Source organism: Panthera onca, chromosome C1, assembly GCF_046562875.1.
Source record: "Panthera onca isolate mPanOnc1 chromosome C1, mPanOnc1 haplotype 2, whole genome shotgun sequence".
NCBI lineage: Eukaryota > Metazoa > Chordata > Mammalia > Carnivora > Felidae > Panthera > Panthera onca.
This window is the reverse complement of record NC_138346.1, coordinates 66,050,184-66,172,079: the sequence shown is the minus strand read 5'-3', so window position 1 is coordinate 66,172,079 and position 121,896 is coordinate 66,050,184. Positions and strand designations below refer to the sequence as shown.

Sequence of the window (121,896 nt, the reverse complement as noted above, 5' to 3'; positions counted from 1 at the left end):
TCCATGGGGTGAGATTACAGTCTCAGGCATATTACTGCTCACTTACCTCTATAAATGGCAATTGGTAGAGCTGAGTATTCATATGAGAAATCTTAGAATTATTGTATGTATTGAATTTTACAAATTTATCTGCAATCCACTTATTCTTCTTCTTATTGCTTCTTCCAGGAATCTTGATACTTGGAAAAATATGCCTTCGTTGATCAATATAGTCTTGAAAATAAAGAAAGCTGGGAGGAGACGTTAGCACTCAGGCCTGGTCCACATTTGTCACATTTTATATTATTTTGACATCCACTGGCTACCTTCTTGAAATGCTCCCAGTGCTGAATGAACTGTGATGCTTTTGGAAGATCTGCATTGTTTCAGGAGCAAGTGCTAAAGTCTCATCCCAGCTTTCTTTATTTTCAAGACTATATTGATCAACGAAGGCATATTTTTCCAAGTATTTTTAAATTGTTTATAGATTTTCTGACCAAAGGTATTCACTTTCACTTAGGTGAACTTTGTTTTTAATGTCTTCACCGCCCTTTACAAGACTCACACTGTCAAGTATCCCAGAGTGCACTGAGTAGGATCATTTTCTCACCTTTATCACAGACTTAACAATGAACATTTCTCCTTCCAGAACATACCCAGAGACAATGCTTAAATCCAAAGTCCTCCTTCAGTGCTCAGTCGATGGTGCATATGGCCATTATCATGAAGATCCGGGACTTAGAACGTATGTCTACAGAACCAGAACTTCTCGCATTTTCATAGCCTGTGATATCAACGTCAACTACAAATTCTCCTTCCTGAGCCTGGAAAACTCCCAGCTTCACTGTATTATGCCGATTGGGTCTGTGGGAATATGCCGTGCACTTGCTGCATCTCCTTTTCCAGATCACTTTGGCTGTTGAAGGGCTGGTAGCGAACGTAAATGTCATCTTTTAGTGTGAAAGAAAACTCACGGTGTGAAAGTAGTTTTTTATCACTTCGTTATAGCGGAGCCAGCGATAGTACTGGGCGGAGGGAAAGAGCCTCAGGTAACAAAGTTGAAGCAGCTGGGTCAGCTCAACACCAGTCAAACGTCTCCGTCTCCGCAAAGCGCGGAACTCTGTGCCTCAGGATTACCGCGAGAATTGGCGGGAACAGCACCGCCCAAGCCTGCGCCACACGTCCGACTGGCGCCCTCTGCAGGGGCCGCTGGAAATCGTAGTTCCCGCTTTGGGACTGGCCTCTGGACCGTAGTGCTCCCCTAGTCTCTGTACACCCTCGAGGAGGCCGCACCTATTCCAGAATAAAGGGGTTTGTGCGGAAAGGTGAGCTTTTGAGCAGACTGGGAATGAATAACCAGAGAAAGACACACAGAACACAAGGGATGAGAGAACCGGAGGGGAGCTTCCATGCTCTCTCCAGGCACACGGCTCTTCCCCAATCTCCTCTACACGTTTACCAACTTGGAAGCTCCCAGTGCGACTTTTTAACACACTGTAAGTTGCGTGCTGCGAAAACCTGTGTATGCCTGAAGAAGGGAAGGAGGTTGGAAGTATCAAGCTTTATTTGCCTTCCTGGCTTAGGTGTAATTGCTGCCCGGAGTCTGAGCTTCACAGAGTATGAGTAAACTTTAGATGGAGTTCAAAAAACTTGCTTATTAGTCTGCAGATCTTAAAGGCCAAATGGTCAGAAATTTGCCAAAGTAAGATGTAATTCCCCTGGAGTAGAATTTCACTTGATTCTTTCAGAAATAGTAATCTAAATTTCAAAATAATGGGAAAAATAAACCAGTAAATTCAATCGGTACTTGAACCTGTTCATTACCTATTTGGCACAATGCAAAAGTTAACATTACTCACATTTTTTTTTTTTTTTTTTTTTTTTGGCGAGGATCTCACTTAAGACTATTTTTCCTTATCCTAAGATCATAAATATGTTCTCCTATATTTTCTTTTAAAAAATTAAAGCTTTTCTTTATTAGACTGGCATTTGTTTTTTAATCTAGTGAAAAAAAGAACTTTCTGGGGGAGAAAGCCATGGAAGGTATTGGAGATTCCAGGGAGATAGAATATATTAAAATATCTATCATGTCTTTCAGGAAGATAGAGATAATTGCTGAATTAAGAAAAAGGAGGAGGGGCGCCTGGGTGGCTCAGTCGGTTAAGCCGCCGACTTCAGCTCAGGTCATGATCTCGTGGTCCGTGAGTTCGAGCCTCCCATCGGGCTCTGTGCTGACAGCTCAGAGCCTGGAGCCTGTTTCAGATTCTGTGTCTCCCTCTCTCTGACCCTCCCCCGTTCATGCTCTGTCTCTCTCTTTCTCAAAAATAAATAATCGTTAAAAAAAATTAAAAAAAAAAAAAGGAGGAGGAAGGAAGGAAGGAAGGAAAACAGTGAAGGGTAAGGTAATGACCAGACCCCCCCCCCAAAAAAAAAAAATTGAAGAATAAATGCATTTAAAACCATCAAAAGACATTGGATCTTTCAAGTACAGGGCAGGAAAAGAAAAATCAAAAACAAAAGTTATTAAAGAAATAGAAAGAAACTTGGGAAAAATATTTGTATTAATCAGCTCTGGCTCTCAAAACAAAATACTGTAGACTGGGTGCCTTAAACAACAGAGATTTATTTCTCATGTTTTTGGAGGTTGGTAAGTCCAAGATCAAGATTCAGTTTTCTGGGAAGGGTTCTCTTCCTGGCTTGCAGAGGCTTGTTTTCACTGTATTCTCACATGGTAGAGAGGAAACATGCCTTCTGGCACCTCTTCTTTTATAAGGGCAATAACCCCATCACGAGGGTCACACCTTCGTCTTCTCATTGAAATCTGTTTACCTCCCCAAGTCTGTCTCCAGTTGCCATCACATTGGGTCTTAGGGCTTCAACAAATGAATTCTGGAGGGACATAATACCCTTCCACTCCTGTGTATATAGCATTCATGTCGTTCTCATATACAAAATATAGGTATGCCATTGCAGCAGCTCCAAAAGTCTTAACTCTTTCCAGCATCAATTCTAAAGTCAAAGCTGAAAGTCTCATCTAAATATCAAAATCAGATATGAATGAGACTCAAGGTATGATTCATCTGTGGCAAAATGAATCACACCCCTTTCCAGCTGTGGGCTTGTATAAAGTTATATTTAAGGGCAAAGACTGAGCATATTAACTATGGGATGAGGGGAATAAGAATAGTGATCATGAAAGAAAGGCAAAAATATAAGAAGAGGACAGGTAGAGATACATGATGGCAATGTGTTTTTTAATTTAAAAGTATAATTGACCATTCTTTCAAACTGAGCTCCAGGAGAAAAACAAAACAATAAAAGGAGAAGAAAGGAAGGGGATAAAAACCCTTTAATATTTGATGTTTATTATTGGGAATTCTGAATGTTTTATTTAATACTTTATTTAAAAATGAACATTTTGAACATTTTAATTTATTGGTCCTCATAGGGAGAAGGGGAGTCTCTCTCCCATATATTTCTAAATGTGAAATTCTTTTTCATTACTTATTCATGCACTATTTATCATTAATATTATTTATTACTGTACTACTACCATTATATCACTGCGATGCATTGATATAGTGATTCTTGTTTATCCTGTTTGTCCTTCCACATGTTCTTTCTAACTAAAGATTCATGTCTTCCAATTGTACTAGAATGTTCTCAGCTTTACCGCTTTGGGTATTGTTTCTCCAATACTTCCTCAGTGTTTTTCTCATGCACTCCTATTAGAGATAAATTAGATCCTCTCACTAAATCTGTAATTTGACATCCATTTCTGAACTTCTTTTTTTTGTGTGTGTATTTTCACTCTTTATCTTACTTGCTTTTCTGTATTTGGTGTGCATTTTTTAAGACAAGAAAATACTCTAATCCTTTCATTCTATTCCTTTTCAACCTATAAAAATCTGTTAAATTTTTAATTTCAGTGATTATACTTTTAATACCTGATATTTGGGACTAATTGTTTTTCATATTGCCCTCCTATGTGTTTCATGGTTACCTTTCTTTCTATGCCTTTGAGAATCTGCAACACAAAGATTTTAAGGTCATCTTAGATATTTTGTACTGTGTCTGAAGTGACAATCTCTTAAATTTTGATTTTTTTAATGTATTGCTTTTATTATTCTTTTCCTCATTTGTTTTAGAATTTTGTTTTGCAGGCTGATCTGTGATTACATCTGTCTCCCCTTCATTCTCTCTCTGTGCTCATATTGTCTAGTTTTGGGTGTCTCAATTTGGTCTTTGTAATCCTGTGTATATAACCAGACCTTATATTGTCAGTTTAGCATTACATCTTCTGGGGATAGTGGGGAGAACTCAGATTGAATCACAGCCTAGGAAGTGACTTGGTACCTACCCTTAATGGGAAGATTTTTCTGTTTTTTCCTCCATATGCTTAGGTATGCCTCTTTATATAAGTCATTTCCTTGGAAAAGTTGTAGCTTTTTCACAGGCCCAGATCCAAACCGTAAGCCTGGATTCAGTGTGCACCTCAATGAGGCATTTTTAATCTCTGCTTCCCCTGTCTATTGTACCTACTGCTGGAGGCAAAGCCCAGTAGACCTGAAGTTTCAACCGTGCTTTCTGTTTTTCACATCTGATATTTCATTACTGGTTCCATAGATGTTTATCTTATTTTTAAGGATTCCTTTTCTTTAAAAAAATTTTCCTTTCTAGACTTTCTCTATAATTGATATTTGTTTAATGTACAGAGCTCTGTCAAAGAGTGAACTGATCTCTGTCTTCTTTTTCATTAAAAACAAAACAAAAAATAACTTAAAGCTAAAAATAAAACTTAAGAGATTCTTTTCAAATCATTTGAAAGAAATTATTTTCTCAGAGTCTTAAAATGTATAACTAGAGGTTAGTCTCCATTATAAAATCTTTCATGAGGGCAATGTTTCAAAAATTATCTTCCTGTATTTGTACAAATTATTTTTAATCTGCTAGTTGCTAGTCAAGATTTTTAAAGTTTAAAATGACATAATTGGGGGCTCCTGTGTGGCTCAGTCAGTTAAGCATCGGACTCTTGATCTCAGCTCAGGTCTTGATCTCAGGGTCATGAGTTCAAGCCCCATGTTGGGCTCGATGTTGGGCTGAGCATGAAGCTTACTTAACAAAAAAATAAAAATTAAAATAAAAAAATTAAAAGAAAATATTAAAAAATATTAAAGAAAAATTTAAATGACAATTATAACTTTTAGAGAGGTTACTTCTTTGTCTTTTGATCACATATCAGCAAAAGCATAATTGCAAATAACATTGCTTAATAGAGATACTTATTTTAATTATAGAGTCACACTTATTTCTATGGTTTTATTTTGTAAAAATAAAACTTGGAGATTGAATGTGCTTTATCTGAGTCATTAATTTGGGCAAATTTCTTCAGTAGAAAGTAGTGTCACACAAACCTTGTCAAAAGATAAAATTTTGAAAATGCATTAAAAATAATGGAGTAATAATTTTGCATGAATATTTGATCACAGAGATATAAATCTATTTTAAATTAATAACAAACATCTATTCAAATGTGTAGTATTACTTGTAGTGTGAGTTTTTACAATGCTGTAAAAATATTCACTTCTATGAATCATCTTTTTCAGATATTTGTCATAAAGGTATTTATTTATTCCTTTGTGTCTAACATGTTTAGAGAATACTAAGTACATACTTTTTCAGTAAAAAGTTGCTAACTTTATCTTTGTAAAAGGTAATAATGTTGGAATGAAAGATAGTGAAAAGGTATCATTTTACTCCCTAAAAGACACAGTCAAAATACATCCCTATATTAGATTAAGATGCATTTAAGTGATTTTCACTCTCTTTCAGTCTTTAGCAATTAGCTAGCTCTGATTTTCATGTCCTTTAATTTTCAAATTCATTCTCTTAATTAATTTAGCAAGTTTGTAATTAAAAATATTCTAAGCCATTTTTAGTAGTCTTTAGCTTAGTGTTTTAATCTACAATTTTACGTAAAGAAATCTCATCATAAACTGGATACACAGAATCAAAGCTGACCAACTTTACGTGAATTATATATAAAAAAAACACAGGCTCTGGAGTCATAGACCTGAATGTGTATTCTGGCTTTACCACTTAATGCCTCTGTGACCTTAATGCCACTTAAAGTGTCAGTTTTATCATCTGTGAAATGCTGGAAATAGCACATATCTGCTAGATTTGTTAGAGAATAAAATGAGGTAATATAAAATCATCAGCCCAATGTTTATCCCATTTCAGGGACTCTCAGTGGTGATTATATCAGAGTTCTAGACTATGTATTTGATTTCTTGGAACCAAAGTATCCAAACGGTCTTTAAAATATATGTATTTTAATCAATATCCCTTTTTTTAAATTTTATTTTATTATTATTATTTTGAGTACTTACTGTAAGGCCTGAGTCTGGGTTGGAAGTGCAAACATGAGCTTGAATTCTAAGCTGGTGAGGAAAAACATTGATAATTAGAAAATTTTCCTAATTTCCAGTAAAAAGGCAGATGAAATTTAGTCGGGAGTAAGAACCGAGAACTATAAAATAATTAGACTTTAAGAAAGCTATTATCTCTGTTTCTTTCTGTTACTCTCTGTCTCTCTTTCTGGCGTAAAATTTTCTCTCATCCCCATTTCTCCTTGTGGGTCAGCTTCTTTCATCTTTCTCCTCAGATTTCAAATTTCTTTGTTCAAGTTGCTTGTGGCAGCTTGGTGACTGCCATATTAGACTCTTTCAGTGCAGAGACTACTTCTAATCTCTCTAGGTAACAACTCTGCTTTCCTTGGAGACAGATTCCCATTGACCTGGTTTTGGTTGACTGTCCACCTACTTCAGTTGGTTGTGGCATGTGGCAGGGTCATGGAATCGGCCACTTACTTGGAAGAAACTGAGAACATCCAGGGGTCTAAAGATGTGGTCTGTATAGGCAGGAATAAGTTAGTTTCTATCTACTAATAAATATTCCAAAGAAGGGGAAATATATTATTCAGAGAAAAGGAACTAAAAAAACTGCTACAGCATAGGCTGATTGAAATAAGATCAACCAAGTTGTATATGACTTCATGTAAATTTTCCCACATTGAAATATCTTAATATAATGCAGTGATAAAAAGAGAAATATTTATGAATATTGAAGAAACTGTTACATGAATCTAAGAATTCTCTAGCAAAGACTTGTTGTCTTAATAAAATGTTATAATTGTTCAAAACCTTCTTTAGATACCTTTACAAATTATTGTTTTTTGTAAACTTATTTGCTTCAATCACCTTTCTCTTGTGAACAAAGACAAAACATTTGGCTTCACTCTACTCCAGTGGTACAGATTGTTCCTTGAACCACAGCCAAATAGAAACTATTGGTTTGAAAGATGGGCAGGTGAGACTCTGTGTGTATGTGTTTTTCAATATGTATATGTTTATACAACAGTATTTGAGGAAGGATTTATGGTAGCTCGTTCAATATTGCATCAGAAAATATTACTTTACTATAAAGTATTTCAAATAGCATGTCCTACTGATAATGGGAAAAGGACATCACTCTACATCACACACACAAAAATCAATAGCATTATCTGGAATTTAGATCTAGGAAAAAAGAAGTGACATCCAAGGACAAAGGATAAGTCACACAGAAGTAGAAACATAATTTGGATTCTTAACACCAACTAATTCTATAGTGAGGAGAGTGAAATTTAAAACATGGCACCCAACTTGGAGAGGATAACTTACCTAAATTGAAAGAAAAAGCATTTCTCAGACTGTGCCAATCAGGGAAGTTAATAATATACGATTTACATGATAAAAATTACTTGTTTTCTTGAACAAAATTACTTTTAGTATAGTTCAGATCAACTAATATTGAATGTCTACTGTGTATTAGATTCCATACTAAGTAAGTTTTGAGGAGAAAGAATTAATAAAAGTTACAGTGCCTTCTTCTAAGGATTTTAAATGAGGATATTAGATGAGGAAAACATGAATACACATAAGTATTAATTCACTGTTCCTTTCAGAATGATAGAAGCATGTATACAGTACCAAAAAAAATATGGAGGCGCCTGGGTAACTCAGTCAATTAAGTGTCTGACTCTTGGTTTTGGCTCAGGTCATGATCTTGAAGTTCGTATGATCAGACGCCCTATTGGGCTCTGAGCTGACAGTGCAGAGACTGCTTAGGATTCTCTCTCTCCCTGTCTCTCTCTGCCCCTCCCCTGCTTGTGCTCTTTCTCTCTCAAGATAAATAACTAAACATTTTTTAAAAATATGGAGAAAATTATGTTGAAACTACCAGTGTGTAACTACAGTGTGATTCACTAATCCTATAGATTCCAGGCTAATAAAAACTAGAGATTCGCCATGAATCCTAACAGTGCCTTGCGAAAAGAATTGACAACAGATTTCTTTTCTATGGGGGCTTAAAACTTTAGGCCAAATGCTTGAGGTGTTAAATATTAAATAAAAAATCAGCCAATGGGTAATGTAATTTTTTTTCCTTTTTATTATTTTTTTAAAAATTTTGTTTTAAATGTTCATTTATTTTTGAGAGAGCAAGAGAGAGAGCATGAGCGGGGGAGGGGCAGAGAGAGAGAGGGACACACAGAATCTGAAGCAAGTTCCAGGCTCTGAGCTGTCATCACAGAGCCTGACACGGGGCCCGAACTCACAGACCGCGAGATCATGACCTGAGCTGACGTCGGACGCTCAACCAACTGAGCCACTCAGGCGCCCCTCCTTTTTGTTTTATATAGTAGAGCCTTCCCATGCATCTGAAATCAAGTTTGATAGACAGTTACCTACTTCGTGCCTTGCATGCCTTGTTTAGGGAATTGGTTCCCCTTCAACATGACCCCACTTGGAACTCCTGTTTGTGTCAGATCTCAAACAATGTTCCTGGATTTCTTGTACCTGTTTTTCATTCTATAGACCCAGTTTATTTCTTGTCTATGACATTGTATGGTTTTCTTGTTATGACCTTATTATGCTCTAGCTATATTTGAAGGCTATCCCTCATTCACATGCTCAAATTTGGCATGATTGATATTGCCTGTATTTTGTCTTGATGACCTAAGCTCTGCCTAAATTATGTATCAGTTGTGACATATAATTTTTCATGCCTTGATTATCTGGCCCAGATTTTGTCCCTTTCCCCTTGCAGCTTGCTGTAAAAATTTTGGGATTATATTAAGGATATATAATAGTTTTCCTGTAATGCTCAAAATCTGATTTTTATTTGGTTATTATATCAAGGTTTTACAAATTTTAAGCAAAGGCTGTGTTTATTTTTATTCTCACTGTATCTGAAGATCCCATAAGACCCACTCCCTTCCTTCTCCCAGTGCCCGTGTGAAACATCTTGGGTAAGTCTGTGATTAGAAGCTTAACTTGAATATGCTCAGAAAACACTTCCAACAGTAGTGTGAGTGAATGGTTTGGTAGACTATGGAAGCCATAGGGTAGGTTCCTTAGCACTAGGCTCTCTGATTTCAGTGTTATTGTCTGTGCTTAGATATTTGATTTCAACAGATTTGACAACTTCAATTGTGATTACATACATTAATAATATTTTATTGATGTTTCCATTGAGGCAACATGTAGAACATGGGACAAAGATATGGATAGATGAGAGGCAGTGTTAGAGTGAAGTGAATGGAAGGATTCTAATGATACCATATATACTAATTACTGAGACTGGTAATTAGGATGTATCTGTTCTAATTTTAGATTTGCCTCTGACTATAATTGGTAAATCATTGAGCCCATGTTTTCAAGATTTTCTTTTGAAAATGAAAGAGATTAGGTTTGATACTTGAAAGTGACTTTGCTCACCCTGTGTAAATTTTGGCATGGGTGTTAGGGCTTCGCTCTTTGCTCTAGGTTATTTTTATTAAAAATAAAAATATTCTTTTTTTTTAACGTTTATTCATTTTTGAGAGGCAGAGACAGAGTGCAAGCGGGGGTGAGGCAGAGAGAGAGGGAGACACAGAATCTGAAAGAGGCTCCAGCTCTGAGCTGTCAGCACAGAGCCCAATGTGGGGCTCCCAACTCAAGAGGTGTGAGATCATGACCTGAGCTGAAGTTGGATGCTTAACCTACTGAGCCACCCAGGTGCCCTCAAAATAAAAATATTCTTATTGCTTTAAACATCACTGAAATTATAAAAATTTGTAAATTATAAAATGGAAAAAGTAAGATATAGACCATCAAAAAATATTGTAAAAACTTTTGAGGTATGGGGGTTACTTATATTTAAATATCCTTTTAATATGGGATATTAGTAAGAAACATAGAGTGCAAAAACACAGAACTGGCAATCGTATATGTTAGTGGCATTGAGCACCCTGAGTTCTTGTATTTCATATTCTTTCGTATTCTTTCCATATTCTTCTAATTTTTAGTTATTCAATTCTCTTAATTCTGAACTCCTTCCTTTATTCTAGTCAAAGATTTATAAACCATATATAATAAGGCATAAATATATGATAGAAGTTGAATTTTTCACTCCTCTCAAGAACACATGTGTTTAAGCAGGGTGAAAGCTTTAAGCCAAATAAATGGCATTACATGTGGAAATATAGGGATCAGCCCATGGTCAAAAAGTTTTCCTTTCTTTTTCTTTTAAACAGCAGAACCCCAGTGCACCTGAAATCAAGCATTGGCAATTAATTAACTGTTTTGTGCTAAGACAATGCTGTTCTTAAATTCATTATTTATTCTATTTCAGAAAAATTTATATGTGAATTATTCATAGCACAAAATCTGCTTAAATGTTGTATTTTCCATGTCATAGTTATGCAGACATTAAAAAAATAGGACAAAACACAAAATGCATAAAAATTGAAGTAAATTGAATTTGATTTTACCTATACTGTCTAAACCTAAGACAGTAGACAAATGACTTTTTTTCTTGGTACTTTTATGCAATTATATGCTGAAGGAGAGGAAGAAACATTACTTTAAACCTAGAGAATTTGAGTATTTTATACTATGGAGCTGAGAGTGTTGGACTGCTTTGAGAGCCAGGTCATATTTGCAATTTTCAAAGGTGGTATGGATATCTGGGTCTGCGGAAATAGTCTTGTTGAAATGGTATAAGTACAGTCCAGAGAGAAAGTGATGGAGAATAACACATCAATGGAGTCTGACCATTTTTAATCCCTTCATTGTAGATTTACTGGTCTTAGTTCCTGTGGCTTGGGAGACTTAATTTTATTGGTATTCCCTGTTTACATTTTCCTTTTTATTTCTAGAGTATTAGAAACACAACATCACACGATAACAGTTTGTAAATAGAGTGTTAAAAAGCATACAGAACTTAATTTGATTTGCCTTTGAGATTTATTACCTTGAAAAAAGAGGCATAGGAGAGAAAATCAAGAACTTCATTGTACAACAAATTGAATGAGACTGACAGCTGAGATGTTAGAATATAAACTAATTGCTTAATATGTAATCTGGTTATAAACAAACATTATGATGCTTGTCTATGTTCATCTCCATGAAGGGTAGATCGTTTCTGCTTGAGAGCTATGCCAATAAATTAAAAATACAGTATAAGCATTGTTCTGTCTTTTCACATGAATGCATATGAGTACATGTTGTTCCTGCTATTTAAAAAAAATGCTTCACTTAATAAGGGCTGAACTGAGGCTCTGATGGGCAGTCAAATTAAACTCACATTACAAGACAAAATGATCTTCCTATCCATTCATAACTGTAACACCCAGTATCATTACTCATTATATATAGTGTGGACTTCTAATTTAGCTTTCTAGAAGGCTGAATTTAATGGCATTTATGTTGGTGTGTGTGTGTGTGTGTGTGTGTGTATATATATATATATATATATATAGGTATATATATATATATATATATATATAGGTATATATATAGGTGTATATATATATATATAGGTGTATATATATATATATAGGTGTATATATATATATATAGGTATATATATAGGTGTATATATATATATAGGTGTATATATATATATAGGTGTATATATATATATAGGTGTATATATATATATAGGTATATATATATATAGGTATATATATATATAGGTATATATATTGGTATATATATATTGGTATACATATATGTGTGTATATATATATATATATATATATATATATATATATATATATATACATCCCATATTTATAGTGCACAATCACTTAAAAAGCATAAGAACTAACTATTGAATAATTTATATTTAACATCTCAGACTGGTGAGACTTTTTACAAAGGAAATCAGGCTTGATGTTTTATAAATGCAATAGTTTTCACACTGTGTTATAATCACTTCAAATTAATATATATAATATATATAATGTGTATATATATATATATATATATACACACACCCATATATATATATATATATATATATATATATATATATATATATAATGTTGCTTCATTTAAAAATGTGTAAACTTGCCATTATTCCATACTCAAAATCTTAGGCATAATTCACAAGAGTTAAAACTTAAAATAATGTGTGCAAAGAGCAATGCAAAGAAGTTTTAAGGTTTTTTGTTTTTCAGTTAAATTGAAGCTCAAGTTTTTTGACTACACTTTACCTGGTGCTGTATTGTTATTTTTAAAGCATCACTGGAATTTATTCCATTTGAAAATATGAAGACTTTCTGCTAGAATTTGAAACCATTGAAAGTAGCAAAGGCCATCCAGAAAAATTGTGTTTTTACTACTGGACTGCTACCTTACTTAGGGACTATTAATTTGAAGTGATTATAACACAGTGTGAAAACTATTGCATTTATAAAACATCAAGCCTGATTTCCTTTGTAAAAAGTCTCACCAGTCTGAGATGTTAAATATAAATTATTCAATAGTTAGTTCTTATGCTTTTTAAGTGATTGTGCACTATAAATATGGGATGGTTTCAAAATACAGAATTCGCAGGGGACTATAGCTTCCAGCTAAGATGGAGTGGAGTAACAGGATTTACACTTTTGCATGAAAACAAAACAACTCTCTCTATAAATATATTTCACTTATTGGAAACCAGATAACACAGGACCATGATCTCATCCTAATCTCTCCTGCCTCCCTCCATCTCTGGTTTTATCCTAAATTTTGAAGTGGAAAAACTAATTCCACAAGCGCCTACTTCATCTGCCAGTCTTCCATGGCTGACAGGGTTCACAAGAATATATAAAGAGTACAAGAGTAAGGAATTATGGAGAAAATACCATTAATTATTGAAATATTCTGCTCAGGCAATTAAGATGAAGGTGTCAGGTACAGGTTTGGATGCTAGTTGGGGCCTCTGAGCTTTGACCAGATCAAATGGTCAAATGGTTATTTGGTAGATTTTTCTGGTCTTTCTCTCATTTGATACCTGTTCTAAGTTATTCTTTGTTCTAAATCTATCATCTCTTGTTACTCTCCTTGAAAGTGTCAATAGAAAGCAAATTTACTTATGGTTTGGTAACGATATTTTATTTTGGTAACTGTGACTAGGATACCCAAGCAGCAAAAAAGTAGAGGTGAATGAAATATTTTTAGTTTAGTTGGCCCAAGTCTGAGTGAACTACTACAGTTGCCTAAGGGAAATTGTGCTTAATACAGAGCTGCTGCAAATTAGAGCTAATTACCATCATTTACATTTTCACAGATAATACTCAAGGACAAAAAGGATACAATTAATGATATTTTCATCTCTTTTATGGAAATGTGACTTCTGGAAGATTCAATAAATACATAAGTAGCCAAAGAACAAGATTTCATTTTCAGAAACTTGGCCTATGATTTCAGATTTATTTGATCCTAGAAATGACAAAGAATTGATAACTTGATAAAAAAAGCACTAAATTTAATGGGGGTAGATAAGATCATATGGTCATTTCCAAACGTTAATACTATTCAAATCAATAATACATTTTAAAAATAAAATTTTAAAAATTTTATTTAATTTATTTTAAAATATATTTAAAGATAAATTTATTTAACATTTATTTAAAATTACAATTTAGGTGTTTCAAATCTAAGATTTCTTTTTTTTTTTTTTAATATATGAAATTTATTGTCAAATTGGTTTCCATACAACACCCAGTGCTAATCCCAACAGGTGCCCTCCTCAATACCTATCACCCACCCTCCTCTCCCTCCCACCCCCCATCAGCCCTCAGCTTGTTCTCAGTTTTTAAGAGTCTCTTATGCTTTGGCTCTCTCCCACTCTAACCTCTTTTTTTTTTTTCCTTCCCCTCCCCCATGGGTTCCTGTTAAGTTTCTCAGGATCCACATAAGAGTGAAAACATATGGTATCTGTCTTTCTCTGTATGGCTTATTTCACTTAGCATCACACTCTCCAGTTCCATCCACGTTGCTACAAAGGACCATATTTCGTTCTTTCTCATTGCCATGTAGTACTCCATTGTGTATATAAACCACAATTTCTTTATCCATTCATCAGTTGATGGACATTTAGGCTCTTTCCATAATTTGGCTATTGTTGAGAGTGCTGCTATAAACATTGGGGTACAAGTGCCCCTATGCATCAGTACTCCTGTATCCCTTGGGTAAATTCCTAGCAGTGCTACTGCTGGGTCATAGGGTAGGTCTATTTTTAATTTTTTTGAGGAACCTCCACACTGTTTTCCAGAGCAGCTGCACCAGTTTGCATTCCCACCAACAGTGCAAGAGGGTTCCCGTTTCTCCACATCCTCTCCAGCATCTATAGTCTCCTGATTTGTTCATTTTGGCCACTCTGACTGTGAGGTGATATCTGAGTGTGATTTTGCAAATCTAAGAGATTTCAACTAAGAAAAGGAAAAGTATCTGTGGTTATAGGTAGGGCTTTTTGATGTGCTCAGGTTTTAAATATGAATTTATAAATTATGTAAGAAGTGTTACATAACCATAATAAAATAAAAATACCCCACAAAAATACAGTTGAAAGGTTGAAAGTTACAGACCTTAAAGAAGTTGTTAATGAATACTTAAGGCTATTTTCACAACAAGAACAGGAAAGAATTCCTATTTGGAATAAATGATACAAAATTAAGAAGGAGGGGAAGAGAGTGAGACCGAGAAAACACAAAATTACTACTTTTGCTTTTTGGGTTTTTTTTGGCGATTTGCTTCCTTAGTAGGAAATGTGTACAGATTTTAGAGTATTTACATTGGAGAACACCAAGAAATATTAGATATTGAAGATATGAATATAACATTGCTGTTGGTAATCTTTTAGATATAACAGACATTGTACAATATATTAGAAGATCGAATATTCACAAATGTTGATGTTGTTTAAAAAAAAAAGGAAAAAGTAAACTGAAGATCAAGAGTTCAGTCCTTGTCAGTACCTGTGAACAAGTTACTAAAACTAATTACTTTTAAATTATTTAAAAAAAATTAATCTCTGGCTTTATTTAGAACATTTCTCTGCAAGATGTTTTTCCTTTTTTAAAAATATTTTTTGACTTGGTTAATATCACTGCTATAGACCAATAACCTTACCTAAATAAGAGTGGTTAAGTACAAGTTTAATATGAGCCAAGATAGTATGACTTAAAAGTTACATGAAAAATTTCCAGCAGCTCGATTATAGCAGCAGCAAAGAATCAAATAGAAGAACAAAGATAACAAAAGAGAAACCTCATGGATTACAACTTCATTGGAGCCAGGCAACAGGGGATTTAACTTTTGCTTAGGACATTAAAAGATATGCAGACTTCACTCCTGGAGTAACACAAAGGGAAACCTAGATAAAATAGAAAATCATAGTTATGTATAGGACTACTGAAGAGCAGTGAAGAAAGTCTTGAAAGTCTTGATGAACCAATTCCCAGAAAGAGAAGCAATTCATATGTGAGTAGTAAAAGCCCCAGAGCAGTTCTGGGGCAACTGCTAGGTCTGGTGAGGCAGGCAATGAGAGGAAGTCTGGCAAAAATATAAGAATTGACTTACTGGGGTGAGGCCAAATGAGCTATTGGTTAAAATAGGGCAGGCAGGAATGATTATAGTCTTGAATATAGTCAAAATGAGAGAATAGTTGGCTTTGTTCAACAATTGTCTCTGCTCCCCAACACCATTACCAGTTTTGCTGGTACAGTGAAGGTAGGGCTGAAAAACAAGAGAACAAACCAAAGCACAACAAATCAATCAGTCTAATGCCAAGCACTTTAATGCTGAGGAGAGAAGCAACAAAACAGGAGAGGATAAGTTTAAAGAAATAATGGTTAGACAGTTTCCAAGTTTTATGAGAGACATTGAATTACAAATTTAAGATATTAAGCAAATTCCAAACAAGATAATCCAAGAAAATCACACATAGGCACATCATAGTAATACTACTGAAAATTTATGATAAATTCTAAAAGCATCCAGAGAAAACAGTCACATTGTGTACAGAGAAACAAAGTTAAATATGGTGCCCAACTTCTCATTATGAAAAAAGCATACCAGAAGGTATTGAATGATAGCTTTTAAAGTTGTTTAGAGTGGTGCCTGGGTGGCTCAGTTGGTTGAATGACTCTTGATAGCAGCTCGGGTTGTGATCTCACAGTTGTGAGATTGAGCCCTGTGTTGGAATCTGTGCTGAGTGTGGAACCTGGTTGGGATTCTCTCCTTTCTCTACCTTCCCCCACTCATGCACTCCCTCTCTCTGTCTCAAATAAATAAACATTTAAAAAATCATTTGAAAAAAACCCAACAAACAAAAAAACCCAACTATAAATACAGGTTTATATGTCCAACAAAAATAACCTTCTAAAGTAAAGGTGAAATAAAGACATTTTTCAGATTAAAAAAGGCATTGGAATTGCAGTGGCCAAAAGCTCTTCACCGTAAGAAATGCTAAAGGTAGTTTTCAGTCTAAAAATAAGTAATACATATTAGAAAGCTAAATCTACAGGAAGCTTTGAAGACCACTATAAATGGTAAGTATGTAAATATAAAAGACTTTTCATTTCCTAATTTCTTCAGAATACAAATTATGTCTGTAAAGCACAAACAGTAACATTTTGTAGTGGGGTTTATGTCACAAATAGTGATAAATTGCATCATAAAAATAGCATAAAGGATAGCAAGAGAGAAACATGGAACATTACTTTTGTAACCATCTTACATTACACTAAACTAGTATAATATTTTTATTTTAATTCCAGTATAGTTAACATACAGTGTTATATTAGTTTCAGGTATACATTATAGTGATTCAACAATTTTATACATTACTCAGTGCTCATCACAGTAAGTGCACTCTTAATTCCCTTCATCTGTTTCCCCATCCGTCTATTTACCTCCTCTAATAACCATCAATTTTCTGTCTATAGTTAAGGGTCTATTTTCTGGATTGTCTTTTTTTCCTTTATTCATTGTTTCTTAAATTCCACATATGAGTGAAATCATACAGCATATGACTTTCTCGACTGACTTATTTCACTTAGGATTATACTCTCTAGTTTCATCCATGTTGTTGCAAATGGCAAGATTTCATTGTTTTTTATGACTGAGTAATATTCCATTACATATATCACTTCTTCCCTAGCCATTCATCTACCAATGGACACTTCCATAATTTGGCTACTGTAAATAATGCTACAGGAGACCTAAGGGTGCTTATCTTTTCATATTAGTGTTTTTATATTCTTTGGGTAAATAACCAGTAGTGGAATTATTGGATCATATATAGTAATTCTATTTTTAATTTTTTGAGGAACCTCCATACTGTTTTCCACAGTGGCTGCACCCTCCAGCAGTTTGCCTTCCCCCCCAGCAGTGCACAAGGGTTCCTTTTTCTCCATATTCTTGTCAACACTTGTTTCTTGTGTTTTTGATTTTAGCTATTCTGACAGGTGTGGGGTGATATCTCATTGTGGTTTTGATTTGCATTTCCCTGATGATTAGGGTGTTGAGCATCGTTTGGAGAAATGTCTGTTCATGTCTGCTGCCCATTTTATAATTGGATTATTTGTTTTTTCATGTGTTGAGTTGTACAAGTTCTTTATATATTTTGGATACTAACGTTTTATAAGATGTGTCATTTGCAAATATCTTCTCCCATTGAGTAGGCTGTCTTTTAGTTTTGTTGATTGTTTCTTTTGTTATGCAGAAGGTTTTTATTTTGATGTAGTTCCAGTAGTTTATTTTTGCTTTTGTTTCCCTTGCTTCAGGAGACATATCTAGAAAAATGTTTCTATGGCCTATATCAGAGAAATTATTGCCTGTACTCTCTTTTATGGTTTTTATGGTTTCAGGTCTTCCATTTAGTTCTTTAATCCATTTTGCATTTATTTTTGTGTATAGCATAAAAAAGTGGTCCAGTTTCATTCTTCTGCATGTAGCTGTCCAGTTTTCCCGGTACCATTTGTTGAAGAGACTGTCTTTTTTCCATTACATATTCTTGCTTCTTTGTCGAAGATTAATTGATAATGTAATTGTGGGTTTATTTCTGGGCTCTTTATTCTGTTCCATTGATTTATGCATCCATTTTTGTGCCATTACCATACTGATTTGGTTACTACAGCTTTGTAGTATATCTTGAAATCTGGTATTGTGATACCTCCAGTTTTGTTCTTCATTTTCAAGATTGCTTTGGCTAATTGAGGTCTTTTGTGGCTCCATACAAATTTTGGGATTTTTGTTCTAGTTCTGTGAAAAATGTTACTGGTATTTGATAGGGTTGCATACAATATGTAGATTGCTTTGGGTAGCATATACATTTTAACAATATTTGTTCTTCCAATCCATGAACATAAAATATCTTTCCATTTGTTCTTTGTTGCCTTCAGTTTCTTTCACTAGTGTTTATAGTTTTTAGCATACAGGTCTTTCACCTCCTTGGTTAAGTTTATTTCTAGTTGTTTTATTATTTTTGGTTCAATTGTAAGTGGGTTTTTTCCCCCTTAATTTCTCTTTCGGCTGCTTCATTATTAGTGTGTAAAAATGCAACAGATTTCTGTATATTGATTTTGTATCCTGAGACCTTATGCAATTCATTTATCACTTCTAGCAGATTTTTGGTGGAGTCTTTAGCCTTTTTTATATATAACATCATGTCATCTGCAAATAGTGAATATTTTTCTTCTTCTTTACCAATTTGGATGCCTTTTATTTCTTTTTCACATCTGATTGCTGTTTCTAGGACATCTAGTACTGTGTTGAAAAAAAGTGGTAAGGATGGACATCCTTGTATTGTCCCTGATCTGAGGGGGAAAGATCTGTTTTCACCACTGTACATGATGTTAGCTATGGGTTTTTGACATATGGCTTTTATTATGTTGAGGTATGTTCCTTCCAAACCTACTTTGTTGAGGGTTTTTATCATGAATGGTTATACTTTGTCAAATGCTTTTACTGCATGTATTGAAATTGTCATATGGTTTTAATCCTTTCTCTTGCTGAGATGATGTATCACACTGATTGATTTGCAAATATTGAACCACCCTTGCAATCTAGGAATAAATCCCACTTGATTGTGGTGAGTGATTATTTATAATGTATTGTTGGATTCAAGTTGCTAATATTTTCTTGAAGATCTTTGCATCGATGTTCATCAGATATTGGCCTGTAGTTTTCATTTTTCGAAGTGTCTTTATCTGGTTTTGGTGTCGGTAATGCTGGCTTCATAGAATAAATTTGAAAGCTTTCCTTCTATTTTTTTGCAATAGTTTGAGAAAATAGGTATTAATTCCTCTTTAAATGTTTGGTAGAATTCACTTGTAAAGCTATCTGGTGTGGGTTCAGCTTTTGGCTTTGTCCTGCAAAGTTGATGTTGGCAGAAAGAATTATTCAAGACTCTATGCAAGTCAAGAGAGATGAGAGGGAGGCTAAGGGAAGTCTCCCCAAACTTCTCTCAAGCTCCTGTGTTTAATAAGCATACATTTAGGGAAACAGCATGCAATATGTCAGTGGGCTATGTGACAGTAGGAATGTATTGAAAAAAGCAGAAAAACAGATTAAGGCTTTCCCAAGACTTCAAAAAAAAAAAAAAAAAAACAGATGCAGAAAACAGGGTAGAAAACAGGATAAGATATTTGTGCAATAACCTGGTCTAAGGAATTTATGAGCACAGGCAGAATCTAACCCTTAGATATACATTAACTAGAGAAGTGAAGTGTGGCATGCTTTTTTCAGGAAGGCCAGAAAGCAGGGTTCTGCTTTGCAATGCATTCCCTATAATCTCCTAACCCAGGATATAGCTATTTCATTTCCCATAGTCTGGTCCTGGACTTTGCCTTTTTGGGAATTTTTTGTTCACTGATTGAATCTCATTGTTGGTAATTTGTCTGTTCAAATTTTCTATTTTTCCCTGACTCAGTTGTAGGAGGTTATATATTTCTAGGAAATTATCAGTTCCTTCTAGGTTGTCCAATTTGTCTTAATTGCATGAAATTTTTTCATAATATTTTCTTATAATCCTTTGTATTTCTGTGGTGTTGTTATTGCTCCTCTTTTCTGAGTTTATTTATTTGAGTCCTCTCTATCTCTCTAATGAATCAATTTTGTTGATCTTTTCAAAGAACCAGCTCAGCTCCTGCTTTCATCGATTTCTTCTATTGTTTTGTTTGGCGGTTCAGTTTCTATGTTGTTTATTTATGCTCTACTATTGATTATCTCCTTCCTTCTATTGGTTTTGGATTTTGTTTATTCTTCTTTTTCTGGCTCCTTTAGGTGTAAGGTTAAGTTGTTTATTTGACATTTTTCTTGCTTCTTGAGTTAGGTCTGTTTTGCTATAAACTTTCCTCTTAGAACAGTTTTTGCTGCCATCCCAAAGGTTTTGGACCATTGTGTTTTCATTTTCATTTATCTCCATGTACCTTTTTATTTTCTCTTGGATTTCTTGGTTGACCCATTCACTGTTTAGTAGCATGTTATTTAACTTTTCTGTATTTGTGTTTTTTCTGGATTTTTTTTTGTAATTTCCAGTTTCTTAGCATTGTGGTTGGAAAAGATGCATGGTATGACTTAAATCATTTGAATTTGTTGAGACTTCTTTTGTGGCCTAATATGTGATTTATTCTGGAGAATGTTTCATGTGCACTTGAAAAGAATGTGTATTCTACTGTTTTAGAATGGAATGTTTTGAATGTATCTGTTATATCCATTTGGTCTAATGTATCATTCAAAGCCACTGTCTCCTTGTTGATTTTCTAAACTGGTATAATATTAATTCAAGAAAGATTGTGATAAATTAAGAGTACTATTTTAGTATTTAGAGCAATCACTAAAACATTAAAACAGAGGTATACATAAAAATAACAGAGGGAGTAAAATGAAGTGTCAAAAGGATTATTTGGAAGTACTCAGTTAATCCAAACAGTCAGAAAAAGAGGATAAAAAGAACAAAGAACAGAGGAGAAAATAGAAAACATATAGTAATTCAGCTAACATAATTAATCATTAAATTATATTAAATTTAAATGGATTAAATACTCCAGTGAGCAGGTAGAGATTGACAGAATAGGCTGAAACAAAACAAAAACACAATTCAACTATCTGATGTTCACAGGAGCTGCATTTTAATTTTTATTATATTTGCTCTATATTTTTATTGTGAAGTTATTTTTAACATTAGAATATATGAGAATAGTATAGAGAATTCCCCAATTATCCTCTGTTCAGATTCACTTATTGCCCACACATCACTACACAACAACTATATGAAAAAATAAATCCTCTTGAGTCATCAGGGTTCAGAAAGGTTATATGACTTCCCTAAGGCTTCACAGCTAGTAAGCTTTTATTGGTGTTGCAGTACAAACTCAGGCAGCCCTAAGTCCAGAACATATGTTCTTAAATATTATGCCTTGTGTATAGTAATGTGTATAAAGGTAGTTGTGAACTGTCAGTGTCAATATTCAAATATAAGTTGAGCTGGCTTCATAATAACCATTTTGTATCTCAATATAAAATAATTAGTTATCCAAAAATAATTGGTTAAAAGTCCAATGTGAAGGTTTCTAGAGTAGAAACCTTATCACAGGGGTTGCTCAAGGTTACTGCTAAATGACGGTATTTCAGGGATAGTATATAGAGGGATCCTGCCTTGCATAGAAGATCAAATAAAATGGAAGAAAAAGGCCCCTTCAGATTCTAAGAATATATTATTTGATATTTTGTTGGAATACTTACAATTTCAGTTTCCTGATTTGCCCTTCTTCTCCAGTCCAAAAAATATATTGTATCCTTTAGAGGTCATCTTTATTTATCAGTAGATTTTCATTGTGTTCATAATTGCCTTAGGTATTAAGGTACTTTCCAGATATAAAGAAAAATTTTCATAGTGTTAAATAAAAGGGGGTTTTTATATCTTATTAAAACTTAAACTTCATTAAAATTTTCAGGCTCCATTAAACTTAGTTAAGCCTCATTAAATGAGGCTTAGTGTCTTTAGCCTTCTTAAACCAAGCTGGGAATAAAGAAACTTTTTGAAATCCTTATGATACTTTTAGGCTCAAAAGACTAGATAAGACTGGTTAAGCATCGAAAGCTAATTAACCTGGGATCATTTAACATCTTTTGTTCATGGTTGATAGAACACTTAAATTGTTAAATTGGTTTGAATTCCATTAAATAGTTTTAAATATTGTTAAAATTTGTTAAGCATCATTCATCCAGTTAATCATCATACAGACAGCAAACACTTAAACTTTTGTTCAGTTTTTAAGAAAAAATCTTGTTTAATTTGTATAAAATTCATTGTTTATGAGTAACTCACGTTAAGATTTTTGTCTTCCTTTAGAATTATTAGTTAAGCTACCCCTATTTAGAAATGAAGATACTGAATTAGTGGAATTATAAGCATTTCCTGGACCAACCTACACATCCAATACTTACTCATTTAAAATCTATTGCACTGTTTATGATTCAGACTTTGTCTATATCATTTCTATCTCTAGCTATCTATTTATCATCTAAATGAATAATGAACGAATGGGTAAATATTGCCGGATATGATAATTCCATATATGTAATTATTTGTCATTTAAGGGAAGTTAATGAATAGCAAAGCGTACTTGAAGGAACCCACAGTTATTTTTGGATAACCATTTGCTCTTTGGTGAGCTGTTAGACTGTTTCTTTGTTTCAGTACCATATGAATTAATATTTGAGAATATCTCTACGGTATTTAGAAAGTTAAATATTCTTAATAATTTCTTTTTACTTTATTTCCATTCTATTAAAGAACTGTACCAATCAGAATAAGGTAATGTAAAATGGTAATTAAACGTTTGAAAAACGGTAAAAAAAAAAAAAAAGTAACAATAGTTCATTCTTTTAACAAATATTTTCACTTAAGCATGGGATGCTTCTACTCATGTAGTACATTATCAGTGATTGGTTAATACCCAGGTCGTGAAGGACAGTTAGCTTGAATTAATCACTTAATGCCCAGGGGCAGACTCTACCAGGTTATGGTGGCAATGCCAGAGCTGTGTAGAAGAGGGCATGTCCTTAGTCCAAAACCCTACTCTGAGTCCCTTACAGCTTGCCAAGTGCTTTATGTAGCATCTTTTTTATTGACACTTCCAGTGCTATTGGACATGGCCAGTAATAAGGCCTAAAAAGTGGGGACAGCTTGTTTGGGTCTGCTATGGAGTCCTTTCTCCATTCAGACCCCATGCTAAACTGGCTGGTGAATGAGTTCGAAGAATAGACACCAATATGGTATGTGTTTCCTCTAGTTATCCTAAGAATCCAAACAAACAGTATACTTCTTTCCTCATAGGATATAGTATAGATTGTCTCACATTAAAAGGGATATTCCAGCATACTTCTTTTTTCTGGATAAGGAGATGTGTCAGACCCCTTAACTTTCGCAAGATTTGTCCCATATCCTCTTGCATGCTTGTGTCTTATTAAGGCATCTAAAGAGTTTGCCATATCCTATAGCCAGGTCCAGTTAGTATAATATCATATCCTCAATATAATGAACCAGCCTGATAGTTGAGGAATAATAGGACAGCCAAGGTCCCTCTGGACTATGTGATGACCAGAAGCAGAAGAATTGACATATCCTGTGATAAGACAGTAAAAGTGTTCTATTATTTCTGATCATGCTTATATCTGTTGATATAAGTCTAAAGAAAGCAACATAGGTGTGTCAGGATATATTGGTTTTATCCACTAAAACCTCTATTTTCCTACCACAGTTGTGATTGGTAAAATGATCTGATTAAATTAGCAGTATTATCTAATCATTCATTTTGTAAGGCCTGTCTGGCTTTTGTATCAGCCAAAAAGGTAAATTAATGGGGGAAGCAGTAGGAATCGTCACCACTCAGTTTTTCAGGTATTTGATAATAGCATTGATTTCTGCTCATCTCCTGGGATAGGATATTGCCTTTAATTTACTGTCTTGGTGCAGGTGTAACATAATGACTTTCACATGACACACTTACCATACTGACCTTCAATTCACAGGAATAAATTTAGAGATTCTTTCAGATACTAAGTATATATTCTAGGACCAAAGAAAGAACCACAGCATATGGCCATGACTCCAGTGGATGTCTTGGGAGATACCTCAGACCCATAACTTCATCTTTTAACTGACCTTCAATGCCATGAACCATAGCAGGGTTTTGGGTCTCTAAGAATTAGCTTCAGTTCAGGGCCAACATCTAATAATCCTGAAAGGTCTGGCTATTTCCCTTTCCTTAGGCATGCTCACCTTGCTAATATCTACATTAGCAAATTTCTGCAATTATTTTGGATGAAGTCTATCTTTTCTCAGAGTAGGTCTCTTCTCCTTTTGGGTTATGATAAGATAAAAATTCTCTTGTTTGGGGTTGGAGGCAATGAGAGGTGGTGAGGTTGGGTCTTTATACAAAACAGACATCCTTGGGGCAACTGCTTGAGGTGAAAGATTTTATGCACAATAAGGCTGGTTCTTTTAGATAAGGATTGTCTGCTTCTACAATTAAGGAAGACTTTGAATAATTTAGGGATTTAAATTTCCTGGTCTTACCTGTTTTTACCAAAATGGCCCACTACCTTAGGTTCCAACCTCTTGCACACCATGCCTTAATGTTAGTGAAGAGGTCTGGTAGAGTGCTACATTTAATTAACACTGCAACTCTGTAACCCTTACAGTCAAGCTCAATGTTATCTGTCATAGGACTGTGGAAGATAAGGAATCTTTTAAAGCTTTCATAGAGATTTTCTAATTCTTTTTTCTCCCCCCCCCCCCCATGTTCTGAGCTAAGCACTCAAGAACTTCCACTTCTCATTTTCTTTAGGTAACATCTAGTATTTTCAGAAGCAGCCATTCCCATGCCACAATCTTTGTAATCCCTACTGTGACATAACCACTAATGGAACAGCCACTTGATATTCAAATATCAATATAAACATACTAAATATATATAACATTTTCCTCAATTTATGTAATAGTTCAGTCAGCACTGTTTTTATAAATTTGAAGAATCATTAGGGGCTACAAAAATCTATGGTAAATCACTGTGGTCAAATAACGAAGATTACCTCTTCCTATGAGAGCTACCCCTAAGCCAAAACTCTCGTCACTAATTAAGCCTAAGTCTAAATGTGAACTTCACTCAGAAAGGGCTAAATCTAAAATACAGGTAATAGACTTTTAGTCAACTTCCTAATTTATAATCTGAGGAATTTGTGACATCATAGCCATATAGCCATATTAAAATGTATCTCATGTGATCATGTGAGGTGAGCATAAAATGACATGCGGATCCATGACGGATCTAGTATGGTGATGGCTGTTGGTATTTTCTCCAGTTTGTTTGAAGTCTTTTAAGCCCTGTGAAGATCTTGAGGCTGGAAGCTACTGAATGCATGGGTATGGAAATAAGCAAGGGTTGGGTGAAATAGTAACCATGTGTTCAGTGGAATTTGAGCCTCAGATCTCGGATTTGCTCTGGTTCTCTCTGAAACCTGAGCTACAAACTCTGTTTTACTTGCAGCATTTCAGGGCATGAATTCTCTCTGTTAATCTCAATAACCACCACTTCTTGTTTGACTCTTGGAGAACTCATTACAAAATTAAAATGTTTTAAGATTTCTCTTTTGTAAGTTTCTGTGACATATTCATCTAGACTCCTCATATCTCCCAAATCCTGTTGAGCAATGTTAGATAATATACATCTTCAGTACCCTACTTGTGCTAAAAGAATACAGTCTTGTACAGTTACCTGATTATTTTCATAACAAATGAAATTATATTTGGTTCCATAATGTATAAGAAAAATTCCTTGGTGTCCATCTTTCACTCATTTATAGAAACTATCGACCTTTCATATTAAGCCACTCAGATTTTGCTTTTTCAGAATGTGAACAAATCAGTAATAAGGAATAAAATCTAATAAGAAAAACATGTCCCACGTTATTTCATCTAAAAAAGGACAGGTCTATTTGAATAAGTAAAACTATGTATTAAAAAGCTTTTTCTTATATAGAAATGCCTTTTAATAACACCCTGTACTATGTTATATTCAGCTTTGAACTAGACAGTCTCCTATAGAGGTGGAACTTAAAAAACTTGATTTAACTAATGGCTAAGAATGATTTATAATTAATGTATCAATTATTCACATGTAAATGTTTCCAGGCTACAAGGAATACGTATACGATTAGTCGCATAAACAGGGCGATTTCTTCACAAGATAAATATGCTTAGCAAATTATTTTCTCATAAAGCAAAGGTGAAATTAAGCTGAACCCTTACTGAAACGTCAAAAATGTGAATTAGTTGGGTCCAAATTAGCTTTTCCTGTAGCCTTAAAAACAGTATCTAATAGCTTTACAATCATATGATATTTAATATCCATATATTTGCATATATTTTATTTTTCAAGATATCTTTAATATTTATATGGAAACACTGCTGAAAAATGCAGTGAATGTTAAAAGCAGCAATAAAATGCATCTATTGTTTGAAAAAGTGTCTCTCCCAAGACTAAATCAATGACTTCCATGTTAAATTTTCTTAGTTTATGCTTCTCAACAATATTTTCTCTAATGCTGTAATGTCACAAACATAGCAAGCTGACTACAAATCAAACCATGTTTATTCGGCTTCTAGTCACTAACACTAAAACAAAAATTTCAGAGTCAGGATTTACCTGACAAGTTTTCAGATGATGCATGAGGCAGATTAGCATACCTCCCTTAATTTTCCTTCACTATTATGGCTTTAATCTTGAGAGCAAAAGCCAAGTGTATCTGCAGTCAAACAAAAAGGATGTGAAAGAATAGTCACCTTACAGCATGAAAAGTGCAGTTGATGGACAATTTAAATTGTGTGTTTCCTGATGTCTTGGGCTAGAACACCTCCTACCATCTGGGACGAATTGGAATGTTGTGGCACAAAACTGGGATTGTGGGTTGAATTGTGTCCCCCGTAAGAAGATATGTCAAAATCCTAACCCCTGGTACCTGTGAATGTGATTTTATTTGGAAATGGGATGGTTGCAGATGCAATCAAGTTAAGATAACATAACACTAAATTAGGGTGGGCCCTAATCCTATATGACTAGTGTCCTTAGAAGAAATGACACAGAAGACACACAGGGAGAATGCCATGGGATGAGAGATACAGAGTTTAGAATGACACATCAATAAGCCAAAGAGCACCAGAAATTGTTGGTGACGCCAGAAGCTAAAGAAAGTCATGGAACATCTTCCTTAGAGCCTTCAGAGAGAGTATGGCTCTGCCAACACCACTGGCCTCCAGGACTATAAGAGAATAAATTTCTGTTGTTTTAAGCCACCCGATCAATGGCAATTTGTTAATAACAGCCCTGAAACTAATAAACCTGATTTTTTTTGTTTTTTAAAAATGAAAGAATTAAAAAATACATTGAAGTATAGTTGACATAAAATATTACGTTAGTTTCAGGTATACCACATAGTGATTTGATATTTATAAACATTATGAAGTGACCACCACATTACCATCCATTACCATACAAAGTTATTACAGTGTTATTGACTATATTCCCTAAGCTATACTTTACATCCATACACATGACTTATTTATTGTATAACTGGAAGTTTGTATCTCTTAATTCCCTTTACTTCTTTCACCCACAATTCCACCACCTTCTCTCTGATAAACACTCGTTTGTTCTCTGTATTTATGAGTCTGTTTTGTTGGCTTGTTTGTTTTTATTAGAACCCATATATAAGTAAAATCCTGTGGTATATGTCTTTATTTGTCTGGTTTATTCCATTTAGCATACTACCGTCTGGATCCATCCATGTTGTTGCAAATGGCAAGATTTTATCCTTTTTTATGGCTAATATTCCATTGTATGTATGTACCATGTCTTTATTCATCTATTGGTGGGCACTTAGGTTCCTCTTATATCTTGACTGTTGTAAATAATGATACAATAAACATAGAGTGCATATATCTTTTTGAGTTAATGTTTTTTTTTTCTTCAGATAAATTCCCAGAAGCGCAATTGCTGGATCCTATGGTATTTCTATTTTTAAGTTTTTGAGGAACATCTATACCGTTTTCCATAGTGACTGTAGCAGTTTACATTTATATCAACAGTGTATGAGGGTTTTCTCTTGTCTTTTGATACTAGCCATTCTGACAGGTATGAGGTGATATCTCGTAATTTTGATTTGCATTTCCCTGATGATTAGTTATGTTGAACATCTTTTCATATGTCTGTTGGCCATCTGTATGTCTTCTTTGCAAAATACTTGTCAGGTCCTCTACCCATTTTTTAATTAGATTGCTGTGATTTAGTGTTGAGTTGTATGAGTTCATTATTTTGGATATTAATCCCTTATTGGATATATCATTTGCAAATACGTCCTCTCATTCATTTTAATTTTGTTGATGCTTTTCTTTGCTACGCAAATCAATTTTAGTTTGATGCAGTCCCAGTAGTTTATTTTTGCTTTCATTGCCCTTGCTGAGAAGACAGGCCCCCAAAAATACTGCTAAAAGAGTTTACTATCTATGTTTTCTTCTAGGATTTTTGTGGTTTCAAGTGTTACATTTAGGTTTTTAATCCATTTTGCATTTATTTTTGTGTGTGGTGTAAGAAAGTGGTCCAGTTTCATTCTTTTGCATGTAGCTGTTGAGTTTTACCAGCACCATTTGTTGAAGAGACCGTCTTTTTCTCCTTGTGTATACTTGTCCCTTTGTCATGTGTTAATTGACTGTAAAAGTGTGGATTTGTCCCTTTGTCATATATTAATTGACTGTAAAAGTGTGGATTAATTGACCGTAAAAGCATTGATTTATATGTCTGTTTTTGTGCCAGTACCATACTGCTTTGATTAGTGTAGCTTTGTAGTATGCAGTTAACCTTGAACAACATGCATTTAAACTGTACACGTAAGGGGTGCCTGGGTGGCTCAGTTGATTGAGAGTCTGACTTCAGCTCACATCGTGATCTTGCAGTTTGTGGGTTTAAGCCCCACCTTGTGATCTGTGCTGACACCTCGGGGCCTGCTTTGGATTCTGTGTCTCCCTCTCTCTCTGCCCCTCTCTCACTCATGCTCTGTGTCTCTCTCTCTCTCAAGAATAAATAAACATTAAGAAAAATTTTTAAACTACACAGATCCATTTATGTGCAGAATTTTTTCCCAATGTAGTATAGTACTATATGTGTATTTTCTTTATGATTTTCTTTTTTTAAAAAGTTTTTTTAATGTTTTATTTATTTTTGAGACAGAGAGAGACAGAGCATGAGCAGGGGAGGGGCAGAGAGAGAGGGAGACACAGAATCCAAAGCAGGCTCCTGAGCTGTCAGCACAGAGCCTGATGCAGGGCTCAAACTCACAAACTGAGAGATCATGACCTGAGCCGAAGTTGGTCACCCAACCAACTGAGCCACCCAGGCGCCCTTTATGATTTTCTAAATATCATTTTCTTTTCTCTAGCTTACTTTATTTTAGGAATACAGTATATGATACATATAATATACAAAATATATGTTGTTTATGTTATCAGTAAGGTTTCTAGTCAACAGTTGACTATTAATAGTTATGTGTTTGGAGTTATGTGTATGGAGTTATACAAGGATTTTTTGACTACATCAGGAGGGTAGCACCCCTAACCCCCATGTTGTTCAAGGTGAACTGTAGAAAATTTAGGAGTGTTATACCTCCAGCTTTGTTCTTTTTTAAGATTACTTTGGCTGTTCAGGGTCTTTTGTGGTTTCATACAAAGTTTAGGATTATGTATTTTAGTTCTGTGAAAATGTCATTGGTACTTAGATAGGAATTGTATTGAATCTGTAGATTGCTTTGGGTGGTATGGACATTTTAACAATATTAATTCTTCTAATCTAATTCCATGAGCTTGGAATTTCTATTTGTTTGGGTCTTTACTTTCTTTCATTGATGTCTTATAGTTTCAGAATACAGGTCTTTTACATCTTGCTTACATTTATTCCTAGGCATTTAATTCTTTTTTATGGGTTTGTAAATGGAATTTTCTTAAGTTTTTTTCTGATAGTTCATTATTAGTGAAAACTGAATTTCCATGACAGATACTGCTTTCCATTGAGCCCAAAGGAGGTCTTTATTAAAATATGTGTTTTTTAAAAAAAACAATGAATTAATACATCAGCAACTGTTAACATATCTTCTGTAAAACAGATTCTCTAAAGAAATGAGACAAAACAAGATACATTGTTTGATGAGGATAAGGAAAGTTACAAAGTTTGGGAATCTATCTAAAAAGTGATATAGCTGGGGCTGATGGTGATTTGTACTCATTTGCCAGGTAGAGCAAGAGCCCATTAACTGGAAAGAGAAAAAAACAACAACATTGAGTGGCAAACATGGTGTTGGAAATACCTATACAATTTCATTCTGTATTGGAGACGAGGGCAGAAGACATCTAAACTTCCTATATGTTCATATTGAGACCAAGGGGGTAAGAGGGAGTTGGATAAAGAAATTCATTATGTGGAATAGAAAGAGAGGTTTTAAGGCATTATAATGTTCAATACATGATAGTGTTAGAAAACATGTTGACTTAATGAACATTAGTGGAAATAATTAGTGTCCAATAAATTGAATTAATTAGTTAACATGTAATATAGTGGTAATAGCAATTCAAATAATATGGTATTAAAGTATATTCATATGCTAAGAATGGAGCATTGAAAACTATAATCATCTGGAATAATTTCTTTTATCAAATCCTTGGAGAAAGATTCGTTGAGATCATATGGCAGCTATAGTCATTTAAGGAAAATTCGTGAAGTTAGGTTACTATAGGTAAAAGCTACTCTAGAAATGAAACTTTACAATTTTAATGTAACAGAACTGATAACTGTCATTTTAATCTGTCTAGTAAAGCAATTTTTAGGACATTTATTTATTTTGTTATTATCCAAATGAAAAAGACTGTGTAATCCATATAAACTATTAAGGCTTTCTAAATACAAGTTTATCTGGCTTTGGAATGGATTTTTTTTATGGTTTAACAAATTAACCATGTTATAAAAAATGTCAGTCTATTCCACTACCATAGTTTCAAATATGCCTTAACTCTCAGTGGGTTTATGTTTCTTCTATATAATGTCTTGGAATTCAATAAACAGGAGCTAAAGCTCACTGAAGACAAGAGAGCAGTACATACACAAATAGTTGAAGCCACTGAAAGTAAATTGAGTCTGATAAAACCTACAGATTTATTATATATAACAGCCAGAAAATTATTTTAAACTTGAAATAATCAAGAAAAATTATTGGTATTCTTTCATTGTAGTGCTGGCTTAACTATCTATATTGACTAGGCAGTTTTCAACTCTGAAAGGGGCAAAAGGTTAATTTGTGGATTTTTGTCTAGTAGAGAAGGAAATAATGTCTGTCCAGTAGAGCTGATAACACTGAAGATTATTATCTGTGGTCCTGTTAGCTATATGTAGTTTCATACCTAACATAAAAATCTTATCCTAACATTTCTTTGTTTTATTCTCGTATGTTTTATTCCTAAAGAATCTATGAGCAAGTCATAATGCTTACTAGTTTCCTTATTAATTAATTATTTAAGTAAAATCTTTGACATGCTCATTTATGTTGTATGAGAATTATGTTTTTCAACTAATGAAAATTGAACTTTGTTTTGGAGATCATCCACTGAGATGCCCAAGTGGGTTCATGATAGAGCCAAGTAAATGTATTAAAGGAGACATGCACCCCACGGCTATTTAAATTCAGTCATATATTTTTTTGGCTCAAGTGGAATCAATTTTAACTTTTCTGACTCTCTCTTTTCTTTCTTCCTGCTTGTTTTTGCTTCTGGTTCATGCATAGTTAAGAATTGATTCCCCATTGCTGGTAGCAATGGATAGAAACTTAGTTTTGTGGCCCATTTGGTGAGATCTCTGTTCTATGGATGATGAACTGTCTTCTGTTAGGTGACATCTCAGAAAGTTTGGTTTGTTAGTCTTTTTTGTTTGTTTCTTTGTGAGCTCAAAACAATTAAAATTTTGTGCTGATTGGGAAGGACAACAACTCCTTGATTTCTGAACTGATGGGTTTTGTAATTTTTACTTTTGATCTATGGTTGAAGTTGTAGAACTGAAGCAGTAAGTTCTCTTTATGTTTATGTTTGTGTGTCTGTAATTCAGAAAAGTACTTATATCTCTTTGACAAATGTGAAGTATTTTTCTATCTCTGGCAGACGTAAATAGGTTACATTATAATGTTTCTTAAATTAAAGGAGTTCTGTTTGTTTTTTCAAGAATAAATAAGTACTTAAATCGCATATTTTTTATTTTTTTTTTTTTATTTTTTTTTTTTTTTTAATTTTTTTTTTCAACGTTTTTTATTTATTTTTGGGACAGAGAGAGACAGAGCATGAACAGGGGAGGGGCAGAGAGAGAGGGAGACACAGAATCGGAAACAGGCTCCAGGCTCCGAGCCATCAGCCCAGAGCCCGACGCGGGGCTCGAACTCACAGACCGTGAGATCGTGACCTGGCTGAAGTCGGACGCTTAACCGACTGCGCCACCCAGGCGCCCCTGAAATCGCATATTTTTTAAATTCACAGAAAATAAACTTGTTTTTTTTGTTTGTTTTTTATTTTCTTTTAATGTTAATTTATTTTTGAGAAAGAGAAAGAGAGTGAGCTGGGGAGGGGCAGGGAGAGATGGAGACACAGAATCCGAAGCAGGCTCTAGCCTCTGAGCTGTCAGCACAGAGCTCGACACGGGTTTCAAACTCCCGAACTGCGAGATCATGACCTGAGCTGAAGTTGGACGCTTAACTGACTGAGCTACCCAGGCATCCCTAAACTTGTTTTATAATACTTTAAAAGTTTAAAAGTTCTAGCCTTCTCTCCCACAGAAAGAATAATCCTTTTACAGATAGTAAATTCAGAAACATTTACATAATCTAAGTCACAAAATCAACATGAATCTTTAGATCATACTGATCTATATATATTTATTTTTGGCAGGGACACCAAGACCCTTTCCAAAAAAAAAAAAATTGTTCAAATATAATTAGAAGTAATATTAGTTACAGGTGAACAATATGATGATTCAACAATTTTATACATTTGTCAGTGCTCATCACAATAAGTGCACTCTTTATCACCTTCACCTATTTTATCCATTCCTCATTCGCCTGTCCTCTGGCAATGACCAGTTTGTTCTCTGTATTTAGAATCTTTTTGTTTTGTTTGTCTCTTGTTGTTGTTGTTGAATTGTTTTGTTTGTTAATTTCCATACATGAGTGAATCATGTATGATTTTCACATATGAGTGAAAATCATATGGTATTTGTCTTTCTCTGACTTACTCATTTTACTTACTCATTTTACCCTCTAGATGCATATTGTTGCAAATAGTAAGATTTTGTTCTTTTCAAAGCCGAGTAATCCATTTGTGTATGTATGGATGTACACATATATATCAATATATCCTATCTTCTTTATCCATTCATCTATTGATGGACACTTAGGTAGCTTCCATATCTTGGCTATTGTAAATAATGTTGGAGTAAATATAGGGGTATGTATATTTTCTGAATTAGTGTTTTCATTTTCCTTGTGTAAATACCCAATAGTGAAATTATTGGATCATATGGTAATTCTGGTTTTAAATTTTTTGAGGAACATCCATACTGTTTTCCACAATGGCTGCAGCAGCTTGCATTTCTACCAACAGTGCATGAGGGTTCCTTTTTTGCTACATCCTTGCCAATACTTGTTTCTTGTGTTCTTTATTTTAGCCAGTCTGACAGGTATGAGGTGATATCTCATTGTGGTTTTGATATACATTTCCCTGATGATTTGTAATGTTGAACATCTTTTCATGTGTCTACTGGCAATTTGTATGTCTTCTTTGGAAAAATGTCCATTGAGGTCCTCTGCCCATTTTTTAATTGGATTATTTGGATTTTTGGTGTTGAGTTGCATTAAGTGTGTTTTGTTTTGTTTTGTTTTTTTTTTTTGATATGTTTAGGATATTAACCCCTGATTGGATTCATTATTTGCAAATATCCTCTCCCATTCAGAAGTTTATCTTTTTGTTTTGTTGATGGCTTCCTTTGCCATGCAAAACTTTTTATTTTGGTGTAGTCCCAGTAGTTTACCTTTGCTTTTGTTTCCTTTGCCTCAGGAGACATATGTAGAAAAGTGTTTTTATGGCTGATATCAAAAAGATTACTGCCTATGTTTTCTTCTAGGAATTTTATGGTTTCAGATTTCCCAATTAGGTCTTTAATCCATTTTGAGTTTATTTTGTGTGTAGTATAAAAAGTGGTCCAGGTTCATTATTTTGCATAAAGCTGTCCATTTTTCCCAGCATTCTTTGTTGAAGACACTGTCATTTTCCCGTTACATATTCTTGCCTCCTTTGTCATAGATTAATTGACCATAAATGTGTGGCTTTATATCTGGACTCTATTCTGTTCTATTGATCTGTGTGTCTGTTTTTGTGTCAGTACCGTAATGTTTTGATTTATAGCTTTGTAATATATCTTGAAATCTTACATGACACTTAAGCTGATGAAAGATGTAAATTTGTATTCATATAAACTAAATCATAATACTGACAGATGCTTTCATGTAACAGTGATTATGTTTTTGCATTTCTTAACTTGACCACAATATCTGAATTTTTTGGTAATTCATAATCTTTGTCTAATATTCAGAAGGGTTGATGGAAATCCTTACATATATTGATAATAATTACTTAACATTGAATCCTAAAACATGGACTGTTATTTTATTTTTTCAATATATGAAATTTACTGTCAAATTGGTTTCCATACAATACCCTGTGCTCATCCCAAAAGGTGCCCTCCTCAATACCCATCACCCACCCTCCCCTCCCTCCCACCCCCCATCAACCCTCAGTTTGTTCTCAGTTTTTAAGACTCTCTTTTGCTTTGGCTCTCTCTCCCACTCTAACCTCTTTTTTTTTTCTTTCCTTCCCCTCCCCCATGGGTTTCTGTTAAGTTTCTCAGGATCCACATAAGAGTGAAAACATATGGTATCTGTCTTTCTCTGTATGGCTTATTTCACTTAGCATCACACTCTCCAGTTCCATGCACGTTGCTACAAAGGGCCATATTTCATTCTTTCTCATTGCCATGTAGTACTCCATTGTGTATATAAACCACAATTTCTTTATCCATTCATCAGTTGATGGACATTTAGGCTCTTTCCATAATTTGGCTATTGTTGAGAGTGCTGCTATAAACATTGGGGTACAAGTGCCCCTATGCATCAGTACTCCTGTATCCCTTGGGTAAATTCCTAGCAGTGCTATTGCTGGGTCATAAGGTAGGTCTATTTTTAATTTTCTGAGGAACCTCCACACTGTTTTCCAGAGTGGCTGCACCAATTTGCATTCCCACCAACAGTGCAAGAGGGTTCCCGTTTCTCCACATCCTCTCCAGCATCTATGGTCTCCTGATTTCTTCATTTTGGCCACTCTGACTGGCGTGAGGTGATATCTGAGTGTGGTTTTGATTTGTATTTGCCTGATAAGGAGCGACGTTGAGCATCTTTTCATGTGCCTGTTGGCCATCTGGATGTCTTCTTTAGAGAAGTGTCTATTCATGTTTTCTGCCCATTTCTTCACTGGGTTATTTGTTTTTCGGGTGTGGAGTTTGGTGAGCTCTTTATAGATTTTGGATACTAGCCCTTTGTCCGATATGTCATTTGCAAATATCTTTTCCCATTCTGTTGGTTGCCTTTTAGTTTTGTTGGTTGTTTCCTTTGCTGAGCAGAAGCTTTTTATCTTCATAAGGTCCCAGTAATTCATTTTTGCTTTTAATTCCCTTGCCCTTGGGGGGGATGTGTCGAGTAAGAGATTGCTACGGCTGAGGTCAGAGAGGTCTTTTCCTGCTTTCTCCTCTAGGGTTTTGATGGTTTCCTGTCTCACATTCAGGTCCTTTATCCATTTTGACTTTATTTTTGTGAATGGTGTGAGAAAGTGGTCTAGTTTCAACCTTCTGCATGTTGCTGTCCAGTTCTCCCAGCACCATTTGTTAAAGAGACTGTCTTTTTTCCATTGGATGTTCTTTCCTGCTTTGTCAAAGATGAGTTGGCCATACGTTTGTGGGTCTAGTTCTGGGGTTTCTATTCTATTCCATTGGTCTATGTGTCTGTTTTTGTGCCAATACCATGCTGTCTTGATGATGACAGCTTTGTAGTAGAGGCTAAAGTCTGGGATTGTGATGCCTCCTGCTTTGGTCTTCTTCTTCAAAATTACTTTGGCTATTCGGGGCCTTTTGTGGTTCCATATGAATTTTAGGATTGCTTGTTCTAGTTTCGAGAAGAATGCTGGTGCAATTTTGATTGGGATTGCATTGAATGTGTAGATAGCTTTGGTAGTATTGACATTTTGACAATATTTATTCTTCCAATCCATGAGCAGGGAATGTCTTTCCATTTCTTTATGTCTTCTTCAATTTCCTTCATAAGCTTTCTATAGTTTTCAGCATACAGATCTTTTACATCTTTGGTTAGATTTATCCCTAGGTATGTTATGCTTCTTGGTGCAATTATGAATGGGATCAGTTTCTTTGTCTTTCTGTTGCTTCATTGTTAGTGTATAAGAATGCAACTGATTTCTGTACATTGATTTTGTATCCTGCAACTTTGCTGAATTCATGTATCAGTTCTAGCAGACTTTTGGTGGAGTCTATCAGATTTTCCATGTATAATATCATGTCATCTGCAAAAAGCGAAAGCTTGACTTCATCTTTGCCAGTTTTTATGTCTTGGATTTCCTTTTGTTGTCTGATTGCTGATGCTAGCACTTCCAACACTATGTTAAACAACAGCGGTGAGAGTGGGCATCCTATCGTGTTCCTGATCTCAGGGAAAAAGCTCTCAGTTTTTCCCCATTGAGGATGATATTAGCTGTGGGCTTTTCATAAATGGCTTTTATGATCTTTAAGTATGTTCCTTCTATCCCGACTTTCTCAAGGGTTTTTATTAAGAAAGGGTGCTGGATTTTGTCAAAGGCCTTTTCTGCATCGATTGACAGGATCATATGGTTCTTCTTTTTTTTTTTATTAATGTGATGTATCACGTTGATTCATTTGCGAATGTTGAACCAGCCCTGCATCCCAGGAATGAATCCCACTTGATCATGGTGAATAATTCTTTGTATATGCTGTTGAATTCGATTTGCTAGTATCTTATTGAGAATTTTTGCATTCATATTCATCAGGGATATTGGCCTGTAGTTCTCTTTTTTTAATGGGTCTCTGTCTGGTTTAGGAATCAAAGTAATACTGGCTTCATAGAATGAGTCTGGAAGTTTTCCTTCCCTTTCTATTTCTTGGAATAGCTTGAGAAGGATAGGTATTATCTCTACTTTAAACGTCTGGTAGAACTCCCCTGGGAAGCCATCTGGTCCTGGACTCTTATTTGTTGGGAGATTTTTGATAACCGATTCAATTTCTTCGCTGGTTATGGGTCTGTTCAAGCTTTCTATTTCCTCCTGATTGAGTTTTGGAAGAGTGTGGGTGTTTAGGAATTTGTCCATTTCTTCCAGGTTGTCCAATTTGTTGGCATATAATTTTTCATAGTATTCCCTGATAGTTGTTTTTATCTCTGAGGGATTGGTTGTAATAATCCCCTTTTCATTCATGATTTTATCTATTTGGGTCATCTGCCTTTTCTTTTTGAGAAGCCTGGCTACAGGTTTGTCAATTTTGTTTATTTTTTCAAAAAACCAACTCTTGGTTTCGTTGATCTGCTCTACAGTTTTTTTAGATTCTATATTGTTTATTTCTGCTCTGATCTTTATTATTTCTCTTCTTCTGCTGGGTTTAGACTGCCTTTGCTGTTCTGCTTCTATTTCCTTTAGATGTGCTGTTAGATTTTGTATTTGGGATTTTTCTTGTTTCTTGAGATAGGCCTGGATTGCAATGTATTTTCCTCTCAGGACTGCCTTCGCTGCATCCCAAAGCGTTTGGATTGTTGTATTTTCATTTTCGTTTGTTTCCATATATTTTTTAATTTCTTCTCTAATTGCCTGGTTGACCCACTCATTCGTTAGTAGGGTGTTCTTTAACCTCCATGCTTTTGGAGGTTTTCCAGACTTTTTCCTGTGGTTGATTTCAAGCTTCATAGCATTGTGGTCTGAAAGTATGCATGGTATGATTTCAATTCTTATATACTTATGAAGGGCTGTTTTGTGACCCAGTATATGATCTACCTTGGAGAATGTTCCATGTGCACTCGAGAAGAAAGTATATTCTGTTGCTTTGGGATGCAGAGTTCTGAATATATCTGTCAAGTCCATCCGATCCAATGTATCATTCAGGGCCCTTGTTTCTTTATTGACTGTGTGTCTAGATGATCTATCCATTTTTGTAAGTGGAGTGTTAAAGTCCCCTGCAATGACCACATTCTTATCAATAAGGTTGCTTATGTTTATCAGTAATTGTTTTATATATTTGTGGGCTCCTGTATTCGGCACATAGACATTTATAATTGTTAGCTCTTCCTGATGGATAGACCCTGTAATTATTATATAATGCCCTTCTTCATCTCTTGCTACAGCCTTTAATTTAAAGTCTAGTTTGTCTGATATAAGTATCGCTACTTCAGCTTTCTTTTGGCTTCCAGTAGCATGATAAATAGTTCTCCATCCCCTCATTCTCAATCTAAAGGTGTCCTCAGGTCTAAAATGAGTCTCTTGTAGACAGCAAATAGATGGGTCTTGTTTTTTCATCCATTCTGATACCCTGTGTCTTTTGGTTGGCGCATTTAATCCATTTACATTCAGTGTTATTATAGAAAGATATGGGTTTAGAGTCATTGTGATCTCTGTATGTTTTATGCTTGTAGCGATGTCTCTGGTACTTTGTCTCACAGGATCCCCCTTAGGATCTCTTGTAGGACTGGTTTAGTGGTGACGAATTCCTTCAGTTTTTGTTTGTTTGGGAAGACCTTTATCTCTCCTTCTATTCTAAATGACAGACTTGCTGGATAAAGGATTCTCGGCTGCATATTTTTTCTGTTTAGCACACTGTAGATATCGTGCCAAGCCTTTCTGGCCTGCCAAGTTTCAAAGGAGAGATCAGTCACGAGTCTTATAGGTCTCCCTTTATATGTTAGGGCACGTTTATCCCTTGCTGCTTTCAGAATTTTCTCTTTATCCTTGTATTTTGCCAGTTTCCCTATGATATGTTGTGCAGAAGATCGATTCAAGTTACGTCTGAAGGGAGTTCTCTGTGCCTCTTGGATTTCAATGCCTTTTTCCTTCCCCAGTTCAGGGAAGTTCTCAGCTATTATTTCTTCAAGTACCCCTTCAGCACCTTTCCCTCTCTCTTCCTCCTCTGGGATACCAATTATGCGTATATTATTTCTCTTTAGTGTATCACTTAGTTCTCTAATTTTCCGCTCATACTCCTGGATTTTTTTATCTCTCTTTTTCTCAGCTTCCTCTTTTTCCATAATTTTATCTTCTAGTTCACCTATTCTCTCCTCTGCCTCTTCAATCCGAGTCCTGGTCATTTCCATTTTATTTTGCATCTCGTTTAAAGCGTTTTTCAGCTCCTCCTGACTGTTCCTTAGTCCCTTGATCTCTGTGGCAAGAGATTCTCTGCTGTCCTCTATACTGTTTTCAAGCCCAGCAATTAATTTTATGACTATTACTCTAAATTCACTTTCTGTTATATTATTTAAATCCTTTTTGATCAGTTCATTAGCTGTTGTTATTTCCTGGAGATTCTTCTGAGGGGAATTCTTCCGTTTAGTCATTTTGGATAGTCCCTGGAGTGGTGGGGACCTGCAAGGCACTTCCCCTGTGCTGTGGTGTATAACTGGAGTTGGTGGGCGGGGCCACAGTCAGACTGGTGTGTGCCTTCTCTTCCCCTGTCCTAGGGGTGGGATTCACTGTGGGGTGGCGTGGCCCATCTGGGCTACTTGCACTCTGCCAGGCTTGTGGTGCTGGGGATCTGGCGTATTAGCTGGGGTGGGTAGGCAAGGTGCACAGGGGCAGGAGGGGCAGGCTTAGCTCGCTTCTCCTTAGGTGATCCACTTCAGGAGGGGCCCTGTGGCAGCGGGAGGGAGTCAGACCCGCTGCCTGAGGGATGGCTCCGCAGAAGCACAGCGTTGGGTGTTTGCGTGGAGCAAGCAAGTTCCCTGGCAGGAACCGGTTCCCTTTGGGATTTTGACTGGGGGATGGGCGAGGGAGATGGCGCTGGCGAGCGCCTTTGTTCCCTGCCAAACTGAGCTCTGTCGTCCTGGGGCTCAGCAACTCTCCCTCCCTTTGTCTTCCAGGCTTCCTGCTTTCCGAGCAGAGCTGTTAACTTATGACCTCCCAGATTCTAAGTCACGCTTGCTGTTGGAACACACTCTGTCTGGCCCCTCTGCTTTTGCAAGCCAGACTCGGGGGCTCTTCCCCTCCCCCCCGGCTCCCTCCTGCCAGTCCGTGCAGAGCACACCGCCTCTCCGGCCTTCCTAGCCTCTTCCGTGGGCCTCTCCTCTGCGCTTGGCTCCAGAGACTCCGTTCTGCTAGTCTTCTGGTGGTTTTCTGGGTTATGTAGGCAGGTGTAGGTGGAATCTAAGTGATCAGCAGGAGGCGCGGTGAGCCCAGTGTCCTCCTACGCTGCCATCTTCTGCTGTTCTAACATGGACTGTTAAAAGATAAGTTTAAAATTATATATTTTTGCTTCTTGGTCTTATATGCTAAGAGTGGCAGTACTGTTGAATAATTTTTTTGAATATGTTTATCATTTTTGCTGCTTTAAGATGAGTAAAAAGGCATAACTCTATTATAAAGTTGTGTTATGTGTACTTATAAGCTTTGCTAGTCAGCTAGCATACTTGTATATGACAGCTTTTACTTTATTGCCTCTGTTTTTTCTATGAATAGAAGTTATTACTTTGATGAAAAATCTCAGTTGATATGGAGGAGTAGAATTATACTAGGAACAATAATGACATAAATATAACTACTTTTTTTTAAAAAAGGTGTTTAAAATTTTTGCTATAAATTATTATATTAATCTAAGTATTTATATGAATGCTTTCAGTCTGTTAAAATGTTATTTTGTCTTAGGGTCTTAACAAAAGATATAAATGTCACTCTCTATCTTCTATATAGTGTGTCCATTATCAGATTTATATCTTTGTAGTATAATTGTTTTTTTTTATGTTGACTTTATTATATCCTGTTGTTAAACAAAAAACTTTACTAATAAATAAGTAAAAAAAAGAACAACTTTTTTCTTGCTTGTAAATGTGCTGTTTCCTTAAAATCCTGTTGTCCTTTGGATTTATCTTAAAATATTTTATTGTCCCTTTCGTTACATAGACACAGAATATTATTTTTCTGTCAACCATGATCAGTATTATCCAGTTACAAATCTTGTTTGAATACTCTTGATTTTTGACTTTTAAGTTTTAACCCTAAATTTAGAAAATATAAAATTAAAATTTCATAGTATTTTTCTTTTTGTTTCTTTTCTTTTCTTTTTTCCTTTCCTTTCCTTTTCATTTCTTTAACTTTAGAGAGAGAGAGAGAGTGCATGAGTATGGGAGAGGGGCAGGAGAGAGAGAGAGAGAGAGAGTGAGAGAGAATCCTATACAAGCTCCATGCTGAGTGTGGAGCCTGACACGGGGTCTGAGCCTGTGATCTAAGGATCATGACCTGGGCTGAAATCAAGAGTCAAACACTCAACTGACTAAGCCACCCAGGTGCCCCAAATTTCACAATGTTTTTCACAACTGAAATTGCCTTTGAAATTTTCCATAGAGCCCCTGGAAAATCATAAATTTGTGTTGTCGTATAAAAAGGGAGATGCTAGAAAAATTAGGTTTGATTGATATGCTTCTATTTCTAGTTAGCTTAAAATGATTATTGGAACCAATGAAATACACATTCTGTGTTTCATATGGGAGGAATGTCAAATTAGAATAACTGTTTAGCCTTCTCTAAGTTTGTATAGGTAAAATGCAGTTGACATAAATGTATGTATGTATATATTTAGATTTGCAGCTACTTTATTTATTTAGTTAGTTTTTATTTAAATTCCAGTTAGTTAACATGACATAAATGTTTTAGATAGTGTGAACTTCGTAGGAAAGATCCTGAGTTGTTTTCAATGCCCTTTTTCTCTAGACAATACTCATCTCTATAGGAGTGAAGGTTAACGTACAGATTTTCTTTTGTAAAGGTACAATAAATTCCAGATAATGGAACAGATAACCTAAAAGAATATGATTTTTGAATTCTGTTGGGTATTAAAAAATTTTGTATTCAATCCAGAAATCTTAGTCTAACATTTCTTTTATTGATCAGAGATGTATATATTTTTTCAAATGTTTTTGTTTGTTTGTTTTTTAAACATTTTTATTTTTGAGAGACAGAGAGAGACACAGTGTGCAAGCTGGGGAGGGGCAGAGAGAGAGGGAGACATAGAATCCAAAGCAGGCTCCAGGCTCTGAGCTGTCAGCACAGAGCCCAATGTGGGGCTCAAACCCACCTACTACGAGATCATGACCTGAGCTGAAGTCAGATGCTTAACTGACTGAGCCACCCAGGTGTCCCTCAAATGTTTTTTGAGCCAATCATAACTTTTTATAATATTTGACATATAGTTATTTTATATTTGTATAAGACTCATGGTTTTTTTTACATAACATTTTGCTTATTGTGGTAAAATACACATAACATTTACCATTTTAATCATTTTATCATCATATTTGTTTTATTTATTTTTATTTTTTTGGCGAGGCTTAATTATAGGTGCTTGGATATAGAAGTGAATAAAACAAACACACCCCTGCCAACTCTCATGTGGTTTACACTTTAACAGAGGAGAGGAAAATGCAACAAGAGAATTAAGTAAAATATGTAGTATTTTAGATAGTGATAAATATGAAAGAATAATAATACATGGAAAAAGGATAAGAAATGTCTGAGTGTGGGAAGTCACATTGAAAAAGCTTCACTGAGAAAGTGACCTTTCAAGAAATATCAAAAAACAAAGTAAGGGGATAAGCCATGTGAATATTGGAGGTGGAGGAAGTCCTCTACGCAAAGGGAAAATGAGGGGTAAAGACCTAGCATGTTTGAGGAACAGCAATATTTTGGTATAAGAGGAATTATTGAGGAGGAAAGTAGTAAGAGAAAATTATGGAATAGAAACGGGACATGATCATAAACAGAAATCAACAAAGTTGTTTGTTTTTTATTTGAATTAGATGGGAAGCCATTGGAGGGCTTTAAACTGACAAATGATATGATGTGACTTATGTTTTGAAATAATTGTCCTGGAAGCTATGTTGGGAACGGACCAAGTGAAACAAGGACAGAAATAGGAGGTCAATTAGAAGAATATTTCAGGATTTGGGTGAAAGATAATGGTGTCATAGATAGAGTGGCAGATAGAAGGTAGAAGATATTAGTTTCATCTGGATACAGTTTGAAGGTACGTTTACAGAGGGCTTGCTGGGAGATCACTGTATGTTTGTGTAAAAAATAAAGTACTTGGGGGTATCTCCATGTTATTTCATTTGAATAATTACAAAATGGAGCTGCTATACTGAAATGAAGAAGATTGTAAGAGGAGCAGGTTCGAGGGGGAAAAGTAGGAGCTCAGATTTGGAAATGTTAAGGTGAGATGTTTGTTAGACATCAACTTGAAGTTATTAAGTGGGAATATTAATGTATAAGTTGAGAGTTCAGGAAGCAATTGATGCTGCAGATAAGAATTTGGTAGCTAACAAAATGTAGACATTGTTTAATCTCATGAAATTTTATTGGGTCATAAGGCACAGAGTGTAAATAGAATAGAATTAAGAATTAAAGACAGAGCTCTAGGATGATTCAGCATTTAAGAGCCAGGGACATGAAGACGGACCCCAAAAGAAGCTTGAAAGACCAGAGAGGAAAGAGCAAAACTAGGCAAATGATGAAAGACTAGAACTCTATAAGATCAGAGGCTGCAACCAGACCAAGATGTGGAACCAAATTCTCCACCTATGCTCAGAGGGTGACATAGTTGTTGTTTGTTTGTGTATATATATATATATATATATATATATATATATATATACTTTAAGTTCAAGTTAGACTTTATCTGACATTCACTTGGTTAAGGCAGAGTATGTCCAGAACTGAGCCTTCACTGTACAGTGTATAGGTTCTGGGATATTCTGTGCAGCTCCTCACTAATAATGTAAGGGCTCATTTGTACACTCCATAGAGACTGTTCTAAATCCATCATGAGACCTTCTAAAAGGGAGAGACGAGTATGCTAGGAAACAATGCAAAATGAGCTATGAAACAAAAATAACAAAGCAAATGAAAAATCCATTGCCATGAAAAAGAGTTAGCATACCCATGAGTGGACAAGTCATACCTGAGAAAAAACATTCAGATCACTAAAGTACTTTGAAGGAGTTTTAAAACAAACTTACTCTTCAAAGGGTGTCTATGAAATTGGCAAGTGATTGTAAGAGAACAGATGAATGTGAAAAACACTAAAAATTATTTTTGGAAAGTAACCATTAATTTAAAAAATAAAAAAAAAGCCATTAACTTTTAACATTAATTACCCATTATTTTTACAAATCAGTACATTAATTCAGTAGTAAATTGGACATACTGAAGACTTTGATAATAAAATTATGTAGATTTCTACAATTCAACAAAAGATAGTGCCTGTGAAAGAGAAATTAAGGTATAGTAAGGAGCTATAACATGTATCTAAGAAACTTTAAAGAAGCAGATAATAGAATGACTTCATACCATTAAGAACAATGAAAAATATTAAAACATTTTCAAGTAAAATTAACAGATTTCCTCTACAGAAAAGACAATCATATTACAAGTAGGATTTACCTCAGCAATAATTATGTCAGAAGACAACGGAATATCTTCAAAGTACTGAGGAACAATATCTTTGAACCTGGACTTCTGTGTCCAAACTATTAAGTTATTACACACACACACACACACACACACACACACACACACACACACATACACACACACATATCAAAACAGCTTATTGCTATTAAGACAATAAAATAAGTCCTCTCAAAAGGGAAACAAAAGTGACAACAAAGATAGCATCTCTTATACACAGAATCACTTTAAATCAAAGGAAAACTATGATAGAAATCACTAGGATCTAAAGCATTTCTGTTTATCTGGGTACCGTGCTGTGAGTTATTTCTCTTCACTACTAAAAGAAGCTAGACATTCAGAATATTTACAACACAGTGTGTTAAGCGGAATCCTGTCTTCCCACTAATCAAGTTAAAATGAGTCTTAAGACAAAGACATTTTTCTGCATGATTGAAAGTAATAAATTTCCTGTGCTGTTTTCTTGCCATTTAATGTCCATGAAAAGTCCTCTCTGCATTTATAAATGTAAACTTTTATGTTTGTTAAAATTATGAAACATTTAGAAAAATATGAGAAGTCAGAATATGTGACTAGATTTTAAGATTACAATGGTTCATTCATTAGATTTATTGTAAATATTTCAGGTTTAACTGAATTTAAGTTAAAACCAAAATACTAAAGTTTAAAATATGTGTATTGAAATTATTCTTATCAGAACTATCCTTTTCGCCTCAATTATGAAGACTCCAGTATAATTTCTATTATTTAGAACAATAGCTTAGAAATTTTTATTCTTTTGCAAGAAGTTTAAAAACTAGCTTAAAAAATGAACATGTTTCTAAAGTGTTTGTTCTTCACTCACTCCACAGGCTGTCATCGATAACGTATTATACCAAGAAGAAAAATAACCCTAGGCAGCAGGAGTGGTATTCTAGAAAGAAAGGTGAGCAACATATCATAAAACACATTGAAAAAAATAAAGTATTCTAAAATAAGATAACAAATTCATTCATACTTCACATGGTTTGAGATAGGAAGTGGGAGTTCAAAGAAAGGTTAAAGCTTGTTAATATCCTTTTCTTCAGGGGACTGATATGCTGATTTACTGTAGAATGTTTTACTAAAATATGAATGTAAGTATGGTTATGAGTTGTTATTAGTAACCATTAAAAGAACAGAAAAAGGACGTCTAACTCCTTTACCTTTGTGTATTTTTGAAATGTCTTAATAAAAAATTTTTAAATTCTCACATGCGATAATTTATTATATTACTAATGTATATGTATATATATTATTCATGTATTATATGTATGGTAAAGTATAAAATATTATTAGGAAACATATACACCACACTCATGATAGTGGTTGTCTCTGATTCAGGGTACTATTAGAAGGAGGTGCGGATATGGCTTCAAGAGAATGCTTTGTGTTATGCAGCAGAGCCTTTAGGCAACGTGTCATTTCAGAATCTTGGGGTAAAGTGCAATGACATAACTCCTTTCACGTCTATGTGTGATTTGGGGAAAGGAAAGAAGAGAAAGTGAGGAGAGCAAGAAGTCATCAGACTTGTGTTTCTGGAATTTTCATGTCCAGGTTTCATTGTTTGTTAGGGGGAGCACCAAGGAAGATTAGATAAGTTGAGGGTAAAATATTCCACTATTCCAGATCTTTCAGCTCCTGAGTAGAGGTTTCTCTCAGAAGTTTCCTAGCATCAACCTGAAGCATGATTACGATAAAATGAACTGGGTAGAGGTGTATCTTCTCAGTTGGTCTGAAACTGACCTTGATATTTCTCTGAAGTGTCTCAGTTCCTATATGGTGTGAACTGTGTCATATGCAGTGGAGGTGCCATGACGGTTAAGCTAAGGTGACTCCAAAACCGAGGATTGGGCAGAGGATAAGGCTGCTGGTGGGGACATACAGTGAGGTAACCAATTTGAAAAACAGTTTGGCTATTTTTAGAAAACTTAAACACATACCTACTATACCACCCAGCCATTAGATACTTACTCGGCACAAATGAAAAATACAACCACAAAAATATTTTTACATTAATTTTCATAACGACTTCATTTGTAATAATGGCCAAAACTGGTAACAATCCAAATGTCCATTAATCAAAGAATGGATAAGCAAATTGTATTATATTCATATTTAACAACAACAAGAAACAAATTATTGGTACATTCAGCCACTTGAATAAATCCCAAAATAATTGTGAGGAATGAAAGAAAGTAGACCCAAAAAAGTGGATATTGTTATTCAATTTATATAAAATTCTAGAAATTGGAAACAAATCTAGAGCAACAGAAAGCAAACAGATGTTTTCCTGGGGAGTGGGTGAGGATGTATGATGAGATTTAGATCACGAAAGGGCCAAAAGAAACTTCGAGAATAATAAAAATGTTCATTATTTTGCTTGTGGTGAAAATTGCTTGGGTTGATACAAATGTCACAACTTATCAAATTGTACAGCTATATGTACACAGTTTGTTGTATACCAGTTATATCTCAATTAATCTGTAAAAAATATTTAAAATGTGCCAAACCCTCTGCCAAGAGCAACAGAGGTTTTTGTGCTCCACATGCACTGTTGATATATGGCAGCATACTACAGTGTAGCTTACTGTGAGAAAATATATACCCTCTGTCCTTTATAATAGTTCTTTTACTTGGAGGAACATAGATTCCATCACAAAATGAGTACTATCTATATTTTAAAGACATCATAGCATGATTATTCTGATGACAAAAACTAAAAATAGAGAAATCATTTATCATATATTTATGAATGACAATAACCAATATTAATTAATATTTCAAGATATGGTTATTCTTATCTAATGCCAGTGGTAATATCTTACTAGAAAAAATTATGACAGTGTAGATCACAGTACTAATTTTGCATTGTTATTGACTGACATTTGAAATTAGCCTCATGAAATAATTAGGGATGTTCTTTGTAATTGTAATACAGTATTAACAGAGGCTATCTATGCCTGGGTCATAAAGTAAAAGATATTTCAGTTTTTCCTTTTGTTCATCTTTGTTAAAATTTCTTGCCATCAGCATACATTAATCTTGGGATAAGTTAGTTTCCCTGAATAGCCCAATGAAAATAATAACTTTCCATGTACGTCTCACTCTCCATCTCCTTGACCTGCTTTGTTTCCATTCATAGTATTTATGCCATCTGACATCCTTTTTGGTTGTTTTGCTATTTGTTTATTCCGGTGTCTTTCCTGCTAGAAATTAAGCTGCACGAGTGTGAAGAATATTTTTTTGCTTTTTTTTATTTCTCTACTGAGAATAGTTCCTGGCATGTAACAGACATCCAATTAATATTTTTGAATAAAAGAAAAATGGCAAGAAGTGCAATTTAAAAAATGATATAATCAGTAGGAAGGCAAACTCTTTTGTATCTTGAATTGATTCAAGGCATGGAGTGGTTGTGAAATAAATAAGAGTATTTTTTCTCTTCTAATTTGCATTTTCAAAGTAGTAGTCCCTCTTTTCCACGGTTTTGCTTTCTGCAGTTTGAGTTACCAGTGGTCAGCCGAGGTCCTGAAGCAGATAGGTGACCTTCCTCCTGACATATTGTCTGAAGGTCAATAGCAGCCTAATGCTGCATCACAGTATTTGTATCATTCACCTCACATCATCTCATCATGTAGACATTTTATTCTCTGGCATCATCACAGGAAGAAGAAGGGTGAATAAATAAGATGTTTTGAGAGAAAGCACATTCACATAACTTGTATTACAGTATATTATAATTGTTTTATTTCATTATTAGTTATTATTGTTAATCTTACTGTACCTAGTTTATAAGTGAAGCTTTATCATAGGTATTTATGTAAAGGAAAAAGAGAGTATATATAGGTTCCAGTTTTATCCATGGTTTCAGGAATCCATGGGGGTCTTGGAATGTATCCCAGGTGCATAAGGGGGGGACTACTGTACAGAGCAGGCTTCCTCAATACAAATCCCTCCTTTCTCCCTCTGGTTTCTCAGGGGATTCCTCTTCTCTTATACTCAGTTGCTGGCTGACACTTCTCTGCAAGCTTTTCTCTCATCTCCCTCTCCTATTACTCCTCTTGCTTCACTTGTTTGCTTTGCGCTTATGTGAGTCAGAGAACCTCATCTAGTGTAGCAAGTCGTCCCCCAAAGGGAAGAGAGTCATAGGTACATCTGTTGCTCAGTCTCCTCATCCTCACCTCCTGGGAAGTCTAAACAATCCTGAAGAAGCCCTGGGGAGAAGTTTTGAGAAAAAGTTTATACAAAAATAATTATCACTCAAAATGAATTGAGCTTAAGTATATGTACGTTTTTGTTGATCTATGTGAAAAATAAGCCCAAAGTATAAACTTCCTGATTGAGAACACCCAGGACACCCATGGGTTCTGTACCAGAGCTATATCCTAATTGAGGGTAAATCATCCCAGGAAAGCCAGTGGTTCTGAGCTACCCTGCAAATAAGTGCTGAAGGAAAGCCCACAAGAGGACAGTGAAAGCTAAGAAATAATTCAACAGAACTTCAGGGTACAAGACCAACACACAGATACCAGTTGTGTTTCTATATACCAGAATTGGAACAATCTGAAAAGATTAATTAGGAAAGTAACTCCACTTATAAAACCATATAAATGAATAAAATACATAGGAATAAATAACCAAGGGAATCAAAGATTTATACAGTGAAAACTATAAAATATTGCTGAGTGAAATTAAAGATGACCTAAATAAATGTCTGTGATGGGGATGTGATCAGTGTACCGTCTTGAAATTAGGTACAAAGATTCCTTCCACTTTATTTTCCTTCTCAAAATTGTTTTTACCTCTTCCAGTGCTCATGTCTTACTACATATATTTTAGAATTAAATTCTATGTAATTTTTAGAACAGTCTTGTTCATATTTTCCAAACACCTTGCTAAGATTTTGATAGGCATGGCATCAAACCTGTACATGACTTTGAAGAGAATTTATATATTTATGATGTTGAATCTTTCAATTCATGAACTCAGTATGTGCTCCATTTATTTAGATTTTCTTTGATTTCTTTCATCAGTGGTTTATAGTTTTCGGCCTACAAGTTCTGTGATGTTTTGCTAGATTTACACCAAAGTGTTTTTGAGTAGATATAAAGAATATCGTATATTTAATTTTAGTATCTGAGTGTTATTGTTAGTATATGGAAATTTAATTATTTTTTTACATTTGTCTTGCATCATATAATATGCCTGAACTCACTTTTTTAGTTCTAGGATTGTGTGTGTGTGTGTGTGTGTGTGTGTGTGTGTGCGCGCACGCACGCGCACATCCCTTAGGATCTTCTGCATAGATAATCATAACATCTGCAAATAGGGATGCTTTTATTCATTTCTTATCTCTATCTCTGTCTTTCTCTCTTGCTAGCATTTCTTGCCTTATCGCACTGTGTAGAACTCTACCATATTGAATAAGAGTCTTAAGAACAGACATCCTTGCTCTGTTATTAATCTTAGAGGGAAAACATTCAATCTTTTACCATTAGGAATAATATTCTTTGTAGGCTTTTTGTAGATTTCTTTTATCAGTTAGGGGAAGATATCTTTTATTTCTAGTTTTCTGAAGGTGTTTTTTTTTATCATGGATTGATGTTGAATTTTATCAGTTTAAATTAAAATGGTGGATTACACTGAATGATTTTTGAATATTGAACTAGCCTTTCATCCCTAGACTAAACCCCATTTGGTCATGGTATATAATTCCTTTTCTATATGCTCAATTTCGTTTGCTAATATTCCATTAAGAATCTTGCATCTATTCATTGCAGATAATTGATTTATAGTTTTTTTTTTTTTGTACTATACTTGTCTGATTTTGGTATTAGGGTAATACCAGCATCATAAAATTGAAAGATGTTCTCTTCTCTTGTATATCTTGGAAGAACCTATGCAGAATTGAAGTTAATTCTTTTTAAAACATTTGGTAAAATTTTCTAGTAAATTTATCTGTTCCATTTTCAAGTTTACTATTTATTTCCTCTGTTCCCTCCCTTTTCCTGCTGAGCTCATCAGCTGAGCTTTTGTTTTGGTTATTGTATTTTTCAGTCTAAAATTTACCTTTGGTTCTTCTTTATATCTTTGATTTATTTCCTGAGACTCTCTACTTCTTTTCAGGTATTTCTTATTTTTTTTAATTTTTTCAAATGTATTTGTAATTACTCATTATGGCTATTTTATGATGGCTGTTTTAAAATCCTTGTCATTTATGTCTAACATTTCTGTAACCTCAATGTTGATGGCTGTTAGTTATCATTCTCCATTCAATTTGACATTTTCGTGCTTCTTGGTTTGACAGGTGATTTTTGATTGGAAATTAGACATTTTGGGTACCATGTTACAAGAAAGTGGGTCTTATTTAAACATTTTGTTTTTCCTTGTTTCTTCTGACACTGTTGCTGCAGGAGAATGAAGATATTGAGTAACTACTGCCAAGGGGGTAAAAGTCCAGCTTTCCCACTGGTGGGTACAAGAGGCTCCTCCTTATGGTTTTGTGGAGTGGAAATTTCAGCACCTCGCTGGGCCTCTCCTGATCCCACCCTGCCTAGGAAGGGCATATGTGCCCTCTTGCCATTCTACATCTGGCCTCCACCAATGTGGGGTTGGGGACAGGGGGCTGTATTAATGCTGGGTGGCAAAAGCTGTCTCCACTAGGCCCCCTTTTACACCTTGTCACAGGAAAAGGAAGGCAGCCTCTTTAATGCTGGATGGGGGTGGATGCTCAGGTTCTCTCCAAGGTCTTCACTGACATCACAGGAGTTTTGGGAGGCTCATTAGTGCTTATTGGGGAATCTAAGCCTCAACCTTCGTTGACATGACCGCTGTCATGGGGTTGGGTGTATTGCTAACAGTCTGGTGAGGGTGGAAGTTGAGCCTTGCTTGGCTTTTGTTGGCATGACTATAGCTGGATCCTTTTTTGTTGTTTTGGCTGGATTAGAGAGGTTATTATCTCAAATTTTTCTTCCTCTACTGCCCCTTTCCTGTTTGTTTGATTTTGTTTTGTTTTATTTTGGCTGTTCGCTTTTCATTTTCAAGTTTCTGGCTTTTCTAATGCCATGTATGGGGTATAAAATGCAAAAAGAAACCCAAGAATCTTAATATCATGTCATCACTTAGGTCCCAGGGTCCTTAACCAGTCTGCCTTATCCCAACCTTTCAGTGTCTTCCTATGTTTATTTTATAAATAGTTTCATCATTTTAGTTGTACACAGAAGGAACAGTAGGTAAAGTAGTTCTACTCTGTCTTCCTTGAAGCAGAGGTAAAAATAAAATTCTATTTTTATATAACTGTTCTGTACAATTTAATAATTCCCTGCCTTTTTCTATGCTATTTTCTCTGTTTGTAATATATACCCAGCCACACCTCTCTGGCAAAGTGGCAAACTTCTCATCATTCTTCATGACAGAGCTGAAGAATTTCTATTTTGTTAAATCTTCCCTAACCTCCATTTCTCTGACTGCAGTCACTTATGCTATTGCTGCACTATATATAGCACTACATGAGCACACTAACCCCAGTTTATTTTAACTCTTTGTTGAAACAGCTGTCTTTCTTATTGTCTTCCGTTACAGAAGGGATGGTGCCTTGTTCATATTGTATGCAAAAAAAGGTACAGTGTCTGACAACACTATAAAAAACCCTGAATGTCTTTTATCTATCTCTCTCTCTTTTTTTTTTTAGAGAAAGACAGAGCAAGTGTGTGTGAGAGAGAGTGGGGGAGGGGCAGAGGAAGAGGGAGAGAGAGAATCTCAAGTGGGCTCCACACTGAAATAGAGAGTCAGACACTTAACCAACTGAGCTATCCAAGCGCCCCATGCTGAATGTGTTTTAAATAAGTGAATGGATATAGGGAATACGGAATATCAGGTTTTAACTGGAAAGTAAGACTAGGTTTTTTTTAGGAATATAGATTGCAACAATGGAAACAACACTTTAATAAATATGAAGTGAAGAGATGTGAATGAGTAATAATTAAATTTCATTTTATTGCTAATAGGTAGCTTTCTGGAAGACACAAAGTGAGAGATATGGGGGGAAAGAGATATGAAGTAAATGTAATAATTCTGGTTTTCCCACCTCTGTATTAGTGTTACTACAAAATAATCCATTTACTCCATCCACTTGAAGATCTTATTATCTCAGTTAAACTGAAAATTTCAGTTGGAAATGTGAATAAGGAAAGTTGATATGAGCTAAAAGGACATTAACTGCCATGCATCTTAATGATGAGTTTTCATTTGTTTAATAAATTTAAATAATATATATGTACGTTAATCATATATTGCTCTCTTATGCATCTAGCAGGATATTGATAGCTGTAGTAAAATTTCAGACTACGATTAATTAAACTAGCTGTTGGTAAATGGTAAGTGACAATTTGTGCTGATTTTAGGGGAAATGAGGGTTTGTTAAATGATAGATTTCTTTCAGGTCAGCCTAAATATCATTAATGAAATTAAAAGCTCAGTGGTCTGTGTTTTTATGAATCTTCCAAGTGATGCATCCATGTTTACAGACCATTGAATTAGAACACACTGTTTATATTAATACATTAAGTAGGAAAACCCTGAAATCATTCCAATGAACATTTCCTTTAGTAAAGTCTTTTAAATTTTTTTTTAAACAGAAGCTTTGTTGAGATAAAAGTCACATACCATGCGTCACCGATTTAAAAGAATAAGTCAGTAGATTTTAGTATATTTATAGACTTGTACAACTATAATTAGAGTCTAAGTTTAAAACATTGTAATGCTGTCCCAAAGAAACCCCAGACCCATTGACTGTAATTCCCCATTCCATCTCCACTTAGCCCTAGGCAAATCCAAGTCTACTTTCTGTCTGTATATATTTGCTTATTTTGGACGTCATATACGTGGAATCATACAATGCGTAATATTTTGTGACTGGCTTCTTTTACATATCATGACGTTTTTAAGACTTAACCATGTTATAACATGCATCACTACTTTATTACTTGTATTGCTGAATAATATTCCATTGCATGGATATACCACATTTTGATTATCTTTTCATCAGTTGATGGACATTTGGGTTGTTTTACCTTTTGACTATTATGAATAATGCCGTTATCAACATTTATGTAAGATATTTTTATGAACATAGATTTTCATTTTTCTAAGGAATAAATTAAGGAGTGAAATGTTGGGTCAGTGGGAGCTTTATATGTAACCTTTTGAGGAACTGCCCGATCATAGTCTAAAGGCCTGCACCATTTTATATTCTCACCAACAGTGTATTAAGGTTCTAATTTCTTTTTTTTTAATTGTTTCTAATGTTTATTTTCTATTTATATTGAGAGAGAGAGAGACAGAGAGACAGAGTGTGATAAGGGGAGGGGCAGAGAGACAGAGACAGAATCTGAAGGAGGCTCCAGGCTCCAAGCTGTGACCTGTGAACTGTCAGCACAGAGCCTGAGTGGGGCTCAAACTCATGAGCAGTGAGATCATGACCTTAGCCAAAGTTGGATGCTTAACCGACTGAGCCACCCAGGTGCCCCTAAGGTTCTAACTTCATCACATCCTGTCAACATTGTTATTTGTCTTTTTGATTATAGGCATCCTAATGGGTATGAAGAGTTATCTCATTACAGTTATAATTTGCATTTTCTTGATGACAAATAGTGGTAGGATGAATGATGATGGTGGCCAAAAGAAAACTATGTCTGAATGCCTGGACCTTGTAGAGATGTTACTTTATATGGCAAAAGGGACTTTGTGGATATAAGTTAAGGATCTTGAGATGGGGAAATTATCCCAAGTTATCCGGGAAATACCAGTGTACTTATAAGGGCCTTCAAAGAGGGAACAAAAAGGTTAAAGTCAGAAAAAAGATGTGTCAACAAAAGTAGAAGTTGAACTGATGCAGTTGGAAGATGGAGGAAGGGGACGTGAGCCAAGAATGTACATGGGTTCTGGAAGCTGGAAAGGGAAAAAAAAAGTTTTTCTTTTATGAATCCTCCAGGAGAAATGCAGCCTGCTACCGCTTTGATATTAGAATTTTGACCTCTAGAATTATAAGAGATATTTGAGTGATACAGTCTTCTAGTTATGGAATAAATAATTCATGGGAATAAAAAGCAAAGTGTAAGGAATACAGTCAATGATGTTGTAATAAAAAGTAACGGGACAGATGGTAGCCACACTTGGGGTGAAAATAATATAATGTACAAACTTGTCAAATACACTAAGTTGTACACCTGAAACTAACGTAACATCGTGTGTCAACTATACTCCAAAAAAAAAAAAAAAAAAGAAAGGAGAGAGAGAGAGAGAGAGAGACATTCCAATTAATTGTAATGTATGGATCTTATTTTGATCTAGATTAAAACAAAATATAAAAATAAATGATAAATTGGAGGAGTCAGTTAAGCATCTGACTCTTGATTTCAGCTCACGTTACTGTGAGTTTGAGCTCTGCATTAGGCTCTGAGCTGACAATGTGGAGCCTGGTTGGGATTCTGTCTCTCCTTCTCTCTCTGCTCCTCCCCTGATTGTGCTCTCTCTCTTCTCTCTCCAAATAAATAAATAAACATAAAAAATAAATGAGAATAAATCAAAGAAAAAAACCAGTTCTCATTTTGTCTTGTTAAAGAAAGAGGTGAAGGAAAAAAAGAATGAAAAAGAAACTTACAAACTCCAAGATATTATACAAATGCTCATTAAAATAGTGAAATCTAAAACAAACAAACAAAAAACTCTAAAAAGCTTAATAAATATAAGTAGATAAATTGTATTATGGGTATACAAAAACAGCTGAGAAGCAGTATGGTATAATGAATTGTTAAAATGTTCAGGAATTTGAAAAAGAGTACCTGGCTTCAAATTCTACCCTTAGTTAATATCCACATGTGTTTCTAAGACTTTACCTTTTTATCTCTGAAATGGAGTTGAAATGTGTTTTAATGAGATTTATATGTGATAATGTATACAGTGTGCTTGTGATGGTCCCTGCCATACATTAATTGTTTAATAAATGTTATTTATCATCATCATTGTTATTTATATTGTCATTATTAGGTAATGCTAATGTAATGATAAAATAAATAAAACATATTACAATAAAATTGTATGATGACCCCCCAAAAAGAGAGAAATTAAAAAAAAATTAATGTTTATTTATTTTTGGGAGACAGAGAGACAGAGCATAAGTAGGGGAGGGGCAGAGAGAGATGGAGATACAGAATCCAGAGCAGGTTCCAGGCTCTGAGTTGTCAGCACAGAGCTCTACATGGGCCTCGAACTCATGGACCTTGAACTCATAGATCAGACTGGGAGATCATGACCTGAGCTGAAGTCAGATGCTGAACTGACTGGGCTACCCAGGCACCCCCCAGTTTTTTTTAATGTTATTATCTTTATATTTGAGAGAAAGAGACAGAGACAGAGACAGTGCACCAGCTAGGGAGGGGCAGAGAGAGTTGGAGACAGAATCTGAAGCAGACTCCAGGCTCTGAGCTATTGGCACAGAGCCCAATGCGGGGCTCAAATTCATGAGCCATGAGATTATGACCTGAGGCCAAAGTCAGATGGCTAACTGCCTGAGCCATCCAGGCGCCCCTGTATGCCTTGTGAATTTTTTTTTAACTAAATATTTAAATATTATAATGTAGCAACACCAGAAATCAGATTCTATACTTTCACTAGGGTTTGTGGCTTTTTTGAGAATTGAAAGCTGAGTAGTCCATTTGTTTAGTGACTTACTATTTTCACAGAGATTTTATTCCTTCTATTGTGGTCACTGAAGTCTGTTCTTAGCTTGTGTTGAGCTAGTGTTTTGACAGAGATTTTCTTGAACACCAACACCTAAAATAAATGTAGTCCCTCTCCCTCCTCCCCTAGTTTTTTGCGGACTGACTCTGTGCAAAGCCATGCTTCTCCTGAGCCTAGGTAAAAGCTTAGAGTTATCTCAGATATTTCTGAGCATGCATCTTGCCCTGGGCATATGGATGGCTTTCCGAATTCCCCCGTATGAGTGTGTGCTTTTGAATGCCCAATTTCCCAAAGAAACTCTTTCCTGTGCTTTTAGTCCCAGGCCTGAGGCAGTTTGGGAGGACTGTAATAATTTGCTGCAGACTGTATCCATTTTAGAGTGTTTTTTTGAGCAATTACCCACTTTCCAAGCTGGGTGTGTTTCTAGGTGAAACGGAGACAAGTGTCTTGTCAATTCTTCAGAGAGCCCTCTCACTAACCAGAGTCCTGGTCAGAACAGGTGTACACAAAAACTTATGAGTCAGGTCTGTTCACTTCCACCACAACCTGGGACTGGGGTCCCACACTTGACTACAAAACTTCTATCTTCCCGATTCTTGCTGAGCCAGGGACTGGTGGGGCAAGGGCAAGTTATTCCTCCATTTTAAAGTTGGTTTGTCTTGATTTAGCATTTCTTGGCTGCTGCAAAGCTTTGTTTTCCAGAGTTCTGACAAAGTTGGTCTTAATATATTCTGCTTTTTGATCTGTTGGGGGACAGAAGCTTGGAGCTTCCTATTCCACTGTTTTCCTAACATCATGCATCACATTTTAGTTGTGACCCTGATGATTAAAGGTGTTCTTCTAGAAGTTTCTTGTTTCTTGTTTTATGTATTATGTTTCTGTCTTATGATTCATTTGACTTAATTTTGGTATATGGTGCAAAGTATGTATCAACGTTTGATCTTTTGCATTTGGGTTGCATTCACCACTTGTTGAAAAAACTGTTTCCCTTACCCCTTTTTCAAAAATTAGGTGTTCATGTCTATTTACATGTCTCTTTGTTCTGTTTCGTTGACCCATCTGTCTTTTTTTATGGCAGTACCACATAGTCATAATTACTGTAGCTGTTATCATCACTATATTTAAATCAAGTAGTTTTAGTAATCAAAATTTCCTCTTTTTTTTTAGTAGAATTTATTTTTTAGAGCAGTTTTAGGTTCATAGCCAAGTTGAGTGGAAAGTATAGAGATGTTCCTTATGCCCCCTACCCCAATATATGAATAGCCTTCCCACATTATTAACATCCCCCACAAAAGTGATACATTTATTACAATATATGAACCAACATTGACACATCATTATGACCTAGAGTGCATAGTTTACATTAGGATTCACTCTTTGCACATTATATGGGTTTAGAAAAATTTATAATGACATTTATATACCATTACAGTGTCATTCCATTGCCCTAAAAATCCTCTTATTTTTCAAGGTTCTACTGTAGGTTATTTGCATTTCCATTTAATTTTAAAATTGGCTTTTTAAAATTTCTACAAAGTTATCTGCTGGGATTTTGGTTAGGATTCTATTTAATCTGTTGGTCAATTTGGGGGAAAATGATATCTTAATATTAAGTCTTTTTGCTTATAGAATTGGTGTATCTTCATTTACTTAGGCAGTCCTTAACTTCTTTCAGCAATGTTTGGTAGATATTAGTATATAGGTTTGTCAGATTGATTCTTGTGTTCCATAATTTTGATGCCATGGATTTTATAATTTCAATTTTCAGTTGTCAGTCTATTATATAGAAATACAAATAACTTTTCTGTATCAATCTTGTATCCTAAAATCTTGCTAAATTCACGTATTAATTCTAGTAAGTTTCTTATAGATTTCATATGATTTGTTACAAAAATGATGAGGTTATCTACAAATAAAGGCATTTTTACTTCTTCATTTCTAATCAATTTCTCTCTCTTTCTTTCTTTTATTTTTTGGTCTTATTGAGCTAACAGTATATTTTATTTTAACTGGATGGACAGATCTAACCATATTCATATGAGAATCAAACATGAATATGCATCTATATTGAGGTTCCAAAGGAAAAAAAATGGGTAATATTGCATATCTCCTAAAAATATCAAATTGGTAGGAAGAGGGATTTGAGTTTTCACTTTTTAAAGCATTTGTAAGTTGCATGTATAATCAAAATAGGAAAACCTTATTTTTCAATGTTAATCAGTCTTGGGAGCAAGGAATTCTTGTCCATACCTTCAGAACATTTCCAGAATCAGACTACTCTCCACTTTCCATCATTTCTAACAATCATCTCCTACTTGGACTATTTCATTGGTCTCCTAACTGGTCTCCTTGTCTCCATTCATTATTGTTTATAGCTTATTCTCCATGACAGCATCCAGAGAAATCCTTTCAGAATGTTATTGAGACCATGTTACTCTCATTAAAATACTTTAATAGCTGCCCTTTTTACTTACAGTAAAATCCAGTGGCCTTAGCGTGGTCATTAAAAGTACAAATATGATCTGGTTCCCAGTCATGTTTTTGACTATGTCGCCTACCACTTACCTCTGTTTCAGTTACAATAGCCTTATTTTTGTTTCTTGAATACAACACTAACATTTTCATTTCAGGGTCTGCGTTTGCTGTTCCTTCTTCCTGGAATGCTTTTAAGTCAGATATCTAAATGACTTGCTCTATCATTACATTTATGTTTGTTCAAATACCGCCTCACCTGAGAGGCCATATCGAAATACCCAGCATGAGACGTACAATTCTCTATGTTATTTAACCCTGTTTGCTTCTTTCTGTTTTCTCCTTTGTACCATTTACTTCCTGTCTTGGTTTATTTCAATTTATTTGTTTTATTATTTGTCTCCCACAACTAGATTGTAGGTTGTGTGATAATAGGGATGGTGTTTTGTTTACTGCTATATCCTAGTGCTTAGAATCATGCTGGCATAGAGAGGGTATTCAATGTATATTATTGAATGATGATTAGTTTTTAACAAATAAGTTAATGTTACCATCCATACTGGCCTACATATACTGAAGTGCTGGCAAGTGATAAGCTAGCCATTGTGATTTCCTAAGGAATGAGTAGCTCTTTTTGATACTATATTTATGAACTAGTCAACATAAGAATCCAAATCTACTGTAACATATCAGGTTTTCATGCTTCCACAAGTTACACTAAATTTAATGTTTGGTCTCAAATCATAAGACTACTTTAAGATCTATTCCTTGCCACAGTGAATTATTTAACTAACTTTTGTATGAGTTTCTTCCTTCATTTACCCTTACACTTTCAACCATAAACATGAATCACTGATTAAAATGAGGATCATGAAACTGGCGAATATACTCAAGATAATAAACAAAATTTAGAAGAACCACAAGCTGAGGGTGCCTGGGTGACTCAGTCGGTTAAGTGTCCAACTTCAGCTTGGGTCATGATCTCATGGTTTGTGGGTTCGAGCCCCACATCAGGCTCTGCGCTGACAGCTCAGAGCCTGGAGCCTGCTTTGGATTCTGTGTCTCCTCTCTCTGCCCCTCACCACCCTCACAAAAATAAATAAAACATTAAAAAATAAAAATAAAAAAGAAGAACCACAAGTCTTCCAGGTATATGAAAAGATTTGGCCTCATCTACGAGACTACTTTGACACAAAGAAGGCAGCATTTTTCTAACTATGAATAATAAATCAGTAAGAGTTGTCATGGAATCTTTTTAAAAAAATTTTAATGTCTATTTATTTTTGAGAGAGATCAAGAGTGAGTGGGGGAGGGGCAGAGAGAGAGAGAGAGAGAGAGAAAGATACAGAATCTGAAGCAGACTTCAGGCTCTGAGCTGTCAGCATAGAGCCTAACGCGGGGCTCGAACTCACAAACTGGGAGATCATGATCTGAGCCAAAGTCAGATGTTTAACCCACTGAACCACCCAGGCACCCGTATGGAATCTTAATATATCCACAGTTGCTGCCTCATATATGGATTTTATTCTTGTGAAATTACAAACAATTCTAAATATTTCAGCCTTTTCTTTGATAAAAACCAGAGCAACAGTTTTATGTAAATATTGCATTTGCAACGTGCATCATGTCTGGAAGAAAATCTCAAAAATTTCTTGCAAGTGGAAAGAGAAAATTCTTGGTGAGGAGCAATATAATTTAAAATAAAAACAAACAAATGAGGGGCACCTGGGTGGCTCAGTCAGTTAAGCCTCTGACTCTTGATTGGCTCAGGTCATGATCTCATGGTTCATGAGTTGGAGCCCTGCCTCAGGTTCTGTGCTGACAGCACAGAGCCTGCTTGGATTTCTCTTTCTCCTTCTTTCTCTGCCCCTTCCCCATTTGCATGTGTGCATGTGCTGTCTCTGTCTCTGTCTCTGTCTCTTTCTGTCAAAATAAAAAAAATAAACATTAAAAAAATAATAAACAGACAAAAATCTTGCTTGATGCTTCTTCCTTCAAAATAAGTTTCAAGAGTCACCTTCAATGGGGTGCCTGAGTGGTTCAGTCGGTTAAGCGGCCGACTTCAGCTCAGGTCATGATCTCAGGGTTGTGAGCTCGAGTCCCACGTCAGGCTCTGTGCTGACAGCCTGGAACCTGCTTTGGATTCTGTGTCCCCCCCCACCTCTCCTTGCCCCTCCCCCACTCATGCTCTGTCTCCCTTGTCTCTCAAAAGTAAATAAATGTTAAAAAAAATTTAAAAAAAGAATCACCTTCGAAGTTGAAGTTCTTGTAATAGAAAATTTATGAAGCCCTTTCCTGTCATTATAGTTAAACCTTTTTAAAGGCAAAAATGTTACACAGCTAAAAAAAGTTTCCCCTATTTTCTATGTTTTTTCACAGTTAATTCTGAAGCTTAGAAGTATTTATATATCAAAAGCAGGACACCCCACTGCTAAACATTATAATGATATTAATTAAAATAGACACAATATGTAACTATTTTTCTATTCAAAAAATTGAATCTAGCTGCTTCTATATTAAGCCATCAAAAAAAAACCACAAAATAAAATAAACATAAAAATAGAAAAAAGCAAACACAGTTTTGTCCCCTATTTCAAATTACTTCTGTCCACATTTCCTCTTTATCCTCATTAATCTATTATCTCTTTGGTTGGCAAGCAGTGTATCTTATTCTTACTTATGCATTCATGTCCCTATGTATCAACTTCCTTATTTCCCAGGACATAGAAGAGAATTTTACATTTTAATATTTGAATAGTTATATATTTTATTTTTAAACCCACATTCCACAAATAGATTTCTGTGGTTCGTGGATTTGATGTATGATGAAGCCAATAAAGGACTGTCTCAGAATGAACAATATATCAATGGCCTCATGACAGCTAGATAGATTAATTCAAATTAATACCAAAATAGACCATGATATATCAGTTTTCCAATAGTACTTTATCTTCTCACTTCTCACATAGTGGAAATAGGAATTCCCACTATGCAGTGTGGATAATATTTAGAAACCTTTGAGTTCTCAAGTTTGAGTGACTTGTATAAATAAAATCCGTGACAACACCTGTCAGAAAAAACAGAATCATATTACCTTTATTTTTGTGACAAAGGGACCTTTTTAGGAGACATCAGCATAAGTGGTAAAGAACTGTTAGACATTTTCTTAAGCTGAAGTGATAAAATTTCTACTTTGAAGTTTTCAGATATAGAAGTCCAAAGTTCAATTTTCAGGAGAAATTAATTTTTCACATTCTGGCATCAAGAGTACACAGTCTTGATGTCTATCTGTGATTAGATTAGAGGGAAAGCCACAAGACAAAGGCAAGCTCAGGAATAATTTAAAAGACCCAGTCTCTGATTTCCCAAATACTTGAGGGGGAAAAAAAATGGAGAGAAATTTCTACATGGAAAACCCTGTCATATTTAGAAAAACTACTTTCAGTCAATAATTTAGATGCCTTCAGGAAAAATTAATATAAAACTGTTTAAACAATAAACCTGATATTAATTGTTGGCTAAAATAAATAACAGTAAGTTCAATGTCTCTCGCTGTTTTTCCCAGTAACTCTTTTGGCTCTGCCTTTTCTATGTGTTGGTTGGTTTCATCAGTGAGGCTGTTATTAAGATCATGGAATCAGTCCCAGGCTTTGGATCAATTCATAACAATAAAAGAGAATGGACAAATAGTCATTTAAAGAATTAATTCTAGAAGATAAAAGAATAATTGTATCATAGTTTCCTGAAAACTTCTCACATCCCATTGATCCAAACTGGCTAACATGTCCATTCTTAAACCAATCACTGATGAGGAAGGAAGGATTACTACCTGTTCATTTGGGCCCAAGTTAGCTTTTGGAGGTGAGGGAGGCCTCTTCTGATGCACCGGGGATATATGAGGAAAGATAGCTATAACAAACAAAAAAGGAACCGTGCTCAAAATGAGATGAAAAGGAGGAATGAGTAAAATTTCTACACTCAAGTTTTGATATATAAAAGTCAAATACATGATAATGTACACTATAATCATGTATATATTATTAATGACTATATAAAAATACATTTTCATATTATTGATGCAAATAGATTAATTTTTTTTAGAACTGCATCTCACAGATAAAATTTCAGCTTGTGTATAATACTGGGTTGTTTTGGTCAATAATTTTGTTCCCATTACAGAATCAGATTGCTATAAAGATGACAAAATTTCCTGTTATTCCAAACCAAAAGAAAAGATGGCTAAAACATTTTTAAGCTAGCCAATAAAATAATTAATTGAAATCTTCCTTATTTTATATGTTCTTCATATATTATGAAATCCAACCCAACTCCCCAAAGATTAAATGTATATCCATTCGGGTCCATTAGTAACTCAGCTCCATTTAGCATTGAAGATTAGAGTCCTTCCACCTATAGATTTTGTTATTTTCAGTTCTAAATCCATTAATACATCAGAATCCCATTTCTTCTAGCAAGTAAGATTTAGAATATTAAATGAATGCTCCATGGAAAGTACATGTTGTGTTTGACTCACATGCTGTAGTAGTTGGAGACATATTTGGGCCCCTAAACTCCAACTTTCCCACTTCTTCAGCACACTGTACACTTTGCCATTTGTTAGAAGAGAACATAGGTCTTTTGGCCATGTGTTTCCAGTTAAGGATAAAAAAAAAAAATATAAAGGAATATGCCTTCTAGTACCTTCTTTGACAGTTGACTAATCCAAGTTCTGCTATAACAAAGAAAAAAAAGAAGGCATTGTAATTAGTGTTTTTTTTTTAAAACTCTTCTTTGATTAATAAAACAAGTTTCTCCAGTGCTAATTCTGCCAGAGTTTTGGAAGTCAGGTGATCTCAGACTCCCATCTCTCTTGCGGCACATTTGTTGCTAATTTCTTCCTAAACTTAATGTTGAGGGGCAGTAGTCATTTTTGAATGTTCAAACATTTGGCACCTATTTTGAGGGCTAAATCCACATTTCCATTTTTGCTATTCTAGTTGCAAGTAAGAAAAATTTAGACCTGTCAATGCCCACACAGCAATGGCAAAGAAGGAATGCTTATGGGGAGCAGGGAAGCTAAGAAGGAGTGCCATGCTTACAACTGGTATATTTTTATTTTTCAGTATCACATTATAAAATTTAATTGTGAATTTCCATTCTTATTTGAAGGACAAGTAAGTTGGGGCTGTTTCTCTTGTGCTGGAAGGAGAACGCCCTGCATGGCTCCACGCTGTTCCTGATTCTTACTGTTTTTCTGTAATCACCTGTGATTTCTCCTTTAAGTCCCACCATTTATTGCCATTTATTACAAGTTCACCAGTAGATTTTCAAGTAAAATAGAGGTCTTAGTAGTTATTCTAATATTGCCATTATTGCATTTATTGCCATTTATTCCAAGTTCACCTTTTATTGTTTAGGACTCCATCTGCCTCACCTTTGCTTGGTTATTTTTTACTGTGAGACTGTACCTTATTCTTGAGTCACAATGACTGTTGGCAAACTGGTCTTGCTTTATCCTGGGTAGATAATAGCATTTCAGTTTACAGAGAATCAAATCCTGTAATTCTGCTTCCCATACCCTAAAACCCTTTTTTGTTCCCCTACCAATTATAGGGAAATTTGGGGCTATGGACATCATAAAGCAGGGCAAAATTTTCTTTATACTCTTAGATTCTGGTAATTGTATATATCAAGTGATGCCAGATCTAAAGATAGAGTAATTCTTCTATTCTCAATTCTACCCCCACTCTGGTCCAAAGTTTAAGTCAACAGAATATCTTGTGGTTTAGGTTATAGTATTTAGAACAATCCCCTGTATTTGCAGGGCATTTAAATGTAGGTAGCAGGTCCAACCTGTCTCATTAAGAAACTGGATAAAGTCAAATTCAGCTCCAAAAGTTTCTACATTTTTTGTCCGAACACAAATACGATCTTACTGGTATCTTAACAACAAACGTGAGTTTCAGTATTACTTTCAATTTGATATATTGTTTAGGGTGTTGCCAGCTGCTAATCAATTAAACCCTAAAACTTAGTAGTTTATCACTCTAGAAGTCTTTTACTCATGTTATATCCAAAAACGTGTGTTTGGTGGCCAGGCTTGCATGAGGCAGTTCAAAGATTCAGGCTCCTTCTATGTTATGATACTGCCATCATGTATAGTTGTGGATACTTTTCCAGCTGGAGAACAAAAAAATTCATAACATCTACCTGTTTCATTCACATTTTAGACTAGATGTGACACAAGACACTTCTGCTTATATTCTTTGGGTCCCAAGAGAAATGGAGACTTGAAAATGTAGTCCTTGGTGGGGCAGCCCCTTTCCAGAAATCAGTCTTTTCTTTAAATTTTTTTTTTTTTTTAACGTTTATTTATTTTTGAGACAGAGAGAGACAGAGCATGAATGGGGGAGGGTCAGAGAGAGGGAGACACAGAATCTGAAACAGGCTCCGGGCTCTGAGCTGTCAGCACAGGGGCCCGATGCGGGGCTCGAACTCACGGACCGCGAGATCGTGACCTGAGCCGAAGTCGGCGCTCAACCGACTGAGCCACCCAGGCGCCCCAAAATCAGTCTTTTCTAATGAAAGGGGAACACAAATTGTTAGAGGACCAATAGCTGCTGGCCAAAAACAGTGATATTACTAATAAGAGAGGTCTTAGTAGTTATTCTAAGAAAGCACACTCATCTTGGAAAATATTTCATAACTCCAAAGAAGTAAGATTTATAGCTTTAAGCACTTGGATACTTTAGCTTCTATCACAAACCAAAGAACAAAAAAGATGCTGAGAAACTCTATTTTACTTGAAAATCTACTTTTTAATGAAAACCCAGACTTCTAGTCATTCTGGCAGTGTGAGTAGTCCAGTGAAACCCACAAATAATGATTATAAATATTTAAAAAAATTTAAACAATCTCAATTGTTTGAAATAGACATAAAACAAGCAGGAAGGGGGGTGCCTTTCAAAGAATGCTGTGATAAGAATTATACTCTTTATAAGTATACTTTAAGTATACTTTATAAGTAAGTATACCTTATAAGTAAGTATAAGTATACTTTATAAGTATACTCTTTATAAGTATGTGACTTTTCTCTTTTGTCTCAGAATACTATCTTGTCTTCTACCCCAGTGCTCAGCTCTAATAGTAGAAAAGCATAGGTTTACCCCCTCAAGGTTGGAGTGGACAAAATTGGAGGTTGATAGAATATCTGGAAGCCACAGAGCCACATAAGTAGTAACTTGTCAGATCTTGATATAATTTAAGCTATATATGCATAAGGAAGTGTGCCAATTATCCATTTATTGCTTCTCAGCTCCAAATTCATGTTTTATTGTCTGTTCTACAACAATGGACGCGGGCCCTATGAATAAATATTTTGTTTTCCATCTGAGAACAGCATTATTAGCAGAGGGCACTGGGCTGGCATTGAAGAAGGGAGGAGTTATACTTCCTGGTCCTGGTGTGCTCTCAGTCAGCCTCTTGCACAGCTTCCCAGGCTCACTCTATGTCCTGCAGCATGAATGGTACCTGTGGTGCTCCATTCCTGCAGTGGATGGCACTTGAAGCCAGCATTTACCTCAGCATCCCTCTCAGGCAGATAGATTGCAGTGAAACACCTACCCATGGGAAGCTTTAGGCATTCTAGAGGGTGGGTTTCTGGCAAGTTCTTCATATACAGTACCACAGTGACTTTCTCTATCATCCAGCGCACCACAGCCATGTGTCTCACAGCAAGATCTCCATCTCAGCCCTGGGACCTCTTCTTTGGACCTAAGATGTTAAGATATGATTTCTTGTCAAAGCTTGTCTTTTCCTGCACAAAACCCCTGTAACATTTTTACACATATCTGTAGGAAAACGAGACAGGGGCTGGAGAAAATTCATACAAGGCTGGTGTGGAGGAGTTTGTAAGTGTGTTCTAGGAATCTTTGAAAAGTCACACTGCTATGAGATTTTTGAAAAGAAGACATGTGGGTCAAACTGCAGACTTTCAGTTAAAATTGAAAAACTTTAGAACAAGCCATCTGAAAGGGGGTGAGGGTTAAGTTCATAATTTTCCTCTTTTTAAAATTATGTTTTGTAGAAAGTATCTAAAATGAAATTTTGGAATTTAACTCCTTGTGAAATGACTTGAAAGAAATGGTGTATTTTCTGTGTTTCAACTAATAAGGTTATGATGATGACTGATTAGTTCAATTTGATGAGATCAACTGTTTTTAGGAAAATCCGTTAAAAAGTGCTCACTTCATCTCAGATACAAGGAGGCAGTGTCACTTGAAGTTCAGCTAGTGTTGGGGATAGGGATGGAAGTAGGAGTAGGGTACAGCTGGGTATTCTCAAATCCAGTTATCCTTAATAGGTGAGATTCCTGTTCTGTAGCATTTGAGTCTGTAGAGACCCTTGCCTGTGCAACAGAGAAACACAGGGGGAAGAAACCTGATTATTCACATTTAGGATTGTTAGGTGTCTTAGAGTGTCTTCAGGAAGTGGAATAAAATCCATTATATCTGATTTTACTCAAATGTGCCTTTTTTTTCTTTTTCTTTTCCCTATAGCCAACTTGTGTAGAAAACCTTGGCATAGGAGGTTGGCCATTGTAAATGGAATTTGTCTTTTTTTCTTACAGCTATTAAAGTCACCTAATGAAAAACTGTATTTTTTTTTTTTAAATAATACTGTTTGAGGATATTTAGACAGTTTTAAGATTAAACTATATCTACAATTTTATTTTTATTTAACTTTAAAAGTTCTAATTCTTTAACTGACTTAGCAAATATCTTGTACTTTTCTAAAAAATAATGTCTTAGATTCTAAGATGTTTTGTAATAATAATAACAATAATAATTTCAGAAGGAAAAGAATTTGTATACTGGAGTTGAAGAAGTAAGTGAATGTAAAGTGGAAGGTGATGGCCAAGTTTCCCACTCTTGGAAAGGGAAAGCACAGGCTAGAATGAGCTGTGCAGAACTGGACTAGAGGTAGAGACATCAGTATGAACTTGTGATTAACCTAATACAGATGAATGGATACAGAAATAATTAGAGATACATGTGTATACATTTCCTAGGTCGGTCTGCTTAGAGGGCCAGGGAGCAGTGATAGCATATTAGTAGTAAGCATACCAAGTACCTAGATCATGGTTTCCTTTGATCAAAGACTCAGGGCTCCTTGGAGAAATGACTGATTATAGGGGTGAAGCAGGCAAAACATAAGATAAAGCTGGAACACTTTATAGTACCAGAAAATAAGGAAGTGCTCGAAAATGGGGGCATGTCAAAGGGACTCAGGAGCCAAACTGAAAGAGCTCCGAAGACTCAGTGTTGGAACTTGAGCAACAAAATAAAACTATAGTATCACATTATAATCCAACTTATAAAATAAGTATCCATGAATACAGAGTGATATAACTAAATGACTGAATAAATAAATAAATGGGGGAGAAGAGACAAACATCCCCTCTAGGACACAGAGCTTAATCACCTCCTCTCTGACCCTCCTTTGCACTTAGTTACTTTCTTCCAGAGACTAGAATATGAAAGGGGGGAAAGTAACTTTACTTTGGAGAAACATGACAAAGTCTACCTTGGCCGGGTGCAAGGTAAAGATCATTAGTGTAAGTCATGTTGATGTATCTTTCATATGATACGATGAGAGAAAAGTTCTAGTTTATAAAATTTATTGCATGGAGCCATGAGTTTAGGGTCTTTCAGATACCCCAATCAGCAGATGTGGAGGATACAAAAGATACAGTAATTCATTATAAAGTAATATTATAGAATGTCAAGGGCATATATACCCACAGGTGTGTGTGTATATATATATGTAATTTGATTTATCTAATACATTTAAATCAAACAGTGCTTTGAATACCTCAAGATAAGTTGCATTATTAAATCTGCTATTAGAGAGATTGGATTATTTCCCAATTCCTCAATATCTTCATTCATTGTGCTCTTTTTTATATCCTATGTAACTGTCATGATTTAGCTATGATATCTTCCTAGAAGAGCCCTTGAACAATTTTTGTGATGTGTTTTCTGGAAAAGAATTCTTAAAATAAGTTTAATAAGATTTATTATGTTTCTTCTGAAATTTCTGGATAAGAATATGTTACAGTAAAAAGAATTTAAAACAGAGCATTAAGCCTTTGGAAGGTGGCTGATCCAATTTAAGACCGATTAGACTCATATTTCAAAAAGACACAGGAAGAACTTTCTGAGGTCAAAGTCATGGGTAAGTTCTTTTGTAAAAGCCTCAATTTCTACCATTAGTAGGTTGGAAGGAAGCTTGTTTAGCCAACAGGTTTTCATGTCAGCTCTAGAATTGAATGCATCTTCTTCATGTACTGTCTATGTGATCTTTTGCCAAAGAAGCTTTTTTTTAATCTCTGATTTTTCATATAAAATGGGAAAATAATAGTAATTGCCATATCAGGCTAATGAATGAATCAAAGGAAATGATTAATGTGTCAGCACAGTGCTTAGCACATAAGAAACACTTCAAAATATAATGCCTATAATTACTAAATGTCCATGATTCTTTTTCCCAAAACTACAACACTTAGCCTCTTCTTAGCCTCTACAACACTTAGCCTCCATTGTTTTGCGTAAGTAAGTAAGTAAGTGGTGTTATATGCTGGGATCACACCATTCATTAACTAAGGGGAACTGATAAGGGACATAAACTCTCAGGAACTTCTCAGTGGCTGATGGCGAAGCTATGTCAGTACCATGAGGGTAGTCACTGAAAAGAGACTACAGGTACTGAGTCCCTGAACTGTTGTATTCAAAAGCATTTCATAGACTTTCTTTTTTTTTTTTTCCTCTTAAGTAAACTAGGAAGGCTAGAGGGATTAAAGTTGACCAATTTAATTACCTTCTCCCAGATCAGATAAGGCTCTGATAAAGTAGTTTCCCTTGAGGCAGGTCTCTTTGACCTTGAGCCTATTTCAAAATGGCTACTTTCCCATCTTCCTGTCTGAAGCACTGGTCAGGTTTCTCCAGTCCTCACCATAAGAACCTGGAGTTTCTTCAGGTTAAACCTGTGAAAATGTAGGGGCTCCCCTAGGAGTAGGCATTAAACCAGGAGGTTTTAATGCTCAAGCCATTCCACACTCAGCCTCCAGCAATTAGTCAATTACTACCTGAGTGTTCCTACAAGTTATGGCTCTAGCTAGTAAACTGACCTCAGCTGTTACTCTTTATATTTACTTGTCTCTCCAGTTTTTAAGGAAGCAGTTTGGCCGGTGGGAGCTCAGTTCCCGGATGGATCTAAGAAGAGGTGTTGGCTTTCAGGTCATGCAGTGGTGACTTTCAAGCTTTTTATGTCCCAGAACTAAAACTGTAAGTTCTGATATTTTTTATTATTTTGCTTTGCAGCTTTCTTGACAATGCTAATACTGTACATTCAAAACATAAATGTATACAAATTAAGCTTGTTCTTACAAATTAAGATTATTTTCTTTTGTTTTTTAAATGCTTATTTTCTTTTGGAGAGAGAAGGCAGGGGAGGAGCAGAGAGAGAGGGACAGAGGATCCGAAGTGGGATCCCCGCTAACACTAGTGAGCCTAATGTGGGCCTCAAACTCAAGAACAGTGAGATCCTGCCATGAGTCGAAGTTGGATGCTCAACTGACTGAGCCATCTGGAGATTGTTTTCTTATTCTGAGTTCAAGCTAAGATAAGTATTTTTTTAGTCTTTCTTGGCCTTAATGTATTTTCTAGTTCCTTTTGTTTTCCTGAGTGTGTTGTCTTGTACAATCATGGTTTTATTCAGAGTTCTCAATTCCAGTGGCTTGTGTTGTTTTAGTCCAAGACCTTATCTTTATCCTCTAAAGGTAACTGAGACAAGCAAAAACCCTTAGGCACAGATTTTTAACCATTCTAATTTCCTGACCCTACTTCATCTTTCCCCCTTACAATGTTGCAAGTTCAGATTTAAAAGTCATTCGTTATTTTTATTTTTTATTTATATATTTATTTAGAGAGAGAGGAGGGGCAGAAAGAGAGTGAGAGGAAGGGGCAGGACAGAGAGAATTCCCCGAACCCGGGGCTCAAACTCTGGAATCAAGAGATCATAACGTGATCTGAACTCAAGAGTCGGATGCTTAACCGACTAAGCCACGCAGGTGTCCCTCGCTTTGTTTTTAATCCAAAACATCCATGTATTTTTGTTTTTTGTTTTTTTTTTTTTTTTGCAGGCATGTTTTCAGTTTCTTCTTACTGACTTGTGAGGCAGTTTCAGACTAGATACCTGAAACAACTATATTGTGGAAAGTTCAAATCACAAAATAAGTGATTCTTGGATCACTGTGATGTTGTAGCAATTACTCATTAATAGGAGTTATTCACTCTACATGTGCCAGGCATGTAGAATGCAATGAGCAAGATATCATTAAGTTCTATTTCCCCTAAGGTGTATCTATTTAAAAAAAGTGTTGGGGAGAAAAAAAATTTCCCTTCAATTCTACATCCTTTGTCTTGTCTAGTAAAGTTGATGTAAGATTGACTAATAAGAGAAAAATATAAGACTCAAAAATGAGTCTGAAAGAAGTGACCAAAGCAGGAAACTTTTATACCTTTTGGATAAAGAAACAGTAAGTGTGAAGAAGTGACAAGGTAAAGAGGTTGGGGCTTGTAAATTAGAGAAGAAGTAACCAGGCTGTTTATAAAGTCTTCTTGGCCCTGAATTTCTTATTTCAGGTGATAAGGATACCTTCTGCCCTCCTGGTACAGGGAGGATACCTTTCATACGGAAGACTGATATTTCTTGCTTTCAGGGGGTCAATGGAGGGTCAGAGTGTCCTTGCACTGGCTGTTTCTCAAGTGACTTTAACCTAATATGCCAAAATGCCATATTTGGGGGTGGCAAAAGAAAAGTAACTCTCCTCTTTCAACAGAAAGAGACAAATTAATAAACATGAAAAGCAAAAAGCTAGAGGCACAAGTGTGGAGTGATAACACAGTGAAGGGAGAACACCTACATAGACCTCACTGGGTAAACATAGTTGGGGACAGCTTCAGGGAGAACCTGAAGAGTACCTAGAAATGTTCTGGATGAAAAATGGTATGTAGGGTTTTCCAGTAGTCAGAAACAATATAAGCATAGATAACAAGGGGAAGTAAATAAATTTCAGTGACTGGCCTGCTATGTTGGTGGAAGATGAGGGTATGGGAGAAAATGTATGAAATCAGACCACATGATGGCTTTTATGTCAAAATGAGTCTGGATTGTATTTTGAAGATGAATAGGAAATGTTGGAGTATCTTAAGCAGAAGAATAGGAGCACGGAGTGAATTGTACTTTAGAAAAACCACAATTGGGGCGCCTGGGTGGCGCAGTCGGTTAAGCCTCCGACTTCAGCCAGGTCACGATCTCGCGGTCCGTGAGTTCGAGCCCCGCGTCGGGCTCTGGGCTGATGGCTCAGAGCCTGGAGCCTGTTTCCGATTCTGTGTCTCCCTCTCTCTCTGCCCCTCCCCCTTTCATGCTCTGTCTCTCTCTGTCCCAAAAATAAATAAAAAACATTGAAAAAAAAAAAAAGAAAAAAAAAGAAAAACCACAATAGACATACAGAGCAGTGGTTCTCAAAACTCAGCATATGTCAGAATCTCCTGGAGAGTTTGTTGAAACCAGATCTCTGGGCACAAACTCCCTAGCGTTTCTGTTTCTAAATCCAGGTGAGGGGCACTGAGGATTTGCATTTTTAACAAGTTCCCAGGTGATGGTGATACTGCTGGTCTGATGATGCACTGAAAATCACTGTGGAGGCTGGGTAAAATGAATTGAAGGACAGGCATGATAACAAGGCCAGTTAGCTAATGTGAAAGCAATAAAATCAGCCAGGCACCAGCAAAATGAAACAAAACTGGCAGCACTAGGATTATTGACTTAATGTAGTTATATTTTAGTAAATAGGCAAATTTGAAATCTCCTAATTGATCACTGGGACTCGCTTCTCTCTTTCCTCTCCTTTCATGCATTCTCTTCCTCCTTCCCTAATGAGTCTATCATGCTGTGAAGTATCTTGATAGAGGTCCAGGAAGAAGTAAACATAAACAAAATAAATAGAAGAAACAAGATCAATAGGGTTACTAAATAATTCTCCAACTTTAATGATTTGGTATTTTATGGTACAATTTCTTACATTCTTATGAGCCATCATAATTTTAAGTTCTAAGTCTTTCTTACATCCTAATCTGGCTTAGAATAAATGATAGGAGAAAAGACCAACAAATCAAAGAAATTGGGAAGAAAGCAAGCATGCCAGGTCATGGTACATGAAAAAGGGGAAAAACAAAAACTGAAAGAGGAAAAATGAACCCCCCCCCCAAAAAAAAAAAACCCAAAATTTTTAGGTACAATAATTTATCGTTAGTTCAATAAGTATGAATGGGGATGAGGTTAAGGCATTTATGCTGTATATTCTCCTACCCCTAACCTTCCAGTGAGTGGGGGTAGCTTTGCTCTTATAGTTATGTTTTGCTTTGTATAATAGGGTTTTGAAGAGGCAAATGTACAAACTGAAAACTTCTCCCAGTATGTAAAACCACTTGTTTTACTAGTTATCAAGTGAAGATTGCACATGGTTTTATTTTAGGTTAAAGTGGAAGGTTAAACTAAAGGAGAAAAATAATCTGGTGTTACAACGTCTGACATTCAGGTCAACAGGGTAGAGATTTCTATAGTAGTATTTTTTGGGTTTTATTGCTCTGAAAAGGTGGTTTGGCCCTGTGTATTAGTGTATTTTTTGGATATAATATACCTACTATATTTGATTCCAGGGGCAGAAATACAAAGTATCCATTCTTTCTGGCTTTTAAATTGGTGGATGTGTTTCCTTGGCAACTATCATCCTGCACGGTAGTGGCAGGATGTTATGAAACACGGGGCCCAGTTGGATACACCAGTTGTTTGGGAATGTATGTTTGGTTTGCTGCACTTTATGGGATGAGGAAATAAGGTACTTTATCTCTGTGAAATTAACCTTTATAAAAATCTCGAGGCATAACTTTTCCTTGGTTACTCAGCCCTCTTTATTGAACTATCATTGTGATTGCTTTATAATTTTGAAAATCTTGTCACCCATCACAGGTGACCTATCTCCAACCTTAAACTGTCTGGGACATTCTTAACCTCCCCAACTTTCTGCAAAGATTCTTTCCTCAACTCTATATAAATTGCTTTATAGCCACTTCCCTCACAGTTCTATTTTGGTGCTTTTTCCTTCCTGTTCCCATAATACCTTATATATTTTATTGGTGAAAAGATTATAAATTCTCCAAAGGTTAAGAACTATTGTACACTTCGTTCTGTATCTCCATGAATCTGAATGCATTTATTAGATTATTCTAATCTCTTCTTCAGAAGCCCTTGTTTCTTCTTTACAATGTTTTTTAAAATTTTATTTATTTGAGAGAGATGCAGAGAAAGAATCCCAAGCAGGCCCCATGCGGTCAGCACAGAGCCCAGTGTGGGGCTCTATCCCACACCCTGGAGTCATGACCTGAGCCAAAAAATCAAGAGTGGAACACTTAACCGACTGAGCCACCCAGGTGCCCCCTTTATTCTCTTACTGCGAAATCTCCTTTTATCATCCTACCAAGAGATATGTTCTGCATAATCTTAAACTGTCTTGGGATTGTTTTATAGAACTCTTATCTGTAAATCATGTATCCAAAATAAAATGGCCACCACAGGAAGGTGATAGGTTTTGAGATAACAGGAGAAGTGCAGTAGGTGAGCTAGAAATCACAATTTCTTCTCGTTGATACTAAAAATACAGAACCTTTTCTTATAAAACAGTTCTATATCAAAATGAACAATAAAGGTTCGATGTCCTCGTGGTACTTGACTAAACACAAAATGTTTAGAGAGGTATTTCTTTAAAAGCACGTTTATATTAGGACCTGGAATACAAATGTATCTTTTTATCACTTGTATTTCCAGAAATTACCATTAAAATAACTTTTATCTTCTCCATATTCTAAATCACAGGAAACTATTAAAACTGTTCATAGTGCAACCTGCAGTGTCTTATTGACGCATACTGGCTTATTCTAATGTACTCGTTATTGGCCTGTTGGTTGAAATGTAAGGTTTCTTAAAGATCTTTGTGTCTGTATTGAGGGTCTTAGCCTTTGGACTGCACAGCTTGTCTTCTGGTTTTATAATGCAGCCTATTTCTAGGTCTTGAATAATGTAAAATGCAGACAAGTTACTTTAAAAAGAGTCTTGCCTTTTTGTAGCAGCTGCTGCTACTGCTGGCATCATTGTTATTCATGTACAAGGATGTAGCTGAAAAGACCAATTCATGATCAAGCCAAGAATAACTGAATCAAAAAGGTATTAGGGGGAAATTTAATCATAAAATGTAAAAATAATTCTTTGGGAAAGCAGTAAAATCTTTGAGTACTTATTCTAAAATGTAGATTACTGTATTAGCTGTTAAAATACTGATTTTCTTTTTACTTTGGCATTTTCTCTTTTCTTGGCTATTGTGATTTTGCTAAAGTTAACAATGAAAATCCTATAGCCAATGAGTTGAAAATTCTAAGACACTGAAACTACAACCATATTTTTTTTCTTGAAGCCAATAGCATAGCAGCAAGTTAACATTCCCCCATTAGCTAGATTCTGGATAATGGTACACTGTAGACCTGCTGTGAGGAACAGATGTTGGCAGATGTTTAACCTTTTGTGAAATGAAGCAGATTTTACAACTGTTATGCATCTGAATTAAAATTGTGGGGGTATTTGGCCCAGTTCCCAAAGTTTCTCAATGATTTTACTCAACAGACTAGTTTCAGTTACATTGGTTATAGAAGTGGCTAACATGAAGAGTGGTTGTCGAACATAAGATCATGTTTATGCAGAAGGTGAAATAAAAATAATTTTTTTGTAACATAAATTTAGGTGGGGTGCATCATTAATATATGGCATAGAATCTGTCTCATTTATCTTATAGAGTCACCAGATGGTTTGACTTGTGCCAGGTCATTCCCAGTAGCCTCCATTTACTATAAAGTGTTGCAAAGGAGAATTTTACTATTGATGCTGTCAATTGCATCCAATGAAACCAAATCATAAGAAAATTAAGATGTACCTGTAAAGAAATCATTTTCCTGTTTCAGAACAGAATGTTCATGGATTTGAGAAATAAGGGAAGAAATATATATGTGGCTATTGATAGTAATAAAGGAAAAGATTATAGCACTTCAGTAGGTAAAGTTGACACATTATATAATTTATATTCTAGTCCAGTCATCTGCAGGTGAGAAATAGCCAACACCTTGAATGACATTTTCTGCCCTTAGTTATATTCATGTGTTTCGAGGTGAGAAATGACATTTTAGATACCATTTCATAAAATTCTAAGTAGATATTAAGACCTTCAAGGGCATTTAATGAAATACTTTATTTCTTTGGAAACATGGAGGAATGGGGAAATTAATAAACCTAGTTTCTACTTAAGGTCAAAATTACTCACATTTTTTTTAAAGGAAAGGGACATGTTATTTATATATATTTATACATATTATATATTTAGTATACATAATTAGTATATATAGTATATATACTAATATGTATATATTAGTATTTATAATGTATATATATTTATATATATATATATAAATCCATTTATATCTACTTCTGAATATGTGGCCATTATTCACATCCATAACTACTGACAAAATAGAACTGTATATTATCTACCCTTTTATGCAATCTTGTAAGTGTGGCAAACAGAGTCCCACAGTTTGAGCACTGTATATGTTCTTCAAGACATGCTGTCATTCTCAATTTGTTTATGGGATGGCAGAGCTGTGTTAATCCTGAGTACACGCCTTGTCATTGACAATAACAATTCAGGTGCCTTTTATTGAACATGAATTCTATTTTGGTTGCTTTATATTCAGTTTTCTGATTTTGTTTTTCAGATGAAGAAACTAAAGAAATAAAGTTTAGTGACTTGTTGAAATTCACCTAGCCATTTAGTATCTGAGCTGTATATTTGAACCCAGGCCGATGACACTCAACTCAGCTCATTCTACCATACCACTCTAACTCTTCTCATGGTGCCTTTATAATGAAAGAAGAATGGTCATTTTTCCACTTAGATAGTAGTATATCTAAAGGAGAACTTGAGGGTAAGCAAAACTGGGAGGTAGGCAAACTTTTACTTCATATTTCCCATCTCTACCTTCTATGTAAATATCATGCCACTTTTTTGTCTCCAAACATCTTGGGCTTACGTGGAAACTCTGTGACCCAGGCTCCTTGACTTCAGGGTGCCATCATGGTGCCCTCTCTTGGCAATAACATTTAGTATTTGTCTGTTGTCTCTTCAGAAACTTTGTTCTCTTGATAAACTTTACCCCTTCCATGACAGGCAACTATGAGAATTGCACTCCAATTTCTAAGGTGACAGTTGACAAATTAATCCTCATATAAGGGCTAATAACTATTACAGCTTAAGGGCTATGTAAGCTTTCAACAGGCATATATGCATTGTAACAGCTATTTAAAAATGGTATAACCTTTTAATGATGGGATACGTGAGACTGTAGCAAGGATTTAAGGAGAAATTTGGGGGGAGAACACTTGTCAGACACCTCAAATAATGTATTTTCAAGGGAAACTAATTTTAGGGGTTTTTAAAATGTTTTTAAGAAAATTGGTGGCGGGGTGCCTGGGTGGTTCAGTTGATTAAGCATCTGACTTCAACTCAGGTCATGATCTTGTGGTTCCTGGGTTCAAGCCCTGCATCAGCCTCTGCATTGACAGTGCAGAGAATTCCTGCTCAGAGAATTCCTGCTTGGAATTCTCCCTCTCTCCCTCCCCCTCCCCCTCCCTCCCCCTCCCTCCCTCCCCCCCTCCCTCCCCCACTCCCTCCCCCTCCCTCCCCACTCATCTCTGACTTGTGCTTTCTCTCTTTCTCAAAATTAATAAAGAAACTTAAAGAATTGGTGGCAAATGCATCGTTACAGTATTGTATTTTAGAAGTATTAAAATCAGTGTCTTAAATTACAAACCTGAGGTTAAACTACCCATTTAAATATGTATTTAGAATAGCAGTATATTGAAAGATAAAATCAATGCAAACATTAACCTGTAGGTATACCTGACACATGAACCAAAAGTTGAACATTAAAAGAATATCATTTCCATTAGCAGTGGTGATGGAAGGTAAGAAGTGATTGGAAGGAAATGGAACAATAGTTTAAGGAAGTGACTTTATGGAATAGGGATGAAAATTCTTTTTAAATTAAAGGTCTTTAATTGCATAAAGTAGTTCTATTGCTTTGTTTAATAACCTATGGTTAATGTGTCACGTAATTAATAGATAAAAATACTGCCACTATAAACCAAGTGATTGGAATTGTGTTATAAACATTGCTTATATCCACTTAGATGAAAAAAATTAAGAGTATTTTTCCAAGTAAGTGATTTCAATCATAGGTCCTCTACAAAAAAAAAAAAAATAGGGGTGCCTGGGTGACTCAGTCAGTTGAGTGCCTGACTGTTGATTTAGGCTCAGGTCATGGTTCCGGGGCAGTGGGACTGAGCCCTTTGTTGGGCTCCATACTGAGAATGGAACTGGCTTAAGGTTTTCTCTCCCTCTGCCCCTCCCCTGTTGACGTGTTCATGCTGTCTCTGAAAAAGAAAAACTAAGCCCAAATCCCTAGGCATGGGCCCATACACTAATTTTTTTTGAGGTCTCCAAAATTGATTCTAATGTGATGTCAGAATTGACAAACTGTGGGCTGGGCTAGGTAGTGATAGGTTATGTAGAAAGACTTTTTAAAATTTTACTAACATTATAACAGTACTCTTCAAGTGCAGTCCATCAATTTTCATGATCTAAGTTATACAAGAAAAGGAGCTTTTCTTACTTGGCTTTTGGTTTTGTTTCACTCATGTATCCCAAGTACTGGGGCAGATTTATATCCCAGTAAATATTTTTTTGAATGAACGAATGCACTTTGTATCTCATTATCTTCATATTCTCAGAAATTTCTCTTGGCGTATGAAGTTGATGTCTTTGACCAAGCTGTTGTACCAACTCTTCCCTCTATTCATAGCCAGTTACTTATATTCTATACTTACTTTTCGCTGCCTTTAAAACTCACTCAAAGCCTACCCCTAGCATTCTATTAAACTTTTAGAAAGTACATCAATAACTTTCTTACCTCTCAATGTGGTGGACATTTTGTTCAGTTCTCCTCTTACTCGTTCTTGACCAGCAGCAATCAATAGTAATGATCACTGCCTTTTGAGACATTCTCTTCCTTTACTGCCAATGTACTATCCTAGTTATCTTCATCTTCTGCCCATTATCAAATGCTAGAATTCCTCAAGATACAGCCCTCTACTTTCTTCTTCTAAGGTTATCTTCTCTAGAGGCAATTTGCTTACAGATGAGTACTCCAAAAACAAAAACAAAAAAAAAAAACAAAAATACTTTTCTAGCCCATGTCTCTTTAAGGAGCTCAATATTTATTTCATTCATTCATAAGATGTTTATTGAACTTTGATTATGTGACAGACCCTATTACAAACACTAGGGGCACATGGTATTAGAAGACTGGCTACAACTTCTTGCTATTATGGTGCTTTGAGTATAAGAAAAGCTGAAGCTTATTTCATCTGTGAATATTACATTTTATGATGCAATTACTTGTGCTACAGCTTTCTCCTTCATTGGCGTATAGGTGCCTCAAAAGCAGAGAGCATATCTGATTGTGTTTCATTATATTTTCACTTCCTAACACAGTGCCTGGTGGAAACCGAATGACTATTTGTTGAATGAAGGCACAAAGAGTTGATATCCATATTTCATATAAGACACTAATTTTGCTTTGTTTACTTGTCTCTGAATAAATTTACTGAATAAATCTCTGAATAAATCTTTCATATTTGATATTCAAGTACACAGACACCTGAACTAAGAAGTGTAGTCTCCTATATTGTCTTAGTTTCAACTAGAGTAATATATGAAAATTATTAGCCAAATCATCTTCAGATGTAAAATAAGATATAAAGATCAGCATTCATATTTAAGGTGAAAATTGTGGAAGTCCCTTGATCCTTCTTTTGAGAATTCCAAAGGGCTTTATGAATATTTTTAGTTGTCCTTTGCTAAGTAAAAACTCAGATTTGAAAATGACTGCTAGCAGGCTGAAATTTATGTGCTTTAACCACAAAACAGCATTCCTTTGATGTATATGAGGTTATTTTCTAAGTGTTACTTCCACTTAGATACTAAAGGCCAGATTCTGAATGTAGAAGTATTATTTTTTGGTGAAGAGGTTTTTTTCAGATTAAAATGGTGTTGTCAGCCTTTCAAGGAGCTCTTGTCCTGTGTTCCATTTCTATGACCACAAAGCCAGTGTCACCGCATAAAAGTGTGTAGGTTGTGCACCAGCACCACACAGAGACATTTGATCGAGAGGACAAGTGTGGGTTGAAATTAGTTCATGGAATATGTGGGAAGGTGTCTAGTTTCTATAGATCACTAGATTTTAAGATCTATTCATCAAGGGTTTTTAGTCTCTGACTCTACAATTGACTTAAAAATCCCTGAAAGAAAGAAATATCCCTGCCTAACCCATTGTATATCTAGCATATTTAGAGCTTCCAGGGGTCAAGGAAAGCCAATAACCAGAGCTTCTGTATACCACAACACATCCATTCTAGCACACCCTGGTCTAATTCATATCCATGAGTGGATTTTAAGAGTTCAGGACACTCCTAAAGGTGAGCGAAGGCTCTCTGGTGCTTGAAAATGGGAAGTGACATTTTAGTCACTTGTCCATCTATCCTTGGCACACAACCTGGGAAGTTTTTATATTCCTTGTGGGTCCCATGCATAGATAATTAAAAGCAAAAATCATGGCTTTTAAAAAGTTTATTTAAGTTTCAGTTAACATACAATGTTAGTTTCTGAGGTACAGTAGTGATTCAACACTTCCGTACATCACAGGCACTCATCACAAGTGCTCACTAATATACATCACTTATTTAACCCATCACACACACCCCCACCTCCCTTCTGGTAACTATCAGTCCTCTATAGTTAAGAGTTTGTTTCCTGGTTTGCCTCTTTTTTTTTTTTTTTTTTTTTAACCCTTTGTTCACTTGTTTCTTAAATTCCACATATGAGTGAAATCGTATGGTTTGGCTTTCTCTGACTTATTTTACTTCGTATAATACCCTCTAGATCCATTCATGTCATTGAAAATGGTAAGATTTCATTGGTTTTTATGGCTGAGTAATATTTTAGAAGTGTGTGACCATACCTTCTTTAAGCATTCATCGGTTGGTGGACACTTGGGCTGTTTCCATAATTTGGTTATTGTAGATAATGCTGCCATAAACATCAGGGTCCATGTATCCCTTTGAATTAGTATTCGTGTATTCTTTGGGTAAATACCTAGTAGTGCAACTGCTGGATCATAGAGTAGTTCTATTTTTAACTTTTTGATGAACCTCCATACTGTTTTCAAGAGTGGCTGGGTCAGTTTGCATTCCAACCACCAATGTGAGAGGGTTCCCCTTTCTCCACATCCTCATCAACACCTGTTGTATTTTGTGTTTATTATAACCATTCTGACAGGTGTGAGGTGATAACTCATTGTAGTATTTTTGTAAGTATTTATTTTGAGAGAGAGCATGAGTGGGGGAGCGGCAGGGAGAGAAAGAACCCCAAGCAGGCTCAGCATAGGAGCTCAATGCAGGGCTTGATCCCACAACTGTGATATGACCTGAGCCAAAATCCAGAGTCAGATGCTTAACTGACCAAGCTCCCCAGCTACTCCCCATTATAGTTTAGATGTGCATTTCCCTGATGATGAGCGATATTAAGCACCTTTTCATGTGTCTGTTGGCCATGTGTCTGTTAGACTTCTTAGGAAAAATGTCTATTCATGCCCATTTTTAACTTGACTATTTGATTTTTGGGGTGTTTTATAAGCTCTTGAGATATTTTAGATACTAACCCTTTATCAGATATGTCATGGGAAAATTTCTTTTATTCCATAGGTTGCCTTTTAGTTTCATTGATTGTTTCATTCACTGTGCAGAAGCTTTTTGTTTCGTGGTAGTCCTAAGAGTCCATTTTTGCTTTTGTTTCCCTTGCCTCAGGAGCCATATCTAGAAAGAAGTTGCTACAGCCAATTTCAAAGAAGTTACTGTCTGTGTTCTCTTCTAGGATTTTGATGGTTTCAGGTCTCACATTTAGGTCTTTAATCCATTTTGAACTTAGGTTTGTGTGTGGTGTAAGGAAGCTGCCCAGTTTCATTCTTTTGCATGGAGCTGTCCAGTTTTCCCAATACCATTTGTTGAAGAGACTGTCTTTTTCCCATTATTCTTTCCTGCTTTGTTGAAGATTAATTGACCATATAGTTGTGGATTTATTCTGGGTTTTCTCTTCTGTTCCATTGATCTGTGTTGTCTATTTTTGTGCCAGTACTATACTATTTTAATGACTACAGCTTTGTGATATAACTTGAAGTCTGGAATTGTTGTGTCTTCAGCCTGGTTTTTCTTTTTCAGGGTTGCTTTGGCTACTCAAGGTCTTTTGTAGTTCTATACAAGTTTTAGGATTATTTATTCTAGCTCTGTAAAAAATGCTAGTGGTATTTTGATAGGGGTTGCATTAAATGTGTAGATTGCTTTGGATAGTATAGACATTTTGACAATATTCTTCCAATCCATGAGCATGGAATGTCTTTCCATTTCTTTGTCCTCTTCAGTTTCTTTCATCAGTGCTTTATAGTTTTCAGAGCACAGATCTTTCACCGCTTTGGTTAGGTTTATTCCTAGGCATCCTATGATTCTTGGTGCAATTGTAAATGGGATTCACTCCTTAATTTATCTTTCTGCTGCTTCATTATTGGTGTATAGAAATACAGCAGATTTCTGTGTAGTGATCTTGTATCCTGCAAATTTACTGAATTTGTGTATTAGTTCCAGCAGTTTTTGGTGGAGTCTTTCAGGTTTTCTATATATATAGTATCATGTCCTCTGCAAATAGTGGAAGTTTGACTTCTTACTTGCCAATTTGGATGGCTTTTATTTCTTTTTGTTCTCGGATTGTTGTGGTTAGGACTTCGGTAGTATGTTGAATAACAGTGATGCGTGTGGACATTCCTGTCTTGGGCCTGACTGTAGAGAAAAAGCTCTCCATTTTTCCCTATTTAGGGTGATATCAGCTGTGGGTTTTACATATATGACTTTTATTATGTTGAGGTATATTCCCTCTGAACCTACTTTGTTGTGGGGTTTTATCATGAAAGGATATTATACATTGTCAAATGCTTTTTCTACATCTATGAAAGGATCATACGGTTCTAATCCTTTCTTTTATTAATTTAGCATTTTGATTAATTTGTGGATATTGAACCACTCTTACAACCCAGGAATAAATACTACTTGATTGTGGTAAATGATTTTATAATAAAAATTATATTTAAAAAATGCATTGTCAGATTGCTAGTGTTTAATTGAGAATTTTTGCATCTATGCTCATCAGGGATGTTGGCCTATCATTCCCATTTTTAGTGGTGTTTTTGTCTGTTATGGTGTGAGGGTAATGCTGGCCTTATAGAATGGATTTGGAAGTTTTCCTATTCTAGTTTTTGGGGTAGCTTGAAAAGAATAGGTATTCTTTAAATGTTTAGTAAAGTTTGCCTGTGAAGCCATCTGATCCTGGACTTTTGTTGGTTGGGGTCTTTTTGATTACTGATTCAATTTCTTTGCTGGTTATTGGTCTGTTCAAGTTTTCTATTTCTTCCTGTTTTAATTTCTGGGAATTTATCCATTTCTTCTAGGTTGTCCAATTTGGTAGCATATAGTTTTTCATAATCTCTTAAAATTGTATTTCTGTGCTGTTATTTCTCTTCTGATTTGTGATTTTATTTATGTGGGTCCTTTCTCTTTTTGATAATTCTGGCTAGAGGATTATTAACTTTTTCAAAGAACCAGCTCCTGGTTTCTTTTTTATATCATTTATTTCTGTTTTAACTTTATTAATTTTTTATTAATAAATATTAATCTTTATTAATTTTTCCTTCTAGTTGTAGGCTTTATTTGGTTTTCTAGTTCCTTTAGGCATAAAGTTAGGTTGTTTTATTTGCATTTTCTCTTCTGGAGGTAGGCCTGTATTGCTATATACTTCCCTCTTAGGATAGCTTTTGCTGCATCCCAAAGATTTTGGACCATTGTTTTCATTTTAATTTGTTTCTATATATTGCTTTATTTCTTCTTTGATTTCCTGGTTGACTCCTTCACTGTTGAGTAGCGTGTTTAAAACCTTTCCAGGTTTTTTTTTTTTTTTTTCCTGGATGACTTCATTTTATAGCGTTGTGGTCAGAAAAGGTGCATGGTATGACTTCAGTCTTCTTAAATTTGCTGAGGTCTTCTTGGTGACCTAATATGTGATCTATTCTGGAGAATGTTGCATGTGCTTGAAAAGAATGTGTATTCTGTTTTATGATGGAATGTTCTGAATGTATCTGTTAAGACCATTTGGTCCAATGTATCATTCAAAGCCATTGTTTCTTTGATTTTCTGTTGAGATGATTTGTCCATTGATGTAAGTGGAGTGCTAAACTCCCCTACTATTACTGTGTTATTATCAATTCTTTATTATTCTGTATATTTGGATGCTCCCATGTCACGTAAATATTTACAATTGTTATGTCTTCTTATTGGATTGTCCCCTTTATTATATAGTACCCTTCTTTGTCTCTGGTTACAGTCTTTGTTTTGAAGTCTAGCTCCTCTGATAAAAGTATTGCCATTCTGGTTTCCTTTGATACCCATTTGTGTGATAAATGTTTCTTCACCCCCTCAAATTCAATCTTCAGGTGTGTTGAGGGCTAAAATGAGTCTCTTGTAGGCAACATGGAGATTTGTTTGTTTTTTATTCATTCTGACACCCTATGTCTTTTGATTAGAGTGTTTAGTCCATTTACATTCAAACTAATTGATACGCATTTAGTACCATTTTATTTTGTTGTTTCTGGAGATTGTCTCTCTTTTTATCATTCATGTTTTGCTGATTTTCTTTAGCGATATACAGTATTTGGATTTCTTTCTCTTTACTCTTTGCATGTTTATTAGTGGTCTTTGATATATGGTTACCATTTATATATAACCTCTTCTACAAATAGAAATCTATATTAAGTTGATGGTTGTTCAAATGTGAACCCATTATTTTCTTTTCTCCACCTCACATTTTTGCCATCTCACTGATGTCTTCTATTTTTCTCTCAAGCCTCAAGAATATCCTTATGATTGTTGCTTTAAAGATTACTTATATCTGTTTTGCTTAGATCTCTGGCTGTGTGGCCTTATCTTTTTCTTGGTTTGTCATAAATTCCTCCATCTCTTGCCTTTTTCTAAGTCTCTGTTAGACAAGCCAGTTATGTCTCCTGCTGCTGAAAATAATGGTCTTATGAAGAAGAGGTCATGTAGTTCCCAGGGCTTGACACTTTAGGGGGTGTCTCCAGTGTGTGCAGTGTGTGTTCTGCTGTTGTGTTGTGGCTGCTGTATCCTTCAGGCTAGTCATCCACAGGGGCTGTCCTCACTTGCTGTGGGCAGTGTTTGGTCCTTGGCCAGAATGTGGTGAGTTTTAGCTAGGTATGCTCTGATTTTGCTGGTAAAATGAGACCTGTCACAATCTCTATCAGAACCGAGGCTCTGAAAAACTCTCTGGTTGGGAAATGTGTTTTGGGCAGGGGTTTGTATTGGTCTTCTGGGAGAGGGGCCAGCTGTGCTAGGACTCAGGCAAGCTTGACTAAGAAGGGCAGTCCCACCAGAGTGCAAGGGGTAGGACTTATTGGAGGCAAGTTAGGCAGCCAGTGTTGCTACAGCACTGCTTTCCATAGGGGGCTCTGTGTTTATGCTGAGGGGCAGCAGAAGGAAATGGCACTGGCCATCTCCTTTGTTCCCAGAGAGGTGTCTCTGTAAATGCTGTCTATTGGAGGAGCTCTGAGCTACAAGAACAGTAAAAATTTCCCTATTGTATGCCCCAACTCTCTTCAGATTGCTGTTAACATTCTGTCTGCCTCCGGGTTTGCTGTATTTTCTCCAGGAGCGATGCACTGCCCTCTGAGATCTATCCAGCCAAGCCTGCTGATCTTTGAAACTGCAGGCTTTAAGCTCCACTGGTTTCAAGAACTGAAATTCAGCCTCTTTCATGTTCCAAGCTTTGGACAAACGTTCTCCTTGTGTGGTCCCCATGTGTGCCCCTCTTTTCCTTGCCCTTCTCCCTGACCATGGCTCCCTCCCCTCCATGGCACCCATAATCTGCTTCTTCCCCAAACCACATCTCTGCACTTCCTACCTTCTTTAATGTGGCCTCTTCTCTCCTTTTAGTTGTGGAGTCTGTTTAATCTTACGGACATTTCTGGGTTTTTTTAGGACTATTTGATAGTTGTCTGGTTGTGACCATAGGATGAGGTGCTCCTAGGGTCCTCCTACTCCATTGCCATCTTCTTCTCCTTCTCCCATGGCTTTTAATGGTAAGATGTACTCTGTTTTGTAGCTACCATTAAAAAAAAATGGTTTATATTTCAGATATAAGATTTAAATCTAGATTTACATATATACTATATTTTTCAATCTGGCTCATCTTGCCACTTATTGGTGATGGGCAGAGGTTTATGACCTCACTTGGGGAAAGTGAAAAACAGTAAAGGAATAATTTAAACAAAGCCAGTCTAGCATTGTTCTTAGAATCATTTAGTCCTATACCCAAACCAAGAGGTTATTCAGAAAATCATTATTTATTTTTTATGCACTGCCACTTATTTCTTGAAGTACAGAAAATCAACTCCTTTACATTAGGGGAAAACTACAGGGAAAACAAAGACTAATAAACTCAGGATGCTGATATTTGAAGAATCGAACAATTCAGCCTAATGAGTCTTAAAATGGTAACATTTGCCAATGGCAATTATAATTTTTCTTATTTGGAAAGTAATACTTTCTATAAAATTACATCTTATATAGTTGTAAAAACATAGGCTTATATTTAAATAGATTATATGATCTACTTTGTCCATAAACTTTCACCAAAATTTCTTTAGTTTTGTTTTGGTGTTTTGGTGTTTTGGTGTTTGAATATTCAGAGTCCTGAAGTGGTCACCATATAATTTGAGAACATTTTCATCACTCCAACCAAAAAAAAAAAAAAAATTCCACACCCATTAGCAGTCATTTCTTATTTCACCCCAAATCCTGCAGGCATCAGCAACTATTAATCTATTTTCTTTATCTGTAGTTGTTTTTTTTTTTTTTTTCTATAATGGAGATTTCATCTCAATAGAATCTGCAGTCTTATTTCACTTACCATAATGTTCTCAAGATTCCTCCATTGCAGCATGTGTCACTATTTCATTTTTGGTAACTACTAAATAATACTCCATGTATAGATACATTGTGTGCATTCATCACTTGATGGGCATTTGGGTTGTAATACTGCTATGGACATCAATATATAGGTTTTTACGTGTATGTTTTTATTTTCTTGGGTATATACCTATAGTTGAATACCTACAGAGTGGAATTGAAGGGTAATATGGTAACTCTGTTTAACATTTTAGGGAGTGCTAGACTGTTTTTCCAAGAAGCTGCACTATTGGTGTTTGAGGCTTCCAAATCTTCCATATCCTCACGAACACTTGTTATTAACTTTTTTATAATAACCATATGGGTATCTACCTGTGCAATGGTATCTAATAGTTGGGGTATACTTTCTCTGATGGCTGATGATGTTGAGCATCTTATCATGTATTTATTGGTCTTTCATGTCTCCTTATTTCTTGCAGTAATGGTTTATAGTTTTCAGAGCATAAGTTCTATAGTTCTTTTGTTAAATTCTTAATTATTTAATTTTTGATACTATGATAAATGTTAACTTTATTTTCAGATTGTTCACTAGTAATATACAGAAAGTTTATTTTTGCATATTGACCTTGTACATTCTTTTTGAACTCATTTATGAGTTCTGTTTTTCTTTAGTATATTTCTTAGGATTTTCTGAATGCAAGAAATCATCTGCAAATAGCTTTATTTCTTCCCAAAATGTACTCCTCTTACTTTCTTGCCTATTTGAACTGGCCAGCACCTCTAGCAGAATGTTGGGGGTGGGGGAAGTGGTAGAGTAGATGTGCTTTTTTTTTTTACCCCCTGATTTTTAGGAGGTCATCATTCAGTCTTTCACCGTTAAGTATGGTTTCATTTTTTTTTAATTTAGTCCATAAACAACCTATCAGGTTGAATAAGTTCTTTATTCCTAGTTGTGTGTTTTTGTCATGGAAGTACGTTGTTTTTTGTCAAATGTTGTTTTGGTGTATATTGAAATAATCATGTTTTTAAATGCTTTTATTCATAAGGTATATTATGTTAATTGATTTTTAGATATTACAACTTTACATTCCTGGGACAAATCACAGTTCTTAGTTCTTAGTAATGTGTAATTCTTTTGCTGTTGGGTTGTTGGTCGTGGAGGAGTCTGTGTCTTTATTAATAAAAAAAAAATATATTGATCGTAGTGTTTTCTTGTGATGGCTTTTGCTTTGGCTTTGGTATAAAGGTAATACCTCATGAATTAGTTAGGAGGCCTTCTTTCCTCTTGTGTTCTATGGAAGTCTTTGGGAAGAATGGATAATATTTCTTGAAATGTTGGGTAGAATTATATCACTGAAGTCATCTGGGCCTGTGCTTGTCTTTGTAGGGCTTTTAAATCTTTTAAATTACTAATTATATAAGCTCTAAATGGAGGCCCATTCAGATACTTTGCTTGTTTGTTTCAGTTTTAGAAGTTTGAGTTTTTCTGTCTAGGAATTTGTCCATCTCTTCTAGGATATATAATTTCTTTGCATAGAGTTGTGCTGTATCCCCTTTAAATCTTTTTTTTTTTTTTTTTTTTTTTTTTAAATCAGTAGAATGTATCTTCTTTCACTTGTGACCTGAGTATTTCTTCTTTTTTTGGTCAGTCGAGCTAAAGGTTTGTAATTAAGAACAAACAACAAAAAACAAAAACAAAAACGAAAAACCCTTTCAAAAACCAACTTTGTCTTGTCTTTGTTTTTCTAATCTCTATGATTTATACTCTAATTTTTTTTATTCTTCTGGCTTTGGGTTTAATTTACTTTTCTTTATCCAGTGTCCTAAGGTAGTAAAATTAGGTTATTGTTTTGAGATGTCTGTTTTTTTTAATGTTTGTATTTATAGCTAGAAATTTCCCATGAACACTTCCCCAGCTGCATTCTGATATACTGTATCTTCGTTTTAATTTAACTCAAATATTTACTAATTTCCCTTATTTTTATTTGATCCATTTGCTATATAGATATATTTTTAAATTTTCACTGATATGTCAGTATCCCCCCCCCCTTTTTTTTTTTTTCTAGTTTCACTGTTTTTGTTGGAGCACGCACTTTGTATAATCTCAGGCCTTCTAAATTCTTTGTTTTATGGCCTAACGTGATGGATTCTGGAGAATGTTCCATATGCACTTGAGAATATGCATCCCACTGTTGGCATATGAAGTGTTAATAGATACCCATTAGGTCTAATTGATACTGTTTATGTTTTTCATTTTTTTTATGGATCTTTGTGTAAACATTGAAGTAGACTCTTGAACTCTCATTACTGTTGGAATTATCTTACTTCTTCCTGTAATTCTGTCAGTTTTTGCTTCATGTATTTAGGGTTTGTTGTTAGGTTCATATATATTTATAATTGATAGATTTTCCTGATGGATTGGCCTGTTTTTTGCTTATAAAATGTTTATCTCCAGTAATTTTTTTTATTAAAATTCTATTTTCCTTGGTAAGAGTATAGCCACTTTCTTACAGTTGCTATTTATATGACTTAGCCCTTTCTATGTATTTGCTTTCAAATACATACATGTTTGTATCTTTGAATCTAAAGTGTGTCTCCTATAAACAGCAGTATTTGATTGATGCTTTGTTGATCTAGTCTTCAAATCTCTGCCTTTTGAATAGATTGTTTATTTCCTTACTACTCACCATTATTGATATAATTGGATTTAAATCTGTCTTTTACTGTTTAATATGTCTCATGTCATTTTCCTATTCCTCCTTTACTGCTTCTTTTTAAATGAATATTTTTTAGTTCACATTTTTTCTAATGTTTATTTTTGAGAGGAAGCACAAGAGCGGTAGGGGCAGAGAGAGAGAAGGAATGGCATGGAGGGAGACACAGAATCTGAAGCAGGGTCCAGCTCCAAGCTGTCAGCGCAGAGCCCAACATGGGGCTTGAACTCATGATCTGTGAGATCATGACCTGAACCACCCAGGCATCCCTAGTTAACATTGAAATCTCTTTAAAAATTAGTAAAAAAAAAAAAAAAAAAAAATCATTAAAAAATTATCTTCTTAGTAGTCAAGTGAGGGTTTATCATATATGTCTCATAAGAATCCCCTTCACCTTTATAATTACATAATTCTAGTGAGACATAGAAATGTTCCTCTGACATAGCTCTGTTCTCTCTAATGCTTGTTGCTGTTAGTTATACATACCACATCTCTATATGTTACATAAAAATACATTGTTTAGTTACTACTTTGCATAATGTCTATTTGTATAATGTTATTTCAAGTCTATTAAGAAAGCTGAGAAAAGGAAAAGTAAGTACATATTTATAGTTTGTTATATTAACCTTCTTATTTACCATTTTGAATTCTCTTCATTTGTTCCTGTAGATTCCCATTACCCGTCTGGTATCATTACTTCAATACAGCTTTCCTCTGCATCACTGCCCCCCACTCCCCCACCACCTCCTTGATGCTGCTATTGTAAAATTCATGACCTTTCCATTTGATGGAGTTCCAACAGTGCAATTACAAACATTTATTTTAAAAAGAAACAGCAGAAAGGAGAAGTTTTTGTTTATATTTTTCTTTTATTATATAATTTACAGGTGCTCTTTCCTTTTCACGTAGATTTGAATTACTGTTAGTATCACTTTTAGTCTTAAGATATTTTTTCAGTTTTTTTGTTTTATAAATGTTTTTATATTCTCTACACTTTTTAAAAATTTTATTTTTTTGTTTTTGAAGGAGACAGAACATGAGCGGGGGAGGAGCAGAGAGAGAGGGAGACACAGAATTCAAAGCAGGCTCCAGGCTCTAAGCTTTCAGCACAGAGCCCAATGCAGGGCTCAAACTCACGAATTGTGAGATCATGACCTGAGCCGAAGTCAGACGCTTAGCCGACTGAGCCACCCAAGCACCCTTCTCTTTATTTTCGAAGATTCTCTTCATTTAGTTAACTGTAAGACTCTTGGTTGACAGCTTTTCTTCTTTCAGTAGTTTGAATATGTGATCCCTGTGTCTTCTGACCTCCACTGGTTTGGATTATAAGGCAGTGATTAATCATACTTGGGTTTCTTTGAATGTGACCAGTGATTTTTCTCTTGTGCCATCAAAATTTTGTCTTTGGCCTTCAGCATATTTTCTATGGTGTGTCTAGTTTTTTTGTGTTTGTTACTGTAGTGTAGGTGCCTGACATTTAGCTTTTTCACTATAACATAAGTGCTTGACATGACGCTTTTGATCACTGAGATCCATTTCAAAGACCTACATCTCGAATGAACATATTGCTGGCTGTACAACTAGGTAAAGAGACTGGCTACCCTCACTAGTAAAGTTCTGCTTTTAGGAAGCCCTGGGTGACCTGGATAACTGACCACTTGGGATGACCCTGTGTTTCCCTGTCTGCACTTGAATTCCCATTCTTGTTTTAAATAGAAAGGTCCTATGAAAGCCTAGGCATTCCACTCATGACTCCATTAAAGGCAGAGCCCCAATTCCTTTCTCTTTCTGTGTGTCTGTCCTCTGTCTACCTCTCTACCCACCTCCTCACTGTGTGGCTGACCTGTATCCTCTAGGACTTGTGAATAATAAACCTTTTTTTTTTTCCTCAAAGTTTCCTGGTTTTTATTGCTAAGGTACATCTTGTAATTTTAATAAGAACTACAAGGCCTTTACAGCCCCAGCGTTGGCTCCAGCCAGGGAAATGTCTGTGGGGGCTTTACATAAGGAGTACAGGCTCGTTACAGTGGCCCCAAAAGTTCCCAGCTTCTACCATACTGTCAATAGGCTGGAACAAACACAAAACAGCTACTTGAAGTTCATTGAGCTTCTTGGAGGCTTAATGTTTTGTTTTATTTTATCAAATTAGAACATTTTCAGTTATTATTTATTTATTTATTTATTTTTTTCCCTTGCTCCTTTTTCTCTCTACTCTCCTTCTGGTCCTTCTGTTATGTAAATTTTGATACATTTAACGGTGTCCCACATTTCTCTGGGGCTCTGTCCTTTTATTTATTTATTTTTTTCCTCTCTGTTCTTCAGATTGTATAATCTCTATTGATCTATCTTCAAGTACCTTGATTCTTTCTTATGCCAGTTCAAATACACTATTGATCTCCTCTAGTGATTTTATTTTATTTTTCCTCTGGGCCACTGTACTTTTCAACTGCAGTGTTTCCATTTTGTTCTTTATTCTCTTTGTGACATTGTCTTCGCATCTTCTTTTCTTTCTTTCTCTCTAATTCTTATTCCTTTTAGTTGTTTACACATGTGTGTAGTGGCTTCTTTGAAGCCTGTGTCAATTAAATGTGACATCTAGGCCCTCTCACAGTTTCTGTTGCCTGCTGTTTTTTTCTGTGTATGGGTTATATTTCTGTTTCTTTACATGCATAATTTTCTGGAAAGTGGGCATTTTATTGTGATAGTTTGAAACCTGACTCCCTTCTTCCATCTTTGATATTATGTTGCTGTTTGTTTAGCGACTTGATGCAGTTATTTTCTGTTGCTCTATAATAATCACAAATTTGGATTAAATCAAAGCAAATTTATTATCCTACTGCTTGGAGGTCAGAAGTCCAGAATGATTTTCCATGGGTAAAAATCAGGGTGACAGCTTGTCTATTTTCCTTCTGGAGGTTCAAGAGGAGGTTCCATGCCTTTTTCCAGGTTCTAGGTTGAGATCAGGTTTTGACTTGTGGTCCCCTTCTGTTTTCAAAGCCAGAAATAGCTAGCTAGTCAGGATTCCTCATGCTGCATTCCTCTAACAGGGACTTGACTGCCTCCCTCTTCTGTACTATACAGATTTTTATTGTTACGTTGGGTCCGCCTCAGAAATCCAGGAGGTCTCCCCATCTCAAAGTCAACTGATCAGCCTTAATTCTAGCTACAAACTTAATGTCTTGTTACAATGTAACCTACCATTTGTAGTTTTTAGCAAGTAGGATATGCCCCACTTTGGGGAGCTATTATTCTGCCTACCACACTTGGGTAGAATATTTTTGTGAGTGCATTTCTCCAGTGTAAAGTCTCTGAAGCCATTCTCTATAGGAAGCAGCCTTGGGCATGTGCACAATCACTCTGGATGACTTTATTTTGCACACTGGAAAACAATGGTCCATAAATATCAAGAATCCTATTGAATGCAAGATAGCTCTCATCAGAGCTCAGACTAAAACTAGTTTAAGTACCAGTTTAGTGCACATTTTTCTTCATCAATCTACCTTCCAAACATTTCCAAGTGAGATTTGTAATGATGGTGGCTACATAGATCCATCTTCATGAAAGGAATGGTGTTATTAATATGACTACATATAGGTGAACATGTACACTTACTAGATAAGACTGTCACAATTAATTTAACTTTGTAAATGATAAAATATTTATTTTAAAGGAAAGTTTTCCACTGTGTTGGGTACTGTTGGTTGAGAAATGAATTGAGAAATGATTTACAAAGTACTAAACAGTTAAATTTATACTTGTTTGTCTTGATCAGTATATTCTGAATATATTCAAAGACTCATGATATTAGCTGGATTAACTTGTACTGAGTCAAAAAATGTAATTATTACAAGGGCTGTCAGAAAATGACTGTCACTTTGGAGAATTATGAGGAAAGAGATCAAATTGCAAGATCTAATTAGTTTGTAAGCACTGACTTGTGTCATGACCGCAAAGTCTAATAATAGTTATTGAATAGTTGTTTTTTGATAAATTAGATGTTATTGTCATCTTTAAAAATTTTCATACTGTCTTCTATTGTAATTCATCTATAAAATGTTATAACATTATGAAAATTAGAATTTTGTAATAATGCCAGGATATACTGTCCAGATCAGCATTAATAGCTATACATTCTTAACATTTGCCAATTTTACAAAAACTCTTGAATAGTTCTCAATACGAAAGGAAAGAGAACTTTTCTGCACCCCTATGGACCAGCCTCACAACAACTGAATGAGTACTTCAAAAAACAAAAACAAAAACAAAAACAAAAAACAAAACAAAACCCCCCAAAATGAACCATGTGTAGCAGCATATAAAGATAACCAACATACAGTGAATAAATCAGAATTATCAATAGCCATATCTGATATATGAAGTGAAAGCATGAAAATAGGAGGTAGTACCAAGGAGGATAAACCTAGAGACAGAATTGTAAATGAGATGGGGAGTCTAAAAGGAGAGGTGAAAGAGTTGGAGTCAGTTGTTCCAAATAAAAGATGCTACAAAGAGTAACAGCCCAACAGTCACATGAATTTATGAGCGAGCAGAGAAAAGGCCAGTGTTCTATAAGCTTTAGCTTAATTGGAAACTCTCTAATGTATTAGCTGTAAAAGTCATTCATTAGCAATGTGAGTGCCTAGTTCTTGAAGTGGATGTTTCATAACCAAAGAGTTACTGAAATAGGGAAGGCTCATCATTGTTTTGATTTTTAATTGAAGAGTCAAGACTTCAAGGGGAACTTGAAGGATATACTGAAATTCCAATGGTTTTGCCATATGTCTGAACTTACGTAAGATGTATAAATTTTTCTAAAGGTTTCCTGTCTCTCAAGTAGAAAATATCTGCCCATGAAAATACTGAATGGTTGCTGTAAAGGAAACAGAGAAAAGACAGTATGCTTAATCAATATAACTTCAAAGCTTGCTTTTTCTGGACGTGTTGAGCATAGGAAAATGAAGGATGTACAGTCAGTATATTTGGTTAGAAAGGAGTGTAGAAAAACGACATATCTCTTACCTTATGCATGATCTTACCATTCATACTGCAGACATAGTCGGGATAATGGGTAAGCATGGTTGTCTAGCATAAAGGCAAAGGTAGTAGAATACCTCCATGGTTCTACAAGGTGAACCTTGTACCTCAGTGGTTTTTCTTGCAGGAACTTAAAAGAGGTCACTTGATTTGTTTCTTTGAATTTGCACTGTGCTGCAGACTTCTTAAAGATGAACAGGGTTTTTTGTTTTGTTTTTGTTTTTTTGTATCAACTGAATGATCAACAAGAAATCTAGTATAATTTGTGCAGGGTCATATGTACAGGATCTGAGTAAATGAAGATCTTGATTAGGACAGCACCACTCACTTTTCATGGATTAATTAAATGAATTAGGGTAACTAGTTTAAAATTTTTTTTTCAATGTTTATTTTTTTGAGAGAGAGACAGAATGTGAGCAAGGACAGGGCAGAGAAAGAGAGGGAGACACAGAATCCAAAGCGGGCTGTCAGCATAAAGCCTGATGCAGGGCTCGAACCCACAAACTGTGTGATCTTAACCTGAGCTGAAGTCGAACACTTAACCAACTGAGCCACTCATGCACCCCAGGGTAACTGGTTTCAAGCTTAAGCCTAAGCAATATTCTGAGAACAGCTATTTCGTATCCTACCGTGGCTAAGGCTGATAGGTTTTATAGAAACTTTAGAGACTTTAGAGATCATCTAGACAAATTGGTATAAATTTGTAATATGTAATACTTTTAATGAATAATCAGGGTCCTGAATTTGCCAATAAATTAGTTTTATTATAGCTAATTTATTAAGCTAATTTATTATAGCTAATAAAATGCATTATTATACCTAATCTGGTGATAAGATTCTCACTGATTTGTGTATATTTGATATAGAAAAGGGTGAAGATTCTATAGTTAACAAGGAGTTGAATGAATATCATCCATAAGAAAGTAAATAATACCTGTTGTAGTGGGAAACTATTTGAGACATGCTGATTTAGAACATGTCCAGGGAAGTTCCTCAGTAAGAAAATAAATAACAGAATTTAAACTCTGGTTTTTCTGCCACATTAGTCTCCTCTGTGTCTTTGTATCTTTGGGATTCAGAAATGTTGGGAGGCAGGAAAATTTTAAGCTTCTTAAAAAAATAGCTTCTTTCAGTTGAACAGCCAAAGAATGCAATGGGAACAGCTAGGCTAAGATGTGGCAAAAACAGTGAGCTGATGTGAAGCCAAGAGAGTAGAAATAGCCTGTGACTTTTCCATAATTAATACTGAGGGAGTAAATAGTGATCTGTAGATTGAAGAGAAGGATCAAGGATGACTCCTGTGTTTTCAAGTTGAGTAATTGGGGGGATGTCATTATTCAGATAGGTGAGAGGAAAGGATGTAAAGAAATTGAGAATTCTGTGGAGCCATATCAAGGTTAATCTGTCTAGTAGATACCTAGGTGGAGATGCCAGTTGGAAGCTGGGTTTATAAATATGAAGTTTAGGGAAGTGGTCAGCACTGAAATGAACTGGGGTTCATAAAAGAATTAGGACATAGGGAGAAGATGCTTATCTGTAATCAATAAATGTTTGAATTTAATTATCCATTATATTTCCTTTCTAAAAGAAAGGTTAAAAAATACTGTATCTTGTTGGGAAGTCACAATTTGAAGAAAACTAACATTTTTAAGTGCTTACTATGTGTGAGGCACATTTTTCAGATGTGAGGATTATCATTTTAACAAATATAAAAGTGCTCCCATGAGTCAGTTAATGCCTATTATCAACAGAGAGCACAATATGGTCTAGGCAGATTCTACCTAATAGAGGCTAAGGAATTAGATGTTACTAGTAGCCTAAAAACAGACTAAATACATCTGCCAAACGCCACAGAAGTTCTCAGGCTCCATCTTAACAGTCGTGAGATCCTGAGGTTAGTGGCCCTTCTTATTTGTAGGTGGAGTCTAAAGGCATCTTTCCCAGTGTAAGATTCATCACCTTGCAAAAGCATCTGCAGGACCGGGTAATACATTCATCTGAACTGATGATGAGATTGCCTTGCTCTGGTTAGACCACTGTTACATCACAGTTTCCTATTTGATTCCCCTATGTGTCTGAGAAGGATCTTAAAAATAAAGTTAAAGGGGCGCCTGGGTGGCGCAGTCGGTTAAGCGTCCGACTTCAGCCAGGTCACGATCTCGCGGTCTGCGAGTTCGAGCCCCGCGTCAGGCTCTGGGCTGATGGCTCGGAGCCTGGAGCCTGTTTCCGATTCTGTGTCTCCCTCTCTCTCTGCCCCTCCCCCGTTCATGCTCTGTCTCTCTCTGTCCCAAAAATAAATAAAAAAATAAAATAAAAAAAAAAATAAAGTTAAAAATCGAAAGTTGTTGTACGTTCCTACTGAGTGGGTCTTGATCTTTTTATATTTGGGAAGACAACTCTTATGATGCTTTGGGTTGTCCTAATGATCAAAGGCTAAATCCTGGGCTGTGTAGATCACAGTTGAGACTCAGCTTGGCAATTTTTAGGAAACTGTGCTAATGTAGAGCAGATGAAACATGTTTGCCTCATGTCAAAATGACCTGCATGTAAATTAACCTAATAGGCATTGGCTAGATACCACCTCCATTACAAAATTTTTGCAGAAATGAAATTGACATATTAAAATGCATTCAATCTAATTTTATTGTGGAAAACATAAGCAAAAAATTGCCATCAGATAAATGCACACACACTAGCATTTGAGTTTGATACTCCACATATGCACAAAAATCTTGTGCAGAGTTCAGGTTGATATTCTTTGGTAGTACTGGCAATTTCCATGCATCAATAATGGATTTTGAGATTCATGAACTATAGTGACTGAAGTGAATAATGATTCTGTAAGGTTTATACCTGACTTTCTCTGAAAGCCGGACTTTATAAAATGAGGAATAAGTTTTAAAACTCTATGGGACATACCATATTAGAGATTATTATATTTGTAAAAAGAAAAAAACAATTTCACAGAATGAGAAAATGTGTTTTTGTTTCTACATGTAGATTTTTCTCCCAACTCCTAGCTGGTACCTAGGGAGTCCTGAGCTCTGCAATTTCACCTGTGGTCTGATGTGTGTGTGGAGTTGTTGATATTTCCTCATAACACTGTATGAAATGCAGAGTAAACAGTTTGTAAGAGATCTTCTTGAAAAGCTGTAAGGGATAAGGTTATTGCCATAGAGCTTGATTAATTAAAAATTGATTCTCTAATGAGGATATGATTACCAGCTTCAAGCTTTGATTCTTTGCTGGAAATACCACTGATTTTCTGAAAGCATTTTTTAAGGAGTGGATTTTGGAATGGAAGACCAAGCACTGGCCCAGAGGTCATGTATATATCTTCTACTCCTGACTTATTCTCTTATTTGTTAACTAGTATAATTTCTTCTTGCTTCAGTTTCCCTATATGTGAAATAGGGATATGGCAACTATCCTTTCTGATGCAGTATGCTTGTAGGGATCAAATGAGAAAATACATGGATAACATAGAAACATGCATATAGTATAGTTGTGCAAATTTTATAATTTATATTTAAGCACCTGGGTTCACACAATCCAAATGAAATATTTTTTTAAATCAAGTATAGTTGCATGCAATGTTATATTAATTTCAGGTGTGTAACAGTGGTTTGCAAACTCAACACATTACACTTCTTAGGGTGAGCATTGTATAGTTATATCTGTTACTGTAATATGTTATTATTGACTATATTCCCTATGCTGTACTTGTCACAAATGGCAAGATTTAATTCTTTTTTATGACTAATATTTCAGTGTGTGTGTGTATGCATGTGTGTATATATATGTATGTATATGCATATATATCTTTATATCTGTGTGTGTGTGTGTATATATATATATATATATATATATATATATATATATATATAAACAAATCTCATATGTTCTTTATCCATTCATCTATCAGTGAACACTTAGGTTTGTGTCTGTATCTTGCTATTGTAAATAACGTGCTAAACATAGGGGTGTATATATCTTTTCAAATTAATGTTATTTTCTTTGGGTAAGCACCCTGCAGTGGAAATATCAGATCATCGTATTTCTATTTTTAATTTTGTGAGAAATCTCCATACTGTTTTCCATAGTACTGCACCAAGTTACATCCCTACCAGCAGTGTATGAGGGTTCCTCTCACATTGTCACCAATGCTAATGGTGAGAATTAATTCTATCTTTTTGATGGCAGTTCTGACTGGTGTGAAGTAATACCTTATTGTGGTTTTGATTTGCATTTCCCTGATGATTAGTGATGTTGAGCATCTTTTCATATGTCTGTTGGCCCCAAATGAAATATTTTAATATTCACTTGGCTTTTTGTTAAATATCTTAAAAAGTGATAGATTTCCAAAATATAACTTTAAAACGTAATTCTAAAAAATTGGCCTATTTAAAAATACAGATGGTTGTTGACTTCTCTGTGAATTAACTTTACAAAGACTTGAAGTATCGAAAGTAATTCTCAGAGATTTTGCAAAACAAATTTCTCATAGGAGAAGAATATTTCTCAATGATTTATTTCAGCAGTTGGTGCACTTTTAAGGCCCCTTGATTATTCAAGTTTACTCCCATCTTCCCATCTATTCTGAAGCACCATTATTCAAGGTGGTATGGGCAGTATGGTTATCTTTAAGCAAAACTAAACAAGACAAAAACAAAACAAAACAAAAACCCAACAAAACAAAATCAAAACAAGAGCAAAAACCCTTAAAATCAAAAAGCAAACTTCTCATATTCTCTTCTTCTTGGGTCATGACTGTCCCTTAATAGGTCTACAAACAGACATGTCCTTTGTTCATTCACTTAACATCAGCTGTTTGTTGAGCATCTTCTATGTGCGAGGGCAGTGGGGATAGAGCAGTGATAAAAGCAGACAAAATCCTCGTCTTCATAGAGCATGCATTCTATGAGCCATACAGTCGGAGTGAAAAGAGCATTCTCAGCAGAGAGAACAGCCATTGTAAAGATCCTGAGACCAGCAAGGTTGGCATATTGGAAGATCAAAAAGGTGGTCAGGGTGGCTGGAGCAGAATGAGCAAGAGAAGAGTGATACAAATGAAGTTGTGAGAGTAGGCAGGGCCAGGTAACATATAGGTGTTGAGACCAAGGTAAGAACATTGAATTTTATAGACTCGGTGTCCATGAAAGTGTTGAATGAATGACTTTTTGCCATTCATTTACCATAATGATTTTTCCTCAAAATACTGTACCTAATGAATGTGACATGAAATGGGATATTATTATATTAGTTTTGGCAGATAACCTTATCACCTTGGCATATGGTTCTTATTCAGAGAATAATATATGGGACAAAATTGAATTATGTACCATGTTGGGATAAACCTACTATGTTTGGCTCTGTATAATTGCACAGAGCAAGAGGGGTGAAAGAGTAGAATCTTCTACCATCTAGTTGTTGAATGCAGATGCTCAGTGTTTCAAAGCACCGTCTCGTTGAGCCTTAATTTGGCCCGAATGTTTTTTCTATGCTATACCTTGATTCTTTTTTTGAGTTTATTTTTGAGAGAGGGCAAGCAGGGGAGGGGCAGAAAGAGAGGGAGACAGAGGATCTGAAGCAGGCTCTGCGTTGACAGTGCAGAGCCCTATGTGAGTCTCAAACTCACAAAGCATGAGATCATGACCTGAGCCAAAGTTGGATGCTTAACTGACTGAGCCACCCAGGCACCCCTGTGCTTACCTTAATTTTTAAGTGAAGTTTGAGTATAAAGTCATCATGAGCCCTAAGACCGTTAAAAATTTGTGAAGACTATGACAAAATAATTCATGTAGAAAAGAGGACTCACTTGCAAACTCCTCCCTCACCCGCGATTTGCTATCAAGACTTCTTCTTTTGGCAAGTACTTCTTTAAAAAAAAATTGTATCAAATTGTACATATTTACTTTCAGTTATTGCTTACATGAATGTTTCATTCAATTAATATATTTTTCTAAATGTGAAAACTGGGTATTTTGGACTGAGGTAGAGGTATCATAATAGCTTCCATTAAAGTTAATGGATTTTAAAAATTGAGTATTTTTCATTTAGGGTATAGTGTTGAGTAAATGAAGCTCATTAGGTAAGAGAGAGCTGTGTTTTGAAATGGGAGACCCATGCAGAACCTAGATATTTAAATAAAGGTTGTCGTTTGAAGTTGACTTTCTTCCTGAAACTTTATAGTGTCAAAACTTTATCATTCTTTGACTAATAATAACTAATGACAACTACAAAAATTAAAAAAAAAAAAAAAGTTTCTGCCTTTAAGACCATACCACTGTGCTCACTTAGCTAGACACAACTGCAAGAAAATGTTTATATTTATCACAGGTAAAGGTAGAATACAAACTGTTTAAGGGAGCCTGGGTGGCTCAGTCAGCTGAGCATCCAACTCTTGGTTTCCGCTCAGGTTACAATCTCACAGTTGGTGTGTTTGAGCCCTGTACTGCCAGCTTTGGAGCCTGCTTGGGATTCTGTATTTGTCTCTCTGTTCCTCCCCTCTCTCGCGCTCTCTCTCTCTCTCTCTCGCGCGCGCTCTCTCTCTCTCTCTCTCTCACTCAAACTTAAAAAGGGAATACCAACAGTTTAAGAATTTGTTTTTGATTTAAAGCTGAATTCTAAAAGGTTTTTTTTTTTAATCTTAGATTCTTCAAATTATTGCAATATAAAGGGAGCATTTGATATTTGTAGCTTATGTTTTCCACTTTGTTTTCTCCTCTTTGGATGGGGCGCAGATATACAGGATAGGTATTTCTTAATACTTAGGGTGTATGGAATGTTCTTGTTCTTTCACAGTTTTCTTTTCATATCTAAATTTGGAAAACTCCAATGTGGTTCCTAGCAGATACTTACCTAAAGCATATCTACTGGAGGGTTTTGTGTGGCTCTTACTGTTCTGTCAATGGAGGCCTGCAATTTTTCTTCAGAGAATGTAGCTCATACAGCTATATGCTCCTCGTGGAAGGTTAGAATGAGTTTGAAGGTACAAGCAACTCTAATGACCCAGTGGTCTTACTGATCTCTTAGCAGCAGAGAACTCTTTATCCCCCCTCTAGCACTCTACCAATAAAATGGTCCCTATCACTGATGTGCTTTTTGGTAGAGTCAGGAAACGCAATTTCTTTTTGTTTGTTTTTTTTCTACTACCCACCCCCCATCCCTTACTTCTATCTTTATTTCTGTATTTATGTCTCTTATCTCTACCATTATCTCTCGTACTTCAGATCCCTAGGAGATTATCTTTCTGAGTTAGGCATAGATGGAGCTTTTATACTGGAGTCACTGGTCATCCCTTGGATAACTGATTTAGTTGATGTAGCATGTCATGATGCTATTGGTTATGCCAAGGGAACAAGATAAAATGTTATGAAGCATTACAGCATAAGTTCATAAAATCACTTCCAGACTCTCGTTCAAAAGAAGGTTGTTTGGCATAGCAAGAACTTAAGTGTTTTATATCCAGAATAATATCCTCACCCCTCCCCCATTACCACCAGGATTCCACTGTGCATAGAAGACTTCTTGTTTGTGGTATTTCTCAATAACTAGATTTCTGTGGAAACCCTATAGCACTGTTCATCCTTATTTACTTCCTATTCTCTTCTGTACTGGAGGCACTGTCTAATTGGAGGTAGAAATTACTACACTATTAGGATTGGGCAAAATGAACTGGACTCTTTCTGACTCAGAGGATAATTCCCATGTAGTTGGGTTGTGGACACATGGTTTTAGATTTACATTACTTTTGAATACCCAAGTGTTAAGATAGTATGAGGATTCAAATATTTCTTCATTGAGGAAAAACAATGTTATTTTGGCTCCAGAGTAGATTATATATAATAATTAATCCATTCTCAATAATAATGAAGGTAAATTCGCCAAATATTATATGGAATTTCTTTATTATCTTATACTGCTATTGCCACATAATTGAATTTTGTCAATACTTACAGGTAGTATAGTCAACATGCTAGTCACTTTCCAAAAGTCCCTCTTATTATGCTATCAGAAATATTTGAAAGCATAGGTCCAAATTTACAAGGCCAAATGATCGAGATCAACCACACAGGTAACACAGATGAATGAAAAGACACAGTATAATATGATTGAGAGCTGGGGAGGGGTGGTGGGAACCATGGCCAAGTAGAAAATATACGCTATGTCTAAAATTGTCCAAAATAAGATTTACATGTCCCAAAACACTATTGTATCACATGAATACATTTTTGAGCCCCATTGGGGTTATGGACTGTCAGATTGTAGCATCTGCCTGTTTACTTATTTTTTTTCAAGTAACTCACCTGGTAAGAGAAGAAATAACTAGATGTAGTCCAGGTAAGCGGGTATTTCTTAATTTCACATATAGGAAAATCAGACCATGTTTATGAGGAGAAAATATAAACTACAGGGGAAAAGAAAAATGAATTGAACAGGTGCCAAACCTGTAAGAGACTTGTGCAGATGGTGAATATAACCTTACAGAAGATAAATTGTTTCTCTTCTTATGAGTCTGAAGCCTAAATCTGAGATTCATCGAAGTTCTCATCTCATAAGCCTTTGCTGAAGACTAATCTCAGTGAGGCCTCCTATGACCAGCCAATTTAATATTGCAAGCACCCTGGCACTCCTAATCCTTTTAACCTTGAACTGTTTTTGCTGTTACCCACAGCACTGACCTCTAAGACTGATGTTATATAACAATAAGCAATATGTATATATCATAGTAACATAATTACATGTTATATACCATGGTCATTGCTTACTGTTTTCCTTGTTAGGATGTAAATTAGATGAAGGCAGGTATCTTCACTTTTATCTTGTGATGTATGCCAAGGTCCTAGAATAAATCTTGAAACCTGGTAGGCTCTCAATAAATGTTGAGTGAATGAAAATGTGAATGTACACAGGTATAGATAATTGTAGGTAGTAAATAAATTTGCTGTTCAGTGTTTTAATATTCTTGGAAAACAAGAATGGCCATCTGTTTAGAGAGAAGGATTTAAAGGAGTAGCAGGGTGTTTGAGTAGAATGACTACCTTTAGAAGCTAAAGCCATGAACAGAAAAGCATCTGTCCTGCTCTACTGGAACCCTATTTAAGATGGACACTTTAATTTTGCAGTGGTGAGCTTGGTTCTGTGATTTTTTTTTTTTTTTTTTCCCCTCTAGCAGGACACTGAAGCCTGTGGCAAAGGAATCATGCACTTAAATTTAATTAAAGTAGTGGATTAGTGGATTGGAAGTGACCCAAGGACAGGGAACACTGATAAGATAACAAGAAAAAGATTAAAGCATTGATACAATAGAGTCTCAAGAAGAAGTAAAGCTATGGTGAGACATTAGCCTGGAAGAAAATTAAGGCTTTATTGAGAAATATCAGAGAAAACAGCAAACAAGTATTCTTAGAAAAGGGTGTTGTGAGTGGCACCTGGGTGGCTGGCTTAGTCGGTTAAGTGGCCAACTTCAGCTGAGGTCATGATCTCATGATACCTGAGTTTGAGCCCTGCATCAGCCTCTCTGTTGTCAGCACAGAGCCTACTTGGGATTCTGTCTCTCTGCCCTTCCTGCACTTGTGCTTTCTCTATCTCAAAATAAAATAAAATAAAATAAAATAAAACACAACACAACACAACTTTAAAAAGAGATATGAGAACATCGTGGTAAGAGTAGCCCTTTGTAAAAGCAGATTACACGCGAGCAGGGCTTGTTGTCAGTTTGGATCATGACTGTATACTCAGAAGTGCTTAGCACATAGTAGGTCCTTAATGTGTGCTTGTTGGATGAATGGTGAGGTCAGTGTGACTGTGAGAGTAGGTTCCTGTGGTACAGGATGAGAAAAGATTTTTGAGATAAAAGGAGAAGACTATCAGTGATCAAATGGCTGAATATTTACACCTGGCCTTGGATGCTTCTATGAAGACCTAAAAAGGCAATTGGAGACCTTGTGTTAAAGAACTTAAATTGTAGGCCCATAAGCTAATAGGTCTGCATAGAGCAGGTTGGATGGAGAGTAGATGTCATGATCTTGAAAAAAGAGGGGTTTTCTGTATCAGTAGAAGAATAATGGTTTTGAAGTCACAAAAGGCTAACTTGATTCATACTTGTTGCCTCCAATGCCTGAAATAGAGGAGAATGGCTGATAGAACAAATTCTCCAAAGCCCAGTTTTGTTTAAGGCAAACAGGTAGAAGTAGCATTCTGTGAACATTCGGAAATATAAGAGGGTTGATTTACAATGGAATAGTTCCTCCAAAGGGTGCGTGGGAAAGAGGAAGAATGCTGGGGAGGGGACAAGAGGGTAGTTATGGGGGAAGAAACTCTTCATATAATAAATTGTAAAGTAGAACCTACCAGTACCCCTGGAGAAGGATTGGTAAACATCCTCAAAAGGCAGTACCTATTGTTTTGAGAGAACCAAAGTCTATTTCAGTGATACTAGCATTTGTTATTTGTAACTAACCCGGGGCTGTTATTCTCTGAAAGTATCAGTATGATCTTATTTATTGAACATTATGGTAAGCACTACATTACACTATCTCATTTAATTCTGAGACCATTGCACATGTTTACTGTATGAAGTAACCACTATTCTTCTTTGTAAACCAGGGCTCAGGGAAGAAGCGAAGCTTACTCAAAGGTACAGACAATAAGTGGAAGAGTTGAGACTTAACCAAAGAAAGTTTTATTTTTAAACCCTTCATTCTTAACTACATCTGCCATACTTAAATCCCAGAGTTCTTCATGTCTTAATATAAAATAGGCTTTCCTTCTTGATTTCAAATTATTTCAGGTTTTCAGTGTTCCAGGTGCATCTGACGCTGCCAGCTTCACACAGACACCACTCTCAGTGACATAAACATGAAATTGTAAGATAACAATTCTGAGGATGTGTGTTGAGAGTACAAAATAGTGTTTTAAAGTAGAAAACTCTAAATCATTTGAAGTTCGGTACAAATCTATATGAAAAAATGTTCACCGTAAACAGTGAACAAATTCTGATTCACTGGCTTATATTGGAGATTGGGAAAGGGAGCGAAAATAAGGAGACTAGACCTTTATATGCCTATTGCATATTTTAGACATGTGATTTGTATGTTTAATCTAGTTAAATTCACCTAACAGTTGTGTGAGGTGTGTATATACATGAGGAAACTTTTTCAGAAAGGCTGAGGTCATACGGTGATCCAATGGTAGATCTGGGATTTTTGAAGTCAGGTACAAAATATTCTAAAATATTCCAAAAATTTATTTCAGTATCTATGCTTCCTGGTAGAAATATGATCCAATTAGTAGAATTTAGCTCTGTGCACTTATTTTATGGGAAAAATCTATGTAAATGAAAGGCCTCTGGTTAAATATTGGGGTGCCAGATTGATTCAGTGTACATAGCAGACCAAACTGACTAAAATTTGCCTGCCCACACACAGAAAAAATGATACTCTGTCGGGAAAATTTTGATAAAATTCATCATAATCCGTCTCACTTCATGGAGGTTTAATAATGTAAATTTTGATCTTAAGTGAATTAAACAGCAACAATAATCAACATTTATTGAACATTTACTTTTACCAGACACTATGCTAAGCATTTTACATATACATTAATCATTACAGGTCTACTGGGCCCTTCAAATTCTGGGTTCTAATGGTCTCTTCAGCCATGATCAGCATGTTTTATATCAGTGGCACTCCCAGTGCTGATCCACAGATTAGTGCTAGACTGGCTTCAGAGGATACATCCCAGATATAAGAAATGAAAATGCTAGGAGAAGGGCCTAAATATATTTATTTTAAACAAGATTCCTTAACAAATGAGAGATTTCCCTAATCTGACAAAATACATACCTTACTGATTTAATATTCAGTGTGTTGCATTAATGAGTCCATGGATTACTCATGGCTCTAACAATGAATTCCACACTGGTATTGAACACATGAGTTGTATGAGACCATTGCACATGTTTAATAAATCTGTAGATCATAATTTTGCAAAATAATGATCTAATCTCAGAAATGAAGGTTGTATCTAGAGCACCCAACTCTCCTAAAATGTAGAGCTCTCTTCCCCACCATAAGTGACAACCTGCAAATCTGACTTATTTTATCAAATGAAGAATTAGCATACTTAGTCAAATATAAAGCACTCCTATCAGGACACAATGAATTTGTAGAAGGATCCCACTTGTCCAATAGAAAGATTCCATTAGAACACTAGATTCCATTAGAACACTAGTATACACAGTAGGGCTAAGTAGTATATTTACTAAGTATAGAAACTGAAGTATTTGCTGAAATTCCTGGTGATGTTGATTGGACAATTAGGCTCATTCTTTTGTATCTTTAAAATAATTAGGATATTGTACCAAATTATAGGTCTATGAAGTGAGTATTATACTGAAATACAAAGTCCTATTTTAATTTTTTTCTATAAGAAATTAAAAAAATTTTAATGTTTGTTTTTGAGACAGAGAAGGGGCAGAGAGAGAGAGAGAGAAGAGAGACACAGGATTTGAAGCAGGCTCCAGGCTCTGAGCTGTCAGCCCAGAGCCCAATGCAGGGCTTAATCCCATGAGCTGTGAAATCATGACCTGAGCCAAAGTAGGTCACCAAATCGACTGAGCCACACTGGTGTGCCCAAGGCTGACATTTTTTTGATGTGCTTATTTGAGTATTTTTTAATATTTAATATTGGATTCTTGTTGAATTCAAGGTAAATAGCATGTGAACTTCAGTGACATTTGTGAACAGAGCTGACCTTGATTAGAGCAGAACTACAGAGTATAATTTGAAGGTTACATGGTGGTATGTTCTTTCTTCAAAAACTCTTCCCTGTTGGCCCTACCTTAAGGTATAAAATTAATTTATTCTTAAGACTTTGAAAGCTACTGCTAAAAGACAAATGTTACCTGTGAAAGATCAAGCACTGCTTTCACATAGGAATTTAATTGTTTTGTTAAGTTTTTAGTTACTATTATTTATCTTACTATCGACCCTATTTGATGTAATTACAGGTTTCAAAAAATTGCAATAAATGATATTTATAAATGAAGCAAAAGTCATAATCTCTCTGTTTAGGATACATTTATATATAATATTTTATATATATATATATATATATATATATATACACACACACATATATACTATGTTCTTTAGAAATCTGTTTTATTTTTATTTTTCCACATAATATCTTAAAATAATTCTTTCCATGTTATTTTGAATTCAATAGACTATGTTGAGTATATTAGTGAAGTGACTATTTAGACTAAATACATTGAAATGATTATTAGTTATCCTCAGAAAGGAATGGACAGCTTGTCTTCCATGGTAGGCAGAGCTACTGAAGAACCCTCACCTGGCAAAGATTCATAATGAATGCTTGATTTGAACACTTTAGGTTCATGTTACAGAATATTATGCCAGATTAAAGGAAGAATTGACTATAATCTTGTTTTCTGCATGGACTTTGCAAATGAGGCTTTACCTGCTTTGGTAATTATATATGTGCCACAGAAGGCTGTATTTAATTTTAATATGTTCAATTATATATTGGAATTGTTCAGAGGTGTTTTGTGTTCAGGGAGGTACCATTTTAGTTTAAAGTTTAAGTTTTAAAGTTTATTTTACTCTAGTTTTTAAAAAGTTTAGTTTAGAAAGTATTTTTTAGTTTAGAAAGTATTTTTTAGTTTAGAAAGTATTTTTTAGTTTAGAAAGTATTTTTTAGTTTAGAAAGTATTTTTTAGTTTAGAAAGTATTTTTTAGTTTAGAAAGTATTTTTTAGTTTAGAAAGTTTGAGAGTGTGTGTGCACAAGTGGGGAGCGGGCAGAGACAGAAGGTGGGGGAGGGAGAGAGAGAATCCCAATTGGGCTCTTCACGGTCAGTGCAGAACCCAAAGTGGAGCTCGAACACATGGAACTGTGAGATCATGACCTTAACTGAAATCGAGAGTCAGATGCTTAACCAAGTGAGCCACCCAGGAGCCCCTACTATTCTCAAGTAAATATTTTCTTCTTTTAAGATGTCCTTCCTAAAATTCCATCAACCAAATAAGTTTTGTTCTTAAGCTGAATAGGAAAATAAGGAAAATGCTTCATGCATTTATTCATTCTTTCATCCAGATGGTATTCATTGAATATCTGCCATATGCGAAATGCTGAGGACACTACAATTTACAAGGCATGTGTTTGCACTCAGGAGCTCTCAGTCTGGTTCAGAGACACAAGACAACGTGTGATAAGAACCATACTAAAGAAATGCACAGTCTTCGCTTTCCTAATTGCCTGCAGAGGTGGAATGGTGGGGTTGGGGTGGTGGTAGATCTATTTCTAGGAAGGTTTCCAAGAGGAACTGAAGCATGAGTAGTCTTGAAGAATAAAGTACAAGATGATCAGCAGGATAGAGGAAAGAAGTTCCAAATACAGGAGGGCTCAATAAATTTAAAAGATGGAACCATAAAAAAGCATAGTGTATTCATGGAATTAAAGTAGTTTAGGATGACTGAATATGAGGTGCTTTAGGGGAACATGGATAGATACATGATGAAAGTCATAGATCAGTCAATGAAGGGGCTTATAGATCACACCAAGGGCTTTAACTGTCACTTAAAAGGCAGTGAGTGGCCACTGAAAAATCTTGAGCAGAAAGGGTGGGAGTTGGATTTTAGAAAGCTTATTCTAGCATAAGAGTAGAGAATGGTGAAGAGGCCAGATTGGAGACAGAATTATCAATTCAAAAGACTTTTATGAGGGGTGAGATTCTATTCTATGGCAGTAGGAGTAGACATGGTGAAAGGAAACATGATAGCTGGGATGCTTAGACATTGAAATAAACAGCTTCTAATTAACTGACATGGAGGCAGGCAGAATGAGAAAATTTTCTAAGATATGGCCTTAATTTTAGTTAATAAACCTGGTAAGATGAAAATTATAACAGGAAAAATAGGTTTGTTGAAGACTGCAGAGAAGATAGAACTCAGCCACATCATACATATTGACTGTGAGCTATCCTCAAGACATTCTGACCAATGGCTATGACCATAAGGGGGAGAAAAACCTATGGGCTAACAGACTATGCAGCTGAATTTCCCCTGTGTGAATCCTAGATCTATTTACTAACTAGGGGATACTTGGAGAAATACTCAGCCTATTTAAGCCTCAATTTCCCATTATATAAACCATTTGTATAAACATTAAATGAAATATCTCATAGTAAATATATACCAGTTCTTGGCATATAATGTACTCAACAGATTTTGCTTCTGTTATTATCGCTATAAAAATAGGTAGTATTTATGAGTCTTATAGTGGACTAGGGAGATGGATTTAGAGGTGTGGATTTGAGGGTCATTAGCATGAGTTATTTCAGTTTTTCATCCAGTTATCTGCTGCTCCAGTCTTCTACTACAATCATTGCATAACAAACCCAAAATTATTGAGTCTTCAGGTCAGCTGTGCATCTCTTTTCATGTTAGCTGGGCTCTTTTATATTTCTGTGGTCAGCTGTGGCTTGCTGATTTGGTATGGTCTATCCCCTACGTTGGGAGGTTGGCCAGCTGTTTACTAATTTAGCATGGCTTCAGTTAATTCTCATATATGTCACAAATTCCCCAGCAGAATTTCAGTATATTCTCATGGAGAAGCAGATGTACAAGCATAGATAAGCCCCACAGTACATAAAAATATATACACATTCTTATCAAGCCTTTGTTTGCATGATGGTTAATAACATCCTTTGACTAGGCTACAGGAAGTCACAAGATTGATCTCAGTCACACTAGGAGAGGACTACAATGTTAGGGGCATAGGTAAGGAGTATGAGACACTAAGGCTATTAATCATTCTGTTTATTGACCTAGAGCCATAAGACCACAGTGACCATAAAGTAAAAGTAGATCTGTTCTTCCTGTCATAAATTGGACTCCTCCTATTGCATGATTTCTCCCCCTTCCCCCGACCTGATCTGTGTATGTTGTCGCCTTGTCATGTACTAGTATGGAAGGTTTCTAAATTAGATTTCTGAAGTGGAGCCACTTTAAGACTGCCTATGTTAAAGGCAATGCACAAAACAGTGTGTTGATAAAAATAATTACTAGCCTTGAGTCACTCATTCCATAAATATTTATTGAGCACTTTTCATACTTTAGATCATGTCTTAGGTGCCAAGAATAGTGGTAAACAGGTTAGACATGTTCCTTTTATGTTATGAACTTCTATCGTATTAGGAAAAACAGACAACCAACAAGTGACCAAAAGACATAAAAGATTTTTGAGTATGATATATCATATGAAAAAGATCAGGCAGAAGGAAGCATGAGTTTATCAACAATGACTTAGAGTTGTAGGAACACTAGATAGGGTGGTTAGGAAGGTCTTTTCCAACGAGATGTGTTTTGAGCTGAGACATCTGGGAGGAGGTCTCAGTCATGCAGAAATCTGGGGGAAGCATTTTCTATATGGAAGGAGTAAAAAGTACTGAAGGCCTGAAGTGGAAACAAGCTTAGTTCATTGGAATATGAAGAAGATTGGATTGCTGAGGAAAGATGAATGAATACGAGTTGAGAAGAGGTCAGATTTTGGGAGCTCTGTGTGACATGGTAGCATTTGGAGTTCATCGCAAATGCAAAGGGAAGCCATTGGGGAGTTTTAAGCAGGTGAATGACAAGCTATAATTTTTGAATGGTGAAGATAATTGGAACAGTTTAATGCCGATACTGATCCTCCCTGTCCAGACCCTCATCTGCCTAGAGCATATGATCCACAAAAATCTATTCTGTACAAGTCAACTCTGTTGGTACAGTGATTTTCCAGTAACTGCCAGTTTAAAATTTAGTTTGTCTTGATAAACTATTGAGACAAATGAAGGTGTAATTGCTATCTTATTTAATATACACAATGTAACACTTTATCTCCAAATCTCATCAGAACACTCTAAAGAGTATTTTGCTTACCACGTAAAGAGTAAGAACTGTTCACATGAAGCCTAGGAAGGTAGGAGGCAATTGGAAAGTCCTCTAGTTTGTATAACCAGTTCACTGCCAGCCCTTTCTACTTGATCCTATTCTGCATCCCAAGGAACCTCTTCCACAGTTCCCTGTTGTTGGAAAATCACACCCTTTCTTTACTTATTTTCCAGCAATAGGTCTATGCTTAATTTTCAGCTGATATGACCTATTGTCTTCACTGGGGGGGTTTCTTGGTGGGCAGAGTGAGGGGAAAGGGATAGTGGAAAGGAGGGACTTGGAAACTTACTATTATCCATGGCCTACTCTATCTCATTGAAAACCTAGGAATTACTAAAAAGCAGTTTCTCTACAAGGAATTGAAGGCAAGCTTTGTCCTATCCAAGTTAGCTTTAATACTTTGGCTTCTATGCTTGTCTCCTGCGCTTCAGCAGCTTATTCTGTGCTCAGTGATCTACAATGGCAAACTAACCCTAGTCCTTATGTTTAGAACCATTCCCTGACCCCAATTCAAGAAAATATATCTAGTGGTTTGGAGAATATTTTCAAGGGATGATTGATGTACAAACCAGACCTCCCAGTGAAAGGGACAATGCATCAAGGAAAAATATAATGGTAACTATGTGACTGTCCCCCATGGGAAAAGGCAAAAATATAATGTTCTAAAAACACTTTCCTTCTAGAGAAACCTTTTCCATCCAGATTCTTTAAATCATCTACTCTTGCCAGGTAGGAGAGGACCATATTTTTTTTTTCCCTGTTTTTTTCAACAGACCCTGTCTTAACTCCAGATAATATCTAAATTTAATTTAGCCATTTTCATTTTTTGTTCACTGAAGACTAGGCTGGGAACTGTCACGAGAGAGATGTGCAGACAAATATTCCATATGTTATTTCATTACCTAGGATTTTTAAAGGATAGTTTTTATGCTATATAAAGAACAAATTATGGGGTAATGACATGAGTGGAGGTGGTAAGGCACATGCAGAAGCAAGGAAGGGTTAGGAGGCCATTATGGAGAAGTCAGTAAAAGAATAAATTGGGTGAATCAAAATCATGTTGTATGGGGCACCTGACTGGCACAGTTGGTAGAGTATATAAGTATTGATCTCAGAGTTGCTGGTTCTAACCTCACATTGGTTGTAGACATTACTTAAAAATAAAATTTTAAGCACTATCTTGTATTTTCTTCCATAGAGTGTCTAGCAGACAAATAGATGCATTGTAGACCAAGAACATTTCTTGTTTATTGGCTTATCACTTTTGAGGGAATATCTGATGCTTAGCTAAACTTTGGCTGTATCCTGAGGAAGAGCAAGGAACCCTATGTGGGAAAAAATTACAGCATTTTAAAGGTATCTGTAACATTAACTTAATAGCAGAGTTATACGATCTAGTAAAAATATTAACGTGAAATCATTTGAAGCTAAGCATTTCTACATGGGCATTTGAAATTTCTGACCAGGGATTTAATGGTTGAATTTTATGATTGGTTTAAATAGTGTATAAAATCTGCAAGAAAAGTGCATGAATCTAGAATCTGAGATATAAATAACATAAGCAATAGCTAGTTGTCAATTTGAAATAGATTGACTTAGCAAACTTTAATACTTTTTGGATAGTGTTTTAAAATTCTATTCTTCAGGACAAAATATATGGGTATTTTATTTAAAAATCTCAGTTGATTTTTCATTATTAAAGAAAATATACCAAGACAAATGGATGGTTATATTGTCTCTGTTTTATTAACTTCCCAAAATATGTTATATATTTTTAGGAGATAAAGTTGGAGAATAAAAATGGAAATGCTTTACCCTTACAAAAAAGGGTAGAAAATGTAATTATTTTAATGTGACCTGATGCATTATATCAGTGTTTTAATAGTATTGCCATCAAATTCACCTAACAGAAGTTGAGGTCGAGTTCAAACTTTTAGTATACATGTTCAGTGAGTAGTGAAGTTAAGGTCAAACTTCATTGGCAATGAATACTGATATCTATGCGATCTCTCTCCTCCCCCCTCTCCCCTTTTCTGTGTCTCCCCCTGCCCCCTCTCCCCTTTTCTGTGTCTCCCCCTGCCCCCCTCTCCCCTTTTCTGTGTCTCCCCCTGCCCCCCTCTCCCCTTTTCTGTGTCTCCCCCTGCCCCCCTCTCTCTTTTCTTTCCTGTAACCCCACCTCCTACCCCTAAAAGCCCTGGCAGGGTCCCTTAGAAACAGAACTTTATTGACCTGTTATGTTTTTTTCATACTACATATACTTCAGTTTGACAAATTCTCTTCATTCTCCAATTTTCCTTCCATTGGTATCTTAGTCTTTTCTTATAATGTAAAAATGCATAACAACTTAGAATGATGTAAATGTAGAGTAGGGTTGAATGGTGTGACTGGTCATAACTGAGCTGAATTAAGAAGTTCCTTTTCCAGAAGTTTTCTTTGGTTAAAGTGGGGGTAGAGATCTTAGTGCTTTATCCACTGGACCTCTTGCTCAAACTATTTTGGGAGGCTGAGTCCCTAAGATTATACCTTTCCCTTAGGGCACAAATGATAGTAGAGGAAAAAGCATGGCAATCAGCAGTAACACAGATTTATTGGATGGGTGGATGAACAGGTCTGTGTTGTTCCTTCACCAATTGTTAAGCACTGCTACACCCTCCCATCAGCCTGCAATAAATACAGATGAGTTTACTATGTATGGCTTGGAAGGCTAATATATCTGGCTGTTTGTATTTGTTTGCAGCAACAGTTCCTCTGGAGCCTTGCAATTCAGAGTATGGTTCATGAAAGGCAGTATCAGCATGACCTGGAAGCTTTGAAGAAATGCAGAATCTCAGGCCCTGATGCAAACCTACTGAATTTAAGATTCTTGGATGATTTTACTGTATACTAACTTCTTAAATCTCTAGTGGCTCTCAACAGTGGTTAGACAGTAGAATCTTCTGTCAAAAACATAGAAAAAATAGTTTCTCCCTCAGATTAAGTCAGAATATGTAGGCTGGACTCCAGGCATTGGCATCAAATAAATAAGTTCCCCAGTTGATTTTGAAGTTCACTGTCTTCCAGCCCCAGAGTTTCAACATAGAAAGAATCAATTCCATAGACCTTATATGCTATGCTTCATTTTTCCCCACTGATTAAAGTACAGGAATGGGAGCAGAGGAATTCTACAGGGTAACCTAACTAAATCAGTTAGGTCAGTCTGCTGCCTGGAAGAGTGGCTGGCTCAGTCACCTCTGCTAGTGAAGGCTCTCTGAATGAAAGTCGGAAGTTGGATTGGCTCTCACATGATGGATTCCCATCTTCGGACTCTGTGATCCCAGGTGATATGACATGGAGTGCTCCTGGAGTCACACCACTCCTGTGGTGCATTTTTGAGGCTCTACTTTGGTGGAGAGGAGATTTTACAGAAAGAATCTGAGGCACAGGAGTACAGCAACAATACTAGAAGCTTAAAATTACTTTTGTAATAGCCACTCCTAAGAGTTCCAAGTTCCTACTCTAAAATATCTAACTTTTTTCTCTAAACTCTAAATCCTGAGATCCAGTGTCTTGGTTTTACCTAAACTGTCCATTTTCCTTGCTGAATATGAACTGGCATAATTTTCATTTCTGATGTGGACAGTCCAGCTCAGAAAACGGAATGGAAAATTAACCTTGACTGTGCAGCTTATTTCTTACCAACCTGAGTGTCTTTAATATATTGAAACTGTGTTGACTTCGGGAAGGATAGGCCGTCTCTTTCAGACTGACCTTTTTGCTAGAAATTCAGAAGTAAGTCTTGTTTTTGTTTTTTGTTCCACTTTGGTAGTCTCTTTTTAAGAACACTTGGTCATTCTTATGGCTGGCTTTCAGATGCTGCATTCCAGTTTTTTTTAGACAATCTTTGTACAGGTAGAATGAAATTAGGCTGTTTGGAGGAGGCTTCAAAATATTGACATTGAAGGGATGAATTGATGTTTGCCAAAACAGTTTTATGTTAGGCCAAAAGCTTTGCAAGAAACAGTGTTTTGAATCAATTATTTTAAGAAACGTAAGTTACATCGGAGGATTATGAGAAGAAGGCAGAGTAGGAAGCACTATCCAGGCAACGATTGTCCTAGAGGAATCTGTCTGATGTAAATATGTTGGACTCTGGAGTCTATCGAAGGCTTATAACTTCCAGGGGAAAAAGAAAAGTATGGCTAATTCAAAGGGGAAAAAAAACCCAACAAATTATTTCTGAAAGACTCCATGACAGATCCACTAGACAAAGACTTTAAAACAGTTGTCTTAAAGATACTTAAAGCAACTAAGGAAGATATGGAGAAAGTAAAAAAAAAAAAAAAAACCAAAGCAAAACAGGGGCGCTTGGGTGGCTCAGTCAGTTAAGCATCCAACTTCGGCTCAGGTAATGATTTCACATTTCATGAGTTCAAGCCCCACATCAGGCTCTGTGCTGACAGCTCAGCTTTGGATTCTGTGTCTCCCCCTCTCTCTGTTCCTCCCCTGCTTGTGCTGTCTCTCAAAAAATGAATAAATGTTAAAAAAAAAATTTAACCCCTCCCCCCCAAAAAAAACCCAGTGTACCTTTGAGTATATCTTAGAGTTCATTGATCCTTTTGGATGGTTATGGTTACGTCTTTCATCAAATGTGGGAAGTTTTTCACCATTATTTCTTCAAATCGGCTTCCATGCTAAATGGCAGTTAATTTCAGTTAATTTTAATTATCTATCCCCCCCTCTCCCCCATCCCTATGGCAGGAAGCTAAGCATATATTCCTGGAACAACCTACACACAGGTTGTAGAAACTAGGATGGACAAAAAAGGCCCTGCCCTGCAAATATTGGGGATCTGTACTGTGATTCCTAAGTACTGCTTCTAATCACAGAGGTGTGAAAAGGGTGGCAGCCATTGATGTTGGACCTCTTGCTTTTGTTCCAAGCCCCTCCCCTCAGGCAGAAGTGATTTCTAGGGTATTTAAAAGGCTAACACCCCTTTCCCCCCCTCTTCCTCCTACATTTTTTTCTCTTTTTCCCCTTTGGGAGCCAGATATTCAAGACTAAGACATCAGAAAGCAACTGCAAATGCAAGAAAAATAAAAAAATGGCCATATACCCTAAGGGAAGGGTACAGGCTCAGAAAAGTCCTAGGAAGCCCTTAAGTTTACAACTTAGGCTGATTCTTGACTCCAAGACAGCCTATAACAACAACAAAACCATAAATACTGGGGAATGGGGAGAATCTGATTTCCAGAGTTACCACATTATTAGATTAAAAATCCAGTTTTCACCAAAAATCACAAGGCAAAGAAATGCTCCAGGGAGTCCTGCAGGATGAAATGATGAAAGAACACTAGATAGTATGTTTATGTCTATACTATTCAGAGCCATATGAAGAAGTATCTCCATAAAGGTAAATACATCGACAGCTATAAAAGCTGTAACAATGAACTGTAATTCTGCTTATTGCTTTCTATGCAATTTAAGATATTAATACATCTTAAAACAGTCTAAAAGTTACTATCATTGTAACTTGGGTTTGTAGCTCTCTATATTTTATTCTCTATATAATTTAAGAGACATTTAAGAAGAATTATTAGTTTGTTTTAGGACATACAATGTATAAAGATGTACTCTTGTGACAACAACCAGAAGATGTGTGGAAAGAGCTGTTAAAGGAGCAGTTTTTGTATATTATTGAAGTTAAGCTGGCATAAATTCAAATTTGAATGTTATAACTTCAGGATGTTAAATATAATCTCCATGGTAACCACAAAGAGAATAGCTAGAGAATATATACAAAATGACATAAGAAAGGAATTAAACATTTAACTATAAAAAAATCCCCAACACAAAAGATAATGCAGGAAATGAAAGACAAAAAAGCCATAAGGCATATAGAAAATAAGTAACAAAATGACAAGTTAGTTCCTCCTTATCAGTAATTTTTTATTGAAGTATAATTAACATCCAGTGTCAAATTAGTTTCAGATGTACACCCAATTACTCAAATGTAAATGTAATCTTCAACTCAAAAGACAAATATTTACAGAATAGATTTAAAAAAATACGGTCCATAAAAGACATTTGATTCAAAGACACAAATGTATTGAAAGTGACTGGATAGCAAAGATATCCCATACAGATAGTAATCAAAAGAAGTCAGGCATGGCTATCGTAGTATCAGACAAGATAGATCTTAAATAAACTGTTAGAAGGGGGGCACCTGGGTGGCTCAGTCGGTTGAGCGACCCATTTCCACTCAGGTCATGATCTTGCAGTTTGTGAGTTTGAGCCCCACGTCGGGCTTTGTGCTGACAGCTCAGAGCCTGGAGCCTGCTTCGGATTCTGTGTCTCCCTCTCTCTCTGCCCCTCCCCCACTCATGCTCTGTCTCTGTCTCTGTCTCAGAAGTAAACATTAAAAAAAATAAAAATAAATTAACAGTTAGAAGAGACAAAGTTCCTTTTATAAGTTTCAATGCAGTAATAAGATACAATAATTAAAACATGACCTAATGACCATGAAATATAGCAAACACTTAAAAGAACTGAAGGAGAAATGGGCAGTTCTATAATAATAGGAAACGTCAGTACTCCATACCCAGTAATGGATAGAATAACCAGACAGAAGATCAGAAAATAGAGACTTAACACAATAAACCAACTAGATCAAACAAATACAAAAAAGAATTCTGTCCAACAGCATATACATTATTTTCAGGTGTACATTGGACATTTTTCATGATAGACCATATGTTGAGCCACAGACTAAATCTCAATAGATTTTATTTATTTTTATTAAATTTTTTTTTTCTGTTTATTTTTGAGACAGAGGGAGACTGAGCACAAGCGGGGGAGGGGCAGAGAGAGAGGGAGACACAGAATCTGAAACAGGCTCCAGGCTCTGAGCTGTCAGCACAGAGCCCGATGCAGGGCTCCAACCCGCGAACTGTGAGATCATGACCTGAGCTGAAGTCAGAGGCTTAACTGACTGAGCCACCCAGGTGCCCCTAAATCTCAATAGATTGTAAAAGATATTATACAAAATATCTTCTCTGACCACAATGACTGAAGTTTAGAAATCACTAACAAAGTAAAACTAAACTTTGCAAATTTGTGGAAATTAAGCACACTCAAGTAATGGTTCAAAGAAATCACAAGTGAAGTTAAACACATACAGATAATGGGGCACCTGGGTGGTTCAGTTGGTTAAGCGTCTGACTTTTGATCTCAGCTGCAGTCGTGATTTCATGGGTTTGTGAGTTTGAGTTCCATATTGGGCTATGCACTGTCAGTGTGGAGCTTACTTGGGATTCTTTCTCCCTCTCTCTCTGTCCCTTCCCTGCTTGCACATACGTGCTCTCTCTCAGAATAAACTTAAAAATTTAAATTAAAAATGCCATACAGATGAAAAATGAAATCACAATATGCCAAAACATGGAATACATAGAAGAGGTGTTAATGGGGAAGTTATCGCTATAACGGTTTATGTTTAAAAAAAAAAAAAAACCAACCTAACTTTACACAATAAGGAACTATAAAAAGAACAAACTAAACCTAAAACTGGCAAAAAGAAGAAAGAAATATTAGAGATAGAGAATATAAAAAATAGAGAAAACGGGGCGCCTGCGTGGCTCAGTCCTTTGGGCATCTGACTTTGGCTCAGATCATGATCTCACAGTTTGTGAGTTCGAGCCCTGCATCAGGCTCTGTGCTGGCAGCTCAGAGCCTAGAGCCTACTTCGGATTCTGTGTCTCCTCCTCTCTCTGCCCCTCCCCAACTTGTGCTCTATGCCTCTCAAAAAATAAACAAATGTAAAAAACAATTAAAAAATAGAAAATTAATGAAACCAAAAATTGATTTTTTGAGATGAGTAAAATTGACCAACTTTTAGCTTGATGGACTAAGATTTAAAAAGGGGGCTTATTACTAAAAACAGAAATGATAATGGAAACATTACTACTGATAATAAATAAAAAGATTTTAAAAGTGTTATGAGCAATTGTATGCCAACAAATTGGATGACTTGGATGAAGTGGACAAATTCCTAGAAACACAGAACTTATCAAGACTAAATCATGCAAAAATAGAATATCTGAATAGACCTGTAACTAGTAAAGAATTAGTAATTAAAAATCTCCCAAAAAGAAATCCCTGGACCTCATGGGTTCACTGGTGAATTCTACCAAACATTTGAGAAGAACTACCACTAATTTCTCATAAACTTTTCCAAAAACTTGAGGAGGAACATTTCCTAATTCCCTCTGTGAAACCAGCATTACTCTGATACCAACGCCAGGCCAAGACATTACAGGAAAACTACAGATCGCTATCACTCATGAATATTGATGCAAAAGTCCTCAAAAAATACTAGCATACTGAAGTGAGCAGCATGCTAAGAGGATTATACACCATGACCAAGTAGAGTTTATTCCTGGTTTTCAAGGATTATTTAATGTATGAAAATCAGTATAATCCATCACATGAACAGACTGAAAAGAGGAGGGAAATGCAAGGCCATCTTAATTTATACACAAAAATCATCTGGCAACATTTAACACCTTATGATAAAAATACTGACTAGGAATAGAAGGGAAACTACCCAACATAATAAAAGCAATGTATGAAACACCCACAGAAAATATGATACTCAGGAAAGACTGAAATCTTTTCTCCCAGGGTCAGAACAAGGCAAGGATACCACTTTTACTACTTGTGTTAAACATAGTACTTGAAGTTCTAGTCAGAGCAATTAGGCAAGAAAAAGAAAAGGTCTCCAAGTTAGAAAGGAAGAAATAAAATTCTTTTTACAGATGACAAGATCTTACATGTAGAAAATCCTAAAGATTACACACACACACACACACAGTTAGAACCAGTAAATGAATTCACAAAGTAGCCGTTTACGAAATGAACATGCAAAAGTCAGTTGCATTTCTATATACTAACGATAACCTAAAAAAGAAATTATGAAAGCAATACAACTTACAGTAGAATCAAAAGAATAAAATAGTAAGGAATTAAATGAAAGACTTGTACACTGAAAACTACAAAACATTGCTGAATGAAATTGAGACCCGATTAAAAGACTTAATATTATTCAGATAGGAAAACTACCCAAAATCATCTACAGATTCAATGCAATCCCTATCAAAAGTCAAATGTTTTTTGCAGAAATAGAAAAACCCACCCTAAAATACATATGGAATCTCAAGAGATTCTATAACCACCTTGAAGAAAAAGCGAAGGCTTCTGGGTGGCTCAGTAGGTTAAACATCCTACTCTACGGCTCCAGTCATGATCTCACAGTTGTGAAATCAAGCCCCATGTCAGGGCTCTGCAGTGGGCATGGAGCCTG

At 35.6% G+C, this 121,896-nt stretch overlaps 1 pseudogene; it reads right to left on the bottom strand.

The window, feature by feature from the left end:
• Nucleotides 1-203: 203 nt before the first annotated feature.
• Nucleotides 204-67,216, bottom strand: LOC132670996 (DNA primase small subunit-like; annotated as a pseudogene).
• Between the last annotated feature and the right edge of the window lie 54,680 nt (nt 67,217-121,896).